This window comes from Oncorhynchus gorbuscha, linkage group LG23, assembly GCF_021184085.1.
Source record: "Oncorhynchus gorbuscha isolate QuinsamMale2020 ecotype Even-year linkage group LG23, OgorEven_v1.0, whole genome shotgun sequence".
Taxonomy (NCBI): domain Eukaryota; kingdom Metazoa; phylum Chordata; class Actinopteri; order Salmoniformes; family Salmonidae; genus Oncorhynchus; species Oncorhynchus gorbuscha.
Window position 1 is genome coordinate 29,010,907 of NC_060195.1, and position 143,724 is coordinate 29,154,630.

General features: G+C 44.7%; 5 protein-coding genes across 13 annotated transcripts in view; 3 read left to right on the plus strand and 2 right to left on the minus strand.

Annotated features, from left to right (window-relative positions):
- The first annotated feature begins 2,939 nt into the window (after window positions 1-2,939).
- On the plus strand, window positions 2,940-101,966 carry LOC124011708 (bifunctional heparan sulfate N-deacetylase/N-sulfotransferase 1-like). 4 transcript variants are annotated; one of them, XM_046325205.1, is made up of 15 exons: window positions 2,940-3,075; window positions 46,317-46,430; window positions 79,246-80,336; window positions 88,485-88,967; window positions 91,048-91,135; window positions 91,414-91,568; window positions 92,158-92,343; window positions 93,552-93,680; window positions 93,874-94,056; window positions 95,105-95,201; window positions 95,823-95,946; window positions 96,957-97,131; window positions 98,358-98,638; window positions 98,803-98,905; window positions 99,215-101,966. In XM_046325205.1, exons 3-15 carry the CDS (start codon window positions 79,785-79,787, stop codon window positions 99,332-99,334), a joined length of 2,676 nt encoding a protein of 891 aa, XP_046181161.1. In that variant the 5' UTR covers window positions 2,940-3,075; window positions 46,317-46,430; window positions 79,246-79,784; the 3' UTR covers window positions 99,335-101,966. The 4 variants fall into 4 exon arrangements, with proteins under 4 accessions (XP_046181161.1, XP_046181165.1, XP_046181164.1 ...); XM_046325208.1 differs by having other exon boundaries at window positions 2,977-3,006; XM_046325207.1 differs by lacking the exon at window positions 2,940-3,075 and adding an exon at window positions 4,921-5,008.
- Window positions 101,967-103,920: 1,954 nt separating this feature from the next.
- On the plus strand, window positions 103,921-112,577 carry LOC124011709 (HLA class II histocompatibility antigen gamma chain-like). The gene is made up of 8 exons (XM_046325210.1): window positions 103,921-104,168; window positions 104,897-105,066; window positions 107,046-107,131; window positions 108,694-108,756; window positions 108,874-108,957; window positions 110,190-110,271; window positions 112,280-112,336; window positions 112,500-112,577. Exons 1-8 carry the CDS (start codon window positions 104,077-104,079, stop codon window positions 112,505-112,507), a joined length of 642 nt encoding a protein of 213 aa, XP_046181166.1. The 5' UTR covers window positions 103,921-104,076; the 3' UTR covers window positions 112,508-112,577.
- Window positions 112,578-118,949: 6,372 nt separating this feature from the next.
- On the minus strand, window positions 118,950-121,771 carry LOC124011102 (SLC35A4 upstream open reading frame protein-like). 2 transcript variants are annotated; one of them, XM_046324119.1, is made up of 3 exons: window positions 121,572-121,771; window positions 119,447-119,545; window positions 118,950-119,274 (listed from the first exon to the last, which is right to left on the minus strand). In XM_046324119.1, the coding sequence occupies exons 1-3, from the start codon at window positions 121,626-121,628 to the stop codon at window positions 119,086-119,088; spliced, it is 345 nt and encodes a 114-aa protein (XP_046180075.1). In that variant the 5' UTR covers window positions 121,629-121,771; the 3' UTR covers window positions 118,950-119,085. The 2 variants fall into 2 exon arrangements, with proteins under 2 accessions (XP_046180075.1, XP_046180072.1); XM_046324116.1 differs by lacking the exon at window positions 121,572-121,771 and adding an exon at window positions 119,913-120,142.
- hmgxb3 (HMG box domain containing 3) lies at window positions 120,216-133,165 on the plus strand. Of its 3 annotated transcripts, XR_006834547.1 has the most exons (21): window positions 120,216-120,429; window positions 122,766-122,940; window positions 124,259-124,433; window positions 124,551-125,069; window positions 125,199-125,306; window positions 125,482-125,613; window positions 125,762-126,042; window positions 126,211-126,323; window positions 126,426-126,506; window positions 126,679-126,761; window positions 126,865-126,966; window positions 127,168-127,314; window positions 127,524-127,852; window positions 128,949-129,208; window positions 129,324-129,508; window positions 129,952-130,171; window positions 130,345-130,478; window positions 130,585-130,704; window positions 130,922-131,131; window positions 131,358-132,898; window positions 133,024-133,165. XR_006834547.1 is itself a non-coding variant. In XM_046324111.1 (20 exons), the coding sequence occupies exons 2-20, from the start codon at window positions 122,789-122,791 to the stop codon at window positions 131,961-131,963; spliced, it is 3,957 nt and encodes a 1,318-aa protein (XP_046180067.1). In that variant the 5' UTR covers window positions 120,216-120,429; window positions 122,766-122,788; the 3' UTR covers window positions 131,964-132,989. The 3 variants fall into 3 exon arrangements, 2 of the variants coding, with proteins under 2 accessions (XP_046180067.1, XP_046180068.1); XM_046324111.1 differs by lacking the exon at window positions 133,024-133,165 and having other exon boundaries at window positions 131,358-132,989; XM_046324112.1 differs by lacking the exons at window positions 120,216-120,429; window positions 133,024-133,165 and adding an exon at window positions 120,520-121,116 and having other exon boundaries at window positions 131,358-132,989.
- A 43-nt stretch (window positions 133,166-133,208) lies between these two features.
- Window positions 133,209-143,724, minus strand: part of LOC124011101 (macrophage colony-stimulating factor 1 receptor 1-like) — a 33,496-nt gene continuing 22,980 nt past the window's right edge. For 2 of the 3 annotated variants that reach the window (XM_046324115.1, XM_046324113.1), the window contains exons 18-22: window positions 142,651-142,773; window positions 141,437-141,548; window positions 141,227-141,326; window positions 135,272-135,386; window positions 133,209-135,095 (exon numbers count right to left, since the gene is read on the minus strand). In XM_046324115.1, the coding sequence (XP_046180071.1) occupies window positions 134,931-135,095; window positions 135,272-135,386; window positions 141,227-141,326; window positions 141,437-141,548; window positions 142,651-142,773 (615 nt within the window). In that variant the 3' untranslated portion in view covers window positions 133,209-134,930. The remainder of the gene's footprint in view (window positions 135,096-135,271; window positions 135,387-141,226; window positions 141,327-141,436; window positions 141,549-142,650; window positions 142,774-143,724) is intronic. The other variant, XM_046324114.1, reaches the window with a different exon arrangement.

A 143,724-nucleotide genomic window follows, 5' to 3' on the forward strand; every position in this document is an offset into this window, starting at 1 on the left:
TAAAGCCAGTTTGCACTGTTCTGTGAGTAGTACACAGCGTTGTACGAGATCTTTAATTTCTTGCATTGAATAGTCTTCATTTCTCAGAACAAGTATAGCCTGACGAGTTTCAGAAGAAAGTGCTTTGTTTCTAGCCATTTTGAGCCTGTAATCGAACCCAGAAATGCTGATGGTCCAGATACTCAACTAGTCTAAATAACGCCAGTTTTATTGCTTCTTTAATCAGAACAACTGTTTTCAGCTGTGCTAACATAATTGCAATAGGGTTTCTAATGATCAATTAGCCTTTTAAAATTATAAACTTGGATTAGCTAACACAATGTGCCATTGGAACACAGGAGTGATGATTTCTGATAATGGGCCTTTGTACGCCTATGTAGATATTCCATAAAAAATATGCCGTTTCCAGCCACACTCGTCATTTTCAACATTAACAATTTCTACACTATTTCTGATCAATTTGATGTTATTTTAATGACCCCAAACTTTTGAACAGAAGTGTAGGTTGTTTGAAGTTCATGAAATTGCGAACTTTCTCATAGAGAGTATAGGCCTTTTTTTATTTGTTGAAATCAATTTTCTGAACCGATTTGAGTTGGTAACCTCTATGTTGAAGACCTTGTTTGATCTAACCTGGATGTGGTACATACAAAGGCAGTCATGTCCTCCTGCCGTGAACCCGCTCACCCATGTCATTTGGTACAGCAATCTCCTGTGTTTTCACATGGCACAGTACTCTCCACATCCATGTGAATTCGAGGTCATCTGTCCAGACTCATGCCAGACAGCCACAGTCCCTCCCGTCAGAACATCAATAAAGTTTTTAATTATGTGCTCATCAGACTACATCAGTTTATTGATTGAGTAGCCACAGGCTGTGGCCAGGGCTGATGAGGAGAAGGGGGGATGAGTTTAAATGCCTGATTCTCGCCCATTAGGCCGCAGGACACACAGCGTATTGAGTGAGTACTTTGTCTGCTTCATCGGGGCAAGACAAGGACATAAAAGGTAACTCTCTCAGAGTTGACTTCATTGTCTTTCCTGGGCTGAGTTGTGTGGTGTTACCCCCCTTGCCCCCTGTCATGTGCCCTGGGTGAGACAGGCAAAACTGTGTTGACCCCTGTCATGATCTGGGGTGAGACAGGCAAAGCTGTGTTTCCCCCTTTCATGTGATCTGAGTGAGACAGGCAAAGCTGTGTTTCCCCCTTTCATGTGATCTGGGTGAGACAGGCAAAGCTGTGTTTCCCCCTTTCATGTGATCTGGGTGAGACAGGCAAAGCTGTGTTTCCCCCTTTCATGTGATCTGAGTGAGAAGGGCAAAGCTGTGTTTCCCCCTTTCATGTGATCTGGGTGAGACAGGCAAAGCTGTGTTGCCCCCTGTGTCAACCAGGAAAAGCTTTTTGAAGGACGACTTTGTCCCAGGTTTAGGTCCTCTGTAATCAAATCACAGACCGCGTGTGTCACAAGGTCAGAGGACAGATGTGTGTGGTGACTTCATTCCCCAAACAACTGATCTTGGGTCATATTAGTATTTGCTCACGGTGGTTGCGGTATGGACTGAGGAATTAAGCGCTGATCCTAGATCAGTTGCTGAGGGGGAGAAAGTAAACAGGGTTTGGAATAAGACATCGACTTTGACACAGACACTTGTTGTTTGCCTCTCTCTGTTTTAGAAAGAAAAAAGGTGAAGCCATGGAAACGGCCAATGTTTCCAGCTATATATTTGCATAGCCTTCAACTGCAAGTCTCCATTTGAAGTGGTCCACAGTAAATCTTGTATACACGCACTATGTTTGTTTTTGGTTTAGTCTGTCAGTGGGGTGTTGTCCGTAGCAACCTTGACAAAGATAAGCAATACAAGTCCACATGAAGTGTGGTTAAAATGGCAGTCTACTTGTACTTATTATTACAGATGACATGTTCATAGGTCTGCCTAGCCCTTGACCATGATTCTCAGTCCCATTACATTACACATAAGAGTCATCGGACGAAGGCTTCTTCTGTAGAGGGGAGTTTCGCTAATAACCATGACGCTCTGTCTGAACATGAACACACATCGCTCGTGGTAAGGTTTTGGAACCTTATCTTTCACAACAGCAAAAAATAATTTTGAAGAAACAAAAGGATAAATTGATACACACCTTTGTAGGGTTAGTCTTCTCTCCCGGCCATATCGCCATGTTACAGCACGTGTTTACAGATTACAGATGAAAGACACAGGGCCCACCTGTGCTAAACAGCTATCTAGCATGCTACAAACTCCTGTGTGTAAGGGAAAAAGCCAGCCAGAAACGTGTTGTCACTGAAAAATACTGTCGGCTGCAACTGGGATGAAGCTGATTAAAACACCCATATCACATTATTTTGATGTGATATGAAAGTAGAGGGATTTATGTTTCTAGGACCCTATTGTAATTGAGAATCAATTCAAGTTTAGATGGAGTATTAGTCTGTTTTGGCTGCCAGAGACAGGCCATCTCTGAAAATAGTTGAGTTGTTGAGTTGTTTTTGGATGAATGCCTCCTGGGTTGGGGTCTTCACTGGTCTGGAGAGCCTCTTGGAAGTAGTGGGGGGGACAATGGTCTGAATTGTGTGTTTGGTATTTAAATGCCGCCATAATAATCTCAGTATTTGGCAAGCAGTACTTTAATGAATTAATATCACAGATTTTCAACCAATGTATTATTAACATTTAGAAACTATTTATGAAATATTTTTCATCTTTAGTACTAAATCAAATCAAATTGAGTACTAAACAAATTGAAATATTTCGTGGACTGGCTTTCAAGAAGATGAGTTTCACATGTAATTTGGGTGAACTAACTATCCAGACTTTAGCCTCTTCATGGACAATGCTGTGCTGGCGCCCTCTGTTGACCATTGTTGGGCAGAGCTGCATAGCGCTGCAAAAAGAGAGACATTCTCAAATTTCTCTCCCATCAGACAAGTCTGTAAGAAGTAGAACGGCAGACCGGAGCCGCTGGTAAAGCAAGACGTAAGCACCGGGTGAGCTTGGGTTGAATCCAAACATTCATTATACCAGATCGTCTCTAGGCTTTCACTCGGACCTCGAAGGTGAGTGTGGCGAAGTAAAACCTTTACTGGTGCAAATGTTTTGGTCAAGACGAGCTGAACGTTGCTCAGTCGTTCATTTACTAGCCTCGACTGGCTTGTATCTTGGCGCAGATTGAAAATGCAGCCACAGTTTTGGCCTGAATTTCCCCTGGATCGAAAATGAAGCCCGGGGAAAGAGTTGAATCCCAGAGCTGCTTTTGGCTAATCAATAGGAAGGCCACCGTTTTGGTGAATTCATGTCGTTTTTGTTGCCTGGAATTATGTGAAGGGGTGTTGGAATGTCTGCATCAAGCAAGCGAAACCCCGTGATACAATTTAGCACGAACAAGAAAGAAAGTAACTTGTTATTGTAACTTTATGGCATGGCAGTATCGTTAGCAGGCTAGTTATTGATTGTTGCTGTTTCTGACGCAGTAGGATACAATGTAACGTTAACGTAACGTTAACTATTGTTATGTAGCCTGAGGAGTGTGCTTAAAAACATTCTGAGAACACTGCTGACGTGGGAAAACAACTTGCTGTGTTATGCCTTCATTTATTGCAATGTGTAGTGGAATTACGCGAGAACATTTATATATTCTTGCACCTAAAGATGGATTTAAAAAAAGGTTTGCTTGGAAAAAACGTTTTTTTTCCCTCCCGATTGCATCCATCAATTCATTTGTGATTCAATAACGTTTCACATGACGGTGGAAAGTTGCTTATGTTCCGCTAGGACTGGCTGATGTGAGTAGAATAGGCAGGACGGCATTTCTTTGCTTTTTAGGCTTCTTGCATAGTAAACGACAGTATCCACACTAAATTCGATATTTGATTAGCTGTACGCTATATAACCTCCTTCATGGGGTGGTGGCGATGCACATATGTTTCTACACGTTGTTACGCACACATTTTCCTATTGAGTCAGCCAGACCGCTTTCACATAGAGACGTGCTATATCAGATACTGTATATAAACATTTGACTCCTCGGCGGGAACAGGGGCAGTCTAGACCTGCCTGAAATTTGTAGCCTGGGGTCTTGTTTTATATTGTGTGTGAGAGAAAGTTAGGGAGACTATTCATTTAGCAGTTTCTTTGTGTTCGGCAATCTATCTATTCTCTCAATCTCAGCCTTTGCTTAAGAAAGCAGGACCAGGGCCCTTATCCACAAAGCGTCTCAGAGTAGGAATGCTGATCTTGCATCAGTTTGGACTTTTGAAATGAGAATGAATATGATTGTATGTACTGATCCTAGATCAGCTCCCATACTCTGAGACGCGTTGTGGATAACGACCCTGGAACATGTTTTGGGAGAAAGCTTGTCACCAAAAAGCCTGTGTTGGGAAACAGGAGGGCTATTTTATTGGATAAAAACTCAAGTCAAAATTGCATTAATTTGATTAAATCCATTGTGAAATGTTGAGACTTGCTTTTGTGTTCTGTCTATCTGTGCCAACTGTTTGTCTGGTTATGCTATGTGTTCCATCTGATAGTTCTGACTACCAAGCCCTCTGTGATCAGGTGTTCTGAATGTCTGATGCCTGCTGCTGCTCCTTCATCCCAATGGGATGTTATATTGGCTATGTAAGATTGTTATAAACATGTTATAAACATGCTGCTGTCTAACCTATAGCATGTCATGTTATTCATGGGTAGTTTATGCTAATGGGAACCACAGAATCCCAACAACATGCCAGTTCTTGTATTTTTCCATGTCAGTGCCCTTCAAAGCCATGCTCAGTGTGTGTGGGGGGCCAATCCAGAACGCAGTCTATAGAATGAGAGTGGAACCAGGCAAGCTTCCAATGAATTAGGGCCCCTGACCCTATCCTTCTACCCAGTACAGGACTGCCTGCCCCCATAGTCCATCCATTGGCTGTTCCATTCAGTCCGTCACGCGATGACTTCTCCCCCTACCAGAGCTGGTCCTCTGTACACTCTGGCCAATTGAATGTAAGGAATGCATTTATTTAGATGTTTATATAGAATATTTATTCAGATTAGAATAATGCTGACTGTGTCCAATATGTTGAAATTGGACGTCTTTGAAAAGACATTCTTGAATTTAGTTTTCTACTCTCTGTCTAATTCAATTCTGATTGGCTTTCAGTAGGCCACTGACTGGGAGAGTGTTGTAGAAGTAAACACATTGGACAGTGGTACTACTACAGTAGAAATCAGTATTAGAGTAACACTACTACTATAGTAGAAACCTGTATTAGAGCAGTTACTTCTACAGTAGAAACCAGTATTAGAGTAATACTACTGTAGTAGAAACCAGTATTAGTGTACTACTACTACAGTAGAAACAAGTATTAGTTTGACCCTATTACTACTACTAAAGTGAAACCAATATTATTGTACTACAACTAATACTACAGTAGAAACCAGTATTAGATTACTACTACTACTACTACAGTAAAAACAGTATTAGTGTACTACCTCTACTCTTACTACTACAGTAGAAACCAGTATTAGTGTACTGCTACTACCGCTAGTACTACAGTAGAAACCAGTATCAATATACTACAACTACAGTAGAAACTAGTATTGGAGTACTACTACTGCAGTAGAAACCAGTATTAGAGTACTACTACGACAGTAGGAGCCAGTATTAGAGTACTACTACTACAGTAGAAACCAGTATTAGAGTACTACTACTACTACAGTAGGAACCAGTATTAGAGTACTACTACTACAGTAGAAACCAGTATTAGAGTACTACTACTACTACAGTAGGAACCAGTATTAGAGTACTACTACTACAGTTGGAACCAGTATTAGAGTACTACCTATACAGTTGGAACCAGTATTAGATTACTACTACTACTACCGTAGGAACTAGTATTAGAGTACCACTACTACAGTAGGAACCAGTATTAGAGTACTACTACTACTACCACCGTAGGAACTAGTATTGGAGTACTACTACTACAGTAGGAACCAGTATTAGAGTACTACTACTACTACTACAGTAGGAACCAGTATTAGAGTACTACTACTACAGTAGGAACCAGTATTAGAGTACTACTACTACAGTATGATCCAGTATTAGCGTACTACTACTACTACTACTACAGTAGGAACCAGTATTAGCGTACTACTACTACTACTACAGTAGGAACCAGTATTAGAGTACTACTACTGCAGTAGGAACCAGTATTAGAGTACTACTACTGCAGTAGGAACCAGTATTAGAGTACTACTACTACTACAGTAGGAACCAGTATTATAGTTCTACTACTACAGTAGGAACCAGTATTAGAGTACTACTACTACAGTAGGAATCCGTATTAGAGTACTACTGCTACAGTAGGAACCAGTATTATAGTTCTACTACTACAGTAGGAACCAGTATTAGAGTACTACTACTACAGTAGGAATCCGTATTAGAGTACTACTGCTACAGTTGGAACCAGTATTAGAGTACTACTACTACTACAATAGGAACCAGTATTAGATTACTACTACTGCTACAGTAGGAACCAGTATTAGTGAATCACCAGATAGTAACCTTGAGTTATTTTGAATAGAAAAAATATTAAGGTATTCAGATTTTTGGCAGTCACGAGGGTGTCCACTTGTATGTGTAAGTTTGCGTGTGTGTGCGTAGCAGTGTGGCAGTGTGTTTATGTGTGGCCTTGTGTGTGAGTACAACGTATGTAGCTGAACGTGTGTGTGTCTGTCTGTGCCTGTGCCTGAACCCGCCAGTATGCAGTAGATCATATTACTGAACGATTAGCCACGGCCTCCTCTCCCCCAGTGGCCCAGGGAAATGATTTTCCTCTGTCATAATTCCCCCACTGAATTATCCTGGCCAGTGACTCATACACACATACCATATAGGCTTAGTTACTGTGCACGGTAGTGATGATGACTCTCTCTCTCAGGAGAAGGGAGATGAGGTAAACCCCTTTTGACGGTAATCATTAGATGGTCATGACACACGGTAGGAAGGATGAAATTGGGCTATATTGTAAGATTTCCTGAGCACAGTATGTCATTTATTCTTAATCAAAGATTAGGAGATAGGGCCGGTGTTAAGGTAGCATGGGGTGTGTGAAAAGCGCTTTACAAATGAATTGAATTATTCTTTGAAATGATTCCCAGGACGGCTGGTGTGTTAGGCTAACCTTTTAACTAGTCTATGTTTAGTGGTTAAAGAGAGTGGAAAAATCCTGTTTTTTTACAACACTATGTTGTTTGAAAAGACCAGCTGAAATTTCAGCTTGTTTGGTGGGGTGGGAGACTGGGAGTCAGTGGGAGACTGGGAGTCAGTGGGAGTGACTGGGAGTCAGTGGGAGACTGGGAGTCAGTGGGAGACTGGGAGTCAGTGGGAGTGACTGGGAGTCAGTGGGAGACTGAGAGTCAGTGGGAGTCAGTGGAAGACTGGGAGTCAGTGGGAGTGACTGGGAGTCAGTGGGAGTGACTGGGAGTCAGTGGGAGTGACTGGGAGTCAGTGGGAGACTGGGAGTCAGTGGGAGACTGGGAGTCAGTGGGAGTGACTGGGAGTCAGTGGGAGTGACTGGGAGTCAGTGGGAGTGACTGGGAGTCAGTGGGAGTCAGTGGGAGACTGGGAGTCAGTGGGAGACAGTGGGAGACTGGGAGTCAGTGGGAGACTGGGAGTCAGTGGGAGACTGGGAGTCAGTGGGAGACTGGGAGTCAGTGGGAGACTGGGAGTCAGTGGGAGTCAGTGGGAGACTGGGAGTCAGTGGGAGTCAGTGGGAGACTGGGAGTCAGTGGGAGACTGGGAGTCAGTGGGAGACTGGGAGTCAGTGGGAGACTGGGAGTCAGTGGGAGACTGTCAGTGGGAGACTGGGAGTCAGTGGGAGACTGGGAGTCAGTGGGAGTCAGTGGGAGACTGGGAGTCAGTGGGAGACTGGGAGTCAGTGGGAGACTGGGAGTCAGTGGGAGACTGGGAGTCAGAGTCAGTGGGAGACTGGGAGTCAGTGGGAGTCAGTGGGAGACTGGGAGTCAGTGGGAGACTGGGAGTCAGTGGGAGTCAGTGGGAGACTGGGAGTCAGTGGGAGACTGGGAGTCAGTGGGAGACTGGGAGTCAGTGGGAGACTGGGAGTCAGTGGGAGACTGGGAGTCAGTGGGAGACTGGGAGTCAGTGGGAGACTGGGAGTCAGTGGGAGACTGGGAGTGGAAGTGAATGAGGCTGAAGTGAAGAAACAATAAGTCCCAGAAACAGAATAGCCTTGAAACCCACAACCCACTGTGTGTCCACATCTCGTCAGACAGACGGAAATCACAACGCCGCCAGAAACACATCATAACTAGGCAGTCGAGCCTCTGGTGGAATTCAGCTCGTTTTAAGGTTAGGAGTTGGAAGGGGGGCTCAGGCGGGCAGGGGAGCGCGAGAGAGGGGGGAGGTGGAGGTGCGTTTCCAAGGTGCTGCTCACCCCCTGGGCTGGAATCAGATACATTCCAGAGACTCCTCTAGCCAGGGATAATGGAGGTATGGGGTGTAGCATTACACCACATCACACATGATTGGATGGTGAGGGCTGGGAAAGTGAGAGGAGAACGGTGGCCTCTTTATAGCTCTATGTAGCTCCAGTTTCCTATAAGAGACAAGGAGACCTGCCAAATTGACAGTAGGCCTGCTCGTTAAAGTTATAGGAGACATGTCTGGGCTAGGTCTTCTCATGGCTCACCTATACGTTGCCTTCTCCTGTTTCTGGTTCGCCTTGCTTTACAGTTTCACTAAATCTTCCCAATGTCGTAGAGGATGCTAATGACATTGTTATTACAGAAGTGTAACAGCAATTGATGTAAAGTGTTTCCCAATAAGATTCTGAGTTGCATTTTATCTGATGCCAACAGAGCTCTGATTACATCTCCAAATCTCAAACAAGAGTTCGGACCAGTTTTGCCCATCTACACGAGCTCTGTATGTGTATGGCTGTGGTTAGCCTAAGTCCTGTACATTTCCGTGACTAACGACTATGTAAAAACCCTTTCATACACATGACTCTGAGAAGAGATGAATAATAATAGAAAGATAGAGATGAGAGTTCCACGTAGACTGGCTGATATTAGTAGTGTATATCCGAGACTTTCATTCAAACCCCTAGTGAACTGCTGTTTTCTCTCTTTCTCTCTTACTCTCTCTGTCTCTCTCTCTTTATCTTCCTCTGCTACGAAAGGTTATTTATACTCAAAGATGTAAAATGTTGCCTGATTTATTTAGTGGTTTAAAACAAGCTGGCTTGATGGTAATGGACTTCACCTCCGTGTTTGGCGCGGGCCCTCGGGGCATGGTTACAGTCACACAGCATGGAAGCACTCCAGTGCTAGCAGCGCTACGCTAGCTCTTAATGAAGGCATTTTAGAGTGGGAGAGAGAGAGCAGTGTAGTCTGTTAATGGAAATGAACTGCCTCACCGCTGGATGCTATGATCGTGTCCTCATGATAAGTGCTATCGCTTACCAGATCTAATGAAATATGTTTTGTGGATCAATTTAGCCATTATCTGTGTGTACCGTCATTGTGCGTGTGTGTGTGTCGTTGTGTGTGTGTGCGTGCACCTGCCTGCGCACCTTGTTGTGTGTGTGTGTGTGTGTGTGTGTGTAGGTACGGGAGTTTGAGATTCAGGGTTTAAGGAATAATCGTTGTGGGGGATTAAAGCTCAGTTGGGGTATGAAGGGTGACAGGTGGAAGGGACACTTCTCTGTTTACCCACTTGGCCCTGCCTGCACTTTGATACCTCACACACTCACACCCAGTAGGCCTCAGTCAGAGCCGTAGCGCTGTCCACACACAAACCACCATGACCTCTATCTGTCTATGGTTTGTGGTTAATTTCTCTCTCTCCCTCTCGCTCAGTCTCTGTCTCCCTGTCTCTCTACTCTCTCTGTCTCTTCTCTCTCTATCCTCTCTCCATTCTCTGTGTCTCTCTCTCTCTCCACTCTCTGTGACTCTCTCCTCTCTCTCTCTCCACTCTGTGACTCTCTCTCTCTCTCTCTCTCTCTCTCTCTCTCTCTCTCTCTCTCTCTAACTCTCTCTCTCTCTCTCTGTGTCTCTCTCACTCTCTGTGTGTCTCTCTCTACTGTCTCTCTCCTGTCTCTCTCTGTCTCGCTCTCCTGTCTCTCTCATTCTCGCTCTCTCTTATCTCTCTCATCTGGTGTCCAAGCCCCTCCATCCGCAGGGCATCTGGTGTCCAAGCCCCTCCATCCGCAGGGCATCTGGTGTCCAAGCCCCTCCATCTGCAGGGCATCTGGTGTCCAAGCCCCTCCATCCGCAGGGCATCTGGTGTCCAAGCCCCTCCATCCGCAGGGCATCTGGTGTCCAAGCCCCTCCATCCGCAGGGCATCTGGTGTCCAAGCCCCTCCATCCGCAGGGCATCTGGTGTCCAAGCCCCTCCATCCGCAGGGCATCTGGTGTCCAAGCCCCTCCATCCGCAGGGCATCTGGTGTCCAAGCCCCTCCATCCGCAGGGCATCTGGTGCTGAGCGGCTCCATGTGGCCCAACTGTAAACACAGTGCTCTGTGTGCGTGTTAATACTCATGCTAACCGCCCACATCTAAACAGATCAGCCTCGTAGCCTCTGGAGGGATACTTGTATTGCATTTAAGTCTTTTAATTAATTTTTATCTTGTTATTAACACTTTATTCTAGCCAGCTATTTGTGTAGGTAGCTATCAAGTAAACACAATTAGAGAGCGTGCTGGGTTGGTTAGGGTCAGTTCCATTTAATTTCCAAGTCGGGAGTTGCGTATCGGCCACTGCAAAATTGACCATAGCCAATTTCCCACAGCGTGTCTTTCTCTGTTTTGAATAACTGAATGGAGGGAATTGAATTGGCTTTGACCCCCAGCTCCTCTGCCAGCTTGGACTGTGCCCCTCCGCTGCCCTGTCTGCCCGCCTGCTGTCCATCTGTGTGTCTGCCCATCCTGGGTGGCATGGGGGTCTGTGGGACAGGTGTTGGCATGCAGGGGGTCAGTACCCAACCACACACACAGCTGTGGCACCTATACACAAAGTGGACCCCGCAGGCTGCAGGTGACGATGGATGGGGGTTGGTCGGGGAGTGTAAATTAAAGTAGGGTCTCTCGTTTGAAACGACACCAGGGGTAACACGACTGACTAGACTCAGTGGGTTTTTGGGTCACTGTGTTTAGGTCCCAGGTTGCCCGTGGCAGTGGGAGTAGATTCAGGGGCTGTTTGGGTGTTGGGACTGACTGAGGGATGGGGTCTTGTCTGGTCCACACAAACAAAAACAGCACCCTTCCCTTGCCCCTTTAGGAGTGTTAAGTGGCCGGATATTCCCATGAATGGGACACAGGTGTTGGCCCAGGGTGTGTGTGTTTCTGCTGGGTTCTGGTGTGTGTTGTGTGTGTGTGCGCGCATGTGGCCTGGTGTGTGTGTGTGTGTGTGTGTGTGTGTGTGTGTGTGTGTGTGTGTGTGTGTGTGTGTGTGTGTGTGTGTGTGTGTGTGTGTGTGTGTGTGTGTGTGTGTGTGTGTGTGTGTGTGTGTGTGTGTGTGTGTGTGTGTGTGTGTTTGATAGGCCCATTGTGTGTGTTGGTTTTATCATCTTAATGAGGCCTGCTCAGTGGCTCTCAATGGGCCATAGGTCTCTCCATCCTAGCCTGCTGCGTGAGGGGTGGAGAAGGGCTCATATAATGAGGAAGAGTGGGTGGTTTTAAAACCGACTTCCCTAACACAGACGTAAACAAGCTCCAAAGAGGTCTCAGGATTCTTCAGCCCTGATCAGGTTTGATATTCAAACTAACCTCACTCTCCTCTCCCTCATCGTTCCCTCTCCCCTCATCCTTCCCTCATCCTTCCCTCTACCCCTCCTCATCATTCACTCTTCCCCTCCTCATCCCCTCTTCCCCTCCCCTCCTCTCTTCCCCTCCTCATCCCCTCATCCCCTGTTCCCATCCCCTCTTCCCCTCCCCATCCCCTCTTCCCCTCCTCATCCCCTCTTCCCCTCCTCATCCCCTCCTTCCTTCTTCCCATCCTCCTTCCCTTACTCCATTCTATTGAATACTTGTCTGTGTTTGGAGCAGAGCTTCTACAACATGTGTTGTGACCCACCTAAAGCCTTTCAGACATTCCAACATTGAGATATTCTTATGACCCACGACCAAAGACCATGCTTCTATCCACAACCTGACTTATGAGCCATGGGGGACTGGCCACGAACCAGCATGAGAAACACTGCAGTAAAAGTCTTGTGTAATGAGATGAGTAGGGTTGTTGTGGTGTCCTCACCGCCCCCCTCCCCTGGGGTCAAAAACACACACACACACACACTCTGACCCATCTGTAGGATGAGGGTGAGGTAATGGGTCATTGACTTCCCGGTAAACCTCCATGTTTAGGTGTCTCTCTGTTAGCGGTAGCTGATCTCACCGTGTGTTAGTAACCCTGTGACCTCTACATATGATGAAGCTCCTGGCCTGTGAATAAGAACCATACAGTGGATCTAGACAGCCTATATAAAACCTCCCTTGTCTCGCTCCCCTCCTCCCCTTCCTTGTCTCCCTCCCACCCATCTCTGCCCCCTCCCAGCCCCAAAGCACTGCTCTCATTTCTCTCTACCTCCCCCTGTGCTTTTGTCTCCAGCACCTTCTCCTGGTCTCTCTCTCCCAATTCAATTTAATTCAATTCTCTCTCTCTCTCCTTTTTATTTATTTATTTTTAAATTCCAGAATCCATTTCTTATGCCCCCAGGCGCTCTCCAGCGATGGCTGGAGACGTTGTGGCAAATTTAATTTGGTCTCCCACTCTCTCTCCCAGGACCCGCGCGGGCTCAATGGAACAACAGTAGCAGGGAGAGCGAGGGAGGAAAAACCCAATTTCTCATGCATTACTTTCTCTATCCTCGGGGCTTTTAATGGAGTAACACCGTCCCACTCTCTTTCCCTCCCCTCTCTCCTGCTGTTCTTACTCTCACTGCCCAAATCTAGCCTATATGGAACTAGGCTCCTTCTACTCCTGCTAGGCCTACCAACCAAAGTCTTCTCTGACTCATTGCGTCGGGATATTGGAGGAATCTAACTACTATAATGACTCTTGGTGAGATTGGTTGTCAGTGTCTGTCTGTGCTGCTGTACATCAGTCATATCCTTTATTGAGCTTGTCTTGCTCTGTTAATAATTATCAGAAGAAGCCTCTCAGAAAGACCCCAGTCCTCTACTGTTATAGACCTAGAACTATACCCCAGTCCTCTACTGTTATAGACCTAGAACTATACCCCAGTCCTCTACTGTTATAGACCTAGAACTATACCCCAGTCCTCTACTGTTATAGACCTAGAACTATACCCCAGTCCTCTACTGTTATAGACCTAGAACTATACCCCAGTCCTCTACTGTTATAGACCTAGAACTATACCTCAGTTATCTACTGTTATAGACCTAGAACTATACCCCAGTCCTCCACTGTTATAGACATAGAACTATACCTCAGTCCTCTACTGTTATAGACCTAGAACTATACCCCAGTCCTCCACTGTTATAGACCTAGATAGATACCCCAGTCCTCTACTGTTATAGACCTAGGTAGATACCTCAGTCCTCTACTGTTATAGACCTAGAACTATACCCCAGTCCTCTACTGTTATGGCTCCAGATGAAATCTCGCGTCTTGTGACGGCCGGCCGCCCAACAACCTGCCCGCTTGACCCTATCCCCTCCTCTCTTCTCCAGACCATTTCCGGAGACCTTCTCCCTTACCTCACCTCGCTCATCAACTTATCCCTGACCGCTGGCTACGTCCCTTCCGTCTTCAAGAGAGCGAGAGTTGCACCCCTTCTGAAAAAACCTACACTCGATCCCTCCGATGTCAACAACTACAGACCAGTATCCCTTCTTTCTTTTCTCTCCAAAACTCTTGAACGTGCCGTCCTTGGTCAGCTCTCCCGCTATCTCTCTCAGAATGACCTTCTTGATCCAAATCAGTCAGGTTTCAAGACTAGTCATTCAACTGAGACTGCTCTTCTCTGTATCACGGAGGCGCTCCGCACCGCTAAAGCTAACTCTCTCTCCTCTGCTCTCATCCTTCTAGACCTATCGGCTGCCTTCGATACTGTGAACCATCAGATCCTCCTCTCCACCCTCTCCGAGTTGGGCATCTCCGGTAGCGTGGCCCACGCTTGGATTGCGTCCTACCTGACAGGTCGCTCCTACCAGGTGGCGTGGCGAGAATCTGTCTCCTCACCATGCGCTCTCACCACTGGTGTCCCCCAGGGCTCTGTTCTAGGCCCTCTCCTATTCTCGCTATACACCAAGTCACTTGGCTCTGTTATAACCTCACATGGTCTCTCCTATCATTGCTATGCAGACGACACACAATTAATCTTCTCCTTTCCCCCTTCTGATGACCAGGTGGCGATATCGCATCTCTGCATGTCTGGCAGACATATCAGTGTGGATGACGGATCACCACCTCAAGCTGAACTTCGGCAAGACGGAGCTGCTCTTCCTCCCGGGGAAGGACTGCCCGTTCCATGATCTCGCCATCACGGTAGATGACAACTCCATTGTGTCCTCCTCCCAGAGCGCTAAGAACCTTGGCGTGATCCTGGACAACACCCTGTCCTGTTAACATCAAGGCGGTGGCCCGTTCCTGTAGGTTCATGCTCTACAACATCCGCAGAGTACCCCTGCCTCACACAGGAAGCGGCGCAGGTCCTAATCCAGGCACTTGTCATCTCCCGTCTGGATTACTGCAACTGTTATAGACGCTGTTGGCTGGGCTCCCCTGCCTGTGCCATTAAAACCCTACAACTCATCCAGAACGCCGCAGCCCGTCCACTGTTAGTGTTCAACCTTCCCAAGTTCTATCACGTCACCCCCACTCCTCCGCTCTCTCCACTGGCTTCCAGTTGAAGCCTCGCATCCGCTGTTACAAGACCATGGTGCTTGCCTCCACGGAGCTGTGAGGGGAACGGCACCTCAGTACCTCCAGGCTCTGATCAGGCCCTACACCCAAATAAGGGCACTGCGTTCATCCACCTCTGGCCTGCTCGCCTCCCTACCACTGAGGAAGACAGTTCCCGCTCAGCCCAGTCAAAACTGTTCGCTGCTCTGGCTCCCCAATGGTGGAACAAACTCCCCTCACTGTTACGCCAGGACAGCGGAGTCAATCACCACCTTCCGGAGACACCTGAAACCCCACCTCTTTAAGGAATACCTAGGATAGGATAAAGACCTAATCCTTCTCACCCCCCCACTGTTATTAAAATATGTAGATGCACTATTGTAAATAGACCTGGCTGTTCCACTGGATGTCATAAGGTGAATGCACCAATTTGTAAGTCGCTCTGGATAAGAGCGTCTGCTAAATGACTTAAATGTAAATGTTATAGACCTAGAACTATACCCCAGTCTTCTACTGTTATAGACCTAGGTAGATACCTCAGTCCTCTACTGTTATAGACCTAGGTAGATACCTCAGTCCTCTACTGTTATAGACCTAGGTAGATACCCCAGCCCTCCACTGTTATAGACCTAGGTAGATACCCCAGCCCTCCACTGTTATAGACCTAGGTAGATACCTCAGCCCTCCACTGTTATAGACCTAGATAGATGCCCCAGCCCTCTACTGTTATAGACCTAGGTAGATACCTCAGCCCTCCACTGTTATAGACCTAGGTAGATACCCCAGCCCTCTACTGTTATAGACCTAGAACTATACCCCAGTCTTCTACTGTTATAGACCTAGGTAGATACCTCAGCCCTCCACTGTTATAGACCTTGGTAGATACCTCAGCCCTCCACTGTTATAGACCTAGGTAGATACCTCAGCCCTCCACTGATACCTAGGTAGATACCCAGCCCTCCACTGTTATAGACCTAGGTAGATACCTCAGCCCTCCACTGTTATAGACCTAGGTAGATACCTCAGCCCTCCACTGTTATAGACCTAGGTTATAGATACCTCAGCCCTCCACTGTTATAGACCTAGGTAGATACCTCAGCCCTCCACTGTTATAGACCTAGGTAGATACCTCAGCCCTCCACTGTTATAGACCTAGGTAGATACCTCAGCCCTCCACTGTTATAGACCTAGGTAGATACCTCAGCCCTCCACTGTTATAGACCTAGGTAGATACCTCAGCCCTCCACTGTTATAGACCTAGGTAGATACCTCAGCCCTCCACTGTTATAGACCTAGGTAGATACCTCAGCCCTCCACTGTTATAGACCTAGGTAGATACCTCAGCCCTCCACTGTTATAGACCTAGGTAGATACCTCAGCCCTCCACTGTTATAGACCTAGGTAGATACCTCAGCCCTCCACTGTTATAGACCTAGGTAGATACCTCAGCCCTCCACTGTTATAGACCTAGGTAGATACCTCAGCCCTCCACTGTTATAGACCTAGGTAGATACCTCAGCCCTCCACTGTTATAGACCTAGGTAGATACCTCAGCCCTCCACTGTTATAGACCTAGGTAGATACCTCAGCCCTCCACTGTTATAGACCTAGGTAGATACCTCAGCCCTCCACTGTTATAGACCTAGGTAGATGCCCCAGCCCTCCACTGTTATAGATCTATCCAATGCTGTATTTGTGTGTGGCTCTGTGTCATTGTGCCGGAGTACAATGCCAAGCCTAAGTGAACTGAATGCAAATGAGTCTTGTAGGATGGCAGTGGCTGAATGTCTATGGTTTAGGGACTGGTAGTGAGGAAAGTCATAGTGGTGATGGAGAGGGTGGAGGAGGAGGGGGCATGTGGGTCATAGTCATCGCCTGAGCCCATTCATCATGCAATGCCTGCTGGGATGTGCAGGGGTCAGCTGCACACAATCAACGTCTGTTCGATTCTGCTCGGTTCTGTTGTGTTCAGTCTTTCTATTGGCTGTGTTGTCTTCTGCTTTGCTCTGCTCTTGTGTTGTGTTCTGGTGTTGCACGGTATACCACGGAAACTTAGGTACTTTTTCAATCTTAGAACATGATAATGGTTCGCTACTAGAATTTGTGTTACTTTCGGTACTTCTGTTAATTGTGTCTCACAGATCAAGCCTTTCTATCGGAGCAGCCGACCCCTTATCATAACTCACCCTGCCTGCTCCACTTACTCACTGCTAGCCTGCACTGTGAGTCTGGGCTGCATCATGTTAGCTCCACTTACTCACTGCTAGCCTGCACTGTGAGTCTGGGCTGCATCATGTTAGCTCCCCACTTATTCTGCACAGAAGTTAACACAGTCTTAAATAATGCGAGACAAAATGTTGAAACTGTTAATTACTGTTTGCAAAACATTGTCCACACAGGCTAGAACCCTTCACATTGGAAGAAGACACGGGTAGCTTCCACATGTGTAGGCTAACTTTCCTTGCTAGCTGACAGCTGAAGCTAACATCAATTAACTATCCTTGTACTTTGTGATAATATGCAAACCATAACTCAAAATATGTTGATTTCAAAGCTGATTGACACTAAAAAAGGTCTCTGGTAAGTAAACACGAACTTGGAAGATCTTATACGTTTTGTTTAAAAAAAAATATATATATATATATATATACAGCACCAGTCAAAAGTTGGGACACACCTACTCATTCCAGGGTTTTTCTTTCTTTCTTTTTTTGTGTTTTTTTATTACTATTTTCTACATTGTAGAATAATAGTGAAGGCATCAAAATGATGAAATTACACATATGGAATCATGTAGTAATGAAAAAAGTGTTCAACAAATCAAAATATATTTGAGATTCTTCAAAGTAGCCACCCTTTGCGTTGATGACAGCTTTTTAACCCTTATTTGACCAGGTAAGTTTACTCATTCTCTTTTACGGCAACGATCTGGGGAATTATTACAGGGGATTAACTTGTGTTATTTTTTAAAATGTCTTTCCTTAATGTGTTTTAGCCCATCAGTTGTGTTGTGACAAGGTAGGGGTGGTATACAGAGGATATACCTATTTGGTAAAATACCAAGTCCATATTATGGCAAGAACGGCTCAAATAAGCAAAGAGAAATAACATTCCACCATTACTTTAAGACATGGAAGGTCAGTCAATCTGGAACATTTCAATAACTTTTAAAGTTTCTTCAAGTGCAGTTGCAAAAACCATCAAGCGCTATGATGAAACTGGCTCTCACGAGGACCGTCACAGGAAAGGAAGACCCAGAGTTACCTCTGATGCAGAGGATAAGTTCATTAGAGTTACCAGCCTCAGAGTGCAGCCCAAATAAATGCTTCACAGAGTTCAAGGACACCAATAATAAGAAGAGACTTTCTTGGGCCAAGAAACATGAGCAATGGACATAAGACCGGTGGAAATCTGTCCTTTGGTTTGATGAGTCCACATTTTTCGTTCCATTCGCCATGCCTTTGTGAGATGCAGAGTAGGGTAACGGATTATCCTCCGCATGTGTGGTTCCCACCGTGAAGCATGGAGGAGGAGGTGTGATGGTATGGGGGTTCTTTGCTGGTGACACTCTGACAGTGATTTATTTAGAATTCAAGGCTCATTTAACCAGCATGGCTACCACAGCATTCAGCAGCGATACATCATCCCATCTGACCTGGCCTCCACAATCTCCTGACCTCAACCCAATTGAGATGGTTTGGGCTGAGTTGGACCGTAGAGTGAAGGAAAAGCAGCCAACAAGTGCTCAGCATATGTGGGAGCTCCTTCAAGACTGTTGGAAAATAATTCCTTATGAAGCTAGTTGAGAGAATGCTAAGAGTGTGCAGTACTGTCAAGGCAAAGGGTGGCTACTTTGAAGAATCTAAAATATGTTTGGATTTGCTTAACACTTTCTTTGGTTACTACATGATTTTATATGTATTATTTCATACTTTTGATGTCTTTACTATTATTCTACAATGTAGAAAATAGTGAGGGAAAAAAATAACCTTGAAAGAGTTGTTGTGTCCAAACTTTAGACTGGTATTGTGTGTGTGTATGTATATATTTTTTTGAGGGGGGGGCTGGACAATAATAATGATTATGCTGAAAATGAAGCCTGAGTACAGGTCAAAAAGCATTAAGGAGGCTTCATTTTCAGCATAATCATTATTATTGTCCAGCCCCCCCTCAAAAAAAATGATACATTATGTCATCACATTTATCACATGTTCGGTTGCTTTGAGACTAATACGTTTTATGTCTGCACAATATTATTTACACGGCGCGGTTCCCATCTTTTTTTTCACGTACATCTGTTTGCAGTTTTATTTTAGGGTCATCTTTTCCATTAAATACATTTCTTTCACTCTACCAGTCCACTCTGCCAATGTTTGTTCCTCGTCTTATCTTCACCATTTTGTCTGGAGTTAGAAAGTGCCTGCTAATGGTTTTCCTTTGATACTCTTTCCATATGTTTGAGTTTGTGTAATGTATTCCTACAGACTGCATCCCAAGTTTCATTTTCAATGTTCTCCCCAAGTTCAAATTCCCACTGGCACTTAGTTTGCAGAGTATTACTGTGTCATGACAGCAGTATAGTTTTGTTATTTGTTAACTACTAGTTGCCCTTTTGTGATTAATTTATTAGGTGTTTTTCTATGGGAGCGTGGTCCCTCTTCATTTTTACCCAGTTGGGGTGTTTCAGTGGCGCAGCGGTCTAATACCCTGACTACACTGCTCGCGTCGCATGCATGAGCGCTGCAAAATACATTTAGGAATCTATGTTATTCAATTACTGAACCCACACTGCTCACGTACGCCAACGAGCGTCTGCGTTGTCAAGGGATAAAATAGAAGTAATTCCTATGTCTAACGCAGATCACACTGCAAGTCCTGCCTCTCCCATCTCCTCATTTATTTATATAAAGCAGGTACCCATGTGCCATCTCTTCATTGGTTATACCCACGTGGGTGATTGAAAGACTAACTGTTTTGCCGGTTGTCATGGTAATACTATGAAAGTGTAGATGCCAATCATCATACAAGTTCAAAGATGAAAAGGCCTGGAAGGAGGAGAGATTACTAGAAACGAGTCAGTTGACCGTTTTCTGTGTGAATTACTTGTCGGAGTAGAGGACCTTGTGCATTTCAGGTAAAATAACAACTCAATGTTTATATCCGAGGACAGATTAGCTAGCAACATCAAGCTAGCTAAATAGGACAAATTAGCTAGCAAGTGCAAGCTAACTAGCTAAATTGCCATACATGTTTAATGCTTTTTGACCTGTCCCCAAATTAATGTCATTGGTTCAGAGTTTGTTTTGATATTTTAACCTGTGTGTCGTGATCACATTTGGTGTAGGGGGACAAAATAAATTTACGCACAATAGCGCGTGATGGCGCAGCCGGTTTGGGTTCCGTGTAAGGCACTGCACCTCAGTGCAAGAGGCGTCACTACAGTCCCAATCCCTGTAATTAGTGAAAGAAATCTGACTTTAGCAAATGAAAGTCTGAATTTAGTTCTCCGAATTATTTCATTTGATTGTTCTTCAATACATCTTAATTGTCCATCTTCTAAGATCTGTGGTTATCACATCAATTAATTTGCTGTAGTTAGTTTTATACAGGTCCTCAAGAGAAAGGCTGGAGTCTCTGACAATTTTATGGGCTTTCCTCTGACACCGCCTATTATATAGGTCCTGGATGACAGGAAGCTTGGCCTCAGTGATGTACTGGGCCGTACACACTACCCTCTGTAGCACCTTATGGTCAGATGCCGAGCAGTTGCCATAACATGCCAGACGGTCAGGAAGCTCTCGATGGTGCCGCTGTAGAACTTTTTGAGAATCTGGGGACCCATGCCAAATCTTTTCAGTCTCCTGAGGGGGAGTAGGTTTTGTCGTGCCCCCTTCACGACTGTATTGGTGTGTTTGGATCTGTGGATCTGTTGGGGAGGTATGCAAATTGGAGGGGGTCTCGGGTTTCCGGCATGATGGTGTTGATATGAGCCAAGACCAGCCTTTAAAAGCACTTCATGACTTCATGGCTACCGACATGAGTGCTACGGGGCGGTAATCATTTAGGCAGGTTCCCTTTGCTTTCTTGGGCACGTGGGACTCTGATTACCATTCTGAAGGTTATGTATGTTATTGATTGTACAACTGATTCATTAATGCATACATGGCTGTGTCTCTGAAAAATGATGAGGTTCATGATATTGAACTCAAAAGATGCCCAACGATTGAACAGAGCAGTAGCTGAGTTTATCTGTCTGGATCAAGTGCCATTCTGTGACCTTTACTTTTACCTTGCTAGCATTTTGGTATCGATTAATACCAATTTTGGTATCGATTGATACTAAACATGGTACCGGTATCGAAGTCAAAACCCTGGTATCGTGGTACTAAACCTAGTACCGGTATTGAAGTTAGTTAGTTGTTTGGTTTAGTTGCTGGTGACGACAGGTTGGCGTGCGGTGGAGCGGCCCATTTCATCCCCACTTGAGTCCAGCAGCTGAGCCAGCTGTCAAACAGGGCCACAGGCAAACTAGTTCTACCGTCTGTCTGTGACAAGTCAGCGAGGCCATGGAAATCAGCAGTAAACATGTTGTTGCTTATCCCCTCCCCTCTGTCTGACATGTCTCTACCAGAACAAATATGTTCTCCAGAAAAACCTTAATTGCATTGTTTATATGTCAATGTTGTTATAACAACCATCAAGGTTGGGCGTGATGCTATGTTATGAGAGGGCAATACTGTCCGTGTGTCCGGCCTTCATATAGGCCTAGTGCTGTCAAGTAAAACACCACCTACAGGGACCTCAAAGTGCAGCTGAGGTCACGTAAGTCTAGACTACAATATATATCCTAGCTCTAACCCTAGCAACGTTTATAATGTAGGCTCCTCACATTACACCTGTGGAGGAGATATCGGCAATCTAATGAAGTCGAGGGGATGTGACGACATGTCATGCGTCTAATTTCCTGCTTAATTGTGTTGATGTTGGGGCTGATGTGGCGGCTCCTACTAGTGTTGTTGTGGTTAATCTCCCACTGCGACAGGGAACCGTGGAGTCTCTGGAGGACACAGGGATATGGCATCACTAATTAGATTTGTCTAGCTTGTGAGCAGAGGGATGGAGGGAGGGAGCGCTAGAGATGGAGAGAGGGATAAAGGTTTAGTGTTTTGTTTTTCTATTGATTGATTTACAGAGAGTTTGAAAAGTTATGGACATTCTGCAACATTCCTTTTGTTGTGCACAACAACAGCAATGTCTCTCCGACTTTGTCATACGACTAATTAAAACATACAAAAACAAGCATTCTCCGTTCACAGCACGACAGCATATTGGAATTAATATGCGGTACAGCAGTAGGATATTTTTTTATCTCGCAGTGTAAACACTGCTGATTACGTGAACGTTCATGAACCCCAACATGTGGAGGCCTGTTTTCTGCAGAGGAACAAGAACATTACATTACATTTAAGTCATTTAGCAGACGCTCTTATCCAGAGTGACTTACAAATTGGTGCATTCACCTTATGACATCCAGTGGAACAGCCACTTTACAATAGTGCACAGTGTTTGTGACCAGTTCTCCTTTCAGAGGTTGATTGATTAGGGCCTTTCGTCCACTTGCTGTTAATTGGAGGGATGATAAAGGTACTGGAGGTCGACCGATTGTGATTTTTCAACACCGATAAATCAGACGATTCTTAAAAATAAAAAAGTATTTGTAATAATGACAATTACAACAATACTGAATGAACACTTATTTTAACTTAATATAATACTCAATAAATACTCAACTCAATAAAATCTATTTAGCCTCAAGTAAATAATGAAACTGGTGGTTCCTTTTAACAATCTTCAATATTCCCAGGTAAGAAGTTTTAGGTTGTAGTTATTATAGGAACTATAGGACTATTTCTCTCTATAACACCAGCCTAATCTCTAGTTGTCACCTGCAGGCCATACCAGGGCCAGTCTGTTGGTGGGGTCAGCTGTTGAACTGTTAGTTCAGATGGGGTTCTGTCATGGCCTTCGGCCACACACGCACACACGTACGAGGGCTGATATGGGGACTACATTGAGCCTAATATAGCTACTGATACGTCTCACCAAGTCACCGAACATGTAACTTAGCACCTAACAAACCATCTTGAATAAACTATTTCTACGCTATAAAATCGCATAAGTCTTGCTCTCTCCAGTTCATTCATTCCTCTCGCCGGTTTGAGCCATGGGTGTGTGCGTGGTGTGTTGAATAGCTGCTGCTTGCGGTCTGTGATGGCCAGTGCTAAAACTAGACATTTAAACCAAGTTTATTTCGCACTGCTCTACAAAAGCAACGAAGGCTAAAACATATATATTTGTTATCATTAATGCGGGTATGCCTATAGGTTTGATGCATGCAAATGTAAAGGACGCCACTCTGCTTTCTTGGTGCTTCCCCCCGATTCTGCCCATAACTGGCACCATCTCGGGACCTGTCACGTCTAATCAAGGTGGGTGGAATCAGGCGCAGAGAGCAGATAGCGATAATAAAGTTTATTCTCCGGTGAACAAAATAAACACGGTCAACCCAAATACACACAGGGTGAAATTATCCAACACAGGATAACAGACTAACCGGAGAATAAGAAACACAATAACACCGACAGATGAAATGAATGACAAAATAAACAATCCCGCTGTCACGACTAGTCAAGGTGGGTGGAATCAGGCGCAGAGAGCAAATAATGAATAGAGGTTTATTCTCCGGTGAACAACAAACACAGACAACCCAAATTACAAACAGGGTGAAAAATATCCAAAACAGGAAATAACAGACAAACCGGAGAAATAAAACACAAAAACACCGACAGCCGAAACAAAATGACAAAAACAAACAATCCCGCACAAAATCCCGCACAAAACAAGGGCGGGACAACCTACATTAAATACAGATACTAATTAACTAACACACAGGTGAAAACAATTAGACAAAACCAACAGATAACTGAAAAAAGGATCGGTAGTGGCTAATAGGACGGTGACGACGACCGCCGAGCACAGCCTGAACGGGCAGGAGAGCCAACCTCGGCGGAAGTCGTGACAGTACCCCCCCCCCCCGACGCGCGCCACCGTCCTCGAGGACGACCCGGAGGACGAGGTGCTGGGCGATCCGGGTGGAGGCGGTGGAATTCTATCAGGAGAGAAGGGTCCAAAATGTCCCTCACCGGAACCCAGCGTCTCTCCTCCGGGCCGTACCCCTCCCAGTCCACGAGGTACTGTAGGCCCCCCACCCGGCATCTAGAATCCAGAATGCCTCGAACTGTATACGCCGGGGGCCCATCGATGTCCAGAGGGGGCGGAGGGACCTCAGACACCTCACCTTCTTGCAGGGGACCAGCCACCACCGGCCTGAGGAGAGACACATGAAACGAGGGGTTAATACGGTAATACCTAGGAAGTTGTAACCTATAACACACCTCGTTTATTCTCCTCAGGACTTTGAACGGCCCCACACACTGCGGCCCCAGCTTCCGACAGGGCAGACGGAGGGACAGGTTTCGGGTCGAGAGCCAGACCCTGTCCCCCAGTGCAAACACGGGGGTCTCACTGCGGTGCTGGTCAGCGCTCCTCTTCTGCCGTTCTCCCGCTAACCGTAATGAGTCCTGAACGGCTTTCCAGGTGTCCTTGGAGCGCTGTACCCATTCCTCCACCGCAGGAGCCTCGGTCTGACTCTGATGCCATGGAGCCAGGACCGGCTGGTAACCTAACACACAATCAAAAGGAGACAAGTTAGTAGAGGAGTGGCGTAAGGAGTTCTGGGCTAGTTAGGCCCACAGAACATGCCTTGCCCACTCACCAGGCCGGTCCCGACAGTAGGACCGCAGAAACCTGCCCACATCCTGGTTAACGTGCTCCACCTGCCCATTACTCTCGGGGTGAAAACCTGAGGTTAAGCTAACCGAGACCCCCAGTCTCTCCATAAACGCCCTCCACACTCTGGACGTGAATTGGGGACCCCGATCAGAGACGATGTCCTCAGGCACCCCATAGTGCCGGAAGACATGGGTAAACAAAGCCTCAGCAGTCTGCAGGGCCGTAGGAAGACCGGGCAACGGAATAAGACGACAGGACTTAGAAAACCGATCCACAACGACCAGGATCGTAGTACTTCCCTGGGACGGGGGAAGGTCGGTAAGAAAATCCACCGATAAATGTGTCCACGGCCGTTGTGGAACGGGGAGGGGTTGTAGTTTCCCTCTAGGTAGGTGCCGAGGAGCCTTGCTCTGAGCACACACTGAGCAGGAGGAGACATAAAATCTCACGTCTTTAGCCAGTGTGGGCCACCAGTATTTCCCTCTCAGACTCTGCACTGTCCTCTTGATACCAGGATGACCCGAGGGGGGAAGAGTATGAGCCCACCTAATCAGCTTGTCCCGGACCACCCTCGGCACGTACTTGGTCCCTACTGGACAGTTAGAGAGGGCCTCACGGTCAGAGCCGGCTCCTCCTATCTCAGCATCTACCTCCCATACCACCGGTGCCACAAGACATGACTGTGGAATGATGGGAGTTGGCTCTACTGACCGTTCCTCTGTATCATAGAGGCGAGACAGTGCATCAGCTTTGGTGTTTTGGGAGCCTGGCCGATATGTGAGGTTAAACTGGAACCTAGTAAAAAACATGGCCCATCTAGCCTGACGTGGATTTAGTCTCTTAGCTTCCCGGATGTACTCGAGATTACGATGGTCAGTCCAGATGAGAAAAGGGTATTTAGCCCCCTCAAGCCAATGTCTCCACACCTTCAGAGCCTTGACTACAGCTAACAACTCCCGGTCCCCCACATCATAGTTTCGCTCCGCTGGGCTGAGTTTGCTCGAAAAGAAAGCACAGGGGCGGAGTTTGGATGGCACGCCCGAGCGTTGGGACAGCACGGCTCCAACCCCAGCCTCGGACGCATCCACCTCCACTATGAACGCTAAAGAGGGATCCGGATGCGCCAACACGGGCGCATTGGTGAACAGCTCCTTCAGACGACTGAAAGCCCTGCCCGCCTCTGCTGACCAGCGCAAGCGCAGCGGTCCTCCCTTCAGCAGTGAGGTGATGGGAGCAGCTACCTGGCCAAAACCCCGGATAAACCTCCGGTAGTAATTGGCAAACCCTAAAAACCGCTGCACTTCTTTCACCGTGGTCGGAGTCGGCCAATTACGCACGGCTGTAACGCGATCATCCTCCATTACCACCCCGGAGGTGGAAATACGATACCCCAGGAAGGAAACGGACTGTTTGAAAAACTCACATTTCTCCGCCTTGCAATACAGGTCATGCTCCAGTAGTCGACCAAGTACCTTACGCACCAGAGACACATGCTCCGCGCGTGTGGCAGAATAGATCAAGATGTCATCAATGTACAGTACCACTCCCTGACCGAGCAGGTCTCGGAGAATCTCATCTACGAAGGATTGGAAAAGGGCTGGAGCATTCTTCAAACCGTATGGCATGACGCGGTACTCATAATGACCAGAATTAGTACTAAATGCGGTTTTCCACTCATCTCCTCCCCGGATACGTACCAGATTATACGCGCTCCTCAGGTCCAGTTTTGTGAAGAATTGCGCCCCGTGAAATGATTCCATTGCCGTAGCGATGAGAGGTAGTGGGTAACTAAACCCCACTGTAATGGAATTTAGACCTCTATAACCAATACACGGACGCAGACCTCCATCCTTCTTCTTCACAAAAAATAAGCTTGAGGAGACTGGTGATATGGAGGGCTGAATGTACCCCTGTCCCAGCGATTCGGAAACATATGTTTCCATCGCAACTGTCTCCTCCTGGTACAATGGATAAACGTGACTCCTAGGAAGTGCAGCGTTTTCCAGAAGGTTTATCGCGCAGTCCTCTCGACAATGAGGTGGTAATTTGGTCGCCCTCCCTTTACTGAAGGCGATCGCCAAATCGGCATATTCAGAGGGAATGCGCACGGTGGAAACTTGGTCTGGACTCTCCACCGTAGTCGCACCAACGGCAACTCCTATACACCTACCTGAACACTCCTCTGACCACCCCTTAAGAGCCCCCTGTCGCCAGAAAATCACCGGGCTGTGTTGAGCTAACCAGGGAACCCCCAACACCACTGGAAACGCAGGTGAATCTATAAGGAACAGGCTAATCTGCTCCTTATGATCACCCTGTGTTACCATGTCCAGCGGCACCGTAGCCTCCCTAATTACTCCTGACCCTAATGGTCGGCTATCTAAGGAGTGCACGGGGAAAGGTTGATCTAACGACACTAGGGGAATCCCTAGCCTTAATGCAAGCCCACGATCCATAAAATTCCCAGCTGCGCCTGAATCGACTAGCGCTTTATGCTGTAGAGAGGGGGAAAACCCAGGGAAAGAAATCAATACAAACACATGACCGACAGGAAGCTCTGAATGAGTTTGGTGCTTACTCACCTGGGGTGATCAAGCAGTGTTCTGCCTGTCCTCCCGACTCCTAGAAGAGTTCATCCAGCACCGGTCGGACGTGTGCCCTCGTCGACCACAACTGGTGCAGGAGGACACTCCTCCTCCGGTCCCCCTCGAAGCTGTATGTCCTAATTCCATAGGGATAGGATCAGGGGGGCTGGGGATTGGAAACGACAGGACCTGATCCGAACGCCCGCGAGCAGCCAGCAGGTTGTCGAGACAGATAGCCAGATCGATAAGTCCATCCAGTGAATATGTGGTGTCCCGACATGCCAGCTCCCTGCGGACGTCCTCCCTGAGACTAAAATGATCAATCAAGTCCTGTTGTTCCATCCTGCTCCTGCTGCCAACGTCCTAAACTCTAGGGCAAAATCCTGTACGCTCCTCGTCTCCTGACGCAGGTGAAACAGCCGTTCACCCGCCGCCCGACCCTCGGGTGGATGGTCAAAAACAGCTCAGAATCGGCGGGTGAACTCTGGGTAATTATCTTTAGCCGAGTCCGGACCATTCCACACTGCGTTGACCCACTCGAGGGCTCGCCCAGTCAAGCAGGAGACGAGGGCGAGCACGCTCTCCTCTCCAGAGGGAGCAGGACGCACGGTAGCCAGGTATAATTCCAGTTGAAGGAGGAAACCCTGGCACCCAGCCGCCGATCCGTCAAACTCCCGTGGGAGCGTCAGCCGAAGAGCCCCAGAGCCAGATGTGGTCGCAGAAACAGGAGGTGCTGGAGAAGGGGTTGCTAGAGATGAGGTGGGGAGGCCACTCCTCTCCCATCGATCCATTCTCTCCATCATTTGGTCCATAGCAGAACCAATCCGGTGAATCACGCTGGTATGATGTAGGACCCTCTCTTCCATCGATGGGAGAGGAGATGCTGCTGCTCCTGCTGATTCCATGGGAGGTGCGGGATTCTGTCACGACTAGTCAAGGTGGGTGGAATCAGGCGCAGAGAGCAAATAATGAATAGAGGTTTATTCTCCGGTGAACAACAAACACGGACAACCCAAATTACAAACAGGGTGAAAAATATCCAAAATAGGAAATAACAGACAACCCGGAGAAATAAAACACAAAAACACCGACAGCCGAAACGAAATGACAAAAACAAACAATCCCGCACAAAACAAGGGCGGGACAACCTACATTAAATACAGATACTAATTAACTAACACACAGGTGAAACCAATCAGACAAAACCAACAGATACACGAAAAGGGATCTGTAGTGGCTAGTAGGACGGTGACGACGACCGCCGAGCACCGCCTGAACGGGCAGGAGAGCCAACCTCGGCGGAAGTCGTGACAGGACCTCTGCCTTGCTAGCACATGTGACCGCCCTCCTGAAGCGGTTTACCAATCCGCCACGTGAAAAGCAAGCTATTGTTTGGCGCAATTTGAAAACTTCAGACTGGGGAGTGAGTTTCACACATCCCCATGTGCTAAACAAGAAAACAATTGAATCTTCATTTTTATTGAACCAGGTTTCACCTTTATTCGACCAGATCGGTCTAGTAAATCTAATGCAGCCATCCTATAGCCTACAGAAATAAATGACCGGTGACTTTCACCGCACACCGGCTAAAACTGCATGAGAGGAGGCAACCAAAGAGCTCATTGTGACTTTGGGCTTTGAGAGTGGAGCCGGAGTCGTAGGCCCCCCCCACTGTTTAAGAGCCAGGAACCTCACAGCCAAAAAGACCAACAGTCACATACCGTGAGTTCTTCGACTGGGAGGATGGAGCAGATATCATTACGCCCGAGTCAAGACGACTGGAAAATAAAATACTGTATGTCAGTAAAACTTGACCCCAGTCTAACAAGCAGACCCGCCCCTGTTCTGTTGTGGTGGCATGCACATAGTTTTCAGTTCCCACCCGCATCCCGGATTCCAATGCCATCTCCGACCGGGCGTTCAGTGTGTGTGTGGCCCATTTTTGGAGGAAAGACGTTCCATTCTCAAGCCCTCTTTGAGCGACATCCTCTTTCTCCACGGGCATTTAAAGTGATGGAGAAAAGGCTTAAATCCTTCTGTTTAAATGAACAAAATGAATATAAAAACAACTAATGTAATATTTAATAATATACAGTACCAGTCAAAAGTTTAGACACAACTAATTCAAGGGTTTTTCTTTATTTTTACTATTTTCTACATTGTAGAATCATAGTGAAGACATCAACTATGAAATAACAAACATGGAATCATGTAGTAACCAAAAAAGTGTTAAACATTAGTCCTTTCCTAAAAATATTGGCTATTAAAAAAACGATAGGCCTATGTGAGATTAGGCCTATTTAAGATTATTCAAAGTAGCCACCCTTTGCCTTGATGACCGCTTTGCACACTCTTGGCATTCTCTCAACCAGCTTCATGAGGAAGTCACCTAGAATGCATTTCAATTAACAGGTGTGCCTTGTGTTGTGACAAAGTAGTGTTGGTATACAGAAGATAGCCCTATTTGGTAAAAGACCAAGTCCATATTATGGCAATAACGTGTCAAATAAGCAAAGAGAAATGACAGTCCATCATTACTTTAAGACTTGAAAGTCAGTCAATATAGAACATTTCAAGAACTTTGAAAGTTTCTTCAAGTGCAGTCGCAAAAGCCATCAAGCTCTATGATGAACCTGGCTCTCATGAGGACCGCCAAAGGAATGCAAGACCCAGAGAGTTAACCGTCTCAGAAATCAGCAATTAACTGCACATCAGATTGCAGCCCAAATACATGCTTCATGGAGTTCAAGTAACAGACACATCTCAACATCAACTGTTCAGAGGAGACTCGAATTTCTGCAATGAAACCAATACTAAAGGACACCAATAAGAAGAAGAGATGGTGTGGGGGTGCATTTCTGGTGACACTGTTAGTGGTGTATTTAGAATTCAAGGCACTCTTAACCAGCATGGCTACCGCAGCATTCTGCAGCGTTACGCCATCCCCTCTGGTTTGCGCTTAGTGGGACTATCATTTGTTTTTCAACAGGGCAATGAGTCCAAAACATACCTCCAGGCTGTGTATGGGCTATTTGACCAAGAATGAGTGCTGAATACTGGATCAGATGACCTGGCCTCCACAATCACCCGACTTCAATCCAATTGAGATGGTTTGGGATGAGTTGGACCGCAGAGTTAAGGAAAAGCAGCCAACAAGTGCTCAGCATATGTGGGAACTCCTTCAAGACTGTTGGATAAGCATTCCAGGTGACTACCTCATGAAGCAGGTTGAGAGAATGCTAACAGTGTGCAATGCTGTCATTAAGGCGAAGGGTGGCTACTTTGAAGAATCTAAAATGTCTTTTCCATAGTTTTAATGTCTTTACCATTATTCTACAATGTAGAATATAGTAAAAATAAAGAAAACCCCTTTCATGAGTAGGTGTCTCAACTAGAGGTCGACCGATTAATCGGAATGGCCGATTTAATTAGGGCTGATTTCAAGTTTTCATAACAATCGGAAATCTGTATTTTTGGACACCGATTTGGCTGGTTTAAAAAAAAATAATAATATATATATATATATATATATTTTTTACACCTTTATTTAATCTTTATTTAAATAGTCAGTTAAGAACACATTCTTATTTTCAATAACGGCCTAGGAACGGTGGTTTAACTGTCTTGTTCAGGGGCAGAACAACAGATTTTTACCTTGTCAGCTCGGGGATTCAATCTTGCAACCTTACAGTTAACTAGTCCAATGCTCTAACCTCCTGCCTCTCATTGCACTCCACGAGGAGCCTGCCTGTTACGCAAATGCAGTAAGCCAAGGTAAGTTGCTAGCTAGCATTAAACTTATCTTGTAAAAAAACAATCAATCAATCATAATCACTTGTTAATTACACATGGTTGATGATATTACTAGTTTATCTAGCATGTCCTGCATTGCATATAATCGATGCGGTACATATTCGCGAAGACGGACTGTCCTTGCTCCAATGTATACCTAACCATACACATCAATGCCTTTCTTAAAATAAATACACAGAAGTATATATTTTTAAACCTGCATATTTAGCTAAAATAAATCCAGGTGAGCAGCAATATTAACCAGGATCAATTGTCACTTCTCTTGCGTTCATTGCAACAGTTTGGGCCGCCTAATTTGCCAGAATTTTACATAATTATGACATAACATTCAAGGTTGTGCAATGTAACAGGAATATTTAGACTTATGGATGTCACCCGGAACAGTTCCGTATTTCACTGAAAGAATAAACGTCTTGTTTTTGAAGATAGTAGTTTCCGGATTCGACCATATTAATGACCTAAGGCTCGTATTTCTGTGTTTATCATGTTATAACTAAGTCTATGATTTGATAGAGCAGTCTGACTGAGCGATGGTAGGCACCAGCAGGCTCGTAAGCATTCATTCAAACAGCACTTTCATGCTTTTTGCCAGCAGCCCTTTGCTGTGCTTCAAGCATTGCGCTGTTTATGACTTCAAGGTCATCAACTCCCGAAATTAGGCTGGTGTAACCGATAAGAAATGGCTAGCTAGTTAGTTAGCGGGGTGCACGCTAATAGCGTTTCAAACTCTTCTAGGGAGTTTTTCCTAGCCACTGTGCTTTTACACCTGCATTGTTTGCTGTTTGGGGTTTTAGGCTGGGTTTCTGTACAGCACTTTGAGATATCAGCTGATGTACGAAGGGCTATATAAATAAATTTGATTTGATTTGATTTGATTCAAACGTCACTCGCTCTGAGACTTAGTTCTTCCCCTTGCTCTGCATGGGTAACACTGCTTCGAGGGTGGCTGTTGTCGATGTGTTCCTGGTTCGAGCCCAGGTAGGGGCGAGGAGAGGGATAGAAGCTATACTGTTACACTGGCAATACTAAAGTGCTTATAAGAACATCCAATAGTCAAAGATATATGAAAAATAAATGTTATAGAGAGAAATAGTCCTATAATTCCTATAATAACTACAACCTAAAACTTCTTACCTGGGAATATTGAAGACTCATGTTAAAAGGAACCACCAGCTTTCATATGTTCTCATGTTCTGAGCAAGGAACTTAAACGTTAGCTTTCTTACATGGCACATATTGCACTTTTACTTTCTTCTCCAACACTTTGTTTTTGCATTGTTTAAACCAAATTGAACATGTTTCATTATTTATTTGAGGCTAAATAGATTTTTTAAATGTATTGGAATAGGTTCAAATAAGTATTCATTCAGTATTGTTGTAATTGTCATTATTACAAATACATTTAAAAAATTGTCCGATTAATCGGTATCAGCTATTTTTTTTTGGTCCTCCAATAATTGGTATCGGTATCGGTGTTGAAAAAAATCATAATCGGTCGACCTCCAGTGTCAACTTTCGACTGGTACTGTGTATAATTTTTTTTTTTAAATAATGTTGGTTTTGATTTATGGACAATATTCCTTTGATGCATTGGAATTATCAAGATCGAATTCTGTTGTGATGTGACTCTTTTCTTTGTCATTTTGTAATTGCATTTATCAGACATTTCAATAGCTTAAATATGGACATTTTTGTTCGAACACTTGTTAATATTATTATTGCATATGTATTTATCATCATAATGCTTAGACATTTTATCCTTCTCGCATTTTTGTTGAACAGTTACATTTCAGTATCGGCATTTTGAATGATAACACAATTCAAATATGGCACATGGATGGAATTGTTGATATCAAGCACGCTCACACTTGCTAGGACACATGAAAAACATTACCCTCACCAGTATCTACAGCAGGTGTTAATGAATTTATCTCCTTCACGTTTGCAACACATCAGTTCAGCCATTTAGGCTATGCATTTATCACCACCACCATCATTCAAACTTACCGCCAGTGCCTTTCCAACCCTGCAACCTACTTTATAGTCAGCTTAGAGCTACTGGTTCGAAGAGCTATTATGAATAGAGAGAGGAGAGTGGAAGAGAGAGAGGCCTGTGGAGCTGATGCTAGCAGAGATGTGTGAACTGTGCAAGACGGGAACAATGAACACAGATGTGTTATAAATTATTGTAAGTCATATATTAGTCTATGATTCGTAAGCCTATGTTGCCATACCACCTGAACAGGTGCTATGCAAGACGGAGACAAAAAATATCAGCCGGGGACAGATTTAGATTAAAAATGTGGTATCAGCATAATCAAATGGCTAATAGTTGTACATTTAATCTTCATCATATGCCTTCTATTGCATAGCTGTCTCTCTATCCCCCTTCAAACTTTCCTTGTCAATTCATTTGATAGGCTATATTGTTTTAGCATTATCACATAGGCCTATTGGTTATTAATAGCCAACGTTTTTAGGAAACGACTAATGTGATTTGCTCTTGTGTGTTTAAGATATGCTGGTGGCTATGATTGATGTGTCCTTTTGACAGGTGTGCGTGTGTCAGTTTCCTAATTCTCTAAATGTCCATTTAGAAAGTTTCCTAAAGTAAATTCCTTCATTTCTGTTGTTGCATTGTGATCAGACTGGTGTTATCAATTTGGCCAGCACGTGTCTCTGCTTTCCCAACATGCCACTACATGTGGCACCTCTGTGTTGTGATCAGACTGGCCAGCACGTGTCTCTGCTTTCCGAACATGCCACTACATGTGGCACCTCCGTGTTGTGATCAGACTGGCCAGCACGTGTCTCTGCTTTCCCAACATGCCACTACATGTGGCACCTCCGTGTTGTGATCAGACTGGCCAGCACGTGTCTCTGCTTTCCCAACATGCCATTACATGTGGCACCTCCGTGTTGTGATCAGACTGGCCAGCACGTGTCTCTGCTTTCCCTACATGCCACTACATGTGGCACCTCCGTGTTGTGATCAGACTGGCCAGCACGTGTCTCTGCTTTCCCAACATGCCACTACATGTGGCACCTCCGTGTTGTGATCAGACTGGCCAGCACGTGTCTCTGCTTTCCCAACATGCCACTACATGTGGCACCTCCGTGTTGTGATCAGACTGGCCAGCACGTGTCTCTGCTTTCCCAACATGCCATTACATGTGGCACCTCTGTGTTGTGATCAGCCTGGCCAGCACGTGTCTCTGCTTTCCCTACATGCCACTACATGTGGCACCTCCGTGTTGTGATCAGACTGGCCAGCACGTGTCTCTGCTTTCCCAACATGCCACTACATGTGGCACCTCCGTGTTGTGATCAAACTGGCCAGCACGTGTCTCTGCTTTCCCAACATGCCACTACATGTGGCACCTCCGTGTTGTGATCAGACTGGCCAGCACGTGTCTCTGCTTTCCCAACATGCCACTACATGTGGCACCTCCGTGTTGTGATCAGACTGGCCAGCACGTGTCTCTGCTTTCCCAACATGCCACTACATGTGGCACCTCCGTGTTGTGATCAGACTGGCCAGCACGTGTCTCTGCTTTCCCAACATGCCACTACATGTGGCACCTCCGTGTTGTGATCAGACTGGCCAGCACATGTCTCTGCTTTCCCAACATGCCACTACATGTGGCTTCTCCGTGTTGTGATCAGACTGGCCAGCACGTGTCTCTGCTTTCCCAACATGCCACTACATGTGGCACCTCCGTGTTGTGATCAGACTGGCCAGCACGTGTCTCTGCTTTCCCAACATGCCACTACATGTGGCACCTCCGTGTTGTGATCAGGCTGGCCAGCACGTGTCTCTGCTTTCCCAACATGCCACTACATGTGGCACCTCCGTGTTGTGATCAGGCTGGCCAGCACGTGTCTCTGCTTTCCCAACATGCCACTACATGTGGCACCTCCGTGTTGTGATCAGACTGGCCAGCACGTGTCTCTGCTTTCCATTTCCATTTACATTTACATTTAAGTCATTTAGCAGACGCTCTTATCCAGAGCGACTTACAAATTGGTGCATTCACCTTATGACATCCAGTGGGACAGTCACTTAGGGGGGGTGGGGTGAGAGGGATTACTTATCCTATCCTAGGTATTCCTTAAAGAGGTGGGGTTTCAGGTGTCTCCGGAAGGTGGTGATTGACTCCGCTGTCCTGGCGTCGTGAGGGAGTTTGTTCCACCATTGGGGGGCCAGGGCAGCGAACAGTTTTGACTGGGCTGAGCGGGAGCTGTACTTCCTCAGTGGTAGGGAGGCGAGCAGGCCAGAGGTGGATGAACGCAGTGCCCTTGTTTGGGTGTAGGGCCTGATCAGAGCCTGGAGGTACTGAGGTGCCGTTCCCCTCACAGCTCCGTAGGCAAGCACCATGGTCTTGTAGCGGATGCGAGCTTCAACTGGAAGCCAGTGGAGAGAACGGAGGAGCGGGGTGACGTGAGAGAACTTGGGAAGGTTGAACACCAGACGGGCTGCGGCGTTCTGGATGAGTTGAAGGGGTTTAATGGCACAGGCAGGGAGCCCAGCCAACAGCGAGTTGCAGTAATCCAGACGGGAGATGACAAGTGCCTGGATTAGGACCTGCGCCGCTTCCTGTGTGAGGCAGGGTCGTACTCTGCGGATGTTGTAGAGCATGAACCTACAGGAACGGGCCACCGCCTTGATGTTGGTTGAGAACGACAGGGTGTTGTCCAGGATCACGCCAAGGTTCTTGGCGCTCTGGGAGGAGGACACAATGGAGTTGTCAACCGTGATGGCGAGATCATGGAACGGGCAGTCCTTCCCCGGGAGGAAGAGCAGCTCCGTCTTGCCGAGGTTCGGCTTGAGGTGGTGATCCGTCATCCACACTGATATGTCTGCCAGACATGCAGAGATGCGATTCGCCACCTGGTCATCAGAAGGGGGAAAGGAGAAGATTAATTGTGTGTCGTCTGCATAGCAATGATAAGAGAGACCATGTGAGGTTATGACAGAGCCAAGTGACTTGGTGTATAGCGAGAATAGGAGAGGGCCAAGAACAGAGCCCTGGGGGACACCAGTGGTGAGAGCGCGTGGTGAGGAGACAGATTCTCGCCACGCCACCTGGTAGGAGCGACCTGTCAGGTAGGACGCAATCCAAGCGTGGGCCGCGCCGGAGATGCCCAACTCGGAGAGGGTGGAGAGGAGGATCTGATGGTTCACAGTATCGAAGGCAGCCGATAGATCTAGAAGGATGAGAGCAGAGGAGAGAGAGTTAGCTTTAGCAGTGCGGAGCGCCTCCGTGATACAGAGGAGAGCAGTCTCAGTTGAATGACTAGTCTTGAAACCTGACTGATTTGGATCAAGAAGGTCATTCAGAGAGAGATAGCGGGAGAGCTGGCCAAGGACGGCACGTTCAAGAGTTTTGGAGAGAAAAGAAAGAAGGGATACTGGTCTGTAATTGTTGACATCGGAGGGATCGAGTGTAGGTTTTTCAGAAGGGGTGCAACTCTCGCTCTCTTGAAGACGGAAGGGACGTAGCCAGCGGTCAGGGATGAGTTGATGAGCGAGGTGAGGTAAGGGAGAAGGTCTCCGGAAATGGTCTGGAGAAGAGAGGAGGGGATAGGGTCAAGCGGGCAGGTTGTTGGGCGGCCGGCCGTCACAAGACGCGAGATTTCATCTGGAGAGAGAGGGGAGAAAGAGGTCAGAGCACAGGGTAGGGCAGTGTGAGCAGAACCAGCGGTGTCGTTTGACTTAGCAAACGAGGATCGGATGTCGTCGACCTTCTTTTCAAAATGGTTGACGAAGTCATCTGCAGAGAGGGAGGAGGGGGGAGGGGGCGGAGGATTCAGGAGGGAGGAGAAGGTGGCAAAGAGCTTCCTAGGGTTAGAGGCAGATGCTTGGAATTTAGCGTGGTAGAAAGTGGCTTTAGCAGCAGAGACAGAGGAGGAAAATGTAGAGAGGAGGGAGTGAAAGGATGCCAGGTCCGCAGGGAGGCGAGTTTTCCTCCATTTCCGCTCGGCTGCCCGGAGCCCTGTTCTGTGAGCTCGCAATGAGTCATCGAGCCACGGAGCGGGAGGGGAGGACCGAGCCGGCCTGGAGGATAGGGGACATAGAGAGTCAAGGGATGCAGAGAGGGAGGAGAGGAGGGTTGAGGAGGCAGAATCAGGAGATAGGTGGGAGAAGGTTTGAGCGGAGGGAAGAGATGATAGGATGGAAGAGGAGAGAGTAGTGGGGGAGAGAGAGCGAAGGTTGGGACGGCGCGATACCATCCGAGTAGGGGCAGTGTGGGAGGTGTTGGATGAGAGCGAGAGGGAAAAGGATACAAGGCAGTGGTCGGAGACTTGGAGGGGAGTTGCAATGAGGTTAGTGGAAGAACAGCATCTAGTAAAGATGAGGTCGAGCGTATTGCCTGCCTTGTGAGTAGGGGGTAAGGTGAGAGGGTGAAGTCAAAAGAGGAGAGGAGTGGAAAGAAGGAGGCAGAGAGGAAAGAGTCAAAGGTAGACGTGGGGAGGTTAAAGTCGCCCAGAACTGTGAGAGGTGAGCCGTCCTCAGGAAAGGAGCTTATCAAGGCATCAAGCTCATTGATGAACTCTCCGAGGGAACCTGGAGGGCGATAAATGATAAGGATGTTAAGCTTGAAAGGGCTAGTAACTGTGACAGCATGGAATTCAAAGGAGGCGATAGACAGATGGGTAAGGGGAGAAAGAGAGAATGACCACTTGGGAGAGATGAGGATCCCGGTGCCACCACCCCGCTGACCAGACGCTCTCGGGGTGTGCGAGAACACGTGGGCGGACGAAGAGAGAGCAGTAGGAGTAGCAGTGTTGTCTGTGGTGATCCATGTTTCCGTCAGTGCCAAGAAGTCGAGGGACTGGAGGGAGGCATAGGCTGAGATGAACTCTGCCTTGTTGACCGCAGATTGGCAGTTCCAGAGGCTACCGGAGACCTGGAAGTCCACGTGGGTCGTGCGCGCTGGGACCACCAGAGTAGGGTGGCCGCGGCCACGCGGTGAGGAGCGTTTGTATGGTCTGTGCAGAGAGGAGAGAACACATGCCACTACATGTGGCACCTCCGTGTTGTGATCAGGCTGGCCAGCACGTGTCTCTGCTTTCCCAACATGCCACTACATGTGGCACCTCCGTGTTGTGATTTACATGTCTTTTTTGCGACTACAGTTGGGTAAAGACGTTCTTGCCCTCTGGGCCCCATAATTGGTTATTCCGGTCCAAATAAATGGCTCTGGTCCTGTGTATATCGGAAACAATGTTTGTGCTTTGTGGTGCATTGGCATGCACAGAAACCAGTTAGTGGAAGATTCGGTGCATAGATTTTATAAATCTATTAATAAGGCATCAAAAAGAGTGGCCCCCAGCTGATTTTAGTCTGGCATCGGCTCTGAGGCTAGGGAACTACAAAGCCCAAATAATACATGCATTAACACATTTACATTGTTTATTGCAAAATACACTGTTCATTTTACAAAAACAACTGAACCAACTACTAGGCTACCAACAGCATATACAGTCAACGAGACACAACATAAACAACATAACTGAATGACAACCAGTCCAGAATGAGAAAAGACAATCTTGTTCCCATATCTTATTAAGTCCATATTTTGAGTTAAAATATGTCACGGCTGAGAATTCTAGCCTATACTCCCATCTCCGGTATCCCCCGTCTGATTCTAAATCCTGCTACACACACATACACACATACACACATACATACAGTGGGCTCCAGAATGACTGGCACCCCTGACTGGCAATGCACAAGCAATACATTTAAAAATAGATAAACAATATAATTACAGAGAGAAACCCAAAATACCAACATGTGAGAAATACTACACTTTATTAATGTTTCAGTGGAACCAACCAAAATCATATAATTATTTAATACAAAATATATTTCATACAAAATAAATTTCACCAAAATCGGGGTTTCATAATTATTGGCACTCCTCATTTAGTACTTAGTGCAACCACCTCTGGCAAGGACAACAGCATGGAGTCTTTTCCTGTAATGTTTGACAAAGTTAAGGAACACATTTGGAGGGGTTTTGAACCATTCCTCTATGCAGATCCTTTCAAGATCCTTCACATTCTTGGGTTTGCGCTTATCAACTGCCCTCTTCAACTCAGTCCTCAGGTTTTTGATTGGATTGAGGTCCGGCGACTGACATTACCATGGCAAAAGATTGATTTTGTGGTCACAGAACCATTTCTGTGCGGATCTTGAGGTATGTTTTGGGTCATTGTCTTGTTGGAAAGTCCACCTATGGCCAAGTCCCAGCCTTCTGGCAGAGGCAACCAGATTTTCAGCCAGAATTGCCTGATACTTGGTGGAATTCATTATGCCATCAATCTTAACCAGTGCACCCGGACCTCTGAAATTAAACAGCCCCAAAACATCACTGGCCTACCATCACATTTCACCGTGGGTATGAGGTGCCTCTCCTAGTATGCATCTCTGTTTCGGCGTCAAACATGCTGATGCTGTATCTGACCAGAACGTTCTATTCTGGCCTCATCTGACCAGAGCACCTTCTTCCAGTCATAATTTAAATGACATTTGGCAAACTCCAGGCCCTTGCGTCTGTGTCTTGTGGTCAGAAAGGGCTTTCTTCTGGCAACCGTTCCAAAGAGTCTGTGGTTTTGGAGGTGGTGTCTGATGGTGCTTTTTGAAACCTGGTGACCTGAAGATGCTACCAATTCTTTCACAGTGAATCTTGAGGATTTTGTTGCTTCTCTCACCATCCTCCTCCCTATCCAGGGGGCAAAATGCATTTGAGGTTTTCAACCGTTCCATATCTTTTGAATTTCTTAATAATTGCCCTGACAGTGCTCAGTGGTATATTCAATCATTTGTGGATCTTCTTGTAGCCATTACCAGATATATGAAGGTCTACGACCATCTGTCTCTTTTGAACAGCCAGTTCTTTTGTTTTCTTCATGGTGTTGGATGACAAAGGGATATTGTGTGCATGTTACCTCATTTTTATACCCTGGTGAAACAGGAAGTGATGTAATGGCTCAATAGTTCCTTAAGAATTAGATACATTTAAATAAGTGGGATTTAATTCCTGGTTTAATGTTATTTATAATAATCTTTAAGGGTGCCATTAATTGTGAAACCTTGATTTGGAGGACATTGATTTTTGATTAAATCAATAATGATTTTGGTGGGTTCCATTGAAAATATAATCAAATGTAGTATTTCTCACATGTTGGTATTTTGAGTTTTTCTCTCTAATTCTATTGTTTATATTTTTTTAAGTATGTTTGTGCATTGCCAGTCATGGGTGCCAGTAATTATGCAGCCCACTGTACACACACACACACACACACACACACACACACACACACACACACACACACACACACACACACACACACACACACACACACACACACACACACACACACACACACACACACACACACACACACACACACACACACACACACACACACACACACACACACACACACACACATACATACATACATACATACATACAATATAAAGGCAATGCTACCAAATACTAATTGAGTGTATGTAAACTTCTGACCCACTGGGAATGTGATGAAAGAAATAAACACTAAAATAAATAATTATCTCTACTATTATTCTGACATTTCACATTCTTAAAATAAAGTGGTGATCCTAACTGACCTAAGACAGGGAATTTCTACTAGGATTAGAATGTCAGGAATCGTGAAAAACTGAGGTTAAATGTATTTGGCTAAGGTGTATGTAAACTTCTGACTTCAACTGTAAGTATTGAAATATAGGCCTAAGTAAGTTACGGTATTAAGACATAATATGATGCACTCTTAGTCCTACAGCTTGGTTATACAAGGCTGCTATACCAAGCCTACTAATGTTAATGATATTACTTGTTATTATAATGATCACCATCATAACAAAGGAGATCAAGAAAAAAAGGAGCGTTATTATTATAAATATACTTTTTCAGACAATTTGGAAGAGTGTAAACAATACTAAATATAAACGTCCCTTTTTCAAGACCCTTTCTTACAAAGATAATTCGTACAAATCCAAATAACTTCACAGATCTTCATTGTAAAGGGTTTAAACACTGTTTCCCCATGCTTGTTCAATGAACCATAAATAATGAATGAACATGCACGTGTGGAACGGTCATTAAGACACTAACTGCTTACAGACTGTAGGCAATTAATGTCACAGTTATGAAAACTTAGGACACTAAAGAGGACTTTCTACGGACTCTGGAAAAACACCAAAAGAAAGATGCCCAGGGTCCCTGCTCATCTGCGTGACCTTGCCTTAGGCATGCTGCAAGGAGGCATGAGGACTGCAGATGTGGCCAGGGCAATAAATTGCAATGTCCGTACTGTGAGACACCTAAGACAGCGCTACAGGGAGACAGGACGGACAGCTGATTGTCCTCACCGTGTCAGACCAAGTGTAACAACACCTGCACAGGATTGGTACATCCGAACATCACACAGGATGGCAACAACAACTGCCCAAGTTACACCAGGAACGCACAATCCCTCCATCAGTGCTCAGACTGTAAGCAAATGGCTGAGAGACGCTGGACTAAGGCCTTGTAGGCCTGTTGTAAGGCAGGTCTTCACCAGACATCACCGGCAACAATGTCGCCTATGGGCACAAACCCACCATTGCTGGATCAGACAGGACGGGCGAAAAGTGCTCTTCACTAACGAGTCGCGGTTTGCCTCACCAGTGGTGATGGTCACATTTATCGTTGAATGAATGAGCGTTACACCGAGGCCTGTGCTCTGGAGCGGGATCGATTTGGAGGTGGAGGTTCCGTCATGGTCTGTGGTGGTGTGTCATATCATCATCGGACTGAGCTTGTTGTAATTGCAGGCAATCTCAAAGCTGTGTGTTACAGGGAAGACATCCTCCTCCCACATGTGGTACCCTTCCTGCAGGCTCATCCTGACATGACCCTCCAGCATGACATTGCCACCAGCCATACTGCCTATGTGCGTGATTTCCTGCAAGACAGGAATGTCAGTGTCCTGCCATGGCTAGTGAAGAGCCCGGATCTCAATCCCATTGACCACGTCTGGGACCTGTTGGATCAGAGGGTGAGGGCTAGGGCCATTCCCCCCAGAAATGTCTGGGAACCTGCAGGTGCCTTGGTGGAAGAGTGGGGTAACATCGCTCAGCAAGAACTGGCAAATCTGGTGCAGTCCATGAGGAGGAGATGCACTGCAGTACTGACTTAATTTTGATCTTGATCCCCCCCCCCCTTTTTGTTCAGGGACACATTATTCCATTTCTGTTAGTCACATGTCTGTGGAACTTGTTCAGTTTGTCTGTTGTTTAATCTTATGTTCATACAAATATTTACACATGTTTAGTTTGCTAAAAATAAACACATTTGACATTGAGAGGACATATCTTTTTTTGCTTATTATAAATAATACCAGAGACTGTATTAATGGGAAAATAAGTGTAAAGCAAAGATTAAAAACAGCTGAAATTGTTTAGGACTTGGCGGTATACCGTATTTTATGATATACCGGTATTGATGCAGGGATCGGTTTGGGTTTTTACTTTACCTTCTATACCGGTTTTCACATGTTTGGTCTGTTAAATGTGATACGCCATGTGTAATGTACATTTTTATAGTTTACTTCGCTACTTGAGTCATCTTTCTCCACTCTTTCTCTCCCTGCCACTTTCCACACAGACCTAGCCATGTTTCTTACATCAGCAAACAGCTAGTTTGTCTTTTCTTAGCAAGTTGCCCTAAATCTTGTGAGATGCTAATTGTTAGCTGCTAATTGCTAGCTAGCTAATAAATGTACTGAGTAAGAGCAAACGTAGCTAGCTAATACAGCCTGATAAAACCATTGATGATACAGACCTGAATCAGAATGTTGTTTGTTCAACAGTATCTTCAAAAAGGAATATGTTAGCTACATGAAGTAGCTAAGAGAAAACATGCAATGTAGCCAAAGCTTATAGGGTCCCCTAGGAAACATTTATCAACACTACCCTGTCACAATAAATGTTCCCTGGCATTTTAATTCGTTGTCATCTCAAACAACGCTGTATTCAAAGTGCCCACTATTATATTCTAACTAAAATTAAAATAGTCATTCTAATTCCATGATTCCAACAGTGTTTCTCTAAATCACAAGTCAAATCGCAATTGCAACATTTGGTTAAAAATAAGTCCTAGATTTGCCCATATCGTGCAGCCCTACGTGGCAGTGTGGAAGTGATCTCTATTGAGCAGTGGTGTAAAGTACTTAAGTAAAAATACTTTCAAGTACTTAAGTCATTTTTGTTGGTCCTTGACTATTTTTTATTTTTGACAACTTTTACTTTTACTTCTACATTCCTAAAGAAAATACTGTACTTTTTACATTTTCCCTTACATCTAAAAGTACTCATTACATTTTGAATGCTTAACAGGACAGGAAAATCAAATCAAGTAGAAATGTTATTTGTTATGCGCCAAATTCAACCTTATAGTGAAATGCTTACTTACAGGGAAATGGTCCAATTCATGCACTTGTTAAGAGAACATCCCTGATCATCCCTACTGCCTCTGATCTGGAGGACTCACTAAACACAAATGCTTTGTTTGTCAATTATGTCTGAGTGTTGGAGTGTGCCCCTGGCTATTCGTAAAATAAAATAAAAACATGGTGCCATCTGGTTTACTTAATATAAGGAATTTTAAATTATTTATACTTTTTCTTTTGATACTTTAGTACATTTTATCAATTAATTTGCTTTAGATACTTAAGTGTATTTAAAACCAAGCACTTTTAGACTTTTACTCACATAGTATTTTACTGGGTGACTTTCACTTTTACTTGAGTCATTTTCTATTACAGAATCTTTACTTATACTCAAGTATGACAATTGGGTACTTTCTCCACCACTGCAATTGTGTGCAGGAAATGCAAATGTGATAAAAGTGCTGAAATTGGTTTTGGTTGAAGTTGAATTGAACAGTATAAAACAATCAGAATGGATAAATACATATTGAAATCACTTAGAATGTATGTGTTGCCACCCTAAGATCAGTCACTACTCATAAAGCAGATGCAGAACTGCTTTACTGTCATACCGTCCAATTTTTTTCAAATGCCATGATATAATATTTTGCCTATATCGCCCATCCCTACTTGACATGTTGCTGCGTGAAGCTTGGTGCTCACAGAATCAGTAGGATATTAAACAAACACTCAAACAGGCAACAGTAGCAGGAGCTGTCTTATTTCTGTAGATATATATGGATGATTTATAAAGCCAGACACATTTAACAGTTAGGCCATTGATTGTAGACATAATTAAGTTGGGGTTTCTGCTCTCTTCACTATTCTTTGACATTAAGGCAAGGGCTGTTTTCTCATCTCCTCATTCTTCTGATATCTCAACACCAATATGGTGGTCAACTTGGCTATTATGCACGTAGCAACATGGTCTAGAAATGTTGCCAATTCAACAACGCACTGATGTGTTTCAGAACTGCAGACAGCGACCACCATTGTTCCACCATTGTTCTTATGTAAATTAATCATATACCATTTCAGTAGCACGTCTTAGTGATGGACTGTACCATCCCCACAGCCTCCACAATGGATCAGTCCACTCATAGGCGCCAATCAGACAGGGGTCTTGTACACCATGATATATATATGTAGTAGCACGTCTTAGAAATGTCCTTGTTTTTGAAAGAAAACCACATTCATTGTCCATTAAAATAACATCAAATTGATCAGAAAAAGAGTGTAGACATGTTGTAAATTACTATTTTAGCTGGAAAAGGCTGTTTTTGGAATGGAATATCCACATAGGCGTACCTAGGCCCATTTATCAGCAACCATCACTCCACGTTGTGTTAACTAATTGAAGTTTATCATTTTAAAAGGCTAATTGATCATTAGAAAACCCTTTTGCAATTATGTTAGCACAGCTGAAAACTGTTGTTCTGATTAAAGAAACAGTAAAACTGGCCTTTAGACTAGTTGAGTATCCAGAGCATCAGCATTTGTGGCTTCGATTACAGGCTCAAAATGGCCAGAAACAAAGAACTTCCTCATGCAAACTTTCAAAGTTCTTGAAATTTCCCAGATTGACTGAACTTCATCACTTAAAGTAATGAAGGACTGTCGTTTCTCTTTGCTTATTTGAGCTATTCTTGTTATAATATGGACTTGGTCTTTTACAAAATAGGGCCATCTTCTGTATACCACCCCTACCTTGTCACAACACAACTGATTGGCACAGGAAATAAATTCCAATGCACACCTGTTAATTGAAATGCATTCCAGGTGACTACCTCATGAAGCTGATTGAGAGAATGCCAAGAGTGTGCAAAGCTGTCATCAAGGCAAAGAGCGGCTACTTTTGAAGAATCTCAAATATAAAATAGATTGATTTGATTAACACTTTTTTTGGTTTGTACATGATTCAGTATTTGTTATTTCATAGTTTTGATGTCTTCACTATTATTGTTCAATGTAGATAGTAGTAAAAATAAAGAAAAACCGTTGAATGAGTAGGTGTGCCCAAACATTTGACTGGCAATGTATATTTTTTTAGCTCCTGCTCTACGAAATAAATCTAAATCGACCGGTCGACTAAATGGGGTCAGTCCTATATTGATTACTGCGTTGTTGGAAAGAGTAAGCAGGAAAGACATTTCACTGTACTTGTGCACATGACAATACATTTTTAAACTTGAACTCCTCTCCTTGAATCGATTCACATGATACACATCCTTTCGAGTGAAATCATCAGTTTCACATAATGGCTTCCTCTCACCCATCTCCCCGGCCCCTTCCTTCCTCTCGTCAATCACTCAGGCTAATTAAATGAGAGTTATTTCAATAAAGCTACCATCTTCTACCTTACTCCATTAGTTCTATTAAGAGCCAGTGGTTCCTGGTTCCTCTATGCCCTGGAGTCTTCATCCATCTCTCATCTCCTGGTCTCACTTGACGAGAGGTGTCGGTTCTGCCTTTTTATGAATCCATGTAACCTAGTTACTGGAGCTCAGCAGGGGAGAGACAATCAATTAATGAACAAAGGAGGTGGCTCACTGAGGCAGTGTTGATAGACTGAGGGACTATTACTAACACAGGAGCCCCTCGCAAAATATGTTTTCACTCATTTCATTTTTCATCTGATGGATGTATCCTTGTTCGGTTGTTTTCTTCTCAAGGTGAATCCAGAGGGAAGAGAGAAGACCGTTACAGAAGGAGGCCGGTTTGTGTGTTAGTCTGCTACCTGTTGGGAGCCGTTGGAGGACATTTGGCAGACATCTTGTTTTGGGAAGGTAAGAGCTCTGTCTCCTTAAGTACAGATCTAGTGTGAGCTTATTCACTCCAAAACCAAACCCTAATCATAGGCAGGGAAATGCCTATGACAATTGTCAGACTCGAACCACCCTAGTCACAGACTGTTCTCTCTGCAACCACACAGCAAGCGGTACCGGAGCTCCAAGTCTAGGTCCAAGAGGCTTCTAAATAGCTTTTACCCCCAAGCCATTAGACTCCTGCACGTCTAGTCAAATGGCGAACCAGACTATTCACTTTGTCCCCCCCCCTTCTCCACACCACTGCCACTCTCTGTTGTCGTCTGTACATAATTAAAGTGACTAACTCTACCTACATGTACATACTACCTCGATTAACTGGTGCCCTTGCACATTGACTCGTAACGGCACCCTGTGTATATATATATATTATATATTTTTTTACAGCTCCTCTTTTATTACTAGTTACTTTTATCTCTTATTCTTATTCGTATATTTTTGAAACTGCAGTGTCGGTTAGGGGCTCGTAAGTAAACATTTCACTGTTGTTTTCGAAAGCCAAGTCAACAAACAGGTCACTGACCATCTCGAATCCCACCGTACCTTCTCCGCTATGCAATCTGGTTTCCGAGCCGGTCACGGGTGCACCTCAGCCACACTCAAGGTACTAAACGACATCATAACCGCCATCGATAAAAGACAGTACTGTGCAGCCGTCTTCATCGACCTTGCCAAGGCTTTCGACTCTGTCAATCACCAGATTCTTATCGGCAGACTCAGTAGCCTCGGTTTTTCGGATGACTGCCTTGCCTGGTTCACCAATTACTTTGCAGACAGAGTTCAGTGTGTCAAATCCTTCTGTAGCTCAGTTGGTAGAGCATGGCGCTTGTAACGCCAGGGTAGTGGGTTTGATCCCCGGGACCACCCATACGTAGAATGTATGCACACATGACTGTAAGTCGCTTTGGATAAAAGCGTCTGCTAAATGGCATATATTATTATTATTATAAATCGGAGGGCATGCTGTCCGGTCCTCTGGCAGTCTCTATGGGGGTGCCACAGGGTTCAATTCTCGGGCCGACACTTTTCTCTGTATATATCAATGATGTTGCTCTTGCTGCGGGCGATTCCCTGATCCACCTCTACGCAGACGACACCATTCTATATACTTTCGGCCCGTCATTGGACACTGTGCTATCTAAACTCCAAACGAGCTTCAATGCCATACAACACTCCTTCCGTGGCCTCCAACTGCGCTTAAACGCTAGTAAAACCAAATGCATGCTTTTCAACCGATCGCTGCCTGCACCCGCATGCCCGACTAGCATCACCACACTGGATGGTTCCGACCTTGAATATCAAATCAAATCCAATTGTATTTGTCACATACACATGGTTAGCAGATGTTAATGTGAGTGTAGGGAAATGCTTGTGCTTCTAGTTCCGACAATGCAGTAATAACCAACAAGTAATCTAACTAACAATTCCAAAACTACTGTCTTATACACAGTGTAAGGGGATAAAGAATATGTACATAAGGATATATGAATGAGTGATGGTACAGAGCAGCATAGGCAAGATACAGTAGATGGTATCGAGTACAGTATATACATATGAGATGAGTATGTAAACAAAGTGGCATAGTTAAAGTGGCTAGTGATACATGTATTACATAAGGATGCAGTCGATGATATAGAGTACAGTAAATACATATGCATATGAGATGAATAATGTAGGGTAAGTAACATTATATAAGGTAGCATTGTTTAAAGTGGCTAGTGATATAATTACATCATTTCCCATCAATTCCCATTATTAAAGTGGCTGGAGTTGAGTCAGTGTCAGTGTGTTGGCAGCAGCCACTCATTGTTAGTGGTGGCTGTTTAACAGTCTGATGGCCTTGAGATAGAAGCTGTTTTTCAGTCTCTCGGTCCCAGCTTTGATGCACCTGTACTGACCTCGCCTTCTGGATGATAGCGGGGTGAACAGGCAGTGGCTCGGGTGGTTGTTGTCCTTGATGATCTTTATGGCCTTCCTGTAACAATGGGTGGTGTAGGTGTCCTGGAGGGCAGGTAGTTTGCCCCCGGTGATGCATTGTGCAGACCTCACTACCCTCTGGAGAGCCTTACGGTTGAGGGCGGAGCAGTTGCCGTACCAGGCGGTGATACAGCCCGCCAGGATGCTCTCGATTGTGCATCTGTACAAGTTTGTGAGTGCTTGATGACGAGCTTGGAGGGTACTATGGTGTTGAATGCCGGGCTGTAGTCGATGAACAGCATCCTCACATAGGTATTCCTCTTGTCCAGATGGGTTAGGGCAGTGTGCAGTGTGGTTGAGATTGCATCGTCTGTGGACCTATTTGGGCGGTAAGCAAATTGGAGTGGGTCTAGGGTGTCAGGTAGGGTGGAGGTGATATGGTCCTTGACTAGTCTCTCAAAGCACTTCATGATGACGGAAGTGAGTGCTACCGGGCGGTAGTTGTTTAGCTCAGTTACCTTAGCTTTCGTGGGAACAGGAACAATGGTGGCCCTCTTGAAGCATGTGGGAACAGCAGATTGGTATAGGGATTGATTGAATATGTCCGTAAACACACCGGCCAGCTGGTCTGCGCATGCTCTGAGGGCGCGGCTGGGGATGCCGTCTGGGCCTGCAGCCTTGCGAGGGTTAACACGTTTAAATGTCTTACTTACTCACCTCGGCTGCAGTGAAGGAGAGACCGCATGTTTTCGTTGCAGGCCGTGTCAGTGACACTGTATTGTCCTCGAAGCGGGCAAAAAAGTTATTTAGTCTGCCTGGGAGCAAGACATCCTGGTCCGTGACGGGGCTGGATTTCTTCCTGTAGTCCGTGATTGACCGTAGACCCTGCCACATGCCTCTTGTGTCTGAGCTGTTGAATTGAGATTCTACTTTGTCTCTGTACTGACGCTTAGCTTGTTTGATAGCCTTGCGGAGGGAATAGCTGCGCTGTTTGTATTCGGTCATGTTACCAGACACCTTGCCCTGATTAAAAGCAGTGGTTCGCGCTTTCAGTTTCACGCGAATGCTGCCATCAATCCACGGTTTCTGGTTAGGGAATGTTTTAATCGTTGCTATGGGAACGACATCTTCAACGCACGTTCTAATGAACTCGCACACCGAATCAGCGTATTCGTCAATATTGTTAACTGACGCAATACGAAACATATCCCAGTCCACGTGATGGAAGCAGTCTTGGAGTGTGGAGTCAGCTTGGTCGGACCAGCATTGGACAGACCTCAGCGTGGGAGCCTCTTGTTTTAGTTTCTGTCTGTAGGCAGGGATCAACAAAATTTAGTCGTGGTCAGCTTTTCCAAAAGGGGGGCGGGGCAGGGCCTTATATGCGTCGCGGAAGTTAGAGTAACAATGATCCAAGGTTTTTCCACCCCTGGTTGCGCAATCGATATGCTGATAAAATTTAGGGAGTCTTGTTTTCAGATTAGCCTTGTTAAAATCTCCAGCAACAATGAATGCAGCCTCCGGATAAATGGTTTCCAGTTTGCAAAGAGTTAAATAAAGTTTGTTCAGGACTATCGATGTGTCTGCTTGGGGGGGGATATATACGGCTGTGATTATAATCGAAGAGAATTCTCTTGGTAGGTAATGCGGTCTACATTTGATTGTGAGGAATTCTAAATCAGGTGAACAGAAGGATTTGAGTTCCTGTATGTTTCTTTCACCACACCACGTCTCGTTAACCATAAAGTATACGCCGCCGCCCCTCTTCTTTCCAGAAAGATGTCTGTTTCTGTCGGCGCGATGCGTGGAGAAACCCGTTGGCTGCACCGCATCGGATAGCGTTTCTCCAGTGAGCCATGTTTCCATGAAGCAAAGAACGTTACAGTCTCTGATGTCCCTCTGGAATGCTACCCTTGCTCGGATTTCATCAACCTTGTTGTCAAGAGACTGGACATTGGCAAGAAGAATGCTAGGGAGTGGTGCACGGTGTGCCCGTCTCCGGAGTCTGACCAGAAGACCGCCTCATTTCCCTCTTTTTCGGAGTCGTTTTTTGGGGTCGCAGCATGGGATCCATTCCGCTGTCCTGTTTGAAAGGCAGAACACAGGATCCGCGTCGCGAACAACATATTCTTGGTCGTACTGATGGTGAGTTGACGCTGATCTTATATTCAGTAGTTCTTCTCGACTGTATGTAATGAAACCTAAGATGACCTGGGGTACTAATGTAAGAAATAACACGTAAAAAAAAACAAAAAACTGCATAGTTTCCTAGGAACGCGAAGCGAGGCAGCCATCTCTGTCGGCGCCAGAAGACTCCGAATATGTGGACACCTATAAGTACCTAGTTGTCTGGCTAGACTACAAACTCTCCTTCCAGACCCATAACAAACATCTCCAATCGAAAATCAAATCAAGTGTCGGCTTTCTATTCCGCAACAAAGCCTCCTTCACTCACGCTGCCAAGCTTACCTTAGTAAAACTGACTATCCTACCGATCCTCGACTTCGGCGACGTCATCTAAAAAATTGCTACCAACACTCTACTCAGCAAATTGGATGCAGTTTATCACAGTGCCATCCGTTTTTGTCACTAAAGCACCTTATTCTACCCACCACTGCGACTTGTATGCTCTAGTCGGCTGGCCCTCCCTATATATTCGTCGCCAGACCCACTGGCTCCAGGTCATCTACAAGGCCATGCTAGGTAAAGCTTCGCCTAATCTCAGTTCACTGGCCACGATGGCAACACCCATCCATAGCACGCGCTCCAGCAGGTGTATCTGATCATCCCTAAAGCCAACACCTCATTCGGCCGCCGTTCGTTCCAGTACTCTGCTGCCTGTGACTGGAACGAATTGCAAAAATCGCTGAAGTTGGAGACTTTTATCTCCCTCACCATCTTCAAACATCAGCTATCTGAGCAGCTAACCGATCGCTGCAGCTGTACATAATCTATTGGTAAATAGCCCACCCATTTTCACCTACCTCATCCCCACAGTTTTTATTTATTTACTTTTCTGCTCTTTTGCACACCAATATGTCTACCTGTACATGATCATCTGATCATTTATCACTCCAGTGTTAATCTGCAATATTGTAATTATTCGCCTACCTCCTCATGCCTTTTGCACACATTGTATATAGACTCCCCTTTTTTTCTACTGTGTTATTGACTTGTTAATTGTTTACTCCATGTGTAACTCTGTGTTGTCTGTTCACACTGCTATGCTTTCTCTTGGCCAGGTCGCAGTTGCAAATGAGAACTTGTTCTCAACTAGCCTACCTGGTTAAATAAAGGTGAAATAAAATTAAATAAATGTGACTAATAACATTTCTATTTGATTTGATTTTCTTGTTCTGCTAAGCATTCAAAATGTAATGAGTACTATTAGTTGTCAGGGAAAATGTATGGAGTAAAAAGTACAGTATTTTCTTTAGGAATGTAGTGAAGTAAAGAGTAAAAGTTGTAAAAACAAATAGTCAAGTACAGATACCAAAAAACGACTTAAGTAGTACTTGAAAGTATTTTTACTTAAGTACTTTACACCACTGCTCAATAGAGATCATTTCCACACTGCCACATAGGGCAGCACGATAATGGACAAATAATCTAGGACTTATATTTAACCAAATGTTGCAATTGCGATTTGACTTGCGAATTAGAGCAAAACTGTTGTAATCATGGAAATAGAATGACTATTCTAATTCTATAGTTAGAATATAATAGTGGGCACTTTAGATACATTGTTTTTTTGAGATGACAACGAATTAAAATGCCAGGGAGGAGTTATTGTGACAGGGTAGGAACTGAAGTGTTGATATTGTATGTTTTCTCTTAGCTACTTCATGTAGCTAACATATTTTTGCTTGGCATATTCCTCTTTGATTTTGAACAAACAACATTCTGATTCAAGTCTACACCATCACTGGTATTAGCTAGCTACGTTTGCTCTTACTCAGTACATTTATTTGCTAGCTAGCTATTAGTGGCTAACAATTAGCATCTCACAAGATTTAGGGCAACTTGCTAAGAAAAGACAAACTAGCTGTTTGCTGACGTAAGAAACACAAACTAATAGTGTCATTATAGAACGCTAGTGGATTTATATTAAGTGAAAGTGAAAACAGCATTGTTGTCATGAACATTGTTGCATGTGCTGCGTTGACCATGCAGACTGAACGCAAGTGTCTGGTGGTTGAGGAACATCAAATGTGCCCTTTGAGTGACAGGGAGCGTATGTATGGAAAGTGGCACAGGGAGAGAGATGACTCAAGTAGCAAAGTAAATGATAAAAATTGACATTACACATGGCGTATCACATTTAACAAACCGAACATTTGAATACCGGTATAAAAGGTAAAGTAAAAACCCAAACCGGTCCCTGCATCAACACTGGTATATCATAAAATATGGTATACTGCCCAGCCTTAGTGTGCACACAGCCTGTCTTCTCTTGAGCAATCCTATGCACAGTAGCATGGCTATGCTCACTGAGTCTGTACATAGTCAAAGCTTTCCTTATGTTTGGGTCCGTCACAGTGTTCAGCCACTGTGCCACTGTGTACTCTCTGTTTAGGGCCACAAGGCATTCTAGTTTTCTCTGTTTTTTTGTTAGTTCTTTCCAATGTGTCAAGTAATTATCTTTTTGTTTTCTTGTGATCTGGTTGGGTCTAATTGTGTTGCTGTACTGGGGCTCTGTGGGGCCTGTTTGTGTTTGTGAACAGAGCCCCAGGACCAGCTTGCTTAGGGGACTCTTCTCCAGGTTCATCTCTCTGTAGGTGATGCATTTGTTATGGAAGGTTTGGGAATCGCTTCCTTTTAGGTGGTTATACAATTTAATGTCTATTTTCTGGATTTTGATCATCAGCGGGTATCGGCCTAATTTTCCTGTGCATGCATTATTTGATGTTTTACGTTGTACATGGAGTATATTTTTGCAGAATTCTGCATGCCAAGTCTCTGTTTATCCCATTATGTGAATTACTTGTTGGTGAGCAGACCCCAGACCTCACAACCATAAAGGGCAATGGGTTCTATAACTGATTTAAGTATTTTTAACCAGATCCTAATTGGTATGTTGAATTTTATGTTCCTTTTTAATGGCATATTAGGCCCTTCTTGCCTTGTCTCTCAGATCGTTCACAGCTTTGTGGAAGTTACCTGTGACGCTGATGTTTAAGTCAAGCTATATTTGAGTTTTTTGTGTGCTCTAGGGCAATGGTGTCTAGATGGAATTTGTATTTATGATCCTGGCAACTGGACCTTTTTTGCAACACCATTATTTTTGTCTAACTGAGATTTACTGTCAGGGTCCAGGTCTGGCAGAATCTGTGCAGAAGATCTAGGTGCTGCTGTAGGCCCTCCTCAGTTGGGGATAGAAGATCCAGATCATCAGCAAACAGTAGACATTTGACATCAAATTTGAGTAGGGTGAGACCAGGTGTGCTGCAGACTTTTCTAGTGCCCTCGCCAATTCGTTTATATAGATGTTGAAGGGGGTGGGGCTTAAGCTGCATCCCTGTCTCACCCCACAGCCATGTGGAAAGAAATGTGTTTTTTGCCAATTTTAACTTCACACTTGTTGTTTGTGTACATGGATTTTATAATGTTTTATGTTTTTTCTCCAACACCTCTTTCTATCAGTTTGTATAGCAGACCCTCTTGCCAAATTGAGTCAAAAGCTTTTTTGAAACCAACAAAGCATGAGAAGACTTAGCCTTTGTTTTGGTTTGTTTGTTTGTCATTTAGAGTGTGTAGGGTGGATATGCGGTATGTCGTACGATCATTTGGTAAAAAGCCAATTTGACATTTGCTCAGTACGTTGTTTTCACTGAGGAAAGGTACCCATCTGCTGTTAATGATAATGCAGAGCATTTTCCCAAGGTTGCTGTTGACGCATATCCCACGGTAGTTATTGGGGTCAAATTTTCCTCCACTTTTGTGAATTGGGGTGATCAGTCCTTGATTCCAAATATTGGGGAAGATGCCCAAGCTAAGGATGATGTTAAAGAGTTTAAGTATAGTCAATTGGAATTTGTGGTCTGTATATTGTATAATTTAATTGAGGATAACATCAACACCACAGGCCTTATGGGGTTGGAGGGTTTGTATTTTGTCCTGAAGTTCATTCAATGTAATTGGAGAATCCAGTGGGTTCTGCTAGTGTTTAATAGTTGATTCTAAGATTTGTATTTGATCATATATATGTTTTTTCTGTTTGTTATTTTTTTTGGGGCCAAAAAGATTGGAGAAGGGGTTTAGCCATACATCTCTGTTTTGTATAGATAACTATTTGTGTTGTTTGTTTGGTTCTTTCCCATTTTCACAAAAGTGGTTAAAGTCTATGGATTTTTTTATTACATTGAGTTGATTTCTGACTTTCTGTTCGTTCTTTTTCCGTAGTGTATTTCTGTATTGTTTTAGTGATTCACCATAGTGAAGGCATAGGCTCAGTTTTTATGGCTAAGAGATATTGGTGTATCTACCGTAGGAGTCCTCTCCAAGCCTACCATTGACTATGTACATACCCAGCGTGCGACGCAGGAGTTATGACCTGTTTTTGTTGGTTATGTTGTCATAGTTGTGCCTGGGGGGCATATGGGGGAGGGAATGCTGTCACCTCCAGGTAGGTGTTTGTCCCCCTGTGTGCTGGGGGTGGCAGGTTCTTGTCCAGTTCTGGCATTTAGGTCACCACAGACTAGTACATGTCCCTGGGCATGGAGAAGCTGTCTTCATTAAAGTGGGGGTTATAGGTAACACACAGGAAAACATTTTTCTCTGAGATAATTTCCTTTTGAATTTCTAGCCAAATGTCAAATGTTCCTGTTTTGATTAATTTAATAGAGTGATTTAGGTCTGCTCTATACCAAATTAGCATACGCCCTGAATCCCATCCCTGTTTCACACCTGAACGTTTGTTGGATGGGGCAACCAGCTCCCTGTAACCTAGAGGGTAACCAGTGGGTCCATCTCCTCTATACCATGTTTCTTGTAGGATGACAATGTCTGTATTTCTGATTTATTTGGTGGAGTTCTGGTTCCTACTCTTTAGGCCTTTTTCTCTCTCTCTGTCTGTGACTCTCTCTCTCTCTCTGTGTCCCTCACTCCCTCTCTCTCTTTCTGTCTCTCTCTTTCTCTGTCTGTCTCGCTCTCTCTCTCTCTCTCTGTTGTAAGGGCCTGTTGAATAATGAAGACCCACTGGGTCCAGAGCACCAGTTAACCCTTTGATCTCAGATCACACGGTGAGCAATATGGACACGTCATGAATGACAGCTTGACATTGGGAAACCAGGCCTAAGGGCATCTTCCTCCCCTCTCCCTGAATGTACCCACAATACATCCTGTTTCATTGGTGGGGTTTTGAACCAACAGGAAGTTGCTCTAGTGCCCTAGCCTTTGTTATCTTAACGTTGATGTATTATTAAAGACTTTGAAAAGGTAGTGTTTAATTATTGATTTGGGTGCAAGGCGTGTCAATGCATTCTCAAACCTTAGTCTTTTCTCCTATTTTTGTTTGGTCCGGACTATAGCCGTTATTGTCTGTTCTGCTTGTCAGATCCGGCATTTATATTTAGTTTTATTACGAACGGCAGAGGCCATTATAAAAATATATATATATATATTTTTAAATATGTACATACAGATTTTTTTTATTTGACTAGGCAAGTCAGTTAAGAACAAATTCTTATTTACAATGACGGCCTAGGAACAGAGGGTTAACTGCCTTGTTCAGGGGCAGAACGACATATTTTTACCTTGTCAGCTTTGGGATTTGATCTAGCAACCTTTTGGTTACTGGCCCAATGCTCTAACCACTAGGCTACCTGCACCCCATACAGTGCATTCAGAAAGTATTCAAACACCTTTACCTTTTCCACATTTTGTTACGTTACAGCCTTATTCTGAAAATGGATTCAATTGTTTCCCCCCTCATCAATCACAATACCCCACAATGAGAAAGCAAAAAGGTTTTCATACATTTTTGCAAAATATATAAATAAATAAAACATGGCAATATCACATTTACGTAAGTATTCAGACCCTTTATTTAGTACTTTGTTGAAGCGCCTTTGGCAGCGATTACATCTATGAGTCTTCTTGGGTATGACGCTACAAGCTTGGCACACCTGTATTTGGGGAATTTCTTCCATTCTTCTCTGCAGATCCTATCAAGCTCTGTCAGATTGGATGGGGAGCATCGCTGCACAGCTATTTTCAGGTCTTTCCAGAGATGTTTGATCGGGTTCAAGTCCTGGCTCTGGCTGGGCCACTCAAGGACATTCCAACCTGTGTTGTCTTGGCTGTGTGCTTTGGGTCGTTGTTCTGTTGGAAGGTCAATCTTTGCTCCAGTCCGAGGTCCTGAGCGTTCTGGAGCAGGTTTTAATTAAGAATCTCTCTGTACTTTGCTCCGTTGATCATTGCCTCGATGCTGATTGGTCTACCAGTCCAGGCCGCTGAAAAACATCCCCACAGCTTGATGCTGCCACCAGCATTCTTCACTGTAGGGATGGTGCCAGGTTTCCTCCATACGTGATGCCTGGCATGGTCTGAGAGTCTTTAGGCAAACTCCAATCGGGGTATATGTGCCTTGGTCAGGGAGGTGACCAAGAACCCAATGGTCACTCTGACAGCGATGTAGAGGTCCTCTGTGGAAATTGGAGAACCTTCCAGAAGGTCAACCATCTCTGCAGCACTCCACCAATCAGGCTTTATGGTAGAGTGGCCAGACGGAAGCCACTCCTCAGTAAAAGGCACATGACACACACCTCGTGGGGCATCAATGATCATGAGGAAGGTAAGGGATCAGCCCAGAACTACACAGCAGGACCTGGTCAATGACCTGAAGAGAGCTGGGACCACAGTCTCAAAGAAAACCATTAGTATGGATTAAAATCCTGCAGCGCACGCAAGGTCCCCCTGCTCAAGCCAGCTCATGTCCAGGCCCTTCTGAAGTTTGCCAATGACCATCTGGATGATCCAGAGGAGGAATGGGAGAAGGTCATATGGTCTGATGAGACAAAAATTTAGTTTTTTAGTCTAAACTCCACTCGCCGGGTTTGGAGGAAGAAAAATGATGAGTACAACCCCAAGAACACCATCCCAAACGTGAAGCATGGTGGTGGAAACATCATTCTTTCGGGATGCTTTTCTGCAAAGGGGACAGGACGACTGCACCGTATTGAGGGGAGGATGGATGGGGCCATGTATTGCGAGATCTTGGCCAACAACCTCCTTCCCTCAGTAAGAGCTGAAGATGGGTTGAAGATGGGTCGTGGCTGGGTCTTCCAGCATGACAACGACCCGAAACACACAGCCAAATCCTTGCTGCAGTGTGTGCAAACCTGGTCAAGAACTACAGTAAACGTATGATCTCTGTAATTGCAAACAAAGGTTTCTGTACCAAATATTAAGGTCTGCTTTTCTGATGTATCAAATACTTATGTCATGCAAATTAATTACTTAAAAATCATACAATGTGATTTTCTGGATTTTAGATTTTAGATTTTAGATTCCGTCTCTCACGGTTGAAGTGTACCTTCTGTAGCTCAGTTGGTAGAGCATGGCGCTTGTAACGCCAGGGTAGTGGGTTCGATCCCCGGGACCACCCATACGTAGAATGTATGCACACATGACTGTAAGTCGCTTTGGATAAAAGCGTCTGCTAAATGGCATATATTATTATTATTATTATTATTATTACCTATGATAAAAATTACAGACCTCTACATGCTTTGTAAGTAGGAAAACCTGCAAAATCGGGCAGTGTATCAAATACTTGTTCTCCCCACTGTACATACACATACCTATATAGACATACATACATTTTTAGAATATACCTTTATTATTCCCCACAAACCCTACCACCCTTCCCCCAATTGGAGTAAACTAATAAACAATAACACTTCACACTACCTTCAGTATATACATCTGGTACACATTTTACAGACACAATCTATTTTACAATAGTTATATTTTGTTTGTTTTTAGTCCTTCCTCTATTTCTGATGTCCATCCAGTTTGATTTTTATTTGTAACTGTACTATTTTACAACATTTATAAACAAATATACATTTTACAGACCCTGTATGTTTTGCATTGATTATCTTGTTATTAGTCCCACCCTTCAGCTACATTCAACCCCTCCCATCTACTGTATCTCGCAACATCATCCATTTTGGATTTCTAGCAGCCATATACAGTTTGGGCAAAAAAGTCTTTAGTCAGCCACCAATTGTGCAAGTTCTCCCACTTAAAAAGATGAGAAAGGCCTGTAATTGTCATCATAGGTACACCTCAACTATGACAGACAAAATGAGAAAAAAAATCCAGAAAATCACATTGTAGGATTTTTAATGAATTTATTTACAAATTATGGTGGAAAATAAGTATTTGGTCACCTACAAACAAGCAAGATTTCTGGCTCTCACAGACCTGTCATTTCTTCTTTAAGAGGCTCCTCTGTCCTCCACTCGTTACCTGTATTAATGGCACCTGTTTGAACTTGTTATCAGTATAAAAGACACCTGTCCACAACCTCAAACAGTCACACTCCAAACTTCACTATGGCCAAAACCAAAGAGCTGTCAAAGGACACTAGAAACAAAATTGTAGACGTGCACCAGGCTGGGAAGACTGAATCTGCAATAGGTAAGCAGCTTGGTTTGAAGAAATCAACTGCGGGAGCAATTATTAGGAAATGGAAGACATACACGACCACTGATAATCTCCCTCCATCTGGGACTCCACGCAAGATCTCACCCCGTGGGGTCAAAATGATCACAAGAACGGTGAGCAAAAATCCCAGAATCACACGGGGGGGAGACCTAGTGAAGGACCTGCAGAGAGCTGGGACCAAAGTAACAAAGCCTACCATCAGTAACACACTACGCCGCCAGGGACTCAAATCCTGCACTGCCAGATGTGTCCCCCTGCTTAAGCCAGTACATGTCATATGGTCAGATGAAACCAAAATATAACTTTTTGGTTAAAAACTCAACTCGTAGTGTTTGGAGGACAAAGAATGCTGAGTTGCATCCAAAGAACACCATACCTACTGTGAAGTATTGTGAGATTTTGAGTGAAAACCTCCTTCCATCAGCAAGCGCATTGAAGATGAAACGTGGCTGGGTCTTTCAGCATGACAATGATCCCAAACACACTGCCCGGGCAACGAAGGAGTGGCTTCGTAAGAAGCATCTCAAGGTCCTGGAGTGGCCTAGCCAGTCTCCAGATCTCAACCCCATAGAAAATCTTTGGAGGGAGTTGAAAGTCTGTGTTGCAGCCCCAAAACATCACTGCTCCAGAGGAGATCTGCATGGAGGAATGGGCCAAAATATCAGCAACATTGTGTGAAAACCTTGTGAAGACTTACAGAAAACATTTGACCTCATTGACCTGTCATTGCCAACATAGGGTACTTAACAAAGTATTGAGATAAACTTTAGTTATTTACCAACTACTTATTTTTGCAAATAAATTCAATAAAAATCCTACAATGTGATTTTCTGGATTTTTTTCTCATCTTGTCTGTCATAGTTGAAGTGTACAGGCCTCTCTCATCTTTTTAAGTGGGAGAACTTGCACAATTGGTGGCTGACTAAAGACTTTTTTGCCCCACTGTATATTGCACACCATTATCTTAACATGGACATTATCTTAGCATCTTTTATTCAGTAAGAAACATGAACATTCAGTAATATTAGATATAATCTTGGGTCATTACAGTAAGTCAACTCTTAATGTCTGTGTCAATTAATCAATCAGGCAATACACAACCCAATCAGCCAATGTTAGGCAGACTGCTGGGTCTTATTACGCCCTTTTAATCAATATGCACTTCCTTCCTTCTAAGGTGCTAGTCGTTAGCTTTAGAGATCCAGCTCCACAAACCCAGAGACCAGGATGTATTGATCCCCTGTTCTGATTGGAACTTCCCATCAGGAGTGGGGGAAGATGGGGGAGGTGGTAGTCAGGGTCACAGACTGGCTCTTACAGGGTAGATCATCTCTCTCTCTCCCGCTCTTTCTCTCTCTCTCTTTCTTGCTCTCTTTCTCACTTTTTCTCTTCCTCGCTCTCACTCTTTCTTTCTTTTTCTTTCTTTCTCTTTTTCTTTCTCTTCCTCGCTCTCACTCTTTCTTTCTTTTTCTTTCTTTCTCTTTTTCTTTCTCTTCCTCGCTCTCACTCTTTCTTTCTTTTTCTTTCTCTTTTCTTTCTCTTCCTCGCTCTCACTCTTTCTTTCTTTTTCTTTCTTTTTTCTTTCTTTTTCTTTCTCTCCTTTTTCTTTCTCTTCTCTTTCTTTCTTTCTTTCTTTCTCTTTTTCTTTCTCTTTTCCTCGCTCTTCTTTCTCTTTCTTTCTTTCTTTCTTTCTCTTTTCTTTCTTTTCTTTCTCACTCTTTCTTTTTTTCTTTCTCTTTTCTTTCTCTTCCTCGCTCTCACTCTTTCTTTCTTTTTCTTTTTTTTTCTTTCTCTTCCTCGCTCTCACTCTTTCTTTTTCTTTCTTTCTCTTTTTCTTTCTCTTCCTCGCTCTCACTCTTTCTTTCTTTTTCTTTCTCTTTTTCTTTCTCTTCCTCGCTCTCACTCTTTCTTTTTCTTTCTTTCTTTCTCTTTTTCTTTCTCTTTCCTCGCTCTCTTCCTCGCTCTCTCTTTCTTTCTTTCTCTTTTTCTTTCTCTTCCTCGCTCTCACTCTTTCTTTCTTTCTCTTTTTCTTTCTCTTCCTCGCTCTCACTCTTTCTTTCTTTTTCTTTCTTTTTTCTTTCTCTTCCTCGCTCTCACTCTTTCTTTCTTTTTCTTTCTCTTTTTCTTTCTCTTCCTCGCTCTCACTCTTTCTTTCTTTTTCTTTCTCTTTTTCTTTCTTTTTCTTTCTCTCACTTTTTCTTTCTCTCGCTTTCTATCTTTCTTTCTTTCTCTCTCTCAGGCTCTTTCCTTCCCCAATTCTGTTAATTTACCACAGCTGTCGCAGGCAGCAGGAGAGAACATGGCTGTGTGTGTGTGTGTGGCGAAACAAATGGGAAATCTGTTACATTGGGTTTACGGTGACCATTTGTGGCTGAACTGGCGTTAGCAGGTGGTGGCATGTCACGTATGTGATGCCAGAGACCGGTTTCACATTTGACACAGCTCTGCTGCTGTGTGTGTGTGTGATTTGTTGCCACTAACTCCCCCTCTTTCGCATACACTCACCATTAAACTGTCAAACGGTGTGAATGCGCTGCTGCACACAAACTTAATTCAGAACTGTGACAGTCAGGCTTCCCCAGAACTGTGACAGTCAGGCTTCCCCTGAACTGACAGCAAAAATCAGTGAGCCACACACACACCCATCCACCCAAAGACAAGCTGATATATAGTTTGAATTCCAAAAGCGTTCTGTTCCAGTCACACACACACACCGGGCAGACAACAACGTAGCCTGTCCCTGACTGCCTGCATCTCTCAGCTCCACTACTGTGAGAGGGGAGGAGGAGAGGGGAGGAGGAGACAGGAGGAGGGGAGGAGGAGAAGAGATTAATGTGTGATGGTAGGGTACAGTGTTTAATAGTCACATATACAGGGTTACAGGTCTGATGGCAGGGTACAGTGTTTAATAGTCACATGTACAGGGTTACAGGTGTGATGGCAGGGTACAGTGTTTAATAGTCACATGTACAGGGTTACAGGTGTGATGGCAGGGTACAGTGTTTAATAGTCACATGTACAGGGTTGCAGGTGTGATGGTAGGGTACAGTGTTTAATAGTCACATGTACAGGGTTACAGGTGTGATGGCAGGGTACAGTGTTTAATAGTCACATGTACAGGGTTGCAGGTGTGATGGCAGGGTACAGTGTTTAATAGTCACATGTACAGGGTTGCAGGTGTGATGGCAGGGTACAGTGTTTAATAGTCACGTGTACAGGGTTGCAGGTGTGATGGCAGGGTACAGTGAAAATCTTAAACTCCGAGCCCCAACATGCAGAACTAAGTGAAATAAAATAATGAAAATGGTAATGAAAGACAACAGGGTAACTAGAAATAGCACTATATATATCGTCACAACTGTAGCAGTGATGAATAAATGCATGTCCAATACCATAGGGAGAGATTTTGGGGGTTGGGGGGGGCAGGACATAGAATGTCGTGGGAGACACAGGTCAGTTACCGTTGAAGGTGTGGGTAAGTTCAGTGTGCAGTGCAATGGCGATTGCATTGCCTGTGGTTCTGTCAGGGCGGTAGGCGAATTGGGGAGGGTTGAGTGTGGCGGGAGTGAGGAGGTGATATGGTCTTTTTGACTTTCAAAGCACTTCATGATGACGGGACATACAGGTCATTAGTCATTCAGTTCAGTTTCTTTCCCTTTCTTGGACACGTGGATGATAGTGGACATCTTGAAGAAGGTGGGTATAAACGGCCTGAGGTTGGGAGAGATTGAAAATGTCAAAGAACACAACAGCCAGCTGGTCTTCACATGCACACAGCTTTGCAAAGGTGCTAACGTGTTTCAATGACTTCCACGTTGTCATCGGTCACTCTCCTCAGTAGCTCATTGTGCTCGAATCGTGATTAAAAGGTGTTTAGCTCCTCCGGAAGGGTGGCGTTGCTGACCATGATGTGGCTGGCTTTCTTTTAGCAATCCGTGATCGTCAGGAGCCCCTGCCACATACGCCTTGTGTCCGACCCGCTGAATTGCTCCTCCACTTTATCCCTATGTTATGGCATCTTGATCGATCTGCATAGGACGTATTTGTACTGTTTAACCAAACTATTGTTCCCCGTCACCTTGCCATGTTTATAAGCAATATCTCTCTCTATCTCAGTTTTCCTACAAGGCTGCTATCAATCCACGGTTCTTGATTCGGGTATGTTTTGAAAGATACTATCAGTATCACGTCGTCTATGAATTTTTTGGATGAATCCGGTGTCTGAGTCGGCGTGTTCATCGATATTATCTTCATAAGTGACCCAGAACATATTCCAGTCCAAGAGTGTGAATTTTGATTGGTTGGACCAATCCTGTACAGACCACCAGAACTTCCCTCTTGAGTCTTTGTTTGTAGGTGGGGAGAAGCAAGATTGAGTCAAGGGGAGGGGAGACAAGAGGCGACAAGAGAAGGGATAGGAGAGGAGACGAGGGATAGGAACAGTGAAGGGGAAAAATGGAGGGAGGCAGGGTAACAGACAGAGCCCAGATAGACCCATCATCTCCCTCACATCTCTCACCTAGGGCTGGGAGCATGCATGAGGGGCTGGCTGTGCGATAGAAGGGGACTGGGAGGGTGGAGAGTCTGGGAGAGACTGTAGGGGGTTGGCTGGGGACGGGGCAGAGACTGCAGAGAGTGACTTGGGCTGGGAAGGTAGGACAGCTGGCTGAGTCTGTGGGTGTAAAGGCAGATGGATGACGGGGATGGGTAGGTTTGTCTTCCATAGAGTAGTGAGTAACATCAGACCATTCACAGTCATGAGGGCACAGAGTTCTGTCTTCTGTTTTTGCAAACCATGACTAATGTCTATACAGATTGTTATTCTGTATCCAGCCAGGCCAATCTGCTGTTGTTGATTAGACTCTGAAAGCATGCTGATGAGGATTCTGAATGCCTCCCCATCCTCACTAGCTAGTGGAAAATCCCATTCGTTTGATCTGGCTGAGCCAAAATATGGGCGGCGCAGCATAATACCATCTCTCCCTCTCTAACTCTCTTATGCCAGCTATTCTTCCTTACTGCGGTATTCCCATGGGAACCTTCTTTCGGCTGCATGAATCACAGGCACATCTGTACAGCTGCTTTCCTATGTCTTATCTGGACTTGAGAGAGAGAGGGGGGGTTGGGGGAAATGGTGGGTGGAGAGAGGGAGTCTTGATCCCTTGAGGGTGATAATGCTCTGGTACCTGACACCCAGCCAGGCAGGCTCTTCAATCTAGCTCATCATTTCATGAGCAGCTATTGTAGTGTTGCATATCACTGTCTGATCAGCCATTAGAGCCAGTGTTTCCCCTCGGCCCACAGATTGTTTGGGCCAGATTGTGGGAGGAGGCCAGGAGGATGGCCGTGATGGTGATCTGGAGCCTGTGTTTCAGAAGCCTTGTTTTTGTTTTGGCACACCCTCTATGGCTGCTAATTGCTCTTTTGACCAATCACATCAGATCTTTTCCAGAGTTGATCTGAGTGGTCAAAAGATCAATGGCTATGTAAACAGCCTATGTGGTTTCTATTGTTTCTGGCAGCATTGGCATGTGTATTTTCTATTGTTCCTGGCAGGTTTGGCATGTGTATTTTCTATTGTTCCTGGCAGGTTTGGCATGTGTATTTTCTATTGTTTCTGGCAGGATGGCATGTGTATTTTCTATTGTTTCTGGCAGGTTGGCATGTGTATTTTCTATTGTTTCTGGCAGGTTGGCATGTGTATTTTCTATTGTTCCTGGCAGGTTGGCATGTGTATTTTCTATTGTTTCTGGCAGGTTGGCATGTGTATTTTCTATTGTTTCTGGCAGGTTGGCATGTGTATTTTCTATTGTTTCTGGCAGCATTGGCATGTGTATTTTCTATTGTTCCTGGCAGGTTTGGCATGTGTATTTTCTATTGTTCCTGGCAGGTTTGGCATGTGTATTTTCTATTGTTTCTGGCAGCATTGGCATGTGTATTTTCTATTGTTCCTGGCAGGTTTGGCATGTGTATTTTCTATTGTTTCTGGCAGGTTTGGCATGTGTATTTTCTATTGTTTCTGGCAGGTTGGCATGTGTATTTTCTATTGTTCCTGGCAGGTTTGGCATGTTTATTTTCTATTGTGTCTGGCAGGTTTGGCATGTGTATTTTCTATTGTGTCTGGCAGGTTGGCATGTGTATTTTCTATTGTTTCTGGCAGGTTTGGCATGTATATTTTCTATTGTTTCTGACAGGTTTGGCATGTGTACATTTTATTGTTTCACCATATATATTAGAAATGGGCTACTACAAATGAGTTCACATGATATTCTATATTGTGTCAGTGCACATTAGTGTTATGCTACCGTGGGTCGAAATGATCTATAGTCCATAGGAGAGATTCAGTTCTTGGACTCAAATCCATAGCATCTGTTTCGCAAAAGGATAGCTGTAAAAACATAACGGCACCGAAGCACACACGTCACACTCGGCAGTGACTTGCTAAGCTGATTTAGCTAGCGTGTCTTGCCTGCTCAATGTGCCTGCTGGGCACTGATTAACAGCATGTAGCTGGTGCTTTATCTATCATAGTTTGACATCTTGCTGATGAATGTTGTCAGAAATCAGTCCTGACAGCAGCCTACATACTGTCTGCGGAGTACTACTAGTTTTCCTTCCTATTCTTTTATTTGAGAAATACTGCACCAAACATCTTAGATGTAAAATTGCGCGATTAAAACCTCAACAAAAACGTCAATTTATTACAGATTTACTGATTTATCTTAGATTAATTCTGACCATTTTGAAGAAGTGGTACTACTGGCTATGTTGTTGCTATGTTGTCTCAAACGCGACAAACAACAGTAACTACCAGGGTACGATAACACAACCACATCAAACCACAGCCCCAAGACTGAAATCTCGTTTTTCATAATGAGCAACAGAATAACACATGGGGAATCCTGAGTTCACTCACTCCTTGAGACTGCTATCTCTTTCTCCCAATGGAAACTCATTGTATTGCTGCTGGCCCCAGTGTCCTTCAGTATTGTGTCCTGAGGTGGCAGTGGATAAACTATCTGAACAAACACTCCTGCCACTCACATTGATCCCAGGGTCTCTCGCTCATCTTTCCCTCTTTCTATCTCTCGCTCTTCCCAGCTCAACACACCGCCACCAGATTCCACATGCACTCAATTCACATGAAAGCCACCCCTCATCCCATTCTCTCCCTCTAACCCTGCCAAAACATGATAAATGACCACCATTGCTCCAACCCCCCTTCTGCGTTGCATCGGTTGTCTCAGGGACTACGATCTTATTTCCCTTCTTAGAAAAATCAAAAGTTAACCTCCACTTTTCCGTGCTTGTGTGCGTGCGCACGTGCATATTTATTCATTGCCCCAGGCCATCTTAATTTCCACACATTAACCTGTCGGTGACATCCACTCTATACGCAGAAAACACTGTAGGATGAGTCTCTAAATGGGATACACAGTAGGATGAATCTATATATAGTTTACACCGTGGGATTAATATCAATACAGGATACATGGTAGAGTGAATTAATCTATATACAGGATACTATATAAATGATCATTTCCCCTTGATTGCTTAATCATAACTCAATATCCAACTGGAACGAATTTGAAATGAGTTGGCGCAGAGGGTGAGATTGGCCATAAAGAAGAAAAAGCAGATGCTCAAACCACATTTGGTCCCTTCATCAGATGTTGTGATCTTTAAGTGTATTCACTGATTGCCGTCTTACTGCTACTCTTTATCTCCCTGTCCTGTAGCAACCAATGTAACCTTTGATCTGTTCTGTTACTGAACTCGCTCGGAGCACTTACAAGGTTGCCTTTTTCCCAATGGCGAATGGACCAATGTATTTTACATTGAGTCTTCATGTCTGCTATAGTGAATGTACATGTCTATATGTATTTTACATTGAGTCTTCATGTCTGATATAGTGAATGTACATGTCTCTATGTAGCCGTAGAGGCCGACTGGGCAGGGGTGGCGATTTTGTCTTTTACCAGTGGGGGGGTGGTGGTTGGTAAAGTTAAAGCTGTTCGTTTATCTTTTTCTCCTGTAGTGTGTGGGAATAAAATGCCGTCTGCTTTTCCCAGAGCGTCGTAATCCATTTCACATGTTCCCGATCGCCTCAGATCCTCCGTAGCTGCAGTGAGGCGCGGCAGTATCGGAGATCCCACATTCGTAATGTAGAGAAGCTGGTTTTTCAGGCCATCTGAGTGGAGAAGACCCATACATATTTAACCTTCTTTCTCCCCCATGTTTTTATTCATCTCAGCCCTAATCGGCTCTCCACATTCTGAATGTATAATCATGCTATTATACTGTGCCTGCTGCAGTTAGCTTCAAGCTGGGGATCTCTGGGCCAGATACCATCAGATACAATCACATCAGTTGAGCTGATGTGGTTACATTATCGGGGTTAGAAATGGGGGCTTTTTCCACTCCTGAATATGCAGGTAGTCTACAGAAATGGCATCATTCGGTCTAATTTCTTTCCTAGAACATACCTTTTCACTCTCTTCTTAGTCATAATTGCTCTTAGGGATGGTGTGTGCTCTGGGCTCTGAGAGTGAACTTCCAGATCAGCCCAAGCACTCTGTCCCATTACCTCGTTGCTGAATAACAATGCAATCATTTCAGTAACCACAGGGCCAGGACTGGGGTCTGCAGAATTGGGGGCCCGGAGTCATAAATGGAAGGACGGGCCATTTGAGGAAAAACGTTTTAGTTATTTTCCTTGGTGAAATTGCCTCAGTCTTGGGGAAAGAAATTGAGGCGCTGCAACATTCTGTGATAATTCAGTGGCGGTTTGTAGGAGGAGGAGGTCGGTCTGAAAGTCACTTTCCCTGATAATTAGAACGATACAAAACTGCATTTTCTCTCCTTTCCGGCTTCGACTCCTCTGTCCTTCACAGTCGTGAAATGAATCGATGAGAGAAGTCAGTTTAAAGGTTTTGCCGTGCCGCTAAATGAGACGCCGCCTGTTCTGTACACTCACATGGGCTGAGAGAGAAACCGTCACAGTTAAATTCTTCACACTTTTTTCACGGCCTAAGCTTTTAATCGCTGGAGCCACAAGGATGCATGAAATGAAATTAGAATTTCAGATCTATTGATCCTGTATTGACGGATAGCAATGGGGGGCTTAGGTCAGACGGAGGGAACTGTCGCTGGATCTGAAATACAACCTGTCTAAGAAAATGAGTTTCTGTTTGCATTTCCATGTGTGCATGTTGTTTTTAGCCTTAGGCATCACACGGCAAAGGGGAATTTTCACTTTCTTTTGAAGTCCCTAATCTTCTACAGGAGAGAAAGGACAGGATGAATGCACTTTGTGAGATATAGTTTAGCTGTAAGAAGTTCCGCTACTTTCTGACATCTGACTGCTGTAAAACAAAATAAGCTACAATCAGTGGTCAGTAGAACCGCAGCCTCCCTATTATGTACATGCTACAGACTCTGTGAAGAGGTCTGTACTTGAATGGCGCAGGTGGTAATGTGCTCACCCCATAACTGCAGTCGCTGGTTCTAATCCTGCACCAGTTGTAGGGATATACCGCTCTGACCCTGGCACTGTCCAGTTTGGCACGGTGCTGCTGTGTGTGTGTTTATGTTTTTGGCAAAAAATTACATTTACATTTACATTTAAGTCATTTAGCAGACGCTCTTATCCAGAGCGACTTACAAATTGGTGCATTCACCTTATGACATCCAGTGGAACAGTCACTTTACAATAGTGCATCTAAATCTTAAAGGGGGGGGTGAGAGGGATTACTTATCCTATCCTAGGTATTCCTTAAAGAGGTGGGGTTTCAGGTGTCTCCGGAAGGTGGTGATTGACTCCGCTGTCCTGGCGTCGTGAGGGAGTTTGTTCCACCATTGGGGGGCCAGAGCAGCGAACAGTTTTGACAGGGCTGAGCGGGAACTGTACTTCCTCAGTGGTAGGGAGGCGAGCAGGCCAGAGGTGGATGAACGCAGTGCCCTTGTTTGGGTGTAGGGCCTGATCAGAGCCTGGAGGTACTGAGGTGCCGTTCCCCTCACAGCTCCGTAGGCAAGCACCATGGTCTTGTAGCGGATGCGAGCTTCAACTGGAAGCCAGTGGAGAGAGCGGAGGAGCGGGGTGACGTGAGAGAACTTGGTAAGGTTGAACACCAGACGGGCTGCGGCGTTCTGGATGAGTTGTAGGGGTTTAATGGCACAGGCAGGGAGCCCAGCCAACAGCGAGTTGCAGTAATCCAGACGGGAGATGACAAGTGCCTGGATTAGGACCTGCGCCGCTTCCTGTGTGAGGCAGGGTCGTACTCTGCGGATGTTGTAGAGCATGAACCTACAGGAACGGGCCACCGCCTTGATGTTAGTTGAGAACGACAGGGTGTTGTCCAGGATCACGCCAAGGTTCTTAGCGCTCTGGGAGGAAGACACAATGGAGTTGTCAACCGTGATGGCGAGATCATGGAACGGGCAGTCCTTCCCCGGGAGGAAGAGCAGCTCCGTCTTGCCGAGGTTCAGCTTGAGGTGGTGATCCGTCATCCACACTGATATGTCTGCCAGACATGCAGAGATGCGATTCGCCACGTGGTCATCAGAAGGGGGAAAGGAGAAGATTAATTGTGTGTCGTCTGCATAGAAATGATAGGAGCGACCATGTGAGGTTATGACAGAGCCAAGTGACTTGGTGTATATCGGGAATAGGAGAGGGCCTAGAACAGAGCCCTGGGGGACACCAGTGGTGAGAGCGCGTGGTGAGGAGACAGATTCTCGCCACGCCACCTGGTAGGAGCGACCTGTCAGGTAGGACGCAATCCAAGCGTGGGCCGCGCCGGAGATGCCCAACTCGGAGAGGGTGGAGAGGAGGATCTGATGGTTCACAGTATCGAAGGCAGCCGATAGGTCTAGAAGGATGAGAGCAGAGGAGAGAGAGTTAGCTTTAGCGGTGCGGAGCGCCTCCGTGATACAGAGAAGAGCAGACTCAGTTGAATGACTAGTCTTGAAACCTGACTGATTTGGATCAAGAAGGTCATTCTGAGAGAGATAGCGGGAGAGCTGGCCAAGGACGGCACGTTCAAGAGTTTTGGAGAGAAAAGAAAGAAGGGATACTGGTCTGTAGTTGTTGACATCGGAGGGATCGAGTGTAGGTTTTTTCAGAAGGGGTGCAACTCTCGCTCTGTTGAAGACGGAAGGGACGTAGCCAGCGGTCAGGGATGAGTTGATGAGCGAGGTGAGGTAAGGGAGAAGGTCTCCGGAAATGGTCTGGAGAAGAGAGGAGGGGATAGGGTCAAGCGGGCAGGTTGTTGGGCGGCCGGCCATCACAAGACGCGAGATTTCATCTGGAGAGAGAGGGGAGAAAGAGGTCAGAGCACAGGGTAGGGCAGTGTGAGCAGAACCATCGGTGTCGTTTGACTTAGCAAACGAGGATCGGATGTCGTCGACCTTCTTTTCAAAATGGTTGACGAAGTCATCTGCAGAGGAGGAGGAGGGGGGGGGGATTCAGGAGGGAGGGGAAGGTGGCAAAGAGCTTCCTAGGGTTAGAGGCAGATGCTTGGAATTTAGAGTGGTAGAAAGTGGCTTTAGCAGCAGAGACCGAGGAGGAAAATGTAGAGAGGAGGGAGTGAAAGGATGCCAGGTCCGCAGGGAGGCGAGTTTTCCTCCATTTCCGCTCGGCTGCCCGGAGCCCTGTTCTGTGAGCTCGCAATGAGTCGTCGAGCCACGGAGCGGGAGGGGAGGACCGAGCCGGCCTGGAGGATAGGGGACATAGAGAGTCAAAGGATGCAGAGAGGGAGGAGAGGAGGGTTGAGGAGGCAGAATCAGGAGATAGGTTGGAGAAGGTTTGAGCAGAGGGAAGAGATGATAGGATGGAAGAGGAGAGAGTAGCGGGGGAGAGAGAGCGAAGGTTGGGACGGCGCGATACCATCCGAGTAGGGGCAGTGTGGGAGGTGTTGGATGAGAGCGAGAGGGAAAAGGATACAAGGTAGTGGTCGGAGACTTGGAGGGGAGTTGCAATGCGGTTAGTGGAAGAACAGCATCTAGTAAAGATGAGGTCGAGCGTATTGCCTGCCTTGTGAGTAGGGGGGGAAGGTGAGAGGGTGAGGTCAAAAGAGGAGAGGAGTGGAAAGGAGGCAGAGAGGAATGAGTCAAAGGTAGTCGTGGGGAGGTTAAAGTCGCCCAGAACTGTGAGAGGTGAGCCGTCCTCAGGAAAGGAGCTTATCAAGGCATCAAGCTCATTGATGAACTCTCCGAGGGAACCTGGAGGGCGATAAATGATAAGGATGTTAAGCTTGAAAGGGCTGGTAACTGTGACAGCATGGAATTCAAAGGAGGCGATAGACAGATGGGTAAGGGGAGAAAGAGAGAATGACCACTTGGGAGAGATGAGGATCCCCGTGCCACCACCCCGCTGACCAGAAGCTCTCAAAAATGCGCAAAAATGACTTGTGTGTATTGTATGAGCATTTCCTCTTCTAAGTGATCCCTTCATCCTTATGCAGTAGTTTATACTATAAGAAACGACAACAAGCCCCCATTAGTTCCATTGGCATAACACACAGCCTCATTCCCTCCAGAACAGAGTTACCATGCTGTTGCCACTTTGTGTCGTTACCATGGAGAGTGTGCGGTTGCCAAGGTACTTGAAAAAGGAACACTGAGGGTCATCATTTATTTCTGTCAGTAAGGAGGGGGAGGTAGGGAGCATTGAGGGGCTGAGAGGAGAGGGCCACCTTCCTCCCAAAACAATACCTTCCTCAAAAAGGGGCACCTCTGGGGAGGGAGAGAGAGAGAGATGCCAATAAAGCCCTGAATTGAATCATTTTTTAAATTGAGAGAGATGCCTGCCTGCATATGGCCAACCTTAGTGATGTTTATCTGTGGAGTTGTTACAGCTGAGGCCCAGACCAGGTGTTAAGAAGCAGTGCGGCTAGGTTGGGTTGTGTATCAGAGGACGCATGACTTTCAACCTTCGTCTCTCCCGAGCCCGTACGGGAGTTGCAGCGATGAGACAAGATAGTAGCTACTACAACAATTGGACACCACAAAATTGGGGAGAAAAGGGGGTAAAAATAAAAAGACATGGATTGCATCACGTTTCTCTTGCTCTGGCTCTCTTGTTTCACTCAATCTTGTCTGACTCTCTCTTGTTTCACTCAATCTTGTCTGACTCTCTCTTGTTTCACTCAATCGTGTCTGACTCTCTCTTGTTTCACTCAATCTTGTCTGACTCTCTTGTTTCACTCAATCTTGTCTGACTCTCTCTTGTTTCACTCAATCTTGTCTGACTCTCTCTTGTTTCACTCAATCTTGTCTGACTCTCTCTTGTTTCACTCAATCTTGTCTGACTCTCTCTTGTTTCACTCAATCGTGTCTGACTCTCTCTTGTTTCACTCAATCGTGTCTGACTCTCTCTTGTTTCACTCAATCTTGTCTGACTCTCTTGTTTCACTCAATCTTGTCTCACTCTCTCTCTCTCTTATCTCACTCTCTTGCTTTGTCTCATTCACTCTTGTCTCTGTCTCTCTTGTCTCACTCTTGTCTCGGTCTCTCTTGTCTGACTCTCTCTTGTCTCACTCAATCTTGTCTCACTCTCTCCGTCTCCCTCTCTCTTGCTTTTGTCTCACTCTCTCTTGTCTCTGTCTCTCGTCTCACTCACTTTTGTCTTACTTTCTCTTGTCGCACTCTCTCTGTACCCCCCCGTCTGTGTATGTTCCCTCATATGGTACCTCCCTCCATCCACACAGCCAATGTCAAAGAGCTTGAAAAGGTTAGCTATCAACTACGTGTTAGTCTGTCTGTCTACCTCTCTACCTGTCCTCTCTATGCATGATTAAGGAGAGGAAGGACTGATTCATCCTCTGTTCAGACTGGGATGATAGATGGATGGAGGGAGAGAGAGAGACTTTTTATTTGTATTTTTTTATTTTATTAATATCACAGAGCAGTTAACTTCTTGCGTCGAGCCATCCCGGATCCAGGATCGTGAATACAGCCTCAAGCTCATTACCATAACGCAACGTTAACTATTCATGAAAATCGTAAATGAAATGAAATTAATCTATTTGCTCTCAAGCTTATTAGCCTTTTGTTAACAACACTGTCATCTCAGATTTTCAAAATATGCTTCTCAACCATAGAAAACTAGCATTTAACATTTAGCGTTAGCATTTAGCGTTAGCATTAGCAGGCAACATTTTCACAAAAACCAGCAAAAACATTCAATAAATCATTTACCTTTGAAGAACTTCGGATGTTTTCAATGAGGAGACTCTCAGTTAGATAGCAAATGTTCAGTTTTCCTGAAAGATTAGTTGTGGAGGAGAAATCGGTCCGTTTTCTGCATCATGTTTGGCTACCAAAAAAAAAACGAAAATTAATTCATCCAAACGCCAAACTTTCTTCCACATTAACTCCATAATATCGACTGAAACATGGTAAACGTTGTTTAGAATCAATCCTCAAGGTGTTTTTCACATATCTCTTCATGATATATCATTCCTGGAAGTCTCCTCTCTGTCTCAATCACATGGATGAATGCGAGCAGCTTGGAGACGCAACAATTTCAACAAAAGACACTGGGCGGACCCCTGGTAAATGTAGTCTCTTATGGCCAATCTTCCAATGATATGCCTACAAATACGTTACAATGCTGCAGACAACTTGGAGAAATGATAGAAAGGGCAGGCTAATTCGTGGCGCTTTCACAGCCATATAAGGAGACAATGGAAAACAGAGCCTCAAAAATCCTGCTCATTTCCTGTTTGAAGTTGCATCTTGGTTTCGCCTGTAAGATCAGTTCTGGGGCACCCACAGATAATATCTTTGCAGTTTTGAAAACGTCAGAGTGTTTTCTTTCCAAAGCTGGCAATTATATGCATAGTCGAGCATCTTTTTGTGACAAAATATTGCACTTAAAACGGGCACGTTTTTTTATCCAATAATGAAATGGCGCCCCCCTAGCTTCAACTGGTTAACACAAAACTATCACTAACAGGTCCTGAGACTATCATCTTAAAGGCCAAAAACTGTTTTGAACAAATACCTAATGGAACAATGCTGTGAGGAGGTAGGTCAGTAAGAGGAGGGGTGCATATTTACAATGATTAGCCACGGATATAAAGCGCTCCACACGTCATTGTCGTTAATAGTTGGGAAAATGACAGGGAATACTTTGAGAAGTTAAATGAGAAGGTGACGAAATCCAAACTTTGCGAGGCAGAAATGAGCTACAGTGGCAGTACAGGTGCAATGCTGAAAGAGAGGCACCGGGAGACCCAACCCGTTTTTGGCAGCAGTGCAATAAGGGATCGAGTGAGAAAATCACAGTGCTAATTGCAGAAATGATTGCAGTTTATATGCAACCATAGTCAGTGGTAAAGGATGTCGGCTTCACTGCCCTGTTGGCATAGCTAGAACCAGGCTACAAGATACCATGTTGAAAAACCGGCACGGCCCTGATGGAGATATTGTAGAATAATTGCTCTGCAAATACAAATCATTAGCTCTCAAACAACATGCGTGGTGTTAACAACTATTTTTGAACATCTATGAACATGCTGTCATACATCACTGCAACGAACCATCACATTGATGACAAATGGGACATGAAGTCTCATGTACTGAGAACATGTAGGAAAGGCACACAGACAACATAAAACGGCATTAATAGCATCGTTGCTGAGTGGTTGTGGGACAGCAGTAAGGTGAGCTGTCTAGTAACTAGCCAGGAATGTCGTAGATTGAACTGCACTGCCCCCTTAGCGGTCATATGTGACCATATCGGAATTTGGAATCCACGTCATTTGATTTGCTTTAAACGTTTATATTTTTAAAAAAATAGCGGTTTAAACATAAATGTTTTGTTTGACATTTGTCACATCCCTGCTCGCCACCTCTCCGCTGCTCTCCACCTTTCCACTGCTCTCCACCTCTCCCCTGCTCTCCAATCTCTCAGCTGCTCTCCCATCTCTCAGCTGCTCTCCCACCTCTCCACTGCTCTCCACCTCTCCGCTGCTCTCCACCTCTCAGCTGCTCTCCACCTCTCAGCTGCTCTCCCATCTCTCAGCTGCTCTCCCAACTCTCAGCTGCTCTCCCACCTCTCCGCTGCTCTCCCACCTCTCCCCTGCTCTCCAATCTCTCAGCTGCTCTCCCATCTCTCAGCTGCTCTCCCACCTCTCCGCTGCTCTCCACCTCTCCGCTGCTCTCCACCTCTCTGCTGCTCTACACCTCTCCCCTGCTCTCCACCTCTCCCCTGCTCTCCACCTCTCCCCTGCTCTCCACCTCTCCGCTGCTCTACACCTCTCCGCTGCTCTACAACCTCTCCGCTGCTCTCCACCTCTCCGCTGCTCTCCCACCTCTCCGCTGCTCTCCCACCTCTCCGCTGCTCTACACCTCTCCGCTGCTCTCCCACCTCTCCGCTGCTCTCCCACCTCTCCGCTGCTCTCTACCTCTCTGCTGCTCTCTACCTCTCCGCTGCTCTCCCACCTCTCCGCTGCTCTCCCACCTCTCCGCTGCTCTCCCACCTCTCTGCTGCTCTACACCTCTCCCCTGCTCTCCACCTCTCCCCTGCTCTCCACCTCTCCCCTGCTCTCCACCTCTCCGCTGCTCTACACCTCTCCGCTGCTCTACAACCTCTCCGCTGCTCTCCCACCTCTCCGCTGCTCTACACCTCTCCGCTGCTCTCCCACCTCTCCGCTGCTCTCCCACCTCTCCGCTGCTCTCTACCTCTCTGCTGCTCTCTACCTCTCCGCTGCTCTCCCACCTCTCCGCTGCTCTCCCACCTCTCCGCTGCTCTCCCACCTCTCTGCTGCTCTACACCTCTCCCCTGCTCTCCACCTCTCCCCTGCTCTCCACCTCTCCCCTGCTCTCCACCTCTCCGCTGCTCTACACCTCTCCGCTGCTCTACAACCTCTCCGCTGCTCTCCACCTCTCCGCTGCTCTCCCACCTCTCCGCTGCTCTCCCACCTCTCCGCTGCTCTACACCTCTCCGCTGCTCTCCCACCTCTCCGCTGCTCTCCCACCTCTCCGCTGCTCTCTACCTCTCTGCTGCTCTCTACCTCTCCGCTGCTCTCCCACCTCTCCGCTGCTCTCCCACCTCTCCGCTGCTCTCCCACCTCTCCGCTGCTCTACAACCTCTCCGCTGCTCTACACCTCTCTGCTGCTCTACACGTCTCCGCTGCTCTCCCACCTCTCCGCTGCTCTCCCACCTCTCCGCTGCTCTCCCACCTCTCCGCTGCTCTACACCTCTCTGCTGCTCTACACGTCTCCGCTGCTCTCCCACCTCTCCGCTGCTCTCCCACCTCTCCGCTGCTCTCCCGCCTCTCCGCTGCTCTACAACCTCTCCGCTGCTCTCCCACCTCTCCGCTGCTCTCCCACCCCCGCTGCTCTACACCTCTCCGCTGCTCTCCCACCTCTCTGCTGCTCTCCACCTCTCCGCTGCTCTCCACCTCTCCGCTGCTCTCCACCTCTCCGCTGCTCTCCACCTCTCCCCTGCTCTCCAACTCTCCCCTGCTCTCCACCTCTCCGCTGCTCTCCACCTCTCCGCTGCTCTCCACCTCTCCGCTGCTCTCCACCTCTCCCCTGCTCTCCACCTCTCCCCTGCTCTCCACCTCTCCCCTGCTCTCCACCTCTCCGCTGCTCTCCACCTCTCCGCTGCTCTCCACCTCTCCGCTGCTCTCCACCTCTCCGCTGCTCTCCACCTCTCCGCTGCTCTCCACCTCTCCGCTGCTCTCCACCTCTCCGCTGCTCTACAACCTCTCCGCTGCTCTACAACCTCTCCGCTGCTCTCCCACCTCTCCGCTGCTCTACACCTCTCCGCTGCTCTACACCTCTCCGCTGCTCTCTACCTCTCCGCTGCTCTGCCACCTCTCTGCTGCTCTCCCACCTCTCCGCTTCTCTTCCATCTCTCAGCTGCTCTCCCACCTCTCCGCTGCTCTCCATCTCTCCCCTGCTCTCCCACCTCTCCCCTGCTCTCCTACCTCTCTGCTGCTCTTGTGGAGAGAGGAGTAGGAAATGCTGTTAGGGGAGATAGAGAGGGTTAGAACAGCCATCAGTCTTTGTTCTTCCGCTCAGTGTAAATGCAGCTCTGGTGTACCTAGCTACATATCGCTTCCCACTAGCCTACATTACAGTCTAATGCTTTCTTCTCCTCTCTCTCTCTCTCCCCCTCATACCCAAGGCCTCCAGCTTGTCTGTCTCTCTTTCTCTCTCTCTGTCCTTCCCCCTCTATATCTCTCTCTCTCTCTCTCTCTCTCTCTCTCTCTCTCTCTCTCTCTCTCTCTCCCCCCATCCCTCTCTCTGATCTAATTGTAGTTCTTTGGCCCAGGCTGAAGGTCGACATTGGGAGGCAGTCATCACTGCTGAGAGTTGGCCAAGACCTACTGTAGATAGATGGCCAAGACCTACTGTAGATAGATGGCCAAGACCTACTGTAGATAGATGGCCAATACCTACTGTAGATAGTTGGCCGAGACCTACTGTAGATAGATGGCCGAGACCTACTGTAGATAGATGGCCGAGACCTACTGTAGATGGATGAATAGATGGTCTTGTACTGCTTAACCTGCACCTGCTAACCTCTGTCACCACCATTGTTATCAGTGTCACGTCAGCCTTTGTATCCCCTCAGACCTTTGTCTTTAGATAACATTATATCATTGGTGTGATTTAATTAGCAAAACAATATTCTAAGAATATTGGCTGAGTAATATGTCGAACCTTCTTTTAAAGCAGCAGAACCACCACCCACCTGAGAAAACCTTACTACTCTCTCGGAGCGACTCGTCCTCTGCTTTGCTTTTCAGCAGCCTCTGCGCTGTGCCGCAGCGGCTAATCTTGTTTTTCTATGCCGTGGCACGGACCCTGCTCCTGACAGAAGGAACGGGAGTCTTCAGCATAGCAGGGCTGTGTGTTTTTCTGTCTGATCTCGAGCGTTACTTTCTCTCCACACCCACCTCTTTTTAACAGCCTCTTTTTACGTTTCAAAACTCTGGTCCTCTGAAGGGAAATTTGGAAGCGGCTCAGTTGGAGGTGTGATATCCTCCACGGCAGCAGCACGACTCGGGAGGGAGATTTGGGCATCTTTGAAGATTGTGACTGAAGAAGGAATACCAGAGGGACTTTACAATAATGTATAGCCTAGTTCTCACAGTTGATTGTTTTGTATGGAGAGATTTGACGAATGTATCCATGGTATTCCACAGGGAATGCTATATGGAATGATGTTGAGCTTTCCTTCATGGAATACAATGAGGAATTCTATGCTGAACCATGGAATGATATCAGATATCTACTCATGTGTTGTGAAGTGTTATGCTTTGTGGTGTCCTGTAATAAACCTTTGATAATTCTCTCACTTTAACACCTTTTGGATTGCATTATGAATGATATCGGCAAAATGCATGCGATAAGTGATTGGTATGGTCAGTGTTGATTCATTTCCGGTTTGTCGTCCCAGCTCTACCGGAGTACATCAGTCAGTGGTAAATAATACACTTCTCTAGTAGTTCTTTCTCTATGAGAAATGAGAATGGTTTTATGTAGGTGATTATTTTGCTTTTCTCACCTTTTTCAAACTTTTGAAACTGGGACTGTATCCTCAGAGATCAGAGCACGGTCAATAACAGCCAATAAGACACCGGTGTAATTTGATTGGGTTAATTAGCTTGCACATCCAACGCAGATCTAGTGTGATAGAGATATAAGTTCCCATTGGTTTCTGTCTGTCCCTGTCCGCTGGCTTCATTTCTCTTGGGTTACGGTTTGGCTGCTTGTTTCTCTCCCCTCCCCTCTGATCATATGTGTGTTTGAGGGACAGGAGGTGAGTTTCCCCAAGGGCCATGGCTTCACTTTACATGCAGCCACAGAGCCCTCTCTGAACAGACTGGCTTAGCAGCTCGCCTCCAGTTTCTTTTCTCTCGCTCGCTCTCTTTCTCCCTCTCTCTTTCTCTCTCTCCGTCTATCGATTGTGTGTGTGAGGGCCAAGGGTGGGGTGGTGTGTGTGTGTGTGTGTGTTGGGGGTTTTGGCAGCTCTAATAGCGTGCGTAGGTGAATGCAACGACTGCTTTTAAAATGAACTTTCAGAGGAGCACCGGCGCTGTATCCTACACCTCTCCCACACACGTAACAAACAAACAACAAATATGGCATGAGTGTGAGTTATGAAAAGGGAATGTGCTTTGCCCTCTTGTTTGATTTTTTATATTTCTTTCTTGTTTCATTCTAGGTCATAACCACAAACCATCCAGGAGAATGTTGCTATTGGGATGACCTTTGTGACCTCACCGTTGCCCGCCCCCCGTAAAGATCAACCACCAATCAGGAACCCTGAGGGATGTGGTTGGCTGGTTCCAGTGATGGACAGGTGACCAGCCAGACCTCTAGCTGCACCCTCCTGCTCTGATTCTCCTTCCCCCCTCCCCTCCCTCCCTGGCGTGCAGTGCCAGCTCCCCCCACCAGGACGGAGACCCCCCCCCCCACATCTCTGCCATGGTGACATAATCAGCAACACAGCATGTGGGAGAACCAATATGGTGAAACCGTCTCATTTCTATCCCCAGTAGCTGCTCAAGCTGCTGCTGCTGCTGTTACTTCTATAGCCTGTGGATTACTAACCAGAAGACTGGAAAAAACAACACTGACTTGGGACTGATTTATTTCTGCTAAGCCTACCCTAGGCTAGCCTACACTATCCTGTCCTACCCTACCCTACCAACAAGCCCGTTTCGGTCAGTAGTTCAGCCGGGTCAGGCGTTGTGCGTGACGATGCTGGGATGTGTGTCCCGCCTGCGTCGGCTGGTCCGTCTTGTCCGCCACCTCCCCCTCCAGACCTCCCTGCTCCTCCTCTTCCTCTTCTGCACCGTCAGCGTCTTCGTCTCCGCATACTTCCTGTACGGTGCGAAACAGGAGCTCGAGCACTCAGGAGGGGGCGTGGCTGGTGGCGAGGTGGCGTCGGCCGTCTACGATGACCTCCGGGTGAGCCCGTCACGCCTGCTACCATTGCGGGCGGTGTCTGGGGGGCCCGGGGGCGAAGGAGGGGTGAGGACAGACCCTGTGGTGTTGGTGTTTGTAGAGAGCCAGTACTCTCAGCTGGGCCAGGATATCGTGGCCATCCTGGAGTCGGGACGTTTCCGGTACCGGACGGAGATCTCTCCCGGTAAAGGGGACATGCCCACGTTAACTGATAAGGAGCACGGACGCTTCACGCTGGTCATCTATGAGAACATCCTGAAGTACGTTAACCTGGACGCCTGGAACAGAGAGCTGCTGGACAAGTACTGTGTGGAATACGGAGTGGGCATCATCGGCTTCTTTAAGGTCAGAGTCCGTAGTTGCTACATACATTTTTGGCCTTTTAGCTCTAGCCTATATTGTTATCAGATGATAACTCCACTGATTGCCATTATTTAATAAATAGGATGAAAAAGGTAAATCTCATGATCTAAACACGTTCTCATGCTGATACGAACACGTTCTCATGCTGATACGAACACGTTCTCATGCTGATCTGAACACGTTCTTATGCTGATCTGAACACGTTCTCATGCTGATACGAACAAGTTCTCATGCTGATACGAACACGTTCTCATAATGATCTGAACACGTTCTCATGCTGATCTGAACACGTTCTCATGCTGATCCGGAACACGTTCTCATGCTGATCCGAAACACGTTCTCATGCTGATCCGAAACACGTTCTCATGCTGGTCCCAACACGTTCTCATGCTGGTCCCAACACAATCTCATGATTTCATTCATTTCACAATATAAGAAATTAACATTTTAGATATTTCTTGGACAATTGACATTTTGGATGGAAATTTGAAAACTGTGGAAAAAATAAGTATTTTTCATTTCCCTAAACCATTATATCGGCAGATACTGTATATTGGTATCGGTAAGTGTTACATTTGCATTACATTTAAGTCATTTAGCAGACGATCTTATCCAGAGTGACTTACAAATTGGTGCATTCACCTTATGACATCCAGTGGAACAGTCACTTTACAATAGTGCATCTAAATCTTAAAGGGGGGGGTGAGAAGGATTACTTATCCTATCCTAGGTATTCCTTAAAGAGGTGGGGTTTCAGGTGTCTCCGGAAGGTGGTGATTGACTCCGCTGTCCTGGCGTCGTGAGGGAGTTTGTTCCACCGTTGGGGGGCCAGAGCAGCGAACAGTTTTGACTGGGCTGAGCGGGAACTGTACTTCCTCAGTGGTAGGGAGGCGAGCAGGCCAGAGGTGGATCAACACAGTGCCCTTGTTTGGGTGTAGGGCCTGATCAGAGCCTGGAGGTACTGAGGTGCCGTTCCCCTCACAGCTCCGTAGGCAAGCACCATGGTCTTGTAGCGGATGCGAGCTTCAACTGGAAGCCAGTGGAGAGAGCGGAGGAGCGGGGTGACGTGAGAGAACTTGGGAAGGTTGAACACCAGACGTGTTGTCCCCCAAATATCGGTATCGGACAAACAAAAAACAAATCAGTTAGCTCTATAAATGAATGATATATATCCACTGATTGGTGAAGAGTATACAGTTGAAGTCATAAGTTAACATACACCTTAGCCAAATACATTTAAACTCAGTTTTTCACAATTCCTGACATTTAATCAGTTAGGATCACCACTTTATTTTAAGAATGTGAATTGTCAGAATAATAGTAGAGGGAATGATTTATTTCAGCTTTTATTTCTTTCATCACATTCCCAATGGGTCAGACGAGTACATACACTCAATTAGTATTTGGCAGCATTGCCTTTAAATTGTTTAACTTGAGTCAAACATTTCACGTAGCCTTCCGCAAGCTTCCCACAATAAGTTTGTTGAATTTTGGCCCATTCCTCCTGACAGAGCTGGTGTAACTGAGTCAGGAGTATAGGCCTCCTTCCTCGCATACGCTTTTTCAGTTCTTCCCGCAAATTTTCTATAGGATTGAGGTCAGGGCTTTGTGATGGCCACTCAAATACCTAGACTTTGTTGTCCTTAAGCCCTTTTGCCACCATTTTGGAAGTATTCTTGGGGTCATTGGAAGACCCATTTGCGACCAAGCCTCAACTTCCTGAATGATGTCTTTAGATGTTGCTTCAATATATCCACATAATTTTCCATCCTTATGATTCCATCAATTTTGTGAAGTGCACCAGTCCCTCCTGCAGCAAAGCACACCCACAACATGATGCTGCAACCCCCGTGCTTCACGGCTGGGATGGTGTTCTTCGGCTTGCAAGCCTTCCCCTTTTTCCTCCAAACATAACGATGGTCATTATGGCCAAACAGTTCTATTTTTTTTTATCAGACCAGAGGACATTTCTCCAAAAAGTACGATCTTTGTCCCCATGTGCAGTAGCAAACCATAGTCTGGCATTTTTATGGCGGTTTTGGAGCAGTGGCTTCTTCCTTGCTAAATGGCCTTTCAGGTTATGTCGATATAGGACTCGTTTTAGTGTGAATATAGATAATTTTGTACCTGTTTCCTCCAGCATCTTCACAAGGTTCTTTCTGTTGTTTTGGGATTGATTTGCACTTCTCATACCAAAGTGCGTTCCTCTCTAGGAGACAAGGTGTCTCCTTCCTGAGCGGTGTGACAGCTGCGTGGTCCCATGGTGTTTACTTGCGTGCTATTGTTTGTACAGATGAACGTGGTACCTTCAGGCATTTGTAAATTTCTCCCATGGATGAACCAGACTTGTGGAGGTCTACAATTTTTTTTCTGGGTCTTGGCTGATTTCTTTTGATTTTCCCATGATGTCAAGCAGAGAGACACTGAGTCAAAGGTAGGCCTTGAAATACATCCACAGTTACACCTCCACTTGACTCAAATCATGTCAATTAGCCTATAAGAAGCTAAAGCCTATATTTTCGGGAATTTTCCAAGCTGTTTAAAGGCACAGTCAACTTAGTGTATGTAAACTTCTGACTCACTGGAATTGTGATACAGTGAGTTATAAGTGAAATAATCTGTATGTAAACAATTGTTGGAAAAAATGACTTGTGTCATGCACAAAGTAGATGTCCTAACCGACTTGTCAAAACTATAGTTTGTTAACAAGAAATTTGTGGAGTGGTTGAAAAACTAGTTTTAATGACTCCAACCTAAGTGTATGTCAACTTCTGACTTCAACTGTATACCCACTGATTTTGACGAGTATAACCTATAAATTAATGATATATACCCATTGATTGTTGAAGAATATACACTACCAGTCAAACGTTTTAGAACACCTACTCATTCAAGGGTTTTCTTTATTATTAGTATTGTCTACCTTGTATAATAATAATAAAGACATCACAACTATGAAATAACACATGGAATCATGTCGTAACCAAAAAAGTGCTAAACAAATCTAAATATATTTTATATTTGAGATTCTTCAAATAGCCACCCTTTGCCTTGATGACAGCTTTACAGACTCTTGTCATTCTCTCGACCAGCTTCATGAGGTAGTCACCTGGAATATATTTTAATTATCACGTGTGCCTTGTTAAAAGTACATTTGTGGAATTTATTTCCTTCTTAATGCGTTTGAGCCAATAAGTTGTGTTGTGGCAAGGTGTGTGTGTGGGGGGGGGTTATACAGAAGATAGCCGTATTTAGTAAAAGTCTTTATTATGGCAAGAACAGCTCAAATAAGCAAAGAGAAATGACAGTCCATTATTACTTTACGACATGAAGATCAGGCAATGTGGAACATTTCAAGAACTTTGAAAGTTTCTTCAGGTGCAGTCGCAAAAACCTTCAAGTGCTATAATTATACTGTCTCTCATGAGGACCGCCACAGGAAGGAAAGACCCAGAGTTACCTCTGCTGCAGAGGATAGGTTCATTAGGGACCAGCCTCAGAAATCGCAGCCCAAATAAATGCTACACAGAGTTCAAGTAACAGACGCATCTCAACATCAACTGTTCAGAGGAGACTGTGTGAATCAGGACTTCATGGTTGAATTGCTGCAAAGAAACGACTACTAAAGGACACCAATAATAAAAGAGGCTTGATTGGGCCAAGAAACACCCGCAATGGTGTCCTTTGGTCTGGAGTCCAAATTGGAACTTTTTTGTTCCAACTGCCGTGTCTTTGTGAGACGCAGTGTGGGTGAACGGATGATCTCCGCATGTGTATTGCCAACCATAAAGCACGGAGGAGGAGATGTTATGGTGTGGGGGTGCTTTGCTGGTGACACTGTCTGTGATTTACAGTTAGGGGAAAAAAGTATTTGATCCCCTGCTGATCCCCTGCTGATCCCCTGCTGATTTTGTACTTTTTGAAAAAAGTATTTGATCCCCTGCTGACAAAGAAATGATCAGTCTATAATTTTAATGGTAGGTTTATTTGAACAGTGAGAGACAATAACAACAACAAAATCCAGAAAAACACATGTCAAAAATGTTAGAAATTGTTTTGCATTTTAATGAGGGAAATAAGTATTTTACCCCCTCTCAATCAGAAAGATTTCTGGCTCCCAGGTCTCTTTTATACAGGTAACGAGCTGAGATTAGGAGCACACTCTTAAAGGGAGTGCTCATAATCTCAGTTTGTTACCTGTATAATAGACACCTTTCCACAGAAGCAATCAATCAGATTCCAAACTCTCCACCATTGGCTAAGACCAAAGAGCTCTCCAATGATGTCAGGGACAAGATTGTAGACCTACACAAGGCTGGAATGGCCTACAAGACCATCGCCAAGCAGCTTGGTGAGAAGGTGACAACAGTTGATGCGATTATTCGCAAATGGAAGAAACACAAAAGAACTGTCAATCTCCCTTTGCCTAGAGCTCGATGCAAGATCTCACCTTGTGGAGTTGCAATGATCATGAGAACGGTGAGGAAACGGCCTAGAACTACACAGGAGGATCTTGTCAATGATCTCAAGGCAGCTGGGACCATAGTCACCAAGAAAACAATTGGTAACACACTATGCCGTGAAGGACTGAAATCCTGCAACACCCGCAAGGGCCCCCGGCTCAAGAAAGCACATATACATGCCCGTCTGAAGTTGGCCAATGAACATCTGAATGATTCACAGGACAACTGGGTGAAAGTGTTGTGGTCAGATGAGACCAAAATGGAGCTCTTCGGCATCAACTCAACTCGCCGTGTTTGGAGGGGGCGGAATGCTGCCTATGACCACAAGAACATCATCCCCACCATCAAACATGGAGGTGGAAACATACTTTGGAGGTGTTTTTCCGCTAAGGGGACATGACAACTTCACCGCATCAAAGGGACGATGGACGGGGCTATGTACCGTCAAATCTTGGGTGAGAACCTCCGTCCCTCAGCCAGGGCATGAAAATGGGTCGTGGATGGGTATTCCAGCATGACAATGACCCAAAATACACGGCCAAGGCAACAAAGGAGTTGCTCAAGAAGAAGCACAACAAGGTCCTGGAGTGGCCTAGCCAGTCTCCAGACCTTAATCCCATAGAACATATGTGGAGGGAGCTGAAGGTTCGAGTTGCCAAACGTCAGCCTCGAAATCTTAACCTGTTGCGACGAGCAATCCCGTATCCGGGATCGTAATTATAGCCTCAAGCTCATTACCATAACGCAACGTTAACTATTCATGAAAATCACAAATTCAATTAAATACATATATTGGCTCTCAAGCTTAGCCTTTTAACAACACTGTCATCTCAGATTTTCAAAATAAGCTTTTCAACCATAGCAAAACAAGCATTTGTGTAAGAGAATTGATAGCTAGCATTTTCACAAAAACAAGAAAAGCATTCAAATAAAATGATTTACCTTTGAAGAACTTCGGATGTTTTCAATGAGGAGACTCTCAGTTAGATAGCAAATGTTCAATTTTTCCAAAAATATTATTTATGTAGGAGAAATCGCTCCGTTTTGTTCATCACATTTGGCTGAGAAAAAACCCTGAAAATTCAGTCATCAAAACGCAGAACTTTTTTCCAAATTAACTCTATAATATCGACAGAAACATGGCAAACGTTGTTTAGAATCAATCCTCAAGGTGTTTTTCACATATCTATTCGATGATATGTCATTCGTGGCAGTTTTGTTTCTCCTCTGAATCACATGGGAAAATACATGCAGCTAGAGAGTACGCACCAATTTCGACGGAGGACACCAGGCGGACACCTGGTAAATGTAGTCTCTTATGGTCAATCTTCCAATGATATGCCTACAAATACGGCACAATGCTGCAGACACTTTGGGGAAACGACAGAAAGTGTAGGCTCGTTCCTGGCGCATTCACAGCCATATAAGGAGACATTGGAAAACAGCGCCTCAAAAATCTGTCTCAGTTCCTGTTTGAAGTTTCATCTTGGTTTCACCTGTAGCATTAGTTCTGTGGCACTCACAGACAATGTCTTTGCGGTTTTAGAAACGTCAGAGTGTTTTTTTTCCAAAGCTGTCAATTATATGCATAGTCGAGCATCTTTTCGTGACAAAATATCTTGTTTAAAATGGGAATGTTTTTTTATCCATAAATTAAGAGCGCCCCCTATATCCAAGAATATCTGCAAAGAGGAGTGGGACAAAATCCTCCTGAGATGTGTGCAAACCTGGTGGCCAACTACAAGAAACGTCTGACCTCTGTGATTGCCAACAAGGGTTTTGCCACCAAGTACTAAGTCATGTTTTGCAGAGGGGTCAAATACTTATTTCCCTCATTAAAATGCAAATAAATGTATAACATTTTTGACATGCGTTTTTCTGGATTTTTGTTGTTGTTATTCTGTCTCTCACTGTTCAAATAAACCTACCATTAAAATTATAGACCGATAATTTCTTCTTCAGTCGGCAAACCATACAAAATCAGCAGGAGATCAACTACTTTTTTCCTTCACTGTATTTAAAATTCAAGGCACACTTAACCAGCGTGGCTACCACAGCATTCTGCAGCGATACGCCATCTCATCTGGTTTGGGTTTAGTGGGACTATCATTTGTTTTTCAACAGAACAATGACCAAACACACCTCCAGGCTGTGTAAGGGCTATTTTACCAAGAAGGAGAGTGATGGAGTACTGCATTAGATGACATGGCCTCCACAATCCCCCGACCTCAACCCAATTGAGATGGTTTGGGATGAGTCGGACCACAGAGTGAAGGAAAAGCAGCCAGCTCAGTATATGTGTTCACTATTATTCTACAATTAAGAAAATAAAGAAAAACCTTTGAGTGAGAAATACTTGTCTGTCTCTTTCTCTCTCTCTCGCTGTCTCATGCTCTTGCTTTTTCTTCCTCTTCTTCTCTCTTTCTTTCTCTCTCTGTCTATCTGGCGCGCTGTCTCATTCTCTCTCTTTCTTCCTCTCTCTCTTCCTCTCTGTGTCTCTCTCTCTCTTGTGTGCTGCGTCTCTCCTTCTTCCTCTCTCTTTTGCTCTCTCTCTCTGTCTGTGTCTCTCTCTCTGTCTTTCTCTCCCTCTCTCGCTCTCTCTCTTCTCTCTGTCTCTCTCACTGGTCCTCTGTCTCTCGTGCTCTCAATTCAATTCAATTTGCTTTGCCATAACAATGTACATATTGCCAAAGCTTACTTTGGATATTTACAATATGAAAATAATAAGAATCAAAATTGTCAACGGGACAACAGTAACAACAATAACAAAGGGTCAAAATAACCATACATTGAACGATAACAATAAGCATACAGTAGAGGACATGTGCAGGTTGATTGGTCTGTCAGACTCTGTCCCTCATCTTATGGCAGGCTCTCTCTCTGTCTCATGTGCTCTCACTCTTGCTCTCTGTCTCTCTCATTCTCTCTTCCTTTCTCTCTCTCACTGTCACTCTCTCTCTCTTCCTCTCTCTCTATTCCTCTATCTTAGTAATCCCAGTAGAGCCTGGTAACCAAAGGACAGTTTGCAGGTCTTGTGAAAGAGCAGAGGTAGAGGGAGGAGTGGTAGGTGGGTAAGCATGAATACCTGGTCAATCTAGTGGGGTTTGTGATCAGTCTATCAGGGAGAGAAAGTGAGGGTGAGAAATTAATCTCAATGACATCATCAATGTTGAACAGGAATATGTTTCATACTTCCGTGGGCATTGGGGGAAAGTTGCTTTAATATTTTTTTGTGTGTATGGGAACATCCTCAGTGTGTGAGTGTTAACTTAATAACATTGTTTTCTTAGACGCCCACACAGCCATGTAAGATAGTTATTGACTAAGCCTCCAGTGAGTGAGTGGGAGGGCGGTAGGGAGGGAGGGAGGGAGGGGCAGTTTAGGAGAAAGAGATTGGACATCCATAGGATCTAATGAATTGAATTACCACCCCCTTCATCTCGATAGAATGTATTTCATAGTCAAGCTTATTCAATAGGATGACACTTGGAAATGTATTCCACAGAGCTAAAAGGATTTTCTATTCCACATGATTGGAAGTTTTGTCCATTCAATGCAATGCAACAGATTTCTATCGACAATGATCTGAATAGAATTTACTGGAATGAAATTGTAACTCTCTGTCCATTCTTGATGATGTAATTTACCACCCTCCTCCCTCCTGTAGGCCAATGAGAATAGCCTGCTGAGTGCCCAGCTCAAAGGCTTCCCCCTCTTCCTCCACTCCAACCTGGGCCTGAAAGACTGCACGGTCAACTCCAAGTCCCCCCTCCTCTTCATCACGCGCTCCGGCCAACCCCTCCCAGGCCCCCTCCCGGGTGACGACTGGACCGTCTTTCAGTCCAACCACTCCACCTATGAGCCCGTCCTCCTGGCCAAGACCCAGTCCGCAGAGAGTGTCCCCTCACTGGGTACGACGGTCGCACTGCTTCCCTCCGTGGTGCAGGACCTGGGGCTCCATGATGGGATCCAGAGGGTTCTGTTTGGGAACAACCTCAACTTCTGGCTGCACAAGCTGGTGTTTGTGGACGCGGTGGGCTTCCTGACGGGAAAGAGGCTCTCTCTCTCCCTGGAGCGACACCTACTGGTCGATATAGATGACATCTTTGTTGGGAAGGAGGGCACGAGGATGAAGGTGGATGATGTTAAGGTGATATATACTCAGAATAAAGAAATGTCCATTTCCAATGTTTCCATCTCTGACATCTTGTAATTATGCTGCATTATATGTTTGCAATGAAGCATTATTAGGCAGGTATAGTGCATTCGGAAAGTATTCAGACCCACATTTTGTTACGTTACAGCCTTATTCTAAAATGTATTAAATGTATTTTAACCTCAGCAATCTACGTACAATACCCCATAATTACTAAGATTTTTTTTTTTTTTTTTAATTTTATGTGTAAAACATTTAAAACTGATATCACCAATACATAAGTATTCAGACCTTTGTTGAAGCATCTTTGGCAGCGATTACAGCCTTGAGTCTTCTTGGGTATGATGCTGCATGCTTAGCACACCTGTATTTGGGGAGTTTCTCCCATTCTTCTCTGCAGATCCTCTCAAGCTCTGTCAGGTTGAATGGGGAGCATTGCTGCATAGCAATTTTCAGGTCTCTCCAGAGATGTTCGATCGGGTTCAAGTGCAGGCTCTGGCTGGGTCACTCGAGCACATTCAGAGACTTGTCCCGAAGCCACTCCTGCATTGTCTTGACTGCGTGCTTAGGGTCATTCCCGAGCACTCTGGAGCAGGTTTTCATCAAGGATCTCAGATAATCTTTCAATCCTGACTAGTTTTCCAGTCCCTGCCGCTGAAAAACATCTCCACAGCATGATGCTGTTACCACCATGCTTCACCGTAGGGATGGTGCCAGGTTTCCTCCAGACGTGATGCTTGGCATTCAAGCCAAAGAGTTCAATCTTGGTTTCATCAGACCAGAGAATCTTGTTTCTCCTGGTCTGAGAGTCCTTTAGGTGCCCTTTGGCAAACTCCAAGCGGGCTGTCATGCGCCTTTTACTGAGAAGTGGCTTCCGTTTGGCCACTCTACCATAAAGGCCTGATTGGTGGAGTGATGCAGATGATTGTCCTTCTGGAAGCTTATTTCATTTCCACAGAAGAACTCTGGAGCTCTGTCAGAGTTACTATCGGGTTCTTGGTCACCTCCCAAACAAAGGCCCTTCTCTTCCGATTGCTCAGTTTGGCCAGGCGGCCAGCTCTAGTAAGAGTCTTGGTGGTTCCAAACTTCTATAATTTAAGAACGATGGAGGCCACTATGTTCTTGGGGACATTCAATGCTGCAGAAATGTTTTGGTGCCCTTCTCCAGATCTGTGCCTCGAGACAATCCTGTTTCGGAGCTCTACGGACAATTCCTTCGACATCATGGCTTGGTTTTAGCTGTGACCTTCACTGTCAACTGTGGTACCTTATATAGACAGGTGTGTGCCTTTCCAAATCATGTCCAATCAATTGAATTTATCACAGGTATTGTTTTTATGTATCTTTTTTTGCAAAATTGGCTAAAAACCTGTTTTCACTTTGCTGCTATGGGGTATTGTGTGTAGATTGATGGATTGTTTATATATTTGTATTTATTTTTAGAACAAGGCTGTAAAGTCACAATGTGGAAAAAGGGGAAGGGGTCTGAACACTTTCCGAAGACACCGTAAGTGGGTTGGTACAGCACATGACAGGCATCTTGCCGCTCCTAGTATTATATTAAACCTATTCTCTCCCTCCACCCCCTCTCTCTCTGTATTCATCTCAGTAGGTTCCTCAGAGTTGACAGGTGTTCTGATAGGGTGACACACTCTCTCAAGAACCATATCCATTCATATTTCAACACAGAATATGACTTTTTTTGGTTGTCTGTGCTGCATCCCTCATCAGAGTTGTACCTCCTCTCATGTGCTGGGGTAGAACATTAGAATACCAGGACTATATCAAGGCTTCCTTCATCTCTTGGCATCTGAACAGTGAGGTTATGGAAGGAACCTGACATGGCAGGAGAGGGATACTGGGAGAAAGAGAGAGATGAAGCGTGGATTCCTATACAGAGAATAAATTAAACAAACTCAAATCAGAGGAGAGAGATCTCAAGCGGAATGGAGGAGAGAATAGAGGCCACCAGGAGTTGATGAGGATGTGAGCGGGGAGAGTTACAGACCAACAAGATGAGGTGTGTGTGTGTGTGTTGCCTTGCTCACCCCCCCCCCCCTCCTCCCTGTGTCAGGCCCTGTTGGAGACCCAGCGAGAGCTGCGTAACCATGTACCCAACTTCACCTTCAACCTGGGCTATTCAGGGAAGTTCTTCCATGCAGGTAAGACCGATGGGAGCCTGCGGTATGAAACTCACACCAGCATTAATGTACCCACTTCACAGGTTCTTATGGGATTGCATTAACAAATCCAAGCAGTATACATATTGCTTTCATAACTTGAGGACATACACCACACTGTTCACCAAACAAATGTTTTTCTCCCCCTTTCCGTCTCTTCATTCTTTCGCTGCTACTCTCCTGCTCCGTCCCTGTCCTCCCTCTGCACACCTCCCATCCTCTTACCTTTTCTCCTCTCATCCATCTCCCTTCGTATCCAGGGTCAGATGAGGAGGACCTGGGGGATGACCTGCTCCTCTCCTACGTCAAGGAGTTCTGGTGGTTCCCCCACATGTGGAGCCACATGCAGCCCCACCTCTTCCACAACCAGTCAGTGCTAGCTGAACAGATGCTGCTCAACAAGAGGTTCGCTATGGTGAGTCTCTGTCTGTCTGGTGGCTAGCAGTGGGATGCTAACAGTTAGCCCACATCACTGTGTTGTTCCTCATTAGAAATGCTGACGTTAGCCTAATCTCGGTTATTCCAGAACTAAAGTCTTGCATAATTGGTCAGATGTTCAATTAAGTTCTGGGTCCATACATGTTAAGAGAAGAGCTAGAACGTGGATCGGAACTGGATCATAGAGCTCCACCCTCTCTCTTTGTATGTTACGGGCTGAATGTCCCCTCCCCTTCTGAAATTCTAACGATGCTAACACCTCTGAAATGATGACTTGTCCAAAGCACCAGAGCTAATGCTGCTCTTTATCTCACACATCCTGTTGTATCATGACAGATCTACGGCACCATTTATGTGCTGTTGGGCTAGCCTTATCATTGCTAATAAGGAGCAATATTGTGAGGGCTTGTGCTGAATGAGAGAAATCACTTGGTCATGGGTTATGTGTGTCAGGTCATATCAGTCTGACTCCTGGCTGTGATTTTAATTATGATTCCTTCTTCCTCCCTATCTTCTATCTGTCTCTCTCCTCCCCCAATCTACCCCTCTCCCCCCTCTCTTTCCAGGAGCACGGTATCCCCACTAACATGGGCTATGCGGTGGCACCCCACCACTCTGGGGTGTACCCGGTCCACCTGCAGCTTTACGATGCCTGGAAGAAGGTGTGGGGCATCAGGGTGACCAGCACAGAGGAGTACCCCCACCTCAAACCTGCCCGCTTCAGACGGGGATTCATACACAGTGGTATCAGCGTGAGTCAAAGGGACCCTACTGACGGTTACTCTATTCAATTCAAGTGCTTTATTGGCATGGGAAACATATGGTAACATTGCCAAAGCAAGTGAAGTAAATAATAAACAAAAGTGAAAAAAACAATACCAATTTACAGTAAATATTACACGCACAGAGGTTCCACTCTCTCCATCTCTGGGTTTGTTCTGTCTTCCTTTGCAGATCGGAAGTTACAGAATAGGGGTAAACAAGATGGTGCTGCCTTCTCTTGTCCACTCTCTTCACCACCTTCATAACTCTATTACCCCACCTATCTCATCACCTTCATAACTCTATTACCCCACCTATCTCATCACCTTCATAACTCTATTACCCCACCTATCTCATCACCTTCATAACTCTATTACCCCACCTATCTCATCACCTTCATAACTCTATTACCCCACCTATCTCATCACCTTCATAACTCTATTACCCCACCTATCTCATCACCTTCATAACTCTATTACCCCACCTATCTCCGCCTGACCCCCAAACCGCTCTGAACGGCCTCCAAACACTACCAACCGCTCTGACTGGCCCCAGACACTACCAACCACCCTGACTGGCCCCAGACACTACCAACCACCCTGACTGGCCCCTAGACACTCCAACCACCCTGACTGGCCCCCAGACACTACCAACCACCCTGACTGGCCCCTAGACACTCCAACCACCCTGACTGGCCCCCAGACACTACCAACCACCCTGACTGGACTCCAAACAGTACCAGACACTCTGACTGGCCCCCAAACACTACCTCTTGGATACGCCTTTAACAATGCAACAACAACATCAACAACAGAGAGACTTTTCCATCCACAACATAAACCCTGACGGCACACCACCAATACACAAGTTAATCTTCTTAAAAACACTATCTGAAACCCCAGTAGTACACTATGTTGTGCTGCCAGTAGGTTTTCCTCTCGTGCTGTCTGTCGGCATCTCTCTCTTCCTGTAGACGATTGATATTCAGATCCCCAGACTCTCTCTAGTTGCGTGTGTATTTTTAATGAATTCCATATAGGCCTTTCCAAATGATAATAATAATATGAAGATTATTGAAAGCAAAAGTGTTGATATTGCCTGGGGTTTGGAATGTTTTGCATTGAATAGACCAGTGGCGCTGGTGTGTGCGCATGCATGCTTGTGTGTGTCATTGCCTTATAAGTGTGTTTGTTTGCAGGTCTTGCCCAGGCAGACATGTGGCCTGTTCACGCACACCATCTTCTATAAGGAGTACCCAGGCAGTCCCAACGAACTGGACAAACTCATTAACGGAGGAGAGCTGTTCCTCACTGTTCTACTCAACCCTGTGAGTTAACACACACACACAATACATCCAATCACTGCTGGCCACTCCCACTATCAGAGTGAATTTAAGTTAACCTTTCTCTCTCTCTCTCTCTCTCTCTCTCTCTCTCTCTCTCTCTCTCTCTCTCTCTCTCTCTCTCTCTCTCTCTCTCTCTCTCCCTCTCTCCCTCTCTCCCTCTCTCTCCCTCCTCCAGATCAGTATCTTCATGACCCACCTGTCTAACTACGGTAACGACCGGCTGGGCCTGTACACCTTTAAGAGCCTGGTGGCCTTCCTGCAAACCTGGACCAACCTGCGGCTGCAGACCCTGCCTCCCATCCAGCTGGCCCAAAGATACTTCAGCCTCTTCCCTAACGAGAGAGACCCACTCTGGCAGGTCAGTCTGTGGGACAGAGAGAGACTGGCTGTAACTGGATGTGTCTATTGACGAATACTGGGATGTGATAAACATCTTGGGAAATCGACTACAATTGGAAAAATCATGTTAGGTTGTATTTTGAGCAGAACATCCTTTTAACCTGACTGTACACAGCTTAGTCTCAGTTAGATGGGCCTTTAACATGAGTCCTGGGTGGATCCTTGTCCTGTAGACCACAAACTGCTGCCAAGTATTGTATTTGTGTTCAAAGGGCATCTCCATTGACCGTTCCAATGTAGCCGCACGTCCTCAGGATGTTGTATGTATTTGTTCAGGGTTCATTAATCCTTAAGAGTCTATTGACGCACCCATGCGTCAATCTAACATCATTTTAAAAAGCCCCTTCAACATCCGTCAGTTTAAGCAGGAGATATCAATTATTTATCTGCCAATGTTGGCCTTCTGCATCTGTGGGGGAAGGGGGCCGAGCTACAGCGGTTTGTCAGACCAGGAGACATCCCGATAATCTGTCTTCTCATGAAAGCGTCCGGTTGGACAAACTAATATGACCCCTCTATGGAAAGGGGAGACTCCCGAACATGATGGTGTTCTCCGTTTTACTCTACAACCCCCACAAGTGTCAGGGGACTCATTTGAAGGTAACCCATACAAACGAATGGAAGAATGGATGTAGTTTTGTGTACCAATAAATAAGGGGTTAAATATGTTTTCAAAAAACAAAAATATTTCCTGAGCTTTCTTCTATCTCTTCAAAACCTTAATCCTTATGATTTACTTTTTGACTGTCTGTTTTGCCAATGATGATTGTGTTATTCAATGCGTTTCTATTGGCAGTAGTAAATAAAAACATTCATGGAAAAATGTTATACCTAAAGGGGTCCTAAAATTCTAAATAAAATAGCAAAATGATCCATGGTATGACCATCTTAAAACTATTTCATATGTTAACTTAGTACCCAAGCCCCCCAACGGCATAGACTTTTAGAGGTTAAACAACTGGATACATGTAAGAATGACTAAGGACTCATAAACCCTGGTCCTACAGGATCCCTGCGAGGACAAAAGGCACAAGGACATCTGGTCAAAGGAGAAGACATGCGACCGTTTCCCCAAGCTGCTTGTCATTGGGCCTCAGAAGACAGGTGAGAGATGGAACACCAGAACCACCTAGTGGACATCACTAGCCATGACTCTGTCCACAATCTCACTTCTGCTCGCTCCCCATCCTAAATGGTACCCTATTCCCTGTATAATGCACTACTCTTGACCAGAGCCATACCCTGGTCAAAAGTAGTGCATTATATAGGGAATAGGGTACCATTTGGGACGGAGCCTTGATTTCACCTCACTTGTGATTCACTTCCCTTCCTCATATGTAATTATCGCAGTGATGAGTAGTTCGAGTTGACAGGTATTTGCTCTGGCCTGTGGGAGGTTTCTGAGACTTTGGTCTGCAGAGGAGGTGTTGTTCTCTCTGAGTTACACATTCTCAGTACAGAACAAAATGACGGGAACTGGCCTGTCACACATGACCGACTGACACTATCTCCTCCGCAGAGAAAGCAGAAGGCGGTTTATGAGAAACACACAACAACACTAATGGGAACAGGACACTCACGAGACGATTTATTTGATCATTCATTGTCATGGCTGCTGCAAAGTCAATGTTTTAATGCTTCAATATATACACTCTCTCTTCACTGTCTCTCTCTCCCCGCTTCATCCCCCTTCCCTCCCTCTCTCTGTCTCCCTCTCCATCCCAGGTTCTACAGCCCTCTATCTGTTCCTGGGCATGCACCCTGACCTGACCAGTAACTACCCCAACAAGGAGACCTTTGAGGAGATCCAGTTCTTTAACGGACACAACTACCACAGAGGCATCGACTGGTACGAATACCACAGAGAAGGAGCTCTGGGACGTTCTTAAAGGGTCTCAGAGTAGGAGTGTTGATCTAGGATCAGAGAAAGAGCTCTGGGACGTATTCTTAAAGGGTCTCAGAGTAGGAGTGTTGATCTAGGATCAGCCCCCCCCATCCATCTAACCTTATTCCTTATGATCTAAAAATACAAGTGTACCCTTATAACCTTGTTTTTTTGTGTGGGGGGGGGACTAACTCAGTATTCAGTACTACTTTAAATGAGAGTCTGCTAAATTACTCAAATGTAAAACACTAAAACCCCAGGGCCAAATTAGTTTGACACCCTTGGTCTAGAGACTTTCCATTAAACATGCTTTCCAGTCCAGGGGTTGGCTTCTGTCAGTTTTCTGTTGGTGTATAGTTTAGTTAGTGTATAGTTTAGTTAGTGTATAGTTTAGTTAGTGTATAGTTTAGTTAGTGTATAGTTTAGTTAGTGTATAGTTTAGTTAGTGTATAGTTTAGTTGGTGTATAGTTTAGTTGGTGTATAGTTTAGTTGGTGTATAGTTTAGTTAGTGTATAGTTTAGTTAGTGTATAGTTTAGTTGGTGTATAGTTTAGTTAGTGTATAGTTTAGTTAGTGTATAGTTTAGTTGGTGTATAGTTTAGTTGGTGTATAGTTTAGTTGGTGTATAGTTTAGTTAGTGTATAGTTTAGTTGGTGTATAGTTTAGTTAGTGTATAGTTTAGTTGGTGTATAGTTTAGTTAGTGTATAGTTTAGTTAGTGTATAGTTTAGTTAGTGTATAGTTTAGTTAGTGTATAGTTTAGTTAGTGTATAGTTTAGTTAGTGTATAGTTTAGTTAGTGTATAGTTTAGTTAGTGTATAGTTTAGTTAGTGTATAGTTTAGTTAGTGTATAGTTTAGTTAGTGTATAGTTTAGTTAGTGTATAGTTTAGTTGGTGTATAGTTTAGTTGGTGTATAGTTTAGTTGGTGTATAGTTTAGTTAGTGTATCTGTTTTGTCTTTTGGTGAACACACAGGTACATGGAGTACTTCCCCCTGCCCTCCAACACCAGCTCAGACTACTACTTTGAGAAAAGTGCCAACTATTTTGACTCTGAGGTGGCAGCGGAGCGGGCGGCTGCCCTCTTGCCTAAATCCAAGATCATCACCATCCTCATCAACCCAGCTGACCGCGCTTACTCCTGGTACCAGGTTGGTTTATAACTCCTTATAACTGTTGTATATAATACATAATTACTACTCCTGGTACCAGGTTGGTTTATAACTCCTTATAACTGTTGTATATAATACTGTTGTATATTACTCTGTACGATACATAACTATTCCTCAGTATGACTGTCATGTTCTAATCCTACGTCAGGATCTAATCCTACGTCAGGATCTAATCCTACGTCAGGATCTAATCCTACGTCAGGTTCTAATCCTACGTCAGGATCTAATCCTACGTCAGGATCTAATCCTATGTCAGGTTCTAATCCTATGTCAGGTTCTAATCCTATGTCAGGTTCTAATCCTATGTCAGGTTCTAATCCTACGCCATGTTCTAATCCTACGCCATGTTCTAATCCTACGCCATGATCTAATCCTACGCCATGATCTAATCCTACGTCATGTTCTAATCCTACGTCAGGATCTAATCCTACGTCAGGTTCTAATCCTATGTCAGGTTCTAATCCTACGTCAGGTTCTAATCCTATGTCAGGTTCTAATCCTACGCCATGTTCTAATCCTATGTCATGTTCTAATCCTACGTCAGGTTCTAATCCTATGTCAGGTTCTAATCATATGTCAGGTTCTAATCCTACGTCAGGTTCTAATCCTATGTCAGGTTCTAATCCTATGTCAGGTTCTAATCCTATGCCATGTTCTAATCCTATGCCATGTTCTAATCCTATGTCATGTTCTAATCCTATGTCAGGTTCTAATCCTACGCCATGTTCTAATCCTACGCCATGATCTAATCCTACGCCATGTTCTAATCCTACGTCATGTTCTAATCCTATGTCAGGTTCTAATCCTATGTCAGGTTCTAATCCTATGTCAGGTTCTAATCCTATGTCAGGTTCTAATCCTATGTCAGGATCTAATCCTACGTCAGGTTCTAATCCTACGTCAGGTTCTAATCCTACGCCATGTTCTAATCCTACGCCATGTTCTAATCCTACGCCATGTTCTAATCCTACGCCATGTTCTAATCCTACGCCATGTTCTAATCCTACGCCATGTTCTAATCCTACGTCATGTTCTAATCCTACGTCATGTTCTAATCCTACGTCAGGTTCTAATCCTACGTCAGGTTCTAATCCTGTCAGGTTCTAATCCTACGTCATGTTCTAATCCTACGTCAGGATCTAATCCTACGTCATGTTCTCATCCTACGTCATGTTCTAATCCTACGTCATGTTCTAATCCTACAGCACCAGCGCGCTCATGACGACCCAGTGGCTCTGAAATACTCCTTCCATGATGTTATCGTGGCTACCCATGATGCCCCGGTGAGATTGCGTGTGCTCCAGAACCGTTGCTTGGTTCCGGGCTGGTACGCCATCCACCTGGAGAGATGGCTCAACCACTACCACTCCAGTCAGGTCCTGGTTCTGGATGGGCAGCAGCTGAAGACTGAGCCGGCCTCAGTCATGGACAGGATCCAGAGGTTTTTAGGCCTGGTCAACACGGTCAACTACCACAGGATCCTAGCGTGAGTCACTTCACAAACAGAGCAGATAACTTCCCTAGCCACTTACCTCCGTATGGCAATACGGGCTTAGATGTATTGTAACCACAAGCATTTAAAAATGCAAATTGTCCTGTGCATTTAAAACTGAGGCTCCCAGATTAAGATGTAATGTGTTTTTCCTCCAGCTTTGACCCCAACAAAGGCTTCTGGTGTCAGCTGCTGGAGGGAGGGAAAACCAAGTGTCTGGGGAAGAGCAAGGGGCGGAGGTACCCTGACATGGACCCAGAGGTAAGAGTTGTCATTTGCCAATGCAAGTTGTTCACTGATATTTGTTCATTAAGATTCATGTTTGTTAATTACCTCTAGGATTATTCTGTTTGTAACTGGTAAGGGGGGGTTTTATGTGTGTGAGCACCAGATAATGTTGATTGAATCCTGGCTGTGTCTGTAATGATAATTCTATCTCTCTCTCTCTCTCTCTCCCTACCTCACTCCTATCCTTTTTTCTCTCTCTATCCCTCATCTATCTCTCTCTCTCTCTCCCTCCCTACCTCACTCCAATCCATGTTTTTCCCTCTCTCTCTCTCAATCCTCCAGTCCCAGTTGTTCCTCAGGGAGCACTACAGGGATCAAAACATAGCATTATCTAAGCTGCTGTACAGGATGGGCCAGCCCCTGCCCAGCTGGCTCCGAGAGGAACTGGTCCATACCAGGTAGCAGGGGGAGGGGGACAGCTCAGCGGACTGTACCACAGCTTAACCACCCCCTATATGGAGGAGTATGATATGAATCCCCTGGAGGATCCATAGGAGGGTAAGAAAGGGGTGTGTTCTGATGAAGGCCTCTCCTTCTGTATGTGCTCTTCATAAGAGGGAAGAACAGGGAGGAAGGGAGAGCAGGGATGGTGACCTGTGGTCGATGAGTCTACAATGGCTCATAACCTAGGCCCTAAGTGCACTCCTCTCTCTCCCTAAATTGTACCTCCCCATGAAATACCACCACCCTTACTTGGTACATTCTATGAAGAGACTACCCACAAGACTGTGCCACCTCTTACAGAGGTGGAGGGGTGTGAAGGTACCGGTACAGATAGGATGGGATGGAGAGGAGGGTGTGGTCAACCCTCATCCCCTCTTTCTTTGACTATCCCTTGCGTTCCTCACATGGACTTGGACCTTACTCTTGAGAGGAACTGGAGGATGAAGAGGAAGAGTGAGACTTGCCTAGCCTGCACAGTACCAGTCATTTAAGGCTGGGCGAGGTGACAAAAGGGCAGATATTACACTAGAGCAGAGATCAATTAGTACTTGAATCAATTAAAGAACGAATGCCATTAGTTGAAAATGCCTGTGGTTTCTATCTAAAAACCATAGGGGGGTGGTATGATGTATATTGACTCAGGCTACAGGTGTGATGTGGTCTTATTCACTAGGCCTTTAGACACTAGACCAGAAACACATTTACCAGTGCCCAGACAGAGTCTTCACCACTACATTACCTGGCCTATTGACAGTTCTTATTTTTTAAGATTGGGATTTGGAGACATGTTATTGTAAAAGGTGACCAGAAACACATTTTGCTTCGTTTCTGTTTCAGATGGGTTTGCATACACAGCACAGGAAGTGTCAGGCAGACAGCCAGGCTGCACACATTGAAAGCACAATATGCAAAGTATTGGTACATCTCATAAATAGACATTACAGATACACACATATTCTAATTTATCAGCTTGTCTGAAAGCACAGTCATTCTAGTTTAATAGGTTGTCTGAAAGCACAGTCATTCTAATTAACAGCTTGTCTGAAAGCACAGTCATTCTAATTAACAGCTTGTCTGAAAGCGCAGTCATTCTAGTTTAGTAGGTTGTCTGAAAGCGCAGTCATTCTAGTTTAGTAGGTTGTCTGAAAGCGCAGTCATTCTTGTTTAATAGGTTGTCTGAAAGCGCAGTCATTCTAGTTTAATAGGTTGTCTGAAAGCGCAGTCATTCTAGTTTAATAGGTTGTCTGAAAGCGCAGTCATTCTAATTAACAGCTTGTCTGAAAGCGCAGTCATTCTAATTAACAGCTTGTCTGAAAGCGCAGTCATTCTAATTAACAGCTTGTCTGAAAGCGCAGTCATTCTAGTTTAATAGGTTGTCTGAAAGCGCAGTCATTCTAGTTTAATAGGTTGTCTGAAAGCGCAGTCATTCTAGTTTAATAGGTTGTCTGAAAGCACAGTCATTCTAGTTTAACAGCTTGTCTGAAAGCTCAGTCATAACACAGATATTACAGTATGTGAAGTCGGTCCCACGTTAAACAAAGTACAACTTATGAAGGCTTTATATGGTATACATAAAGGCTTCATAGGCACTACGAAAATGCTTCACAAATCATCTATAATCATATTTCATACTCTAAATGGTGTATAAAAGGTGACTACACTTCCCACTGTAGGATGAATTGCCAAATGTGACATGACACACTGTATGCTTATACACCATTCATAGTGTCATACGCTAATTTTGAAGCGTTTATGTAGTGCTTATAAAGCCTTAATGTATGCTCTTTCAAGCGTTTATAAGTTGTACTTTGTTTAAAGTGGGAACGTGAAGTCTGACATAAGCTAAGTTCAAATGCACTCCAGTCCATCAGTCATCTGCAGTGTGAGGATTATTTTTAATAAATCCTTATTTTGAATGTTCCATTGAATTTGTTTTAGCAGTTGTTCATAGTATTTCTGAGTTGCATCAGGGAGAATCTAAATCATGAACATCTGACATAGTCAGTACGGCCCAAGTTATAGTAGTAGTTGTAACTCAGACATTAGTCACATGGTACTACCACTGCAAGCATACATAACAAAAAGCTGCTCTTACCGCAATACTTTTGTACAACGTTGTTCAGACGTAATAACAACGCACATGCTGATTGTTTGTTTCTTTCCTGACTCTGTAATCTAATGTTATAGACATCAATTGTTGAATGTGATTGAGGTGAAACTCTTTCAGCCCCCTCTCATAATGCAACGAAAGAGGCATTCAGTGGGACAGAATCATCCAGGTAGTATTGAATTGTCACTGCTATGGATCTTAATATAGTGCCATCTGCTGAAGTCCCGACAGATGTCTTTCATCCTCTGTTCATACGAACGTTCCTCCCCTCAACTACCCCCACACTGCCAATTGTTGTACAGAGCTCCTTGATTTCTTTATTTAAAGTATTATTGACATGATAATAACACAATAACAGCAATGATGGTACTAATCTCCCCGGACTGTACGATAAAGACTTGTAATTGTTGTCAATCATTTTTACAGTGTAACTAATATTGTCAGTGCTTTTTAATTAGCAAATAAAACCACTTGATTTTTTATATTTTTCAGAAATGTTCTTGTCTTTCCCCACTGAGACCCCTGTGTGTGTTTCTGAATGTTTGATACACAAGTGTTTTCAGAGAAGTACGATATCATTTGGAAAGGAGAAGCAGATGACACCTCAAACCTGAGATGAAGATCACAGTCTCTCATGAGGGCATGAGAGAATGTCTCACTCGGGACGGAGAGTTTTTACTATATTTTTACAGGGGTATAATGGTTTCAGTTGAATAGTACCGGTATTATGTTTTCAGTTTGAAGCTAGGTATGAGATCAGATCAGTACAGACTATAGGTCTTCAAGGTTCCACCCGAACACAAATCATTTCCCCTCGGGTCCGAGTCAGATCCTGTTTGTCATCTGGTCTCAGTTCTATGTAACTACAGCTGATAGGCCCAGATGGACCCGACCACGGCTCTGCATAGCCTATAGCATATAGATTTTACGCTAATAAGGTGAATTTATGACTTATAGAAGGCTTAGCCAACATATAAAGAGATATTCATTAACAAGAAGAGCAACTTTGCTGATAAACATCAATGTTTTATCACTTTGGTCCAATTGGGTCTGGTCTAGAGTCTAGCCCATTTGGGTTCAGGTCTGATTGTTGTCTGGTCTAGAGTCTAGCCCATTTGGGTTCAGGTCTGATTGTTCTCTGGTCCAATTGGGTCTGGTCTAGAGTCTAGCCCATTTGGGTTCGGGTCTAATTGTTCTCTGGTCCAATCGGGTCTGGTCTAGAGTCTAGCCCATTTGGGTTCAGGTCTGATTGTTCTCTGGTCCAATTGGGTCTGGCCTAGAGTCTAACCCATTTGGGTTCGGGTCTGATTGTTCTCTGGTCCAATTGGGTCTGGTCTAGAATCTAGCCCATTTGGGTTCGGGTCTAATTGTTCTCTGGTCCAATCGGGTCTGGTCTAGAGTCTAGCCCATTTGGGTTCAGGTCTGATTGTTCTCTGGTCCAATTGGGTCTGGCCTAGAGTCTAGCCCATTTGGGTTCGGGTCTGATTCTTCTCTGGTCCGTTCAGGTCTGGGTCCCTCAACCTTTTGGACCCGTGAAGACCTCTAGTACAAACATCAACCTCCAGGGTTCAAACTGTCCATAAGAGTCCAAACTGGGTTCAAACGGTCTTTGAGAGTAAATGAGTACTATGTTGATTACTTTCTGACCTTACGTCATGATCTGATTCCTTTTGATTGCATCTTCTGTGGATTTTATCTTTCTGCACTTTTCTCATCACCGCTACCACAATGGAAAATCCCCAACATTCACTGTAGAGTAAGTGGAATTCTGATCCACACTTCTATGGAATGACTGATTTGGTTTACAGACTTAAATGAAAGCCTTCAAGGCATCCAATGAGTATAGAGCATTGGCAGTGTTGTCTCTAGGGAGAAAGGTTTCCAACATCTTGCATCATTATCAACTGTAAGATCATAAATGTCCACTAACGTTTCTTATTACCATACTGTAGCTTCAAAAGTATTTCTATCCTATTCACACTATTTCAATATAGAAAAAAGGAGAAAACACATCATCTAGATTTTCTTTTGTATGTATCTTTATTACTGCTTGAAAACAAGAAACGCAAAATATTGCACTGGTGCAAACCTCTGTCCATAAGTATTCTGTCTATTATTTGATAAAAAATGAATGCATTTTATGGTTACTGGCCCAGCATAGGTAGTACAGTGCTAGATAATACCTGGATTGTTGTTTAACCTTAGGACTCCATTTTTGAATGAATTAAGATCTTAAGAATGAATGCATTTCCTTCAAAACAATCAAATGGGCTGTCGATTTTCAAATGTAAAATCTGAGGGATTTTCCATTTACTTTCTATCTACTATTTTTCATTCGTGAGAAGTTGAACTACTTTCTTTTCATCGCTTCAGATTTGTCTGCCTCTATCAACAAGTGATGCAGTGCAGGTTGACCAATGACAGCTTAGTTCAAACTCTACAATCTAGTTGAACCTGCCCATCACTTTATAGACTCGGGGCTTTCCAATCCTGGCTCGACTGCCTGTCATTTCAGACAGACGCTTTCTCCGAATATATCTCTTCCCTTTTTACTGATTGCAGAATTTGAGAGAACATAGATTTGAAGAGAATGGAGGAGCAACAGCAGCAGAGACACGACGATGCGCTCCTGGAGCGCGCAGGGAGCCAGGACGTTATCCTCCCAATAACAACCAACACAAGGTGACATTAACAGTCATTTTACGAAACACATTTTATAGATGTTGCAGTTACTTCGTTACATGCATCTGCGTATTGTCTATATTATGTTTCTTCATTCCCCAAAGTAAGGTTCAAGTATGTGTAAAATCAAAATATTACATTACAATAATCATGTAGAGAAAATTATGTAAAACACAAAGAAAATCCATCAATGAGTGCAATATTTTATATAACTTATTTACAACGTGTATGATATTGTGAATTCACGTCATTATTGAAAGTATGCATAAATGATATTGGGAGTATTATCAATGGTGTCAGTTGTCTGCTGATGCTGACTACATTCCCTATGCTTTCAATTGTTCCTTTACACTCAGATGAAGCCTCTGCCTAGTAACTACTGATGTCTCCCAAACCTGTATTTATCATGGGCTCAGGAATGAGGAACAGAAAACAGTGTTGAACATTTTAATTCTTACTGGTTTAGGATCAGCTTTTGTCTCTGCTCCGGGTCTCTGATTCGTTTTTGGAGGTGCAGGGATGTCACAAGGACAACCCCATACATGTCAGAAATGCAATTCTGATTCCCATAATCTTTTTAAAAAGTAAATAAATGTTTGGTGTCCATAAATCAAGGTATAATTTCAATTTGTTTCTCTCCTTATATTCCTCCCTCTCTTTTTACTTTCCATCTCGTCTAATCTATCACCCCCTTTATCTACCGATCTTGCTCTCATTCCCTCCTGTAGGGCCTCTAACAGCCGTGCTTTTAAGGTAGCAGGGCTCACAGTGCTGGCGTGTCTTCTCCTAGCCGGCCAGGCCCTCACAACCTACCTGGTCTTCAACCAGAGGGGCCAGATCTATGACATGCAGAAGAGCAACGACAACATGCGCAAGCAGCTGAGAAACAGACCACCGGGTAGGGGATTGGAGGAGAGGGAAGGAGGGGTGTTGATGTGTAGAGTTGGTGGCCAAAGGAGAGGGAAGTGAGATCTACTTATGTGGAAAGAGAGACTGGGGGGACTGGATAGAAAAGAGAAATGGAATGGGTAGGGGTTTTATTCTACAGAAGGGACCACCCATACAGTCATGAGTCCATATATTTTTTATGTAAGTTGCTTTGGATAAAGTGTCTGCTAAAAGGCATATATTATTATTGTAAGAGTTGGGTAAACTACATTTATTGTAACCTGTAACGTCACTTTCGGATTACCCATACTCAGTAATGTAATCCGATTACTTTGTTACTTTTAGATGACTTTCCCTAAGAGGCACAGGTTAGTAGCTGGCAGAGACAGTCTTAAAATTGGATTTGAAATCTAACCTTAACGACACTGCTAACCCTAATGCCTAACCATAACTTTAAATAAAGACCAAAAAGCAATTTTTTCGTTTATATATATTTACAATATAGCCAATTTTGACTTTGAAGCTGGCCCATTCTACCTTACGGACGACTCGTCCCAATAAATGTCAACCTGCTTAATAGGCATTAGAATGAGACAAAAATGTATATTACCAATTGAACATCTATTGCACGATAAATCAATGTTGGAGTTTACATAGATGGCTTTAAATGGATGTTACATTTTACTTTATGGGTTAGTTATGTAGGCTTCTTCAACCTATTGCTTTCTACTACACATAATAATACTATTAGATTATATCTTTAACCAAAGTCTGTCAGATTTCCAGTCGTTCCAATGATTTAATACCCCTTGATCCTCAAGAATAGGACTTGGAAATCTAGATAAGCCAACTTGTTTTACATGAGCATGACTCCAAAAAACAAATGACTATTTAGCCTAATCTTTTCTTTTTGTGTTGTCATGGAGGACTGATTGGGCTCATTGCTTCGAGTTGAAAAATAAATGCTGCTCTCAGAAATGGCATGCTTTGAGCACTACAGGAAAGTGCTATTTGCATGTGAAAAACTAGATGGTAGTTTTCCATTAAGAAAATAAAAGCCCCACTCCTGGTCTTCTTAAATGAAACTAGTTGTTGCCAGTATGGAGCACAATATCACAGGGGAGTTTAGAAGGGAGGAACTCAAACAGGGGGGGGTTCATGACTCTGGCTCTGTTGCAAAATGTTTCTTAAACGGAAGCAAGTGAAACGTGGAAGGGACCTACCTGAATTTGTCCAATACAGACTCTGGTTTGCTCCCATTTGGTCCTTAAACGGTTTCCGTAATGAATACACCCCTGGACGCAAAAACAATGATTTGATAGGCAGCTAAAACAAAATATACAGTACATTAGTGAACAGCCAACCACAACAACCACAATCCCGTAAGGCGCAAATAAATGGGAGATCAGCATTGTGATTCTCATCAATGCGCTATATAGTGTAGACATCAATAATAAGTGATATCCGTATCGCCTGTAGGCTACACCACTGCTGTCATCCTGACCGCCAAGCGTTTATTCAAGTTGGATCATCTTTGGATGCCGACAGCAGTCGCATGATTGGAAGACATAGCTTGGACTGTAGCCTACAAAAGCCTATTCCTGCTCTTTTCCCGAGACCCATCAAACGCATTTGGTGTGTCATCATAGTGGTCTGATTTGTGGTCAGACTCGCTCAGGCGGAACAAACCTTTTTTCAACGCTGATTTGAATGTCATTGAGAAAACAGAAAGGTGTCAAATAATTTTCCGCAAACATCCTTTCGGAATTTAAAAGTCATGATAAAAGTTAGCATCTAGTTTTTCACAAGTTTCTGCGATCTGATTACAATAGTTTAGCTGGTAACGTGTAACGATTACAATTTTTTTGTCATCATTACTCCCCAACCATGTTTAATGTAGAAATGTGGGAGGGGCCACCTTCAATCCCAATTGGAAGTGTTTTATCTTATTCACACTGACCTGTCGTCGTCTTCCCCTCCTTGCTCCAGCTGTGGCCCCTGTCAAGATGCAGACGCCCATGCTCAACATGGCCCTGATCGACTTCACCGATGAGGACGTCAAGACTCCCATGACGGTATGACTCCTCTTTCCCTTCTTAGAGCAGGTGTTGTTGAACTTTTTCAGCCTGGGACCCAAATGATATATTCTGTGTTTTCCTGGGACCCAAGCTTATGAAAACATGCAACTATATGTACGTATCGGTACATTTCATTGCACTTATGCATAAAACAAATGCAATATAGACGAAAACAAATAACAATTAAATGAAATGTCCATATAAATAGCCATTCATATTTATTTTTCCCCATTTAAAAACACTTACATATCTGTCTAGGTTGGAACTGTTGCTGTTAAAATACAAGAAATGATTTTCATTCTGAACTGGAATAAACTGATTGATCACATCACACAGATGTATAACAGAACACAAACACACACACAGTCCTAATGAGAGATGTGTGGCTGGTTGAAGTTTTCAACAAGCATGTCTATTCTGGGCTCAGTTTTTTGGCAGTGCAACCCCTGAGGTAATGCTCAGCATGGAGTCTGTTTCTGTACTTGTTTTTTAAGTATTCCAGAGTTGAGAACCTTGACTCGCACAGGAATGTGGTGCCAAACTGGATCAGAACATCTACGCGCTCCTCGTTATTTCTCAAAGGTTGTATGGAAAAAAAGAGCGAAACTCATTGCTGTGTTTGGGTTTCTTGACGATTGAGTTCAGTCAGAACTTGTGGCTAGCTTGAGTCCATTTGATGACAGCTGTGAGTGATGGCAAGTGGGAATGATAAGTCAATGGCTGAGAGCGCATCAACTGCTGCTGAACGACAGCGCTGCAGGTCGCGGAGGGATCTTCTATAAAACTGCAGAGAAAAACATGATGTAAACCGCCAAGGACACAGGCGTCTCCCTCCCGCTCGTGCAGCTGCCAAACTGAGCAGAGATACCACTGATACTCATGGAGCGCACTTACAGAGAGAGCAGTTGCACATGGCCAAATCAATTCTAGTAATGAATGTAATAACTACACTTTCTCTGACATGTCGCAATCCACTATTAATGGACATTTTCGTAGGGGTTGATATATTATTCATGTGAAAATCAAGTCTGACATTTGTAAGTGGAAATTACAAACATTACAAGTCTTTTTAAACCTCCAATACACTACAAGTGTTAAATTTCCTGCAACAGGGTGATCAAATGATGAACCAACATCTGTAAACACAATCATTAAAAAGATGACATTTTCTCTGGATACAGCATGCACACTACTAGACCAATACATTAGACCAATACACACACTAAAACAATATACACTCACAAGACCAGGCATAGTAACCATAACACATGCCACTTCACACAGTTCAGGAGTTCATGGCCTTTGAGTTTTAAAAAATAAAGACAATTAGTCTGTTGATACATTATTAATAGGTCCGCGACCCATACTTTAAGAAAGGCTGTCTTAAAGGCGTTTATGAACTGAGGGGAAATAGCCACTAGATGGCAGCAACAAGCTCACTTGCAAATGTCAACTTGTGTCCCCTAGGACTATGCTCCCTCTTCCTGCTCCTTTGAAATTAAAATAAAAAGATGAGTATTGTGTATTTTTGTCTGTCTGACTGTCTGCTCTCCCATCAGAACCTGGAGGCCACTGCAGTTGCAATTGTGAGCCTGGAGGAGCAAGTGAAGAATCTGCTGCAGGTAAATTAATAAATAAATATTAATCAATGACTCCACCCTTTGCATTGAAGTCCCCTCTACAAAGACATCAACAGTTTAAATATCAGCCATTGATTGATTGATTATTGTATCGTTCAGAACCCCCAGCTGCCACAGTTCAACGAGACGTTCCTGGCCAACCTGCAGAGCCTGAAGAAACAGGTGGAGGAGACTGAGTGGGAGGTGAGACTTACATGTGTCCCAAATGGCACCCTATTCCTCTTTAGTACACTACTTTTGACCAGGGTCATAAGGCTGTGATCAAAAGTAGTACACTGTATAGGGACCCTGATAAAACCCTAAGACACATGTATGAATATCCATAAATAATCATGACATGGTCCACGTTACCTTACAGTATCTTACCCAATGCCCTGGGGGTGTACAGTGTTTTACTATATACCGGTAATGATGCAAGGACCGGTTTGAATTTTTAAATTACCTTCTAAACCAAATGTGATAGATACTCCGGCGCGTATAATGTCTGTTTTTATAGTTTACTCTGTTTGCTACTTAAGTAATCACTCTCTCTCTCCTGGTGCTACGTGCTGCTAACCACACCAAGCCCTGCCACTGTCACTCAAGAAGAAGAGCAGTTGCTCGACCACTGAGTCATGAGCACGTTCCTGCCGTTCACTCCGCATGGTCAGATGGATGCAACATTCGCTTTCCACTAGCACTCTATAATTACACTTAGTGTGTGTATCTTGCTGTCTGCTAGTTTCTATTCTTGGCAAGGTGTTGTAAAAATAATTACTGTTAGCCTCTAATCGCTAGTTAGCTGGCTAAATGTACTAACAGTCAGAGCGAACGTAGCTAGTTAGCTAATACTGTCTGGTACCAGTGCTGGTGTAGACCTAGATTAGCATTTTTGTGCAACGGTATCTTATCAGAGAGGAAAAGCCGAAGCAGGAATATGTTGGTTAGCTCGCTATACGAAGTAAGAAAACAACATGTAATTTAACATCTAATGAGGGTCACTTGGAAACACTGACCAACACTTTGGTTCCTACCCTGTCAATAATTCCTCAATGGCTTATTCAGTCAGTGTCTTGTCAAACAACAATGTATTCAAGGTTCTGCCCACTATATTCCAACTATAGAATCAGAACAATTGTAATATTTCCATGATTCTAAAAGTTCACCAATGTTTGCCCATATCATGCTGTGTGGCACAGTGTGGGAATTATAAATAAAGTGCAGGAAATCCAGAAATGGTTGAAAATGTTAAAAATTATTTTAGTTTGGAGTTAGATTGAACAGTATCAGTGGAGAAAGCCCCATTGAAATCACTTACGATGTATGTGTTGCCACCCTAGGTTCATAAGATACTCACTAAGCATATTTAGAACATTTATTATTCAAAACATATTGCCCAACCCTATCTAACCCTGAACCCTGACTGTGTCCCTCAGGGCTTTGAGACCTGGGCGCGTTATTGGCTGCTCTTCCAGATGGCCCAGGAGAAGCCCCCTGTTCTCCCCACACCTCAGCCAGGTGAGCTTACCCCCCCCACCAACACCTCCTCACCCCCACCACCTCATCCTCACCCCACCACCATCTCCTCACCCCCACTATCACATCCTCACCCCTTCCACCTCATAACTTAATGTCTCTCTCCCTCTCTTATTTCTTCCACCCCACCCCCTAAACCAAGTATTTAATATAAATTCACCATTGCTCTCTTCTTTCCCTCTCTTCTTTCACTCTCCTCTCTTCTTTCCCTCTCTTCTTTCACTCTCCTCTCTTCTTTCCTCCCTATCTCTTCTTTCCCTCTCCTCTTCTTTCCTCCCTCTCTCTTCTTTCCCTCTCCTCTCTTCTTTCCCTCTCCTCTCTTCTTTCCCTCTCCTCTCTTCTTTCCCTCTCCTCTCTTCTTTCCCTCTCCTCTCTTCTTTCCCTCTCCTCTTCTTTCCCTCTCCTCTCTTCTTTCCCCCTCCTCTCTTCTTTCCCTCTCCTCTCTTCTTTGCCTCTTCTCTCTTCTTTGCCTCTCCTCTCTTCTTTCCCTCTCCTTCTTCTTTCCATCTCCTCTCTTCTTTCCCTCTCCTCTCTTCTTTTTCCCTCCCCCTCTTCTTTCCCTCCCCTCTTCTTTCCCCCTCCTCTCTTCTTACCCTCTTCTTTCCCTCTCCTCTCTTCTTTCCCTCTTCCCTCTTCTTTCCCTCTCCTTTCTTCTTCCCCTCTCCTCTCTTCTTTCCTCTCTTCTTTCCCTCTTCTCTCTTCTTTCCCTCTCCTCTCTCTTCTTTCCCTCTTCTTTCCCTCTCCTCTCTCTTCTTTCCCTCTCCTCTCTTCTTTCCCTCTCCTCTCTTCTTTCCCTCTCCTCTCTCTTCTTTCCCTCTTCTTTCCCTCTCCTCTCTCTTCTTTCCCTCTCCTCTCTTCTTTCCCTCTCCTCTCTTCTTTCCCTCTCCTCTCTTCTTTCCCTCTTCTCTCTTCTTTCCCTCTTCTCTCTTCTTTCTCTCTTCTTTCCCTCTTCTTTCCCTCTTCTCTCTTCTTTCTCTCTTCTTTCTCTCTTCTTTCCTCTCTTCTTTCCCTCTTCTCTCTTCTTTCCCTCTCCTCTCTCTTCTTTCCCTCTTCTTTCCCTCTCCTCTCTCTTCTTTCCCTCTCCTCTCTTCTTTCCCTCTCCTCTCTTCTTTCCCTCTCCTCTCTTCTTTCCCTCCCCCCTCTTCTTTCCCTCCCCTCTCTTCTTTCCCTCCCCTCTCTTCTTTCCCTCTCCTCTTTCCTTTCCCTCTCCTCTCCTTTCCCTCTTATTTCCCTCTCCTCTCTCTTCTTTCCCTCTCCTCTCTTCTTTCCCTCTTTTCTTTTCTTTCCCTCTTCTTTCCCTCCCTCCCTCCTCTTCTTTCCCTCCCCTCTCTTCTTTCCCTCCCCTCTCTTCTTTCCCTCCCCTCTCTTCTTTCCCTCTCCTCTCTTCTTTCCCTCTCCTCTCCTTTCCCTCTTCTTTCCCTCTCCTCTCTCTTCTTTCCCTCCCCTCTCTTCTTTCCCTCCCCTCTCTTCTTTCCCTCCCCTCTCTTCTTTCCCTCCCCTCTCTTCTTTCCCTCCCCTCTCTTCTTTCCCTCCCCTCTCTTCTTTCCCTCTCCTCTCCTTTCCCTCTGCTTTCCCTCTCCTCTCTCTTCTTTCCCTCTCCTCTCTTCTTTCCCTCTCCTCTCTTCTTTCCCTCTCCTCTCTCTTCTTTCCCTCTCCTCTCTCTTCTTTCCCTCTCCTCTCTCTTCTTTCCCTCTCCTCTCTCTTCTTTCCCTCTCCTCTCTCCTTTCCCTCTCCTCTCTCTTCTTTCCCTCTCCTCTCTCTTCTTTCCCTCTTCTCTTCCTCTCCTCTTCTCTTCTTTCCCTCTTCTCTTCTTTCCCTCTTCTCTTCTTTCCCTCTTCTCTCTCTTCTTTCCCTCTCCTCTCTCTTCTTTCCCTCTCTTCTTTCCCTCTCTCTTCTCTTATTTTCCTCTCTTCTCAAGAACGTTATGTCTGGTAGGTACATAGTGGTGGTGATGGGACAGTTGTCACATGTTACTGTTTGTTTCCCACAGTACCCCATCAGAGGAGGGCATCTTACCCCAGGATGATGCAGCTGAAGGAGTACAAGAGTGAGTGTTAGATAGAAACTCAATAACAAACAGACAGAGATGTAAAATATATAGACAACGCTTTGGATCACATGTCTGTCTACTGTGTCTCTAGACTGTTCATCTGAATACATTGAATGATAGTTTGGCACATATGGTTGACTCTTTTCTCTATATTTTGCAGATGAGTAAACCACAGCTCAACCACAGCACCTGATGGCCTTCTTCACCAAGTGTCCTCTCCTATATCTCACCCCCCCCCCCAAAAAAAGACACACAATTTTCCTTCTGTCTATCTCACACTTCCTTTATCATCATATAGCTAAGTTACCTGGAAGGCAAACCGATCAATGTTCTCTTTTGATTTCTGGATGATTTGCCTTTGGACAGCATATAAGGCTTCTACTATTCAAATGTTATCTTGTGAGCTCAGCTGTGTTACGCATTGCTAGAGATATACATATGTAGTGTATGTTACCTTTTACTCCATGCGCACAACACCCAAACTTTCCCATCCCCAAACCCTGACCCTCTGACCCTACTCCTGTCAATATTTAACCCTAGTCCCTTACCTTGGTCCTCCAAACATACCCCTCTAATGGGGGCTAGCCCCACCTGTTTTTTTTTATCTGCCTCTCCCCATAGATTGCCATAGGACTTTGTTTGAAAAGCTTACTGTCTATATAACACAACATAGATTAACATATCTTTGGCCATCTCTTTAATGCATGCTTTTACTATTATGAATGAGGATGTGGGGAAGTGATTCTACCAAGAGATGTGAACCAGACAGAATGAATAAAGTATGTTGTTTCCTACTGGAACACTGTTTCAAGACTCTTAGTCTATCCTCCACAAAATAACAATGAGATGTACAAGTAATCAACATTTTAAAATGAATAGATGATTTTGACCTGCCCACATTTCATTGGAAGATGCAGTGTAAACTCTTAACATAGTCTATTAGTTAGGAAGGAACACTAGATACAAATGTATGTGAACATACCTTGGTGTCAAGAATCCAAATGGGTGGATTCTGCTTTTTCAGCCACATCTGTTGCAGACAGTTGTATACAATTGAGCACACCGCCATGCAATCTCCATAGCCTAACATTGGCAGTAGAATGCCCTTACTGAAGATCAGATCAGATCAATGTGGCACAGTCACAGGATGCCACCTTTCCAACATGTCAGTTCATCAAATTTCTGCCCTGCTAGAGCTGCCCCCCGGTCAACTGTAAGTGCTGTTATTGTGAAGTGGAAACGTCTAGGAGCAACAACGACTCAGCTGCTAAGTGGTAGGCCACACAACCTCACAGAATGGGACTGCCGGGTGCATAAGCGCATAAAAATAGTCTGTCCTCGGTTGCAACACTCACTACCGAGTTCCAAACAGCCTCTGGAAGCAACGTCAGCACAAGAACTGTTGGTCGGGAGCTTCATGAAATGGGTTTCCATGGCCAAGCAGCTGCACACAAGCCTAAGATCACCATACGCAATGCCAAGCATCAGCTGGAATGTTGTAAGGATCATAGCCATTTGGTTCTGGAGCAGTGGAAGGGTGTTCAGTGGAGTGATGAATCATGCTTCACCATCCGGCAGTCTGACGGCCGAATCTGGGTTTGGCGATGCCAGGAGAACGCTACCTGTCTGAACACATAGTGGCAACTGTAAAGTTTGATGGAGGAGGAATAATGGTCTGGGGTTGTTTTACATGGTTCGGGCTAGACCCCTTAGTTCCAGTGAAGGGAAATCTTAACGCTACAGCATACAATGACATTCTAGAAAAATCTGTGCTTCCTACTTTATGGCAACAGTTTGGGGTAGGCCCTTTCTTGTTTTAGCATGACAATGCCACCGTGCACAAAGCGGGGTCCATAGAGAAATGCTTTGTTGAGATCGGTATGGAAGAAAGTGACTGGCCTGCACAGAGCCCTGACCTCAACTCCATCGAACACCTTTGGGATTAATTTGAACACCGAATTCGAGCCAGGCCTTAGCACCCAAAATCAGTGCCCGACCTCACTAATGCTCTTGTGGCTGTATGGAAGTAAGTCCCTGCAGCAATGTTCCAACATCTAGTGGAAAGGCTGCCATAACATCCTCTCTTTCATGACATGTTCAACTTTTGGTCATGTAGTGTATCTCTAGCTTAGACAGATTTTGATGGGCATTTTATTATTAGGTCAATTAGATTGTCGGGGGCGCAGAAATTGTAGGCTAAGAGTTAAACATATGAGAGATTGATTTAGTGAAGGTATTGCCAACGTCTTATGACAATCCAACTGTCAAATGTCCTGCTTCCATAACTCTCCCCTTGTGGTCAGGCTGAGGGCCACCAGAGGGAGCTGCTGGTCTTGGGTAGAGAGACAGGTCCTGGTAATACAGAGGCCTGTCACTGGCCCTGTAGGCCGAGGGACCTGGAGACCCAGCAGCACGGGAGGAGGAGAGTCTGCAGGTAGGGCTGGCTGGCAGCCATACAGGATGCAGTCGGCCTGTCCTCAGAACCAACAGCTACGGGCAGACAACAAACGGCACCGCAAAGGTGACTTACTCACCTGTATGACACCTGTATAACATACGGTGCCTTCAGAAAGTATTCACATTCCACATTTTGTTGTGTTACAGCCTGAAATTAAAATGGATTCAATTTAGATTGTTTTGCCACTGGCCTACACACAATACCCCATAATGTCAGCGTGGAATTATGTTTAGACATTTTTACTAATTGATAAAAAATGAAAAGCTGAAATGTCTCGAGTCAATAAGTATTCAACCCCTTTGTTATGACAAGCCTAAAATAAGTTCATGAGTAAACATTTGCTTAACAAGTCGCATGAGAAGTTGCATGGACTCACTGAGTGCAATAATAGTCTTTAACATATATTTTTTTATGACTACCTCATCTCTGTACCACACACATTCAATTCATTATCTGTAAGGTCCTTCAGATGAGCAGTGAATTTCAAACACAGAGTCAACCACAAAGACCAGGGAGGTTTTCCAATGTCTCGCAAAGAACCGCACCTATTGGTAGATGGGTAAAAATTAAGAAAGCAGACATTGAATATCCCTTTGAGCATGGTGAATTTATCAATTAACCTTTGGATGATTTGTCAATCCACCCAGTCACTACAAAGATACAGGCGTCCTTGCTAACTCAGTTACCGGAGAGGAAGGAAACGCTCAGGGTGACTTTAAAACAGGTACAGAGCTGAATGGCTGTGATTGGAGAAAACTGAGGATGGATCAACAACATTGTACTTCACAATGTTAAGCTAAATGACAGAGTGAAAAGGAAACCTGTACAGACTAAAAAATATATCAAAACATGCATCCTGTTTGCAAAAAGGCAAGTAAAACTGCTAGAAATGGTGCAAAGAACTGAACCTTTATGTCCTGAATACAAAGTTATGTTTGGGGCAAATACCACATCACCAACACAACATATTCTAAAGATGTTTGCCACAACATATTTGTCATCGGCAAGAACTAAGGAGGTTTTTTTAGGATAGAAAGAAACTGAATGGAGTTAAGCACATGAAAATCAGAGGAGAACTTGGTTCAGTCTGCTTTCCAACAGACACTGGAGACAAATTCACCTTTCAACAGGAAAATAACCTGATAAAATAATTCCACTCTGAAACCTTAACTGTATGAAATTGATCATACTCTGATGTGTGTAGTTTTAGTCGGAATTAGGTTAAACAATGTATCTGTATAGTGGAAAAACAAGACTGACTGAGCAAGGCGTAGCTTAGGATTTGAACTTGTGTGTGTGTGTGCCTAGTAAAATATCAAAGAACAATTCTGGCTAGGCCTCTGAGAGACTTGGGAGACAACAGGGAGTACTTCTCAAGGTCTCAGGTCAGCTAGGCCTCAGAGACTTGGGAGAGGACAGGGAGTACTTCTCAAGGTCTCAGGTCAGCTAGGCCTCTGAGAGACTTGGGAGAGGACAGGGAGTACTTCTCAAGGTCTCAGGTCAGCTAGGCCTCAGAGACTTGGGAGAGGACAGGGAGTACTTCTCAAGGTCTCAGGTCAGCTAGGCCTCAGAGACTTGGGAGAGGACAGGGAGTACTTCTCAAGGTCTCAGGTCAGCTAGGCCTCTGAGAGACTTGGGAGAGGACAGGGAGTACTTCAAGGTTTCCCTAATCTCAGGGGAATGGAACTGTCGGCTGGATAGTGATACACAGTGGTGAGAACTCTGGAGAAGGATAAAACTCACCTGCTGTTCGTGTGTATGTATGTGCGTAGGATACCTACTGTTTGTGTGGAAGTATGTGCGCAGCTATAAAATTGATGTTTTTGTATTCTTGACTTTAGAATGTTCTCTGAATAAACGGTACTATCTTTTTGCATAAACTGAGTCTTTGACTAATTATTATTGATCTCGGGGATTGGTAAGAGTTATTGATTAACATTGGAATTAAATTCTCTTGACATAACCTAAAACAGAAATATGTTGCTTACCAAGACAACATTGAATGTTCCCGAGTGGCCTAGTTACAGTTGACTTAAAAATCTATTGCAAACTTGATCATTGCTGGACAGCCATACTAAACCAACTTGACAGAGCTTGCAAAATAGACTGTTTGAGGATGGGCATTGGCTAATTGAGTGACTGTCAGTCACTGACATTATAAGAGAAAAACAGCTGATGCACACAGCGAAATGTCTAAATTGCACCTTGTGAAATCTACTATTCAAACTCAACAGTAAGTTTAGACACCAACTGGGGGAATTCATCCGAGGGCCTAGAAAAGGCCCCATCCCTGTCCTAGATCCTAATTTAAGAAAATGTATTTTAAATCACTGAAATAATGATGCATTTCATTGCTATTGCATACATTAAGTATTAACTAAACCTGGTTAATCCAAAAATCTGTATCTGCAAATGTTCTCCCTCTTTCCTCCTAGCATTGGCTGAGCTAAAGGACATCCTGTGTGCGGGATGACCTCATGGGACAAGGTATCCAAGCAACAGTGACAAAAAGGGAAAATATTTTTGAATTTATGGCATTTTATTTTGAATAGAAAACACTAAAGAAATAAAATATTTAATACACTTTCTGCACCATATTGTATCTTTGACATTTTACTTGGCAGAGGAAATGATAAATGCTAGGTAAATACCCATACTGACAATCATAGCACCACTCAAGTGTTGTGTAATGTAGAAATAATGTAGACGTATTACCCAAACCCAACTATTTATATGAGTCCACCAATGATATATTGAAGAAAAGACAAGCATGAATATGGCAGAATTAGATTAAACTGGAAAACAAAGGCAAGTTGAAAAATAGGCAGTGTGCATTATGGGTAGCAAATAAACCAGTGACGAATGTGATGGAAGGGTCTGCGAGACTCACCTAAAGTACAGCTTCTATTGCATAATTTTAATCTTCAAATAACAAACTAAAACTATTTGGGACATTAAATGAAAAATACTGAGCCACTAAAGTAAAATGATATATATATAAATAAATGCATCGTAAAAAAACAAAAACATTCCAACCTGAATGTCAATGCATCGTCTGGTAAATAATGCTGCCAGAGATTGTGGTGGAGCAGTGGAATGAGAGTTCAGCAGAGGTCCACTGTCCATAACACAGGTATGTTCAGGCAGAGTCCTGCTACCTGTAGTACAGATCGGCTTCCAGGCTGATCATAGACATGGGTAACAGAAAGAAGGGGGTGAACTGTAGGCCCAGTAGAACCCAGGATAGGAGAGTGTTGACGAGCATAGACCAGAAGATGACAAATAGCCTGGGGAAGCCACTACCATCGTTCAGCAGTACTGACATCAGCAACCCGTTAGCTGCCTGCCCTGCCACAATGGCCCACACCACCCCTGAGTAATCCTCCAGGGAACTCTGTTCTCCCCCCCCATGCTGGAGAGGTGTGGGAAACCCAGTTGATGGCCACTCCAAACACATGCAGGTACAGGGGTAGTCACTGGCTCTTCAGCAACCGCTCTGTGTAGACAGCTACTAGCCCTGAGATGAAATAGTAGACCAGCACAAGGCCTCAGGCTGTGATGTGAAGGCTGGGACTCACCTGGTCCTCAGCCTAGGGACAGGGAGATGTGCAGGGCAGACAGGTACCCAGGAGCAGAGTGGCCAGGAAGACTCTCCTTCATCCACCACCTGCTGCAACAGGAACCCAGACCCCATGTTCTGGATCACACTCATCCTCAGTACAGCATGTCACTAACACTCCTGAATAACTAGTATATGTCTGAATATACAAATATCCTGACCTTAAGTCTTAACATCTAAATTAGCAACAAATCCCATAATTTTGGCCAAATCTATTCAAGGTATGTTTGTATTTTAAGATGGTAAAAAAAGGTATTTCTGCTCAGAAAACAAAAAAAGGACACCGTCTTGTTGTTCACATCATTGATTCAAAATCAATTAGGCCTAGATGGCTGCACCAGGCAATGTTACTAAGGCAAGCAGTCAAACACCCCTGCAATGTAAGCTTACACTCAAGGCACATAACCTTATCCCTTTTACACACTTTATAATCTGATCAGCAGAGAAGAAAATAGATTTTCCCAGGGCACTAACAGATTTACCGTTTAACATTTGCACAAAACCCAAATCAAACTCACTCTTTCACACCAAAATCCAGTTAAAACCAAATATTTTTTACAGTATACAAAGGAGAGGTTTGAGCCTCTGACAAAGAGACATGGTGATTGTGCCACACATCTCAGGCAGTTAGAAGATGAAGCCTAGGCCTGGTTTTTGCCATTACTTGGGTCATTTTCTAAACAAACTCATATAGTCTTTCAGGGTGCTTTCGATGTTGGGAACCTGATAGTTCTGTGCAGCGTAGATGCCTGTGAATGTTCCCAGTAGCACTCCTATGAGAGCTGAGGAGCGGAGCTTGGCCACCATATAGCCAGCCAGGAAGCCCTTCAGGAAGGGAGATGCCAGCACAGAGCCCCCCTGAGGAAGAACAGGAAACCACATTCAGAATATGCCTTGACATTACAACTCTTTAATGATAAATAATTCATAGTTGATCCTTTATGATATTTCAGGACTGAGTATGTCTGCTGTTCTGTTTCATAAGGTGACATTTCACCTACTTTTTAACTTTTGGATAATAACAACATACCTGCGGGATTCCTTCTGCAAATTCACTCTCCACACGTTTCTGGATCTCTTCCAGCTGATTCTTGAGCTGGTTGAGATCCTTCATCTGTTTGAAGGGATCCTAGAACACATACAAGTTATACATTCAATTAATACAATGAGCATAGGTAACACTGACTGAGGCTTTGGCACCACACTGCCTTTTACACCAGCATCAACAAAACACAAAATTATGGAATTTTTCGTGGAAGAATTGTCGCATTGCTCCAGTTAAAGACACTTGTAGAATATATGCCAAGGCGCAGTCAAGCTGTTCTGGCGAATCATGGTGGCTCAACGCCCTATTAAAGACACTTTATGTTTGTGTACCTGTATTGTATTTATTTTACTACACACCCGAATACCAACAAACCGGCCTGTCAGGTTTTGAGTTAAAGCATGTTGCTGTAGGAAGAGCTCGATCATGCTGTTCAAAAATCACTTCTCACCTTGTCATCCGCCATTTTTGCTCGATTGAATGTTCTGTGATCTACTCGTATGCCTGGAGTGGAAAGCAACATCAGAGCAATTTATCTTGCCTGGAACATTATTTGCTTTTGCGTAAAGTTGTACTGATTGCAAGTCAGTTGAGCTATTTTACCTCTTGCTCATCAAGGTGGATATGGACAGGGTACACTGATCCTAGATCTGTGCTTTATGGAAACGTCTACCTCTTCCAGTTCACGCATTGCTTTCACGTGTCTAAAACGTATTTTCTGATTGGCCTTTTTTTGTTCATTTCTTCACTGGATTGGTTGACAACCATAACAACACAGCGCCATGTTTGCTGCAAGACTAGGACAAATCGAGTGCTTTGAGGCCCTTAGATTAAAAACGAAATAGCCCAGTTTAAGGCAAAATACAGAGAAATATACTTATTCTCGGCAATGTGAGCGATGCAGTTCCGTTTCAGCGTCGCTTGAAGCCATCTCAGATCTAGTTTGAGAGTTCTTCGGGGCAACAGAGGTAAGGGTTCAACAAGGAGGCTTCTCATTGGATAATTCGCCGAGTCTGCAGTCAGTATTAGGACACACGAATTATCAGAGAATGTCATGGGAGGGAGAATAATTAGAAAGTTGTATCCGCTGTGTTGTTTTCCGTACTTTATTTGCAACTTTTGTATGTTTGCATTTAACTCTACTTCACGGTCGTTTCCCGGGAATGTCCATAGTCACATTTTTCCCCACGTGCACTGCAGTGGCGGTCGGTGCCTTAAATTGAGGGAGGACGATTATTTTTTTACGAACATTGCTTTATTTATATTACAGCATATTGGATGACTGTAAATCAGATTCCATTCACCCAGTTCAATGTGACATCGGTTTAGGCTACTACATGATACAAACATTTTCCGTATAACCATCATGACGTTGCTACAACCAAGCCTATCAATGGAAGTTCACAACATAAGTGCACACAGGTCGAGAGAAATGTACTAATTGAGGGTGTAATTCACAGGAGGCTGGTGGAACCTTAATTTGGGAGGACAGGCACATAGTAATGGCTGGAATTTAATTAAATGGTTCCATGTGTTTGATACCATTCCATTTACTCCATTCGAGACATTATGAGCTGACCTGCCCTCAGGAGCCTCCTGTGGTGTAATCATTAGTCCAACAGTTGTAAACAAGAGTTTCTACTGGACAAATTCAGGTATGTTTAGTTCCGTTTGCTTCCGTTTTCAACAGTATCGGCAGAATGAAGACCCCATGAGCACACGTAAACACTGTTCACTTTCATAGCAGCCATGTTGTATTCACTCTCACATCTACGCACCGTCCTCATGTTTTCCCTTCGCTTGTGGACTTCTATGCACAACACATCATCTGTATGTGACCAGGCAAAAAAAACTTTTCCTAACCAAACCATATCATAATGGCTACACAGTCTACATCGTTGTCACCATATTAAAGTAATATCATAATGGCTACAGTCTACATCGTTGTCACCATATTAAAGTAATATCATAATCAACATAACTAATAGAACTAAAGTGTTAGTAAACCCGCAACAATCATGCAGTAACGTTTGTGTACAGTCAGTAAGAAGTTTAGCAGTTACACCGGCCGGCCCCCGATGGCAATAAATTAGTCAAACAAAAAGCTTACCTTGACTTGGAAGAGTTCCCCTTTTGTGTTGGATAACCATAGCCAGCTAGCTAACATAGGATTTAGCCGGTGTTTGAGTAGGCTAAACTAGCTAGCTGCATTCACTAGCTAAGAAAGTGAAAAGAATTATGAAATATCTCTCTCTCTCTTGCTTCTCCTTCATTTTTGAAGAAATTGTTTCAAAGCTGTTCAACTATTGTCTTTCTCTCTCTTTGAGTGAACTACTCACCACATTTTATGCACTGCAGTGCTAGCTAGCTGTAGCTTATGCTTTCAGTTCTAGATTCCTTCTCTGATCCTTTGATTGGGTGGACAATGTGTCAGTTCATGCTGCAAGAGCTCTGATAGGTTGGAAGATGTCCTACAGAAGTTGTTATAATTACTGTGTAACTTTATGGAAGGTGGTGAGAACCATGACCCTCCTAGGTTTTGTATTGTCAAGGAGGATGGAAGCTATCTGTCCTCCAGTTACACCATGGTGCTACCCTACAGAGTACTGTTGAGGCTACTGTAGAACTTCATTGTGAAAGAGTGTGTTTTAATCAATTATTTGGTGACGTGAATATATTTAGTATAGTTTTATTTAAAAAGGATAACTTGTTTTAATGTTTTACTATTTTAATGAAATTCACTGAGGAGGATGTTCCTCCCCTTCCTCGTCTGAGGAGCCTCCACTGGTGCACTCTCAGGCAGGTAGTCTGCTGTTGTCTTCTGTCAGCTCTTGTTTCAATGTTGCCAATGGTTGCGATTGAGTTTGCACAACTGCTAGGGCCTTTTATCTCTTGTTTTGAAGGCCATACATTTATCTACATTGCCATAACATAATTGTGATATTATTTATTTATTTAACCTTTATTTAACTAGGCAAGTCAGTTAAGAACAAATTCCTATTTACAATGACGGCCTAGGAACAGTGGGTTAACTGCCTTGTTCAGGGGCAGAACGACAGATTTTTTTTGTCAGCTCGGGATTCGATCTAGCAACCTTTACGGTTACTGGCCCAACGCTCCAACCACTAGGCCACCCGCCTAATGGTGGCCTAACAGTTTATACTTTCCTTATCATGATGGTGCTCGATGTATTAATAAACAATGTACATAGCTCCTGTAGCCCTAATACCTATCCCCTTGTCATTATTTGTTCTGTTTCACATGGACAGAAAATAAATGAATCAATGTCACTGAACCTCCCCAGGCTCTCCTCAGTTCCCTTTAGCCATGGAGACCATGGAGGTGTATGAGGAGACTGATCGGAGGATGACGGAGGAGGTGGAGAGCTGCTACACCCTGATGGAGGTCACCTCTCCCAAGAAGAGGAAGAAGAACAAGGCTCAGCAGGGGGACATCATGGAGAAACCCAAGAAACCCAGGTAGTCTACCTACTGCTCCCAGACAATCAAACACCTATCAATGCAGATGGGTCGTATTTAATATCCACCCCGAAAACACTTTTCCACTGGCGACAATGCTCAAGGTCCTTGAATATCTTTGGAATCAGTGATGACATAAAACTGAGGGACACACATTGTACTAGTAAAAAATAGCCTTTGTTTTTATTGATCTATACAATATATTAAATATGTTTTTTTCACTGTCTAGCATTCAAAATAATAGATGCACTACGTGGCCAAAAGTATCTAAGTGGAAGCCTGCTCGTCATACATCTCATTCCAAAATCATGGGCATTAATATGGAGTTGGTCCCTCCCTTTGCTGCTATAACAGCCTCCACTCTTCTGGGAAAACTTTGCACTAGATGTTGGAACATTGCTGCAGGGATTTGCTTTCATTCAACAGAATCATCTAGAATGTCATTGTATGCTGTAGCGTTAAGATTTCCCTTCACTGGAACTAAGGGGCCTAGCCCGAACAATGTAGAACAGCCCCAGACCATTCTTTTTCCTCTACCAAACTCTACAGTTGGCACTATGCATTGGGGCAGGTAGCGTTCTCCTGACATCCACCAAAACTATGCACTCAGCGGTCCCATTCTGTGAGCTTGTGAGGCCTCACACTTTGCGGCTGAGCTGTTGTTGCTCCTAGGTGTTTCCACTTCACAATACCAGCACTTACAGTTGACCGGAGCAGCTCCTATCCTATGACGGTGCCACTTTGAAAGCCACTGAGCTCTTCAGTACGGGGCATTCTACTTCCAATGTTTGTCTATGGAGATTGCATGGATGTGTGCTGAATTTATACACATGTCAGCAATGGGTGTGGCTGAAATAGCCAAATCCACTCATTTGAAGGGATTCCACATACTTTTGGCCATGTAGTGTATCTCTAAATCCCCAAGACGTGTTACTACACCTCTACACCAACGGGACAAGCCAATTTGCCCCCAGTATTTTCTACAATGCATACAAAGAGATGTGTTGCAGTATAAAGGACTTGCATATGTTTTCTTATTAAATAACAGTTAAATAAATCAGGACATGTATTATTTGTCATGTGTTTGTCATTGTAAAGGGTTTTAACGTGGTGCCAAAGTTGAGTGAAGGCATTTACCACCGCAATTCAAGAATTACCCAGATGACATACTATTTTCACACTGACTTGAGTGCACTTCATTTGGATTTCCTGGATAGGCGGAGAAAGCTAAACCAAGTGACCCAATCTTTGTGTTGAGTTGACTGCTGTATGAGTCAAGATGACATATATTCATCCCGTTTTGATCTCTCAACTCCAGATCAGCCTACCTGCTGTACTACTTTGATGTGCACCAGACCATGCAGCAGGAGTTCCCCAGCCTGCCCCAGTCTGAGATCAACAAGAGGATCAGTGTGAGCTGGAAGAGGCTCAATGTGGCAGACAAGGGATACTACCTGGAGAAGGCCAAGCTGGAGAAGGAAGGGACAGACACTGTACGGTTACCTCATATTTCCACCAGTGTGTCTGTTATCTAAGATCATGTGGTCAGGAGAAACTCCTAGCCCTAGTCATAATGATTACACTATTCCATCTCTCTGTATCCTCCGTAGTCATCTATGGGCCCTTCCCAGGAGCTCCCAGGCTTCCGTAGGATCCTCCCCAGGGCAAACTACGTCCTCCTGCCCAAAGGGGCCATGTCAGACGACAGGACAGGCTCCCAGCTGGAGGTGTGTATGGAGGGGCTGGACTCTCCCGTGGGGGAAGGGGTGATGCCCTCCCTGTCCCTTGGTTCCCCCCAGTACCCTCCCTTGGTGCTGGGCTGCGAGGTGGAGCTGGCGCAGCAGTGCATCGCCATCGAGGGCCTGACAGACGAAAAGGCTGTGACCCTGACACACTCCGAGGCTTTGCAGGGGGTCCTCTCCTCATCGTATCACTCCTCTTCCTCAGTCTCTGCCGCCCACGAATCCCACAATGCACCTCACCTGGCGTCAGCCGGTCTGCTGCTTAAGGAGGAGGAGCCCAGGGTGGGGGGCTATAGTGTCATTGGAATGGCGACTGACGGGAGACGTGTGGGCGGGACGTCGGTGCAGCACGTGAAAACAGAGCTGGTCACCATCATACCCAATCAGGTTAGTTAGCAACGACACAGGGAGTTGGCTTACCTTACTGCTGATCATTCAACAGTCTATGGTTACTATTCATTTGCCTTGTCTGTTTGTTCAATGCAGTAATGGTAGATAAAACGCTTGTTTCCCCAGGATCTGATGGAGCACAGGACGTTGCCAGGAGCCAGCTCTGTAGCCTCTGTTGTCATGGTACCTGTAGGAGCTAGGGTGATACGGGACACTAATCCCTCATACAAACTGGTAAAACTACTCAGACTGATTTTCTTCCACTTTATCAATTCACTGTTGTCCATTTTTCTTTGATTAGATCATCAAGCAATATATTACAATAGTGTATTATATACTCACATGTCATTTGACCAGTCAGACATTCTCTGTAACTAGCAGATTCTTACTAAAGCATCTTTGTCGCTAGTCGAATAAATACACCAGAAGAGGCCGGGGCAGCTGTCAGACAGCGGGCTGCTCCTTTGTCTACGTGACCCGTCACAAACCACCCTTCTGCCCTGATTGTGGCAACCACCTGGGGGGCAAGTGGGTGCCCGCTGTAAGTCTACACATTCCCTGGCTTAAACATCTCTTCCATCAGAATATGAATGTTGAAGTAAAGATGACATTTTATTGGTTGGAAAATAATGAGTCGTACACTTAACAGTTCCGAGGTTATGACAAACTTTCCACGTTTTACGTCTCAGGCGGTGAAGACTCCAGGTGCTGCTGCTTCTTTCAAGACTTATGCCCAGAAACCACCCAAAACCCCTGGGTACCCCCCTAAGACTGGTGTGCCTCCCACTGATGATCAGAACAGTAAGGTGTCTGGATGTAGGAAGGGAGGGAGAGGACCGCGGGAGCCCAGAGGACAAGTGCAGCAGCGTGCAGTTACACCAGGACCGCCACTAGAGGGAGGCAGAGCCAACAGCCAGGGAGTCATACAACCTGCTCCAGCGGTGTCAGGGACACAGACAACTACTATGATGTGAGCATCTAGTTCTTTAATTTAGCCCTTTTATGGTTTATAAATTAATGGTCACATTAAGAAACCATTTTTCAAGCAAGCCCTGTGAGAGTATTTCTCTTAGTGTGCTTCATGTTTTGATTGGTTAAAGATAATTTTTTTTTTTTAAGTTTTATTTGTTTTGAGCAGATCTTTGGTTGGAACACCTGTGACTGGTGCCAGGGTCAAAGTACAGGAAAGGAGCAGTGTGGTTGGTCACAAGCGACCTGTGAGAGCCATCCTCCCAGCCCCATTCAACACAGGTGGGCACTGCTGTGGACAGATATAAAAACCTTATTTCAGGTCAGTCTGTTAAGACGAATGCTGTCTGGGGTGTAAACACACATTTGTCTGTCTGAAACTAGGCCGGGCCTTAGTCCAGTGGATTACTGTCCCTCCTCATAAAGGCAAAGTTGGGGAGACCAACTGCAGCAAATCAACCACAGGTATGATATATACTCATGTACCTATATAATATGTTTTAATGATAAAATGGTTACCCAAGCCAAGCTAAAGGTACTCGTTTTCAAAGTGGTTACTTTGATCTAAGGGAAGTGACACTATTTTTTTCTGAGGTAACCAAACGTGTTTGATGTGGTGATTGTGTTTGGACCACAGAGCTCAGTGAGATGATCGCAGGTTTGAAGCCTAACACTCTGAAACAGCTCGGCCAGATCGTGACAACACCACCTCTGGAACAGGTACACACAAACTCATAGTGACACACACACACACACACACACTGCTGAACCATGCTGATTAAGTGTTTGTCTCCAGGTTTCTCAGTGTTGTTTTGTCCTATAGACTCTCCCTACTCCTGTGGACAGAAGCCAGTATATTGTAACTGATAAAGTAGGGAAGATCCTCTCAGTGGTTCCTCTCAAACAGAACTCTACCTCCACACTGGTTAGTGGCACCTTTTTAACTACATTTTGGGGAGCATACGCCATCCACACACATCCTCTAGCAGGCTCAGTGTAGTCTGTATAACTGTGTGTGTGTGTGTGTGTGTGTGTGTGTGTGTGTGTGTGTGTGTGTGTGTGTGTGTGTGTGTGTGTGTGTGTGTGTGTGTGTGTGTGTGTGTGTGTGTGTGTGTGTGTGTGTGTGGACCTGGGTCTGTCTACGGCGCGGGGCAGGGGTCGCTGTAAGAACCCGTCATGTGGCTATGTTTATAAGAACAGACACAAGCCTGCAGAGTGCCCCTGCTGTGGCTTGGAGCTGTCCAGGAAGAACGCCAAGGGCTCCAAGGCACAGGTCAGTCTGGAGAGAATCCCACTATAAGTGTGTCTGAAATGGCACCCTATCGGGCTCTGGTCAAAAAATAGTGCACTTTATAGGGAATTGGGTGCCATTTAGGATGTGGTCTTTGTTTTGGTGTTGTTGTATTTCTCTCTGTGTCTGTCTGAATTCTTCCTCATCTCTCTGTTCTCATCCTCCAACCCTCCTCTCTCTCACTCACTCAGGGTGGTTCAGTAGCTCTGTTAGACCCGTACCGGACCCTGTCCCCAGCCCAGAGGGAGCTTCAGCGCCAGTCCACCCTGCAGCTGCTGCGCCAGGCCCTGCAGATCTCTGAGAGTGAGGCTGAGCTCCATGACACCCTGGCCCTCATCCAGGAACTCAACTCTACCCAGGTGGTCCTCACCACGACCACCACCCAGGCCGGGGACCAGGTGTTAGGGGAAGGGGAGGGCCTGGGGGAGGTGCAGGTCCAGTCAGGCTGGCCGCGGTTCTATGAGTCTGCAGCCACACACTGTGCTCTGTGTCACTACCCGCTATTCAAGGGAGGACAGAGGTGAGAAGAAGATTTGTTTGTGTAGTTTTGGGTTTATTATGGCTCAGTGGTTGGATGTTTCTGGTGCTCAGTGGTTGGATGTTTCTGGTGCTCAGTGGTTGGATGTTTCTGGTGCTCAGGGGTTGGATGTTTCTGCTGCTCAGTGGTTGGATATTTCTAGTGCTCAGGGGTTGGATATTTCTGGTGCTCAGGGGTTGGATGTTTCTGCTGCTCAGTGGTTGGATATTTCTAGTGCTCAGGGGTTGGATATTTCTGGTGCTCAAGGGTTGGATGTTTCTGGTGCTCTGGGGTTGGATGTTTATGGTGCTCAGGGGTTGGATGTTTCTGGTGCTCAGTGGTTGGATGTTTCTGCTGCTCAGGGGTTGGATGTTTCTGCTGCTCAGGGGTTGGATGTTTATGGTGCTCAGGGGTTGGATGTTTCTGGTGCTCTGGGGTTGGATGTTTCTGGTGCTCAGTGGTTGGATGTTTCTGGTGCTCAGTGGTTGGATGTTTCTGGTGCTCAGTGGTTGGATGTTTCTGGTGCTCAGTGGTTGGATGTTTATGGTGCTCAGGGGTTGGATGTTTCTGGTGCTCAGGGGTTGGATGTTTATGGTGCTCAGGGGTTGGATGTTTATGGTGCTCAGGGGTTGGATGTTTATGGTGCTCAGGGGTTGGATGTTTATGGTGCTCAGGGGTTGGATGTTTCTGGTGCTCAGTGGTTGGATGTTTCTGGTGCTCAGGGGTTGGATGTTTATGGTGCTCAGGGGTTGGATGTTTCTGGTGCTCAGTGGTTGGATGTTTATGGTGCTCAGGGGTTGGATGTTTCTGGTGCTCAGTGGTTGGATGTTTCTGGTGCTCAGTGGTTGGATGTTTCTGGTGCTCAGGGGTTGGATGTTTATGGTGCTCAGGGGTTGGATGTTTCTGGTGCTCAGTGGTTGGATGTTTATGGTGCTCAGGGGTTGGATGTTTCTGGTGCTCAGTGGTTGGATGTTTACGGTGCTCAGGGGTTGGATGTTTCTGGTGCTCAGGGGTTGGACGTTTCTGGACATTTTTCATATTCCATAGTGTGGTTTCGGGAAAGGTCTCTATCATGTCTCTCTGGTGTTTTGTACCATAGTTCTTTAGCAGGGCAGGAAGACTGCTGGCTGTTGACTGACTCTCTGATCCAGACCGCCTCTATCCAGCTGAAGGTGTGTCTCAACCCCCAGTGTCTGGCCCTGCACAGCTTCACCGAGCTCCACCCAGGTCTGTTCAATGTTGGCAACAGGTTGCTGGTGAGTCTGGACCTGTTCTTTAAGATCCGGAGTCAGGTCAGACTGGGCCGGCATCCTAACCAGATAGTCAGGACCATCCTGGACCACATCCACAACCACGCTGGTAAGACTTTCTTGGAGCAACATACGGTTCAGAGGGTTTTCAACAGAGTTCTGTTCATGTCTCTAATATCTCTGTTTTCTTTCTTCTCTCTTCCCCCCCCCCCCATATCAATCAGTCCACACTCTGAGTCCTGAGGAGTTGGCCCATGTCCAGGAGCTGCTGGTTAGTGGCTACTGGGCCTTTGAGTGTCTGACCGTGAGGGACTACAACGACATGATCTGTGGTGTGTGTGGCATCGCCCCCAAGATGGAGATCGCCCAGCGGTACACACACAACGTGCTGGAGCTTAGGAATGTGGAGGTGAGAGAGACTGAGGAGACTGGAGGTCAGGGGAGACTGAGGAGACTGGAGGTCAGGGGAGACTGAGGAGACTGAGGTCAGGGGGAGACTGAGGAGACGGAGGTCAGGGGGAGACGGGAGGTCAGGGGGAGACTGAGGAGACGGGAGGTCAGGGGGAGACTGAGGAGACGGGAGGTCAGGGGGAGACTGAGGAGACGGGAGACTGAGGAGATGGGAGGTCAGGGGGAGACTGAGGAGACGGGAGGTCAGGGGGAGACTGAGGAGACGGGAGGTCAGGGGGAGACTGATAAGAGCCACAGATCCAAACCGTCAAAATAGAGAATTAAAGATGATTTTCTTTACTTAATTTGTTTCAGCCTGCCTGATTCCAGGACAGTCAAGCTGTCTGGTGTGCATAGTGTTGTAGTCATGTTGATACCTGTGTCTCGCTCTCCCTCCTGTAGTTTACGTGGCCAGACTTCGGGGCTCCAGACAAGGTGCATGTGGATGACTTCTGGCTGACCATGGAGAGTGAGGCCATCGAGCAGGCAGCGTTCCCCTGCAGCGTCCCCATCACCCGGGTCGACGCCTCCATCATCGCCCCCTTCATCCCACCACTAATGAGGAGCTCCACTGTCATCAACACAGAGAAGGACAAGGCCCTGCTCCTCACACAGCACACAGGTAGGAAGTCCCTCTCTCAGGGATGGGGAATAAGCCAATCACTGGAAGGATAAACATCATTCTCAAGTCTTTCAGAGATTTCATTGATCATTACTTGTTCATGCCCTGTTTATCAATAATAAATAAAAATGTAAAGTGTGTAAAATTCTATTGTGTGTGTGTGTGTTTTCCAGGTGACCCATCAGTTCTGGTGCGTCTGATCCACGAGGGCCAACTCAGACCAGACCGAATGGATGAGCACAGTGCAGAGGAGCTCAAAGCCATACTGGAATGCTGTGGCGAGATCACTGCACCAGAGAGCAACAAGGTGTAGATCAACGCTGTGTGTCGGTGATATCTCTATATATGTATATTTCTGGTTTGATTGTATGTGTTTAGGAGATTGACACATGTCTCTTCTCTCTCTCTGTCAGGATGAGTTGCTGGTCTCTCTGATCTCCCTGTGTACGTGTGTTCAGAACGGCCTCTCCACGGCCCCCCAGCCCCCTCCACATCTCACAGCAGGCAAGCTGTCCAAGATCTGCCCCCATCAGGTAACAGCACACATCTCACCCATCAATGTCAATCAATCAGTCGTCCACCAGAATCCATTCAACTATTACTCTGTCAATCAAGCATTTAGTCTGTCAGTCTATGAAAAATGATAGGTTAGCCAGTCATACCTCGCACAATAACAAAATCTATTGACCAATAAAAACATAATGAGAACCAGACAGATGATAGAAGACTACTTTTCTCATACTCCTCCAGGTGGTGTGTGGTTCCAAGTACCTGGTGAAGGGTGAGACGGCACGCGACCACGTGGACCTGCTGGTGTCCTCCCGGTATTGGCCTCCCGTCTACGTTACCGACTCTGCCCGCCAGGTGGCGCTGTGTACAGACGTGCAGTACCCTGAGCTGGCCTCCACCATGTGGGGCAGGAACCAGGGCTGCTTCTCTGATCCCATGGACAAACCAGAGGTAGGCCCTCACACTGGGCATGGAAAGGACTTAGTTATTGACGTCTGATTATTGTACTAGGAGGGAAACCGAGGTCAAATCAGGATGGTGTCGGAAGGTTTTTTAACATGTAATATGCTGATTTGACAATACAATTTGAAGAATGGATTGGACTCTATTTACATAATAGATAAACTAGGTACTGTGGATGTTATTATTGTTTATCTCACCTCTCTCTCTCCATCAGTTTGTGTCGTGTGCTGAGCTACAGGACCAGCCTTACTGTGCTGACCTGTCCTCTGTGGTGGAGAACCCCCAGGTTCACCCTGTCACCAAGTCCTCTTCCCGCTGGATAGTGCACCCTGCTGGACCTACAGATGGCCAGGAGCCCCACTGTCTGGACCACCACTCAATGGGGCTCTGCAATGAGCTGGAACCTTACTGCAGCCTGGTACAAGACCTGGAGAGAGACAACGAGAAAGAAGAGGACGAAGGGAAGGAGGAGAGGAAGGATGGGTTCAAGGTTGAAGCCGAGGTAACAGAAGGGTCAGACATCACTGAGGAGGAATGTTCTGAGGGTTTGGTGACATCATTGCGGCGGCGACCTTTGGCCTTTGACAACACGGCCTACTACTACCTGTACAACCGTCTGCAGGACTTCCTGTCCAGCCGGGAGGTGGTGGACCAGCAGATCAGCACAGTGCTGAAGGCCTGCCAGCCTGGGGAGGTGGTGATCAGGGATGCCCTCTACAGGCTGGGGGTGGCACAGATCAACACAGAGGAGGGGGAGGAGGTGGAAGGAGACGGGGGGTTGGAGGGAGACACTGGGTATGAGGAGGTAGTGGTTCTCTGAGAGTGACAGACTGGCTTTTTGGAGACTTATTTTGTGCTGTGACCCAACAAGTAAACAAACCAATATAACTTTCTGACATTGGGGGATAATGTTTAATATTATGGACATATGGGCCACATTATTATGAGGTAGTCCTTTTTTTAGAAAGAAGGCAATATATATATATATATATATATATGGAGATATCTGGTTCAGAATAGCTAGCGTGTAGTGGGGAGGCTAGTAGTCCTTGAATGTACTGTGCAAAAATAGTGTTTCCAAAGAACAGAGGTGTTGCTGCTAACCAGACTGATAGTCTGTAACTTATCAGTCCAGCAGAGACTTTGTTGCTGGTTTGAAATGAAAGAATGGCAATTCGTTTTCTTTGTGAGAGAAGCAGAACCAGTGAAGAGTGTAAAAACGTGAATGTTACTAACTGCTCTCTGCTTTACTTTGACTGAAGGAAAGTTCACATAGTTTTAGAATAGATGACAACGTTTAAAAACATTGCTTATGTTGACTAACTTCATTGTTGGAGTGCATAATGTTCTTTCTAGAAGTATAATAATAATGATTTAATAACTGTATTTAATGAGTCCTCGTGCTTTCTCATCCCTAGTAAGACCTTTCACACTGTTCTATGCTATCTTCTTGTACCTCAGTTGTCACTCGTTGCCCTTTGGGCTGAAATGTATTCAAGGTAAACAACCTTTCACATCTGCCTCATGGGCTGATGGAATCTGTCGTTCTTGTGGCCTTTGATTGTGTTTTTGACCACAGGAGCCTCTTGCCTGAGCTCCTATTGGAGGGGTGGCTCTGAATGTCAGGACTGTTCTATCATCTACTCTCAGCTGCTTGAATGGAATCTAAAGAAGACAATGATTGACTTGATGATGTAACTGTGATGGACATAGTTATTACAATTTGCGGATGGAACTTGATACCCACTCAAGGGGGTAAGAGAATATAGGGTGAATGTAGCCATTTCTGAATCATTTTGCTTAAGGAATTATAAATAAAGCAAATAAAGTATTTCCTAATGTTGAATCAAGTTTCTGTGGGATTGTTACTTCCTATTTAGGTGGTCTGGTATTGCTCAACCTCCCATGAGAACAGGGAATGAAACTTCAGGAGATTGCAGAGAAGGCATTTTCATTTGAAACGGGAACTGAGGTAAAAGGATTTTTGTTCACTGTCATATGACGTACTATGGAGTCGGCTGAAATGTTGTTGAAACAAGTCCACCGGGAAATATAATGTTGTATATCCAAGGGAAGCAAGGCATCTTTATTTCAGATTCTTTTCTTTTTGCATATTGTCTGAATATAATGACACTCCTTCCTTCCAAGACAGTACAGTGGTTTGGTTAGCAAACAACTAAAAGGATTTAATGACAATCTGTTTTTGACTTTCAAGCAGTAAAGTGAAAATAAACATTTATTCATTTACATTACACCATACATACACCACCTAGACATCTCTTACTTTTCTCTCATTTCCTCTGCAACAGTATTCAGAATAGCTGCTAACAATCCAAGTAACTGTTATCTGACTTATAGCTGACATATAGACTTTAACTGACTTATAGCTTTTATCTGACATCGTGGTAATTACAGTAGGCAGTATTAGCTGAATGCTACATTCAGAACAATGAAGCAGTATTTTTGTGCCATAATTCGCACGTTTTATCATACTGATGATGAACATCAGAATATTGAGCGGTATAGATATCGCAGGGGGTCTGTGGCAACTTGATTGGTAAGGACAGGCTTGTGGTAATGGCTGGAGCAGAATAAGTGGAATGGTATCAAATACATCAATCACATTTATTTATGAAGCCCTTCTTACATCAGCCGATGTCACAAAGTGCTAGACAGAAACCCAGCCTAAAACCCCAAACAGCAAGCAATGCAGATGTAGAAGCACGGTGGCTAGGAAAAACTCCCTAGAAAGGCAGGAACCTGGGAAGAAACCTAGAGAGGAACCAGGCTCTGAGCCAGTCCTCTTCTGGCTGTGCCTGGTGGCGATTATAACAGTACATGGCCATCAAACACGTGTTTGCATTGTCCATACTTGGATCCACATTTTTACCTTCCTTTCATCTCTCTCTCTCTATCCCAACTCTCCCCGAGACACCCACAGAGAGTGGGGTCACAGCCTTGATCAGCCATTATTAATGACGTCCCTGAAGCAATTGGGGTACAGCAACCGATTTTTCACCTTGAGGGATTTGAACCAGTGACTTTTCAATTCCTGGCCCAACATATATAGGCAAACATTCAAAAATCTGCAATGTTTGCTACTGTCTTGTTGCTGCCTCTGAAAACTGCATATAGCATGTTAAAAAAAGCTTGTTCAACAATGTGGAAGTGAACCCGCTGACAAACGTGAATTAAAACACCACAGCAGCATTCTTTTCTACAACTAAGAAATCAACAATCTCACCATAGTTGCCACAAAACAATATGTACGAACAGAGGACATAGCTAGAAGGCTGTGGACAGAACAGTCTGTTCAATCTCACCATAGTGCCAACAGCACAGTATGTACGAACAGAGGAAATAACTAGAAGCCTGTGGACAGAACAGTATGTCCATCGTTGGTGCATAGACTTAAAAGAGAAAATCTCAAACCATAGAAGAAGAAAAAGTCATTAATGAACATACAATAAGTCATTCCATATATTAAGTACATAACTAAGGCACTATCTGTGATTAGATCAATTATCTCCTGCGTAAGACATGGTATCTCAAGTCACAGTATATAGCAAGTCACATTACTTTTTCAGCTGCCTGTCTATCTACAAGCCAAAAGAGAACTTAAAAATTGCTTTTCAGGCATTCATTGCTTTTCGAAAATATCCCAATTCCATTTCTATGGATATACGCTCCTAGAATGATTCTACAGTGAGCAGAAGATAGAATGAATGAAGAATTAATGAAGAATTTCAGATCATAATGTGGATAGTTCGATGATGCCAGGGAGTTTTTAGCAGAACTGATAGTTATTGGTCTTCATCAGAGGTTGCTCCTCTTCTTCATGCTCACAGGACTGGTCACAGGAGCCATCACAAAACTTTGTCTTGTCGTCATCATCATCACATGGCTCCAACTCCTCAATCACCATGTCCTGTTGCTGGATGTTCTGGTACTGCTGGGAGAGGAGAACACCTAGAAGTTAGGGTACTGCCATCTTCAGATAATGCTTTAGTATGGTCAATCCAGTTTGACAATGGAAGATGTTTTATGTTCTCCTTAGCGTCAATGCTGTTTTATTCTGATAAGAGAGATATCTACCATGTTAAACATCCATCTCCCTCTCTGTGTTACCTGGTCTAGGTGTTCGGGCTGCTCCCCAAGGACTCTCTCAATCAGCTGGCTGATTTTACTGAAGGTGGGTCGCTCTGTTGGCTCCAGATTCCAGCACATTTTCATGATGGTATACCTGGTGGGGCATCAAGATCATATTGTTATTGGTCACAATACAGTATTAAAAATACTATATTTTACTACATCATGCAAGGCCCTCAAGAATCAGGGAGAAGATTGTCTCAATATGGAGCTCTATGGTCTTTCAAACCACTCCATGTCGAAATCTAAATGTAAAGTGTTGGTTTCATGAGCTGAAATAAAAGATCCCAGAAATGTTCCATACCCACAAAAAGCTTATTTGTCAAAAATGTTGTGCACACATTTGTTAACAACCCTGTTAGTGAGCATGTCTCCTTTGCCAAGAATATCCATCCATCCATCTGACAGGTTTGGTATATCAAGAAGCTGATTAAACAGCATGATCATTACACAGGTGCACCTTGTCCTGGGGACAGTAAAAGGCCAGTAAAATGTGCTGTTTTGTCACACAACACAATGCCACAGAGCGTGCAATTGGCACGCTGACTGCAGGAATACCCACCAGAGCTGTTGCCAGAGAATTTTATGATCATTTCTCAACTATAAGCGGCATTCAACGTCGTTTTAGAGAATTTTGCATTATGTCCAACCGGCCTCACAACTACAGACCACGAGTAACCACGCCAGCTCAGGACCTCCACATCCGGCTTGTTTACCTGCGGGATTGTCTGAAACCAGCCACCCGGACAGCTGATGAGGAGTATTTCAATCTGTAATACAACCTTTATGTGGGGAAAAACTCATTCTGATTGGCTGGGCCTGGCTCCACAGTGGGTGGGCCTGGCTCTTAAGTGGGTGGGCCTAAGCCCTCCAAGACCCACCCATGGCTGCGCCTCTGCCCAGTCATGTGAAATCCATAGACTAGGGTCTGATTTATTTATTTAAATTCACTGATTTCCTTATATGAACTGTAACTCAGTAAAATCATTGAAATTGTTGCATGTCAAGTTTATATTTTTGTTCAGTATAACAGGTAACTAGCTGGTTGAGAAAATACCAAGAGTGTGCAAAGCTACAAGGCAAAGGGTGGCTACAAATCAATATATTTGGATTTGTTTAACACTTTTTTGGTTACTACATGATTCCATATGTGTTATTTCGTAGTTATGATGTCTTCACTATTATTCTACAATGTAGAAAATAGTATAAATAAAGAAAAACCCTTGAATGAGTTGGTGTGTCCAAACTTTTGACTGGTACTGTATATATATATATTTGACTGACATTTATCATTTGGGCCCCAGGGAGGAAGGCTGTCATTTTAATTGGCTCTTAACCAACTGTGCTATTTATTATTAATTTTTGCATTGTTTGTAACTTATTTTGTACATATTATATTGCTGCCACCTTCTCTTATGACCGAAAAGAGCTTCTAGACATCAGAACAGCGATTTCTCACCTCAAATTGGATGAACAATTTTTCTTTAATGAGTCGGACGGGAACAATATATTCCAACCACCTGAACAGGCCGTTATCCCCGTCATTCGTTGGAGAAATAAACAGAGATTTTGCGGAAAGAGATTGGGGTGCCTTATGAGGTTCACGTGACGAGTGGCTAATCTGTCTTTGTCCTCCGTACTGTTAGCCAACGTTCAATCGCTGGAAAATAAATGGGACGAACTGAAAGCATGTTTAACCTACCGACGGGACATTAAAAACTGTAATATCTTATGTTTCACCGAGTCGTGGCATTAATAACATACCGTTGGCAGGTTATACACTCTATTGGCAGGATAGAACAGCAGCCTCTGGTAAGACACGGGGCAGGAACCTATGTATATTTGTAAACAACAGCTGGTGCACGGTATCTAAGGTTTTGCTCGCCTGAGGTAGAGTATCTCATGATAAGCTGTAGACCACATTATCTACCTAGAGAGTTTATCTGTATTTGTCGTAGCTGTCTACATACCACCACAGACCGATGCTGGCACTAAAACCCCACTCAATGAGCTGTTTTTCACTAAAAGCAAACAGGAAAACACTCATCCAGAGGCGGTACTCCTAGTGGCCGAGGACTTTAATGCAGAGAAACTTAAATCAGTTTTACCTCATTTTTATCAGCAAGTTACATGTGCAACCAGAGGGGAAAAAAACTCTAGACCACCTTAACTCCACACACAGAGATGAATGCAAAGCTCTCCCTCACCCTCCATTTGGCAAATCTGACCATAATTCTATCCTCCTGCTTACAAGCAAAAATGTAAGCAGGAATCACCAATGACTCAGTCTATAAAAAAGTGGTCAGATGACGCAGATGCTAAGCTACAGGACTGTTTTGCTAGCTCAGACTAGAATATGTTCCGGGATTCTTCCGATGACATTGAGAAGTACACCAGATCAGTCACTGGCTTCATCGATAAGTGCATTGATGATGTCGTCCCCACAGTGACAGTGCGTACATAACCCAACCAGAAGCCATAGATTACAGGAAACATTCATACTGAGCCATCAATCAAATCACATGTATTTATAAAGCCCTTTTTACATCAGCCGATGTCACAAAGTGCTGTACAGAAACCCAGCCTAAAACCCCAAACAGCAAGCAATGCAGATGTAGAAGCTAAAGGTTAGAGCTGCCGTTTTCAAGGAGTGGGACTCTAACCCGGAAGCTTACAAGAAATCCTGTTCAAACCCCCGAGCTGACAAGGTACAAATCTGTCATTCTGCCCCTGAACAGGCAGTTAACCCACTGTTCCTAGGCCGTCATTGAAAATAAGAATTTGTTCTTAACTGACTTGCCTAGTTAAAAAAAAGCCCCCCAATGAAGCATCAAACAGGCAAAGTGTCAATACAGGACTAAGATAAAATCGTACTACACTGGCTCTGACACTCGTCGGATGTGGCAGGATATTACAGACTACAAAGGGAAGCACAGCCACAAGCTGACCAGTTAAATGAGCCCAACAGACGAGCTAAATTACTTCTATGCTCGCTTTGAAGCAAGTAACACTAAAACATGCATGAGAGCATCAGCTGTTCCGGATGACTGTGTGATCATGCTCTCTGCAGCCGATGTGAGTAAGACCTTTAAAAAGGTCAATATTCACAGACTGATTACCAGGACGTGTACTCCGAGCATGCGCTGACCAACTGTCTTCACTGACATTTTTAACCTCGCCCTGTCTGAGTCTGTAATACCTACGTGTTTCAAGCAGACCACCATAGTCCCTGTGCCCATGAACACTAAGGTAACCTGCCTAAATGACTGTCACATCTGTAGCTATGAAATTCTTTGAAAGTCTGGCCATGGCTCACATCAACACCATTATCCAAGAAACCCTTGACCCACTCCAATTTGCATACCGCCCCAACAGATCCACAGATTATGTAATCTCTATTGTACTCCACACTGCCCTTTCACACCTGGACAAAAAGAAACACCTATGTGAGAATGCTGTTCATTGACTACAGCTCAGAGTTCAACACCATAGTGTCCTCAAAGCTCATCACTAAGCTAAGGACCCTGGGACTAAGCACATCCATCTTCAACTGGACCCTGGACTTCCTGACGGGCCACCCACAGGTGGTAAGGGTAGGTAACAACACATCCGCCACGCTGATCCTCAACACGGGGGCCCCTCAGGGGTGCGTGCTCAGTTGCCTCCTGTACTCCCCGTTCACTCATGACTGCACGGACAGGCATGACTCAAACACCATCATTAAGTTTGCTGATGACCCAACAGTGGTAGGCCTGATCACTGACAATAATGAGACAGCCTATAGGAAGGAGGTCATAGACCTGGTGCAAGGTCAAAAACCTCTCCCTCAACTTGATCAAGACAAAGGAGATGATTGTGGACTTCAGGAAAAGGAGGACCGAGCACGCCTCCATTATCATCGACAGGGCTGCAGTGGAACAGGTTGAGAGTTTCAAGTTTCTTGTTGTCCACATCACCAACAAACTAAGATGGTCCAAGCACACCATGACAGTTGTGAAGAGGGCACGACAAACCTATCCCCCCCCCCCCAGGAGACTGAAAAGTTTTGGCATGGGTCCTCATATCCTCAAAAGGTTTAACAGCTGCACCATCGAGAGCATCCTGACAGGTTGCATCACTGCCTGGTATGGCAACTGCTCGGCCTCTGACCGCAAGGCATTAAACAGAGGGTAGTGCATACTGCCCAGTACATCACCGGGGCCAAGCTTCCTGCCATCCAGGATCTTTATACCAGGTGGTGTCAGAGGAAGGCCCTAAAAATTGTCAAAGACTCCAGCCACCCTAGTCATAGACTGCTCCCTCTGCTACCACACGTCAAGCGGTACCAGTGCTCCAAGTCTAGATCCAAGTGACTTCTAAACTGCTTCTACCCCCAAAAGCCATAAGACTCCTGAACATCTAATCAAATGGCTACCCAGACTATTTGCATTTACCCCCCCCCCTTCTCCACTGCTGCTACTCTCTGTTATTATCTATGCATAGTCACTTTAATAACTCTACCTACATATACACATTACCTCATTACCTCGGCACCGTTGCCCCCGCACATTTATTTAGGTATTTTCTTAAAACTGCATTGTTGGTTAAGGGCTTGTAAGTAAGCATTTCACTATAAGGTCAACTACACCTGTTGTATTCGGCGCATGTTACAAATACAATTTGATTTGATTTGAATGCTGGTCCGCTATAGACGGCTGGAGAGGCTCTGTCCAGCCAGCTGGTGGTGCTGAAATGTCGGCACACACTCTTGTTTTCTTGGCGACGGCTGTGGTAACTGTCCTCCTGAATCAATAGTGTGACCATCAAACTGTTTGTTTTATACTGTAATCTATGTTTTGTGGACTTTACCAGATAGATATTGCTCTCCTGTTTTAACTGTGATGATTATGAAACACAAACATGTCAAGGCTCTGCTTTAATGTGCTGCATTGCAGCCCTATTTCAATTGTTTATTTAGAGAAGACACACACGCCTATTATCCCGCGCATTTAAATGATCCCGTGCCTTTAAACATTCTAAAGGTTTGAAGTATCTTCATCCATTGTTCAACTGTTTCATTTCCTATAATTGTTTTTAAAACCTTTTAACAATTTTGATGACTGTTGCTACTGTAAGGTGTACTTTTCACCTGCCATACTGCTTTGTACTACTTACAATCCCAAAGTTTGGTCAAAAAGTGTTCTATGTATCGAGACACTACAATGATAAGCATGGTTGATTGTGACGCACATAGATGCACCCCTCATAAACGCCACCACAGTCCCACCAGTCTTCTCCCTGCCTGGACTGTGAAATGACACTGTTCCGGACTCCAGCCTGCTGATCATGTGGCTAACATGCAGAACCATGCCTGACAGAGGACTAACTCACCCCCACACAGAACCATGGTTGATCAAGGACTACCTCACCACCACACAGTACCATGCCTGATCGAGGACTAACTTACCCTCCCCCACACAAAGGGTCCCTGATGACTAGGTTGTAACTCTGTCTCTGGCCTCACAACACACGTATTCTGGGTAGTGTGACAACCACGGAAAATTGACACTCACAGATGTGCAGAGCCTCGGAGGAAAAATACACTATTTATTTCTTGTTTCTGTGGTGTGTTTGATGTTTGAGGGGAGCTTTGTAACTTGGGGCTAAGAGGAAGTAATCTGGAATCGGCCATGCTTAATGCATTAATAAAAGGCACAATAAATATATTTATTTTTATCATAAATTCTGAAAAGGGGGTATGATTGGAATATAGGGGGTCTTTGTTAAGTATTCCAGAAAAATATAAAAGGATATTGTAATATGCATCTGTATCTCAATGAAGCTAGGCTTACTCAGTGGGGAAAAACATGGTGCTTTAAATCTTAAAAACTTCCGCCTCATTTCAACATGGGGACAAGGTTATTGAAACCTAAAAGCCCTTAATGTGTAACTTACATCTCTGGAGGGGCAAAGTCTGGCCGGGACATTTGATAACCAGACTCTATCATCTTGTAGAATTTGGTGTCCACCAGGATACTGGGGTAGGGGCTCTTTCCTACAGAAATTAAACAAAACACAATCAATTTAAGAAGAACGACTGAATGACTTCACCAATGAGATGTCAATTTCCACTGTGTTTAGATATGCATGTTTGTGCCAGCTCACCTAGAGAGAAGATCTCCCATAGCAGGATCCCATAGGACCAGACGTCACTCTGGCCAGTGTAGAGACAATCAAAAATACTCTCTGGAGCCATCCACTTCACTGGCAGACGTGCCTACAGACACATAGTGTGAGGAAATACATATTAAAATGTGTATATTTAACCGTTTATATTTAATACGCAACGCAACCTCAAAAGCAAACTACAATTGCCAACTATAATTGCCATGACTACAGGCAACAGAGATATGGAGTGTCTTGACCTTTTCCCCCTAGAGTCGAAGTCAGAGCGACGTGTACTTCAATTAGCTTAATACAAAAGTCCCCATTAAAATATGTCTGTTTAAGCTTGATATATCTGTATATCTGTTTTGCATAGACTCAGTCCACCACATCCGCCCATGTCGGCCTTCCGCATCTGCGGTGGAAGGTGGCAGAGCTACAGTGGTGTTTGTCAGACCAGGAGAACGGTTCAGTTTGGTTTAGAAAGTTGAGACTCTCACAAACACGATGGTGTTCTCCGTTTTGCTCTACGACCCCCACAAGCGCCACAGGACTCGTCTGAAGTCGGTACCGCTGATCTACCAACTTCTGTCTGTAGTGTCTGAACAGTTTGGGCTCAACACTCACCATCGAAAGGCGAGAGTCTCACAAACGCTCTAGGACACCCACAAGCATCACAAGACTCGTCTGAAGGTCCCCCGGAAATTTATCAAATGAATGGAAGTATTTTATTTATTTAACCTTTATTTAACCAGGAAACAAAGGTAGACAGTATACTCTATATTAAAGTAGTTTAGTGCCTAATAAAGGGGCTAAATATGGTTAAACAAAACTATAATAGTTTATAACTGATCTTTCTTATATTTCTCAGATATGGGACACTTCCAAACAAACTTCCTTTGATTTATTTTTGACTATCTGTTTTTCCATGTATGAATACATTATTCAATGTGTTTCTATGGGATAATAGCAGTAAGGCCAAATTCAATGTTTCATCATTTTGGTAAATATTTTTGATATACTGACAAGGGGCCTAAAAATTCTAAATTCAAATATCTAAATGATTCTTGGTATGACCATCTTAAAACAATTCCATATAGTGTAGTAGAAACCCAGGCCCGGGCCCTTACTAAACCCGTGAAATAGTTGTTACTGACACAGAACATGTTGTTATTAAGGTGGTTGTTCATTTGAGGTTGTTGTTGTTCGCTCACATTGCCCTTCACCACATAGTTGGAGTCATTCATGATGTCACGTGCCAGGCCGAAGTCACAGATCTTAGCCACACGGCGGTCTGTCAGGAGGACGTTCCTGGCTGCAACATCCCGGTGAATACACTGAGAGAAAGAGACAGACAGAGAGAGGATCACTTCTAGTGGCTTACCACAACCTCACAAAGAGCTCTCATCTCTATCCACTGGGCACACCACATCATTACAACGTGGGGAATTGGGTAATACTTGCTAGATATGTTGATCAATGAGATTCCAACATATTTTCACCCACTCAAACAGACAGCTAACAGTTAGATGAATTCCCAATGTGTTATCACTACACTTTGCACAATTTAAAACAGGGGTATTGGACCAGGGGTCCATGGCCAAAGCAAAGGTACTGCAAAAATATTTGTATTTTTGTATTTTTTATTTTCAATGTTTTGATAAATAGCGCGAGCAACAACAGACAAAACACATTTTGATTTACATACCTACAGTAGAAAATAGGAGAATATATTATCTATAATGATGTCGACTCTGTTTCTCAACTCCTAATATTGAGCAATTTACAGTACCCCCTTGAACTTTGCGACCTTTTGCCACATTTCAGGCTTCAAACATAAAGATATAAAACTGTATTTTTTGTGAAGAATCAACAACAAGTGGGACACAATCATGAAGCGGAACGACATTTATTGGATATTTCAAACTTTTTTAACAAATCAAAAAGTGAAAAATTGGGCGTGCAAAATTATTCAGCCCCTTTACTTTCAGCGCAGCAAACTCTCTCCAGAAGTTCAGTGAGGATCTCTGAATGATCCAATGTTGACGTAAATGACTAATGATGATAAATACAATCCACCTGTGTGTAATCAAGTCTCCGTATAAATGCACCTGCACTGTGATAGTCTCAGAGGTCCGTTAAAAGCGCAGAGAGCATCATGAAGAACAAGGAACACACCAGGCAGGTCCGAGATACTGTTGTGAAGAAGTTTAAAGCCGGATTTGGATACTAAAATATTTCCCAAGCTTTAAACATCCCAAGGAGCACTGTGCAAGTGATAATATTGA

Excerpts from the sequence above, each read along its gene's own strand:
- LOC124011709 (XM_046325210.1), top strand. The coding sequence starts at position 104,077 with ATGGAGGAGCAACAGCAGCAGAGACACGACGATGCGCTCCTGGAGCGC. Across the intron at positions 108,757-108,873 it reads AAGTGAAGAATCTGCTGCAG|AACCCCCAGCTGCCACAGTT; the intron begins GTAAATTAATAA and ends TGTATCGTTCAG. Across the intron at positions 110,272-112,279 it reads TCTCCCCACACCTCAGCCAG|TACCCCATCAGAGGAGGGCA; the intron begins GTGAGCTTACCC and ends TGTTTCCCACAG.
- hmgxb3 (XM_046324111.1), top strand. The coding sequence starts at position 122,789 with ATGGAGACCATGGAGGTGTATGAGGAGACTGATCGGAGGATGACGGAG. Across the intron at positions 126,762-126,864 it reads CAACACCACCTCTGGAACAG|ACTCTCCCTACTCCTGTGGA; the intron begins GTACACACAAAC and ends TTTGTCCTATAG. Across the intron at positions 130,172-130,344 it reads GCTCCTCACACAGCACACAG|GTGACCCATCAGTTCTGGTG; the intron begins GTAGGAAGTCCC and ends TGTGTTTTCCAG.
- LOC124011102 (XM_046324116.1), bottom strand. The coding sequence starts at position 119,984 with ATGTTGCTTTCCACTCCAGGCATACGAGTAGATCACAGAACATTCAAT. Across the intron at positions 119,546-119,912 it reads CAAAAATGGCGGATGACAAG|GATCCCTTCAAACAGATGAA; the intron begins GTGAGAAGTGAT and ends TATGTGTTCTAG. Across the intron at positions 119,275-119,446 it reads TTGCAGAAGGAATCCCGCAG|GGGGGCTCTGTGCTGGCATC; the intron begins GTATGTTGTTAT and ends GTTCTTCCTCAG.
- LOC124011708 (XM_046325205.1), top strand. The coding sequence starts at position 79,785 with ATGCTGGGATGTGTGTCCCGCCTGCGTCGGCTGGTCCGTCTTGTCCGC. Across the intron at positions 95,202-95,822 it reads CATTGGGCCTCAGAAGACAG|GTTCTACAGCCCTCTATCTG; the intron begins GTGAGAGATGGA and ends TCTCCATCCCAG. Across the intron at positions 95,947-96,956 it reads TACCACAGAGGCATCGACTG|GTACATGGAGTACTTCCCCC; the intron begins GTACGAATACCA and ends GTGAACACACAG.